The following is a 144,179-nucleotide window of genomic DNA, read 5'->3' as shown; positions in this document are numbered from 1 at the left end:
CAAAGGAAGCTCGGTCCACGCCGCGACCTCCTCAGGGTAAACGGCCTCCCTACTTTTTTGAAGAGCGTGGCTCGGCGACAACACACTCCTAAACTCGCCTTGGGGCCCCTGCCGCTTCTTGTACTAGAGGGGCCATCTCGGGCTCCCTGGGCGGATCCATTGGCGGAGAGCTCGGTACCTCAGGCTCCGCATCTCGAGGCAGTTCAGCACGAGTCCGTTTGGCAACTCGCTTCCTCTTCTTCATGGCATGAAACAGGTTCCCACCACGAGTCTTTTCTGCGTCCATCACACCTGCAAAAAGAACTCGGCATCAGGAAAATGAAAGAACGGAAAGCAAAACAAAAGGCAAGCCTCTGAGCAAGGAATCTACCCGAACTCAGGTCGGCCTGGATGAGCTTGGCCTCCATCAGATAATGGTGGCATTTTAGCCCGAGCCGGGCCCATTCCCGGAGGCCCTTTGTCGTCTCCTTATCTAGCGTAACACCGGGGTTAGGGGCAGCCAACCCCCACCCAGTTTGGAACGGCCACCCCGTTGCACTTCGTACCCCGAAGTAGTCCCATTTCCACGTCGGGACCTTGTTGGGAAGATCGTGTAAAAGCTTGAACCCCGGGCGAGGAGACAAGTAGTACGCCCACCTACGCCCGGGAAGGGGACCCGTTTGCTTCTTAAGCATGAGAATGGAAGAGAAGATCTCCAGGTCTAAAGGCAAAATGTGTTCGCAAAAGCGGGAGATAGTCCCAACCAAATTGCGGATAGAATTCGGGTGGAGCTGATCAACGGTGATGCCGAAGTGGTTCGTAACCTCGACGATGAGAGGGTGGAAAGGTAGGTGCAGCCCGACGATGAGCTGTTCCTAGAATATCACGATCTCGTCAGGACCGTGTTCCCAATGAAAGTCGCCCGAGGGTATAAAGTAAGTATACTCCCTAGGCAGGTTGAACTGGGTGATAAGGGAGTAAAGCCCCTCAGGCGACATGGTTGAGGGCCCAAAGTTGTCTAACGTCCGACCTCGACGGGAGGAGAACGCCAAACTACCCGAGGCGACTCGGCCTATGGGTTCGAACTCTTCCTCAAGCTCCTCCTCGAGCTCTACCTCGGGCTCACTAAGGCTGTCGGGGGATGCAACTTTTTTGTAGAACCTGTATCTGACCCCCTCGAGAAACTGTCTAAGCTGTTCGAGCTAGACATCGGGAGGAAAAGAATACCGGGAAGAAAGTACTGACTCACTTGGAATAAGCTAACGGACTACGGAAGGTTGACGCGAGCTAAAACTCGGACGCAAGCTAAAACTTGGACGCGAGCTCAAGAAGCGAACGCAGGAGAACGATGATGGAAAGCGACTGAGGGTCCCCCACTATTTATACCCACAGTGACCAAAACCGACGGCTCTGATCGAGGCAAATCCAACAGCCCACGATCAAGTTGACCGCATGCCTCCTAAGACCGAGACATGACTGACCGCACGTCTTTGGAAACTGAAGCAGCGCCGACGCACGTCTCCCAACATTGAAGGTAGCAACGACGTGTTTTTCAAATTTGAAATAACGCCTGCTGTCACGTCTCCCAGCATTGAAGGCAACAGTGGCGCATTTTTTGATTTTGAAATAACGCCCGCTGTCACGTCTCCCAGCATTTAAAGACAGATTGACGCATTTTTTGACTTTTTGGCACTCGAGGAATCCGGAAATCTCCTGACGTACGCACACTTCGCGCCATCAGTCAACCGGTTTGAAGTATGGGTCAAATCCACCCGTCACCTCGTGAACTCCCCGCGTCAGGGCAAGACCCTTAGTGCGAGGAGTGGGGGCAATTGATGGAGGAAGATTTGGCCGAACTCTTGGCCACCCAACACGTTGAAGCAACCGAGGGTGACCTGGCAGGAGCAACAGCTCGACACGGCAGTACGCTCAAGGCGCGAGCTCCGAGGGGAGGAACCAGTGGTCCGAGCTCCCCAAACGGGGCTCGAACTCTCCCTTTGACCCCGAGCCTTACGAGGAGCGCAAAGGGCAACAACCCGATCTAACCCAACCCAGGGTAGTTCGGACCACACTTCTATCCAAACTCAAGACTTCACCTCGCACACCACTCTAGCACTTCGTCTCCAGGCCGCCGAACTGAACAACCGTACCTAACACCAAAAGAGTCCGTATCCTGAGGCGGCGCACCTGACTGACTTAGGATCTGACGCTTGACAGTCGCACTTCAACGGCCACCTGCCACCGCCACCTCCAGTTACAGAGACGGTTCCGACAAAGAGAGCAGTGGCGGTTGTCTGCCCCAGCAGAGGTGATGACACCCAAACTGGCAGAAGTGCAGAGGTAATGATACCCGACCTGACAGAAGCTTGGGAGTGAGTGCGTGAAATGTTTATAAAAGGCCCTCTTCCCTCCAAGAATAAAGGTACGTGATAACTTTGCGCCATTTGGTTTTTTATCTTGCCTTTGAGAAAATACTAACTTGAGCTTCGGAACACTCTCACCGGGTTCCTCCCCGGAGACTACTCGCTTTCTTCCCCATTTTAAGCACCTTTTACTCCAGTCAGAGACAAGATCATTGACAATTAAGACCGACCAGATTGCACTCCATCAAGTCCTAAATAGGTTTTTATTATTCACTATATCACATTGATATTTAGGGGAGCGCTATTGAATAACAGCTGAAGTGGATGAACTGAATTATAGTTAGAATATTTTAGCTAATTTTTTTTTTCTTTTGAAACAGTCTGAAGACTTTGTTCTTACCTATTAATTGTTATTAATTTCTGCCCTTTACCACAAAAAAAAAAGACTTGATGAGAAGAAACATGTTCATATACAAGAGTGGCCACCCAACTAGGAAGAGGACAAACAGCATCAAGGCTGTTCTTGGAATTGATGAGTGGTGGAGATGGAATTGAGTTACACTTCAGTCTAGTTCCCAAGAATTCAAATGGTTAATACACTACTAATCCCACACACATATTTTTATTTATAAAAAAAATTCCTAAATGTTGGATTTTGACTTGAGAACTAATTTTTTTTTTTGACAAAAATAATGGGGTAAAGTGCCTTTAGCTCTAAAAGCATGAAAATCTCATAAGTTGCCTAAAATTGAACGGTTTTTCCACCCAGGTGAAACAGTTTTTGATTGAACTGTGACCAAATGACAGTTTGGATGATTCGGCTATGTGAAACAAATTTATATTAATTTGTAAAAGGGTAAAATAGATATTTTGAAAAATATAATTTTTTTAACGTTTTTTGTCTTAATCATTGATGGAAGTAAGGTGTTTATTGATTTTTTAAAAAATAGAAGAGAAACTCTAAGAAAGTTTTTTTTATGATTGTCAGGAGGTTTTTGTATTTTATCCAAAATAATCTAGGTCGAGTGAGCAAGCCACCACTTACCACCTTCCATGCAAAGAGTTAAAAAAGCTGACGTATTTTTGCTTTCCAAATCCATGTGTGTAGTGGATCTCTTAATGAGCAGCCTTCTTGATTGGATAAAATGGACCTGTAGGATGATTTAACGGAATGATTTCCAATCCAAACAAATCTCTCACATGTTTCTCTCCTACTGAATACCACCTTTAGGATTGCTTCTTTTTCTTCTTGCTCAAACATCTCATTGCTTCTTTCAACTTTTGATATCTCTCCTTGATGCCTGATTTTCAATTTAACAGACATTAGGAATTGTTGAAACCCAAGGGTCTTGAAAAACATAGATGTCATCTCTAGTTTTAACCTTCCAAAAGAAGTCATTTTTAATCTCTTGTTTCACTTTCATTAGCTGTTTCCACTATGAAGAGTGTGATTGATGAGCTTTTGCTCTATAGATGCTTTTATTTTTTAGATATTTTGCCTTGATTGCTTCAGCCCATATATTGTTCCTGGCATTTAACAATCTCCACAAGTGTTTCAATAGCCTGCTACAATTCCACTCTTTTTTTCCTTACTTTTTCCAAATTTTCCTTGTAAGCTTCCCATCCTCTACTGCTGATCCATAGTTTGGAGCCTAGATATTTGTCATTGAGATTAATTTTCTTCATACCCATGATGTTTCTGAGAATTCTTTTATGATTTCTAGGGACATTTTCACTACAAAGCATTGCGGATTTTTGAAAGTTAATTTGTTGCCCTGCAAAATATGAAACAATCATCAGCAAAGAATAAGTGAGTAATTGAAGGAGCACCTTTCACTATTTTGATACCCTGAATCTCTTCTCTTACTTCAGCCTGTGAGAGCATATGAGTTAGAGGTTGCATACCAATGATAAAGACGTATGGTGACAGAGGATCGCCTTGCCACAATCCACTTTTAGGCTTAAAATATTTGGTGGGACTGCCATTTAGTAAAATACAGTAAGAGACTGTAGAGATGCATTGGGAAATCCAATGATTCCACTGCTTTTGGAAGCCCATCTTTTGAAGCACTCTCCTCAAAAAAGCCCGGTCCATTCAGTCAAAGGCTTTGGACATGTCAATCTTGATTGCTACCCATTTTTGTTTGGTTTCCCTACTCTTTTTTTGATGGAAAAAAGGTGAGCTACACATGCCTGGGGGTGGCTCTTCCCCTTACATCCACATCACAAATAAAATTAAAATCACAAGTTCTAAACTCATTACTATCCTCTCAATTATTAAGAGCTTCATGAGCTTACCAATCAGCCATTTGATTCGCTTTCCGATACGTATGCTTGAATTTGATATTCAGGTTAAAAAATTCAACTAGGTTTTGACATTCCGTAATGATACTAACCAATCTCCATGGGGGTGAAACTCAACCATTGAGACAATTCGTAACCAGTTTAGAGTCTCCTTCGATGGTGATTTGCTGGTCCCTGAAGTTAATCGCGATGTTGATAGCCTTCCAAGCAGCCCACGCTTCCACAAGGTTGATTGTCGTGATACCAATCCCAATCATTTTGGTCTCGAGGTCATAACCTTGATGGTTCCTAACAATACACCCAATGGCACAATTGCCATTTATCGAACAAGAAGCATCAAAATTGATTTTGATGCAATCAGTTTTGGGCCTATACCACTTAACAAGATTTAAAATTTTACTGTTAATGATACCCACGCAAGAAGAAAATTCTTTAATTTCATTCTAGTAAGTAAAAGCTCTACTAATAATATTCTTTGCATTACTGAAACCTCCATTAAAACATTTATTATTTATATTCTTCCACATGAACCAAGAAACACAAGCAATTTTTTCTCTCAGGAAATTACCCCTGGAGTAACCATTTGGGTTGCTTAGCAAAGACCACTACTACCTAACCGACAAGAAAGAGTTCTTGAGAATCGGAAATTCCTCATCTAATCTGCTCCAAATTTGTTTAGAGCTTTCACATTTAATAAATAGGTGGTCAATGTCCTTTACCTCCCCACAAAAGACACAAAGTTGGATCAATCCCAAAACCCCTGATTGTAAGATTATTCTTTGTGATAAGTCTATTATTTAATATTAGATAAAGAAAAATTTTAATTTTTGGGGGGAGCATGAGTTTCCAAAAATTTATTTGATAGTTGACAGCAAGACACTCGCCACCATTAAACCGACACTCCTCTTCATAAGCTGTTTTAACTGAGAAGTTACCATCCGGGGTGAATTTCTAAACTCTTTCGTCTTCATAGTCTCCAAGGGGAATCAATATAGGTTGGACACGCTACCAAGCCTGGTGAGTGGTAATAGATTGAATAAGATCCTCCTTCCACACTCTCCTTTCAAGGTCAATTACCCAACTAACACTAAATTTCATGTCAATCGAATCTCTCATATCATTAAATTCAACCAGAGGACCATTACCAGCCCATGAATCAAACCGGAAATTTATATTTTTTCCATTGCCGATTCTCCACATAGAACCCCTTTTAATAAGCTCTCTTAAGCCAAAATTCCTCTCCACATAGAACCACATAGAACCCCTTTTAATAAACTTAATAAGATCCTCCTTCCTACTCTTTTTCAATGTGTGAATTATTTCTCAGTTAGAATGATGTTGTTCACTTCTTGTCACAAAGCCAGCTTGGTTGGGAGCAATCAAATTTGTATGTAACAAAAATAGTGTATTATAGATTTTTAAAAAAATGGCAAAAACAATGAACACAGCAAAAATCTATTTTTGTTTGACTAAATTGCCCCCTTATTATACCTTTCATCTTTTCATCTTTGGATAAAATACAAAAACCTACCTTGAAGTTTCTGGCAATCGTGGCAACCTCCCCTATAGTTTTTACCGTAACAAGTACCTCCCCTGAATTTTTAAGAAATTCGACAAATACTTCCCTTCAGGACCTAAACAGAATACGAAATTACCCCTAAGATGTTATTTAAAAACCATAAAATACCATATTTACCCTCAAACAAGCAACATCTCCCAATTTCCCAGATCTCAGCTAACGAAGCAGCACCACTAATTTAGTAGTTACAGCCATGGCCGTCAAAGCACTGTCATTCTATTGAATGAGGGATCCTCAGCTGAATTCTTTCTCCCACTTAAGCCCAAACACTTACCGTCCAAAAGGTATATCATTTATGTCCCGAGTCCAACCAGACCTTCGCCCTGGAAATCGGTACTATGCGCCAAGCCAAATCTATTCCTCAACTACCAGCTGTCAGGAAGGCAACTGGCATGAATTTACTTCATGCTAACATGCGCATGTCATCGAAGAGAAGTAGAGGCTTCTGACGGATGAGATGACTGACGAGTGACGACCAGGGTTTCCCACTTACAGCTCACTCGTCAGGTTTCTCTCTTTCTTTGTTTGGAGGGTAATGAAAATTGACGACTTTGTCAGAATGAGCGAGTAAATACATGATATTCGGTTTGGTAAAAGTTATTATGTATTTAGTGGCTAACAAACTTACATTCCTGGCCGTGCCGTGCCGTGCCGTGCCGTGAAACACTGAAAAGCTCCATCACGCATAATCTTGTGACACATAAAACAGGCCAACGTACATCCAACTTTGAAAGAGTTTTCCCCCTCCACAGCTACTAGTACCAGAGGTGTGGGCCGTGCACCGAAGTGGGCCATGCCCGGTCAGCTTGGGTGGGCCGTGCCTGCTTGGCCTGGAACCTCTCTTGTTACAAAGCCCAGGTGGGCCCGTGCCATATTGGGATGCGGGCCAAGCTGTGTAAGATAATTTTTTTTTTTAACTAGAGAAAAATAAAAAAGTAAAGTTAAAATAAATTATTAATATAGACAAAAAATTGAAAAAAATTAAAATTATATTCTATATGAATTTTGATGTATACAATTGTTTTATATGAAATAATAAAATGAAATTGAAAAAATTACATTAAAATTGTATGTTATATGAATTTGATGTATACGATTGTATTCTATATGAATTTTGATGTAAGAATGTACGTACGTAATGAAGATTAAAAGTTGTGCTAACCCCAAGGCAGCTTTGAGTTCACTAGGGTTGTACCTGTAAGAGAAAATGAGGTCAAAGGTCATGGGTGATATCTCGGGCTTAGAATTCTGATGAGCAAGTTAGTATGGCTCGAGCTATCTAATGTATTAAAACTAGTAATTAGTGAGGCTAGAGGTGTAAAATGGGCTATTCGCCTGTGGCCTGTGCAAAGTGTAAGCCGTGCTGTGTTGGCTCGCAGGTTGTCCTGGGTCGTGCCACCCTCCTCAGGGATAATTTGGTGGGGGGGGCAGGCTCGACACAGCTCACGGCCCAAGCCTGTGCAAGCCTATGTCATACCGCGAGCCTGGGTAGGGTGGGTTGTAGGCCATGCCGGGCCTTGGGCATGGGCCAAATCGAGCAAGACTGTTTCTTTTTATTTGTTTTTTTTTATATTTTTGATATATTTTTAAAATTTTTACTAAGTAAAACTAAAATATTTAACTTTTCTTTGGAAACTATTTGAAAAGATAAGAAATCTAACAAAGAAATAAAAAAAAAACTTAACCAAATAAGAAGTCAAAGTGACAAAGACTTAAAAGTGAATAACAAATTGAAAGAAAAATAGGAATTTTATTTCATTTAAATTTGAATGATACAAAGCATACAATGGTTGGATGAATGAGATATGAAAATGGAAAATGGAATAAATTAATAAAATATAAAAATACAATATAGCTACAAATTGAAAATAAAAATTATATTATTAAAAATATTAAATAAATTAAAATAAAATTTACAATAATTTGAAAAAATGCTATGCAACTATTGAGTATACAACAAATATTAACTTCATCATTTTCTCATATTGTTCTTGACTTTGATCATCTAGTGCAGGTGAAATATCAAGTGTAGTGCCATGCCCTCTTTTGTCTTGTAATCTATTTTCAGCATCCAACCAATCTATAAAGCAAATGAACATCTCTAGACTTTCATCATCCATACATCTTCTCTTGTTGTCCAATACCCTAGTACCTACACTAAAACAAGGCTCCGATGGAACTATAGACATTGGAGGGGTTAGTAGATCATGTGTCATGCGGCAAGAATTGGATATTTTTTTGTGTGTTCACTCCACTAGGCTAAAATATAAAAATTATTTGTTCCCTTCTAGGTGAAGGAAGAATCACCTAAAGTAGAAAAATTTGCTTGTAAATAAAAATTAAGTTTAGTAAATGAACTTGTTGTCAAGGCAGCGGATTTCTGCCTTTACTTATTACATAAAAAAAGTTTCTCTTCAACTATTGGACTCAAGTTTAGAAGTGCAAGATGCAACTGTACATGTTGTAGAATTTTTATTATTCCTTGTAACTTTATATTCATATAAGCTCTACATTTCAAATAATAGACTGTTAATTTGTTTGTTTTTATTTCCAATTTCAATATTCGTATTTTCACAATATGTTTCAAGTAAAATATATAAACCATCTTTCCTAATCCTACGATTTAATATTTTTTAAAATTTATTTTCCATTATTTCAACAATACTTTTAAATTGTGGATTCTTTCTATATTTTGCAAAACAATCACTAATCATCATTAATTGATAAGCTAAATTACAACTAGTTGGATAATAAATACTTATTAATTCATTAGTTGCATTATAAAAATATTTTAAAAAATCTCTTATACAAATTGTCATTTCCAAGTATTCCTCAAATCTAATATTAATAGACATTTTTGCACTATAAATATCACATAGAATTTATTTGTGAGAAATGCAACTTTATAACATAGCATAGGTAGAATTTCATCTATGTTTATCATTTAATATAAAATGTTTATATTTTAAAACCATAATTTTGACATAAATACTTAAATTCTTATTTTCTTGCTCTAGAACTTTTAATATATATAATACAACTTCTAATTTTAGAAATATAAGTAGAAATAATATTTAAAGCATCCTGAATACATAAATTTAAGATGTGACATGCACATCTGATATGAAATAATTTACCATTTAGATATGGTTTTAATTAAGATTTTAAAATATTTATTACTGAATCATTATTACTAGCATTATCAAAATTAATAGAAAATAATTTATTATCAATAACTGAGCTAGTATGTGGGTATTTAAACCTAGTAAAACTTAAAATTATTTTATTTAAAAGCCAATTTTCATCAATAAAATGACCGGTAACACAAATATAACTTATGTTAAATTTACAAGTCTAAATACTAGAAGTAATTGCAACTTTAGAATTTAAATTTGATATAATATAAATTAAACTTTGTTTATATGAATAAAAAATTTTTAAAGCATCTAATATAATAGTATTCTTTGAAACTTTTTTAAATTGTGGATTTATAGAATTATGTAACCATTTTTCAAGTTTAGTATCTTCAGCTAACAAAAATGGTTGTTCAGCATGTACAATGTATTTTGCTTATTCTTGCTTTATTTTTTCTTGAAAATATTTAAAAGTAACAATCTCCCCCGCCCAATTTGTGTTTGTGTTGTTTTTCTCTTATCATCATCATCATCTTCTTCTTCTTCTTCTTCTTCTTATGGGTGAGCAAATGTTTGCCCAAATAGCTGGTACCACCCTTGCTACAATAGTTATAGTCTTTCCTACATTTTTGGCAAACAACTATTTTTCTCTTCCCCTGAACCTCCTCTATTTTATATTTTTTCCAAAATGGGCTAATCAATTTAGTGGCCTTCTTTTTCTTTCCCCTAGTATTAGTACTAGGGGTGGAAGTTCCGCCAATATCAATAGCATCTATATTAGTGCTCACACTACCATGCTGCGATTGAGTATCGTTGACATTGAACATGTTAGGGAATTGGTTTTGGGAGGAGCCGACCAATTATTTTAAATTCTAAAAAGTAAAAATTAATTTAATTGTACTTACCTGGATTGCTGATTCAAAATCCCAACTTGATTTCAATAGTTAAAGCCTTTCAACTCCAAGAGTCCAAGCCTTCTAAATTGCTAACTTGAGATACTAGAGCTGCTGAGCAAGCCTTCTTCTTGTTGAAACTTTGATAAAGTTGAGTATTGGAGAACCAGAAAATGTATAAGAGATTGAGAGATTAAAATTTGAGAGAGTATGAGAACTAGAGAAGAGATTAAGAAAATTGTTGAATTGGTGTGATGAGAATGGTGGAGGATAGGGCTATTTATAGGAATTGAAAATAATTCAATTGCCTAAAATACCCTAAAAATTAGCCATTTTTAGTTGTTGGAAGGGGTATTTTGGTCATTATAAAGTTATTTATCACTTTACCCAAAATGCCCCATAAACTAGCAATTATATAGTTGTTGGGGGGCATTTGTGTCATTCTTTCTCCCCCCAAAACCAAAATACATAAATACCCCCTATATAACTATTTATAGCTGTTGAGGGGGTATTTCTGTAAACCCCCTCAAAAGCTGAAACTAGCCGTTGGGGGGGGGGTCCCCAATGGCTAGTTATTTGGGCGGGCCGAGTGCGGCCTGCTACGGGCCTGCGGGCCATGCTGCGGCTGGGCCATGTCGGCATGTGGGCCGCGGGTGCCATGCACAATCATGTTGTGCCGTGCAAACCCATGGACCTGGAACCCAGGCTTAGCACGGCCCGAACCATCATGCCGGGCCTGGCACATATTGCGTGCCATTGTGCCATGCCATGTTGGGCTGCGGGTGGAACGACCCTATTTACACCTCTATATGAGGCTAAAAAGTGTATAATGAATGCAGAATTAACCTTTACATAGGCTCAGAGCATTGATGCCAAAAGAATACGTGTCGAAGAGGTGTTGGACCCCTAGAGGCAGGGCAAGACACAAAGAAATCAGCCAGGACACCTAAAGGTTGGGTAAGAAACCTGGAGCTAAAGTGGGACATGCATAGGTGATTCACGTACCACATTGTTGATGTGTGGAGGAAGCATGGAGCCCACTGATTTACTGGTCGACCATGCATAATGATGATGTTGTCAGGCAAGGCTGTCAGGTGGTCACTTTGTGTACACATGGTTGATCTCGGGTGTGCTTCTGTTGGTGCAACTCACCTTGGTGAAGTGTGCTTTGTTATGCATCCAACTTGGGTTGTATATTGAGCTACCACTTGGTGGCTCAATAGTTTAATCGGGGTAGGAATAAGGTCACCCAAGATGAGCCCAGCTTTCCAAAAGCGAGCAACATTAGAGCGAGGTGGAGTCCGGGTGTCCGAGGTTAGTTTTGTTGGTCCGCGGCGATGTTAGTCGACTGGGGTTGGAGCTCGTAGGTGGAACATGGATGTCTTTGGAGTTGCCATGTGTCTAAATTCTATTGGAGGTTATTTCGAACCCCATCACATGCCCCTTGTTTTTAAGGCTGAGATAATTATACTCGAGTGAGGGAAGCTTCTGACAAAGGTGGTTCTTGGTAGATACTCCGTCATGAGGTTTTCTGAAACTTGTTGATCCAAATGAGTGCGAAGTGTCATTTTGATCCATCTAAAGGTTACATTGCTTGTACTTATGGACTTTACATTATTTATTAATATGAAGTAGACTTAAAAAACACCCTAAATCGATTTTGGTTCTTGAGAAGCCCAATCATCGCAAACTTCAGCCGTTGGATGTAGGTAATTATAACCTTTGGAGGCCCGCCTTCATCGCCTATAAATAGGGAAGCAAAGGGGGGTTCATTTCACATTCCAATCACTTGAAAGGGTCCTACTTTTGACTTCAGAGAGCTCGATTCTTAGAGGCTTTCCAAGTCGTAGGTCGATCTTCCTTTGGTCTTCCTTTTCTTCTCATCCTGAGTGGGTTTTCTCTTTTACATGCTGCTTTCCCTTCAATTCAACAACATAGCACTTGTGAGACTCGAGCTAGTTCCATGGAATTGTCTCCATGCCATGCTTTGTAGGGAACTTCATGGACAAGTAGTACATGGAGGCCATAGCTCGGAGGGCATGCAATAGTGGTCTTCCCAAAATCGCATTGTAGGGAGATTGTGACTATACAACAAAAAAGTGTGTCATAATTTTGGGTTGTCTTGGCAAGGTCCTCATTCTTATCATTAGGCTTATCTTACCCAAAGGTCTAACAATGTCTGTGAAGAACTCGACAAGTGGTACGTTGGTTAGGACGAGCTTCATGCTATCTAATTTCATATGTTCAAATGCATCAATGGACAAAATGTTAGTTGGACTACTAGAATCAATAAGGATACGTTTTACCACATAGTTGGCTGTCATTGTATGGATGACCAACACATCGTTGTGTGACAATTTGACATCTTTCAAGTCATCATTTGTGAAACTAATGGGCTCTTCGGATTTTGTTTATCTTGCATGCTAGCTTCTAAGGTCGGTCTACAACTCATTGACCAAGACCCTTCTAGCTATGTGCCTGCATAATGTGATCACTAAGCCACCTACAACAATATTGATGATTCTACCTGCTCCTTCTGACACTTCATTCAGGTCGTCATCCTTTTGTTGGTTGGTAGGACAACCCTCTTTCATGAACTGCTTGAGGTGACCGCATTGGATCAATTCCTCTATCTCATTCTTCAAGTCTCAATAATGCTCTATATCATGCCCGATTGCTTTGTGGAACTTATAATATCGCTCGTGGTTCCTCTTCACTGGGTTTCTTTTCAGGTGAGGTGGCCACTTGAAGTAGTCCTTGTTTTTGGCTTGCATAAGGATCTCACTTTGGGTGGAATTTAAGGGAGTATATAATTCAAATTTCCAAGGTGGGGCCCGAGTGAAGGGACGAGAGATCCATCATATGGATGGCCGAACCCTACAGGAAGGTTGGGTGAAATTTCAAAAATTTCTCTCTCCCATGTGGGAATCACATTCCCTATTTTAGAAAACTGCATTTTCAAGGATCAATCTTAAACCTTAAACCAGACCAGATTTGAAACCAAAAGGTAGGAGAGGGATATACCTGATACGGAGTAGTAATAACTCCTAATGAAGGTGTTCACGCCCAAGGAGATCACCAAAGACTGCTCCCACTAAAGATGACACAGCGTAGGTTGGAGCAGAATCAGTAGGGTGGTTCTTCAGTAAGAACCTGATTCTTCACCAAGAATCTGATTGAGGGCGAGTGAGCACGACTTCAGATAAGTTTTTCTCCAAAAACTGATATCAAGAACCTTTCTTTATCGCTCCTACAGGTGGAGATCGAACTGGCTATGGCGGCAGCAACAGGAGAAGGCAAGAGCAGAAGATGGCGTCAGTCCAATTGTAGCTGTCTTCTCTATTGTATCAGTAATCTGATTGGGTGAATTGGGGTTCGCCCTCCTCTATTTATAGCCTTAAAGAGAGGTTCTCCTAATCCCGTTAGAAGTTTCCTAATCCAAATCTTGTATTTGGATATGAACTCTCTTTAAGAGATAAGGATAATCCCTTATTTTATCTCCAGACAAAGATCAACCCTCCTAATCTTATAAGGAGTTTCCTAATCCAAATCTTTATTGGATCTGGACTCTCTGAGTGGATAGGGATAACTCCCTATCCTATCTGCTGATCTAAATCCCAGAACCGCCCCTCTTTAATTAATCACATTAAACTAGTTCGAATTGAGCTTTAGGCCCATTAAGTCCATGTGCTCACTTATCCTCCAAACTGCTGCCCTGTTGGGTATCCTTGTATGGCATGGGACCCAAACATTGATCTATACATCAACCACATGGGTTCAGCCCAACCTTTATTACAAGGCCTGGCCGAATTCACTGTAGGTGACAGTGAACCCCTGAGCCCATCACTATGGACTCTTAATGGGTCCAACATTTACACTAAATGGTCATTGGGTCAAGTCACCTTATAAAAACCCAAGGACTGTGGGCAGATGCAAGATTAGCCCATCAGGTATTATCTTCAGTGGTCTTACACTTAACCTCTCAGCCCATAATGATCAAACACTGTCCGACAAGAGATGACCTCTCCCTCGGCTGCAAGGAACAGTGCTGCACTCTCTACTCACATGGATCCCGAGAATTAAAACCTTTTGCAAATATTTTTAAACTATAATATATATATATATATATATAAATATATTTTGCAAAACAAATTTCAACGATTGAAATCGGATGCCGACAACTTTGGTTTCCATTAGAGAAAGTGCATCCCTAATCATTCACTTTGTCCGACAAAGGGGCTGATCCTGTCACTATGATCACCCACTCAGATGAATTCTTAGACTGTCCCAACATACCCAGGTTTTGACCCCCTTTAAGGATCTCACTGATTGGCATATCAAAGACAACCCAATCCGACACCTAGTGTAGTATCATAATCGAGTCTAGGGGTCAGGTGTAATATTCCAGTTTTGCCCATCTATCTCCAAGGTTCAGGGCAATACTGAAATTCTGGTCCGGTTCAGGGTTTCAAGAAAACTCACACTGCATGTACATCAGGTCTCACCCTGGCAGCTGAGATAAGCTACCCCAACCAATTTGGCGGCACATCAGTGTTAGCCTTGGCAGGATAAATCTCCTAAGATCTATCCAACGACTGTAAAGATTCTAAACTAACACGAGTCTCATCTGTGTCCAGTTTAAGGGTATTACACAGAAACACACCATAATAACTTGAATCAAATATGTTACTTTATTCATTTACAATAAATGTCATAATGTACATATTCTTATTGGAGCTAACTGTCTAACACCGAAATCATGAGGGCAATTCCTTGTGCTTGAATTTCTTGCGACTCCTCTTCTTTTGATTGTTGTGGTCCTTCATTCGGAGTGTCTCCTCAGTGTTCATATACTTTTCTACTTGGAGGAGGAGCTCTTTCATGCTATGCGGGGACTTCTTTTCTAAGGAGAACCAAAAGCGTGGGTCTTTGACGGCGTGCATTGCTATTGCAATGGCCACGACGGGGTCAAGATTTCTAACTTGAGTGCCTCCGAGTTAAATCTCTAGAATACTCTGAGGGTCTCACTCGGTTTCTGTTTGATATGCATCAAAGTGGCCATTATCTTCCGGTACCTACGACTTGTGGCGAATGAGTAATGAAGAGGTCAATAAATTGGGCTCAACTCATAATGGAGTGAGGTGGGAGCCTATAATACCTTAATCTTGTTGCTTTCCTGAAAGTAGTGGGGAATGCTAAACACTTGTAAACTTTCGAGGTGCCGTAAAATAGTATTGGTACCTGGAAGCTCTCCACGTGATCCATTGGTTTTGGGGTGGGGGGCTAGGTTCTGTTAGAATCTCTGGAGAAAGAGGTGATGCATTAGTTATGTTAGGCGCACCCAAGGTGCACTTATTTACTGCACCATCACAGGCTGTAGTGTTCAGCTAGTCGTTGTGGAAATTTTGGTGGTCGGTTTGTCTTCTCCATTGGCACGTACCAAGATCACTTCCTTTGCTCTTTGGCTGAAACGACTATCGCTCAGGAGTGATCTATCCTAGGGGATGTGTTAGTTTTGCTCACTTCCTCTGGGATGTACGTACTCCCTTTCCTTTCGTCATGTCAGCTCCTCCTGTCTCTGGATCGACGTCCATGTTGTTCAGTCTACTGCCTAATGGGCTGTGATGGGATTCGATATTCTGGGAGAATTGGTTGGGTCCTATGTGCTTGTGGGGCGAACTACTGGTTCTGCTAAACAAGCTGATGCTACACCACCTACTCGGCAGGTTGTTGCTTCTACTGGATGGGTTGTAGGTTTTATTTCTGAACTAGTTGCTGGATCTTTTGGACAAGCTATTGGGCCACGACCTCAAGTGCAGCGTCCTGAGCCGCTTCTCTCACCATGTGAACTTGTTCGTCGTGTGCATGAATTCTCACCTTCATGTCTTTTACTAATTGCCCCAAATCATTGAAATCTTCTTGAGACACCCCGCGTAGGTTGTCTGGAGAAGCCGATGAGTGCTGGGAATATCTCTTAGAGGAGTTCTCCCTGTGGGAATGATGGGAGACATGCTATGAGTGCCAAGAATGACTCCCATGAGATATGATGATTGGGTAGGAAAGATAGGGGATTGCCTTTTCTTAAGTTTCCCATAAATGACACTAATTGATGAAAGATCAAAAGTTGTTGTGTTGACTTGTAGGCAATTCAGAGTTCAATAGGGTACTTGCAAAGAAAATGAGGTTAGAGGGCCTGGGGTTAGGGATGGTGATTTCCCCCATAAAACCGGGGTCTGCCCCACCTCGAATGGTGCGGGTTTTCTCCGATTCGAAACAGGGATGGGGCGGGAACGAGGAAAATATTTTTTCCCTGAATCAGAGATGGTTTTTGTCTATTTTCCCGAACCCACCCCAAATCTGAAGGTAAATTGGTAAAATATCTTTAGGTTTAACATTGATATTTAAAATATCTCTAAGTTTTCTCTAAATTCTTAAAATCCTAAGATCCAATAATTCTATTTTTGAATTACCCCTAATGTATTATAATTAAACTTCTAAAATACCCCCAAATTCCTATATCCTATTGTGTAAATTATCCATAAAATATATAATTTTTAAGTAGTTTCTTTGGAACAGGAAAAATTCGGGGATTCCCATCCTCAATGAGGAATGGATGCCCCACCTCGCCACCGGGAATGGGGCGGGGATGGGGCAAAGTCTCTTGACTGTGGGGCGAGGAGGGGGAAGGGATGCCCCGCGGCCCTGCCCCGTTGCTATTCCTACCCGGAGTGATATCTCAAGCTTAGAACTCTGATGAGCAAGTTAGTATGGGCCGAGCTGTTAAAACCAGTAATTGATGAGGCTAAAAAGTGTATAATGAATGCATAACTAACCTTTAAATAGGCGTTGAATGCTTGTGCCAAAAGGATATGCGTCAAAGAGGTGTTGGACACCTGGATGCTAAGCAAGACACCTAGAAATCAGTTAGGACACTTGGAGCTCGAGTAGAACACCTGTAGATGAAGTGGGACACATACAGGTGACTCACGCGCCATGTTATTGATGCTTGGAGGAAGCTTGGGCTCCACTAATTGATGGAACGTCTATGCATAATGGTGGTGTTGTTAGGTGGGGCTGCCAAGTGGTCACTCCATATACATGTGGTGGAAGTTGGATGTGCTTCTTCTGGTGCAGCTTGCCTTGGTGAAGTGTGCTTTCTTATGCGTCCAGCTCAGGTCAAGTTACCACTTGACAGCTCAGCAGTTCAATCAGGATAAAAACCAGGTCACTCGAGATAAGGCCAGCTCAGCGAGATGGACCTTGGGCATCCAAGGTAAGTTCTATTGGTCCGAGGTGAAGGCGTGGACGTCCTTAGAATTGCTGTGTGTCTAAATTTTACTAGAGCATACTTCCACCCCATCAATTATGTATGTACGTGTGTAAAGGCTGTAGGTCGTACCAGCAGCCCATTTCATCATGCCATGCCATACTGGATTATGGGCCTCAAAACCCAAGCCTGGCACGACCCACTTTACAGCCTAACAGTTCCTCTTTAAGACATTTTGGCCACAGTTGTTTTGTTCCAAACCCAACTGTGTTTGTTATATAAATTGTGTCCTAAACCAAAACCAAGCAGAAAGACCCGGTAGAAGGAAAAAGTTCAATTAATTAAAAATAAAGGAGAAAAAAGTCTGAATTGATCAGTTCATTATCCACACTTCTACATAACTAAGAATTATATATACCAACCCCTAGAGATAATATTAAATTTTAGACCCAACAATGGTTGAGCTACATTCAATTTGCTTGGGTGGGCTCTTACCAAAATTTGAATTGTCCCGGCCCAAAGGTCCGGACCTGAAGCTGTGTAAAATACTAACTCCGGTCAACCCGAGTTTCACCCTTAAAATCCACCTCCAATTCGAATTCCATCCCATACATCAGAAAGCTTTTACAAAAGACAGAAAAAAAGAGAGGAATCTCTCTCATGTGGACAAATTTGAAAAAAAAAGATTAATAAATATATGAAAAATTTAATAAAAAAGTTAAGAGAGAGAGAGAGAGTAGGATGTCTCTCATTTGAAATTTGTTTTGCATAAAAAATGTAGATTTTCAAGTATTTAAGCCAAAACTCTGTTGGAAACCTACTATAAATATGTAACTAGTTATTCCAAAACCGACTAACAAAATGACTATTAAAACTCATTTTTATGAGTTTCAAATATGGTCCTATCTATTTGATATATATATGGAACATAGATTCTTCTTTGACCCATTTATAGATTTTGATATCTGCATTTGATCAAATTTAATAAAAAACCCAATTTGGCCAAAGCTCTTCCAATACCATATCTTATAACTGTAATATAAGTGCTAACTGGCAAGTGACCCAAATGACACACTAACCACAACACCCGCTATATATATAAATATATATAATTGGCAATCCTGATTCCTGACCCAGCTGACTTTATAGCTCGAGTCCAGATCTAATAGGCACAACTGTTAAAAGTTGTTTTTGATCTTAGGCTAAGAGATATTTTAAGAGACAAGTGTCAAAAAAATTTTCTAAGTACTCAATGTATCTGCTTACAATACTAATATGCTATGCTTATCTGATCCGGACTGGGCTTTATATGTGTGATAGCCATGGTTGCATCTCACGGTCTCACCACTAATACAAGACAAATATTATCTCCTATCTTGACATATTGGGTTAAGGACTTAATGTAAGTTTTCTCCTAAGGCTGCTTTTGGAAACGATGCAAATGGAGTGTAAATCTCGGTTCAAGGTAAATTTGTACTCAAGTTCACTTTTGCCTGTATTTGACAATATTACATTTATACATTGAAGAATGATTTTCCAATGCATATTTACATTGATAATAAGATGTAAAAGCACATCAATAAAAGTCAGTTTGGCAAGAAGGTAAATTTATCGGTGCAAGACTAACCCAACTTTGCAATTCATATGAACCATTTTACACTCTACATATATATTTGCATTCACACTTAATTTGTATCGTTTAAGAAATGTGTGAAGATGTATCCAGGGTTGCTATTTTACATAGACAAGAGACACAAAAGTGAGGGCAAAGGTGTAATTTCATAAGAATCCACAAAAAGACAAAGCACGTACAACAAAGGAGGAAAGTTTCCCATGTGGGAAAATTCCAAAAATATTTGTATCAAAAAAATTCCAAAAATATCAAAAGGCAACTAATAAAATAGTGTTACTTTATACAAAATAAAGAAAAAAAATACCCTGGCCAATTTACTAAAACACCCCTATAGTTTCATTTTATGGATTTACTAAATCCTACCCTATAGTTTGTGCTTTACTAAAACACTCCATAATGTGGAATCGATGATAGTGGAAATTGACAATTTTAACCCTTATGCCCATTTGGATAAATTTAATTAAAAATATATCATTTTTGTCCGTAGTAAGACACAGACAACCACTCTACTTCGTTCTATTTGGTCATTTTTTTTTTATACAAAGAAGTGTTAGGGATACTTTTGGAATAAACAATCACGGGCCAATGCCCTTGAACACTTTTCACTCATTTTAGGTGATCATGTTACTATTTTCAGATGGCAAAACAAATACTTTTTAGTAAAAGGTCGATTAAGTAAATAGGTTACAAATTATAGGGGTGTTTTAATAAAATGAAAACTATAAGGTAGGTTTAAATAAATGCAAAAAACTATATAAATGTTCTAATAAATGACCCAAAAAATACAAGAGAAAGGCCACCTCTCATTTGAATCTGTTTTTGTATGAGAAAAAAAAAAGAGTTTTAAACATGGTCTTGTCTACTTGATAATTTGAAACATAGATTCAGATAGATCATGGTCTTGTCTAAATCCATTCCAATTTAATAAAAATAGATTATGCGTTACATATATAACGTGTGAGTACTGCCAGTGGACAGGCTAGAGGCCAAGATGACACACTAAACACAACACTGTCATTAACTTGTAACTGCAAAAAAAATCCATCCGTTACATAATTGGGCATGAAAAAGGCAAAAAGATATGTGAAGGCACTTGTGAACAAAACGCAGCATGCCTAGGCTTCCTTCCAACCTCTCACAACTAATTTAACCTCCGGAAATATTATCACATCTAAAAATGACAAATCACAGAAAAGAAAGGAATGAGTATCATGTGTACAGATTCCAAAAATAGTTACAAACAAAGAAGGAAAGGTCATTTAATAAAGCATCCTTTAAATTACAACTAATTTAACCTATTCTATAGTTTTCATTTTATTAAAACGTCTTTTATATTTTGCAATCGATTTACTTAATTGACTTTTCATTAGATGACATGAAAAATGAATGTCTATTTGGATAAATTTGATCAAAGAAATAAAGATGAAAATACCAATTTTGCCCTTAATAAAATATCGGACAACTATTCTATTTGGCTCTATTTGGTTAATTTTGTTTTTTATATGAAGTATTAGTGATAGTTTTAGAATAAACATGGGCTCATATACCCTTGAACATTTTTCACTCAGTTTATGTGACCATATTACTATTTTCAAATGGCAAAGCAAATACTTCTTAGTGAAAGGTCAATTAAGTAAATAGGTTGTAAATTATAGGAGGTATTTTAGTAAATGAAAGCTATATGGTAGGTTTAAATAAATTCATTGAAACTCTAGGGGTGTTCTAGTAGATGACCCAAGAAGAAAACTAATAGATTATTAACAAAAGAATGTTACCTTATCTTAAGTACTAAAAGGGCAAAACAAATATGTTTAATAAATATTTGAAATTAATGAAATTTATTAAACAAATATGTTTAATAAATATGGTTGGATGAAGGACTTTTGTTTCTGTTGATAGATAAAGGGCAAAATTGAATTTTAAAGAGAAGTTATGACAGTCACATGCAATCACATGTTGACGTAATGTAGTTGGTCAATTATATAAAAAAAAAATTAGGAATACTTTTAAAGGATTTTATAAACAGTATAGGTGTATAAATCCATTTCTTAGAAAATTTGACCCATATAAAAATTTTCATATGAATCTATTTTAATAAAAGAAGATAGTAAAATGGATCATCCGTTATAAGGGGTGGCAACAAGCTGAGCTTCTCACGAGATATTTGAGTTCGGCTCGTTAAAAGTTCGGTTCACCTTGGTTTAAACCGAGCTTTGAGCCGAACTCGAGCTTGATATATAGGTTTATTTGCTAATCAAGCCGAGCTTGAGCCTAGTGAAGCTCGGCTCGTGAGGCTCATGAACCTAGTATAATAAATAAATAATTTTTTATTATATACATACATACTTGTACATATACATATAAATATATAAAAACAATATATATATATATATATATATATATAATATTTTTATTTTTTATGTATAATAGTAAGTAATTTTTATAATTCTTATTTTTTGTATGTAAAATAAAAATATTTTTTATATGTATATTTTTTATTTTTTATATGTATAAAAATAAATAATTTTTATAATTCTTAATTTTTGTATGTAAAATAAATATAAATATATAAATAATTTTTATTTTTTAGAAAAAAACTTAACATGCAATCGAACTCGAACTGAACCAAGATCAAACTTACGAACTTTGAACCGAGCTAAATTCAAACTCAAATCTCTAAATCGAATCAAGCTCAAACCTAACACAGTTTCAACCAACCACACTTGAATAGGCAAATATTTTGGACGTCTCGCCTCGAATACACCCCTATCCGTTACATATATATATAACTTGTAACCGCCAAACAAATCATCCGTTACACATTAGTTGCATGCATGACAAAGGCAAAAAGATAATAAAGATAGCTTGGGAGGAAGAGCCTTCTGCATGCGTAGTAGCAGCACGGCAGCCTCTCACCACAAACCAAATTAAATACCATCTCCATATCTTGATATATTGGCTCTAAGAGTGTAAGCTTCCTAACCAATGTGGGATCTAAAGCTTATTAAGCAGGGGCGAAGAAGTAAATACATAAGGAAGCTTTCCTAATGACAAACACAGAAAAAAAAAGAAAGGAATCTTTTTCATGTTTACAAATTAAGTGCAAAAAGAAATATAAACAAAGAAAATACTAAAATAAATAAATTTATAAATATTTGAATTTAATGAAATTTAATAAAATAGTTAGATTTCTTAAGGTTTAGTTTGGATAGAGTGCAAATACAAATATGTATAGTACAAAGCCTTGTATTTTATATTGTTAAACCTGTATTTGCATGTATTGTAAATATTTGTATTTGTAATCCTTCCAAACTGAGCTTAAGGCTGCGGTTGGTTGTAATACAAATGAATTTGCATTGATGCAAAATTATAGCAATGCAAATGATTAGGTACAAAATCTGATTTATTTCTGTTTCAAATTTTACCTTATTTTATTTGATTGCAATATAAACAAAGTAAAATAATTCTTGAAATATAATGAAGTAAAACCTAAAACAAAATTAAACCAGAATTTATATATTTTTTTTCATTTGCACTCCTATGCATTTGTGCTAGTACAAATAAGATTGCATTATAACCAAATGCAGCCTAACATAGAAAAGAGAGAGCAAATTTGGATGCTCCTCATTCGTAATTGGTTTTTTTATAAATATAAACTAGCAAGTAAATCTATGTATTGCATGTGTTAGAATGGAAATTTGGTTGGATTTGGATTTTAACATCATTTTGGGTCCGGGCTAGGATGGTCTTGGAGTGGTCCTTTTAATTTATACCCCAAGTAAGGGTGTCCATGAAAAACTGAAAAATCAAACTGCAAAATGTGGTTAATCGAATCGATCGGTCCGGTTTCGATTTGGAACTTTAGAAAAATCGAAGGATCAGTTCGGTTTTTGGTTAACCTACAAAAAACCAGCGGTTAACCAAACCGATCGGTATATATATATATATTCATTATATATAAATACATACTTATATTATATTTATAATAATTTATTTATAAATATATTATATATCATTTATTATTTATAATATAATATAATACATATATTTATATAATATATATTATAAATATAAAAAATTGAAAAACCGAAGAACCGAACTAGTCAAAAAATGAAACCGGTGAATCGGTTAACCGGTTGTACTGATTCGGTTTGCAAAATATGCCTATGATTCGATTAACCGAACCATAGACACCCCTAACCCCAACTGCTTTATTAAAGAGGTTCAAAGGGGTCCAAAGAGATTTAAGATGAGAAAATGAAGGATTTAAATTGGAGAGAGAAGATATTACAAAAATTGACTATTAGAGAGAGAGGGGAAAACATTTAATCAAACATAATTGTTGAAAACCTAGTATGAAGCCAGTAGTAGCAAACCTACTAAGAAAATGACTATTAAAAACCCATAAATGTGTTTTAAATATGGTTTTGTACTCTTGTCTACTTTCCTCCCTTGAATATGAATAATCAAAGGCTTTTGGTGTTATAAGGTAGGCCCCACACTATAAGCAATGAAGCTATGTATGGGGAAAAACTCAAGAAAGTTTAAAAACACTTACATTAATATTGAACTGAGAAATAAACTTTTCCGTGAAACTTAGTCAAAACACAGAATTATCAATGGTGAAGCACTTGCAAACAGACCCGTAGTGCTTGAGACATAATTCTTGGCTGTATCACACCAAGAATCTTGAAAAGTCCATTAAAGAATTCAAGTATGAAAATACGTTACTGATTGTTTAGTGGGTGTTTGGAATTCAATTTAAGGAGGCAAATTCCAGAAATGGTCCTTTGAGTTGTATAAATACCACCGTCCTTGGGCCATAAACCATTGCAAGAAATTGAAAAGGTGTGTCCAAGTCTACAAGATGACTACTGGAGCTGGCTATCTTACGTGTGCCAAGAAAGTAATACTGGCGATTACTGTCACAATGTTCTTATTGTTTCTGACTGCTCATGGTAAAAGGAAGTTTGCCTCTTCGCTCTAATCTTGTTTCTCTTCTTCACCTTATCTATTGTACTTTCATGGTTTACAGAGAAAAAATATTCTTTTAATTAGTTTGCTTCCTGTAATTACTACTCACTGATCAACTAGGTCATAATGGTCCCACTTGTATTTAATTAGAAAATTAATTCTGGTCTCCTAAGTTACTTAAACCTGTGACAAGGAAGGGTCAAAGTGGGTTTAGCCATTGCACGGTTGCACCATATCCATCTCTATGAGTGTTTCAAACATAGTTACTTAGTTTACCTAAGCGAGTACTATATTGTTATCCTATTTGTGGCAGTACTATTTTTGTCGTAGGGATTTGCTAATGGAGGAATTATTGATTCATGGTGTAGGACAAAATGGGTTCGTTTGCCAGGGAAAATGTGAAGACATTCCTGATTGCAACAGCTTCTGTGCTAGAAGTGGTTATAGCGGAGGGCAATGCGTGCCACCTCTTTATCAGTATTGTTGCTGTCGAAATGTGTAATTAGCTTCATAAGACACCATGCTTTGTGATCACCAACTCTTATATATCTTATTACCGACTTGATGAACATGGTTTCGTGCTCCTGCAAATGAATAAAATAAATAAGAAGATGGTTAATTTTATATATTGTGCTTCTGATGACTTTGTTTTCCTTTTCATTTACATGAAATTAAACACAGAGGGAATTAAAATGTTTAAGATAAATGTTTTTATTTTATTCATTTTATGGAGAAACAAACACAACCTGAAAACATTTTTCTTAGCTATTGTTAATTTCTGCCCTTTTCCAGGAAAAAGAAACGAAACTTTGTTTCTGCCCTTTTTCTAATTTGTTTTAATGTAATTGGCTAAGAAATAAAAAAAAAAAGATTAATTAATGCACTACTAATCTCTCATCCAAAGTACGTATTTTCTAATTCTACAAAGTTCGGGACTGAACTGGCTTAAGGTCCACTAATTTGCGTTGTTCCACTGAATGGAGGTGGACCCAGATGGCTGAAACTGAAAATTTTTAAAAATAGCACCTATTCCATCTTCGTCATCCAGAAGGATTCAAACGCATGGATTAATTATATGTTTGGCCTCGATGCTGTAGATACAACACCATTTTCTGTTGCTGATGTGTGGATTGGAAGCATCGTTTTTTGAGAAAATAGTGTCTTTTTTTTTTATTGTTTAGAAATGTTGTTGTCATGTAGGATGTTTCATGAAGCGACAACAACGTATTCTGTTTGGTACCCATGCTGCAGGAAACGTTTTCTGCACTGGTACCTATTATCCACTGCCACCTCATGTCCCTCTTGGCATCTACAAGCTGCAGCTCCAGGAAACGTTTTCAGCACTGGTACCTCTTATCCAATGCCATGTCATGTCCCTGTCACTGCCACCTCATGTCCCTCTTGGCATCTACAAGTTGCAGCTCCGGGAAACATCAAATTCAGCGTTACTCCAAACCATGCCTTCTCGATTTACAGGGCATGGCTTAAAGCACAATTTTTATAGAAAAATAGTTCCAAACAAACAGGTGTTTTCTGGAGCACCATTTTTTCCGACGTGGCGCTGATGTGTCAATGTTTTCTGGAGAAATGGCAACGACGACAAACAGACGCTAAAGGAATGTATACTAAGACTATAACCTTACCAAAGATGATAACCTTTAAGATTGAAGGGTCGAGTAGATGCTGAGGTGGACTGAGATCTTGGCGTACCAAACCTGTATATAAGGAGAAAAAGAGTAGCCGCACAATATAGAATCCGAGACACCTATCTCTCAAACAAAATGCAAGAGAGAACTGTCAAATCTGGATGGGGCTGAAAATTGAAGGTTGCTTGACCTTCCAAGTTATCTTGATTTGCACACTTTTTGCTATTTTGTGATAGTCATATATTTAGGTCTTTCCCCCAACGTTTCCTTCCTTGTTTTGAGGAGGGAACTTAACCAACTTGAACGTTTGGAGGGAAGACCAAGTTAAGGCCTCTCCAAATTGAGACAAATGTCTCATACTGACCAAGGATCTAGCCACATGGTCATCCGGTCTAGATTGGGTCAAATGGATATCCATTGACCCAATAAGAACTAGAATTTGGATCCAAAATAATCCAACAATATTGGTATCTCCATGCATAAAAACATTTTCAAATAAACAATCAAATAAATTTATTTTTATAGAAAATAAATAAATAGGTAATAATTTAAAATGAATGATTGTGTGTGAGAGTTTAATGGAGATAACCATAAAATAATCATCTTCCATCAACATGTGGCTTGTCACATGGCCATTGAATAACCAACATGTTGAGGATTAAACGAGGGCCTATGGCCACTCTACCAACATAAGATGAGCTTGGATATGTCATGACCAGGAATCTTATATTCCAATTTATAGGGTTAGGGTTGTCAATTGAGTTTGTTAGTCTGATACTTGATTCAACTTCTGATTGGACTAGCTAATAGGAAAAATGCATATTGTTTGGGCTTAGAACCCTCACGAGAGGTTCATCACATCTTCGGGGAGGAAACTCATTAGAGCTTTATATAGCTCCATCCGGCCCAGAAATAGGGGTGTTTATGGACTGGATTCAGATTGGATCCGTCCAAATCAAAATCAATTTAAATGGATTGGACAGACCAATAAGGCTATGTTTGATTTGAAGGAAAAGGTATGGAAAGGAAGCGAAAGACATGAAAACCCATACATGGTTTGCAAAAGTTTCCCTACCTTTAAAAGTATGAGCCCGATCATTAAAATGTTCTAACTATCTTATGCTGACTTAACTTGGTCAAAAAACAAAATTATTAGAAGAATACAAAATTGTATTTAAAAAATAGCTACAATAATGCTCTCTCCTCATAGTACAAAAGTGTCATAAAATACATTTTTAATCTCTTAATCATTACATTTTTACAGTCATTGTGCTTTGGGAATATCTCCCCTGAAAAATAATTTACAAGTACAGGAGATGTTCTCAATGCATGGTAGGATGTGCAAGTGAGACGCATCTGAGAAACAAATCTGGTCTCATTTTTACATGTCAAACAAATGCTCACAAATAAGAAATAGGGTACATAAATACCTCAGATGTTTGTATCACAAACAAATAGAGCCTAATGAATTCATATTACACCAGATTGGATTGGACCAAATCTGGTCCAATTGAAATCCCTACCTAGGAGTATGTCCTTCCCTTTTTTTTTTTCATGATGGATGAAACTCATCCCTCTTTCAATCAAATTGTTTATTTGGAAGTGTGTTTTCAACATCTTACCTACAAATGAGAGACTGCATAGGCAATGCTTATATTGTGTAGCACAGCTGATGAAACTATACTTCATATTCTTTTCCTCTGCCCAGGAGTATTACCGATCTGGTTTGGATCTTGTATGCAGCTCAGCTCAGGGCCCTAAAATTTTCTTTAAATGATGTGGCTGATTTTATTTACCTACGGCATTGGTGGAAAATGATATATTACCGAAAACAGGGGGGAGGATGGATGGCTTTTGAAAGGAGGTGTTATAATGAGGCAGATATGACTGGCCCCAGGGGCCGAGCCATACTCCATGCCTTGAAAATCCGTACAATATCCATTTAGGTCTCACATATATTGTTGTCTTCTTTATTCATGTTTGTTAATTTTTCTTTTACGGCTTCTTCCTTTTTTTGATTTTGTCAATGGGATGTTGGTTTTCATTGATCAAGATATTCATATTATTTTATTAGATTTAGATGGGGTTTATGGAAAGCATATTGTCCTAGTGTCCCATCTCCCGGGTGGAAAAGTAACTTTCTCACTTGGGGAGAAAATTGTCAACATTTGGATGAGACAAGATTGTCACTTTTAATCATGATTTTTTATGAATAAAATTTATTATCTTATTTACCTGGGAAATGAAAGAACATGGGTTAATGTATTTATCTGGATAAGTATTTCCTAAAAAACACACTTACCTAGGTAACTGTATTTACCCGGATAATTTTCTGACAAACTTATGGAGCCTTAAGAAAAAGTCCTAGAAAGCCCGGGCCCAGGCCCAGGTCCAGACCCAAATTGATCAAATATTGAGCTGTGCTGCTTGTTCATATATTATTGGTGTTAATCTCAACTCTGATCGCCCAATGATACGGGACTGGATCTAGTTGTTATAATATAGTAAGTACGTTAAATGAGCATTTTATAAGTATTTTGACAACTCGCAAAAGTGGGTTTTAATTTTTTTCAAGGGTGGAGTGAGGATATTTTAAGGGATATGTGTCAAAAAAAATTTTAAAGTGCTTATTGAATGTGATTACAATGTTGTGCCTACTAGATCTGAACTGCAATGACATTACACTGACAAAAATCAACGATGGGTGTAATCAAAATTAACATGGATACTACAGTGGGAGGATGCTACCTCAGACGTTGGGAGAGTCCGGATCTCCTGCCTACAATAATTCTGCCCACGTCTACCCACATATCATTACAGCCACACATGCTGAACATTTCATTGTGAATTGGAAATATTCCCAATGCACGGGGATAGTGTGTTATGGGTAGACATAGGCAGAGTTTTTGTAGGCCGGAGATCTCGAGTCTTGTCGGGGATTATACCGGCTCTTTCTTATTTGCACGAGCCCTTAATAAGATCCCACATTGTGAACCGGAATTAGGAAAGAAGCTAAAGCTTTCTTAGAAGGCCTTTTCTTTGTGAGACAAATGCAGGTTCTGTCATGTCAATACTGAAGGTGATGCTCTTGCAAAAGTTAAACTTGTTGATCACAGACTCTACAGATCCACACAGTGGAGGCTCCACATCGTGGTAGATGATTGCAGAAGTATTATTGCTCACCAACCATCATACTTGGTTAATCTTGTTCAACGTTGAAGCGCGTACTAAATCACACCAAATACAGCCTTAAATGCTTGTTTTAAGTGGATATGTCGGTATTAAATAAAGTGAAGACATTAGAGATGATAGAACTGTACGTGGATATGTGGAGGAATTAATATTGATCTGACATAAGTTAAACAAATAAGGATAAATTACATATTAGCACATTGTACTTTGGGGGTAGTGCTAGGGGTGAGGGAAAAAACCGAAAAATGGAACCGATCAAAAAAATTGACTGAAATTGAATCGAAAAATTGGTTAATCGAATTAATCAGTTTAGTGTTTTTAAAAAATCCATGGTATTGGTTTAGTTTTGGTTAATTAATATAAAAAACCGACGGTTAATCGAACTAACTAATATATATATATATATATTTCTATATATTTATGTATATTATATATTATATATATATTTTTATATGTTATAAACTAATAAATATGCATTATATATATTTATAATTTTTATTATATATTTATATATTTTTATAACCTATATTATAAAAATTTAAAAACCAAAAAGTTGATGAACCGAACCGACGGTTAACCAAACCGGTCATTATTTAAAATATAATATTATATATATTTATAGTATTTATTATATATATATTTATAATATATAATATAAAAATTTAAAAACAAAAAAACTGATGAACCAAACCGACGATTAACCAAACTGACCAACCGGTTAACTGATTGGCTTCAGTTTGTTTTTACTTACTGGTTTTCCAAAAACCGATAGTAACGATTTGGTTACAAAAAAGGCCCACAGTTTGATTAACCAAACTGTGAGCATCCCTGGGTAGTGCAATTAGCACCCGAACTTTCATTCAGAACAAAGACCCCTAAACTTTGAGATTCAAACACTTTGGCCCTTTTGTTAACCATATTGATGAAAAAGGTTAATTTACTAAAATTTTGTTTTGAGATTCATATGGGTGAAAGCTTTCAAGTGACAAAAATAGATAGGGCAAGACCTAAACTTTTACTCGAGGTGGAGGGGGGGCACCTTGAATTTTATTAAAATCAATGGGATAAAGATAAAGAGATATACAGGGGAAGACATAGCCAACCTAGCTTACAAAAATAGATAGGGCAACAAACATTTTTTACCCTAAACTTTACTCGAGGTGGAGGGGGGCACCTTGAATTTTATTAAAATCAACATTAGAGTTTATCAGGGTCATACCTCTTGATTTTGAAGAAGATTTTTTTTTTTTACCAAAATAAACATCTGCTTTAACGTAGTTGTCTGGCTGCTGAATTACAGTTGAGCTATTAAATTATTTCACTTAAGTACTTCCCAAAGCTGAATGAAATTACTTATATATATATAGTTGTAAAATTGGTTGAACTCAAGCAAGGAATTGAAGCAGGTCTTAGTGGTCCCATTTCCATAGGAGTCATGGCGATTATGTTCAACCCTTTCCATGATTCTGGATTAGCATTCCAGGTTTTATTATTAGCCTTTTTTTCCCTGTTCTCAATCAAAGCCGGCGGTCCCTAAAGACCGCCGTAGATGTTATTAGCCTTTCTTTCTCTCTTCTTCTTGACATGGTACTTGAAACACAAAAACCGTGTCATATTGAATTTGCCACACTTGGGCTCCTTTCCTATCCTCACGGGAAACATCCACAGGCTACATTACTGGTTAACCGATGTTTTTATCTCCCAAGAGAGTGGATCCTTCTTGCTCAAGGTCCCCTTCTTCTCGAAGCTTGACTATCTGGTAACTTGCCATCCCCTAAACATGGAGCATGTTCTGAAATCAAATGCTTCCAACTATCCCAAAGGCGACAATTTCAGGGAGATATTCGACATCCTAGGTGATGGCATTTTCAGTGCAGATTCTGATTCATGGCTTGAGCAGGAGGAAGACTGCACTACTGTGTTTAAAATCAAGGGATTTCCGCAACTGGGTCAATGAAACAAGCAGCAAGAGAGTTGAGGACCAGCTTCTTCCTCTGTTGACGCATGTGGCCAGGCAGGGATCCACCGTAGATTTGCAAGATGTGTTTTTCAAGTTTGCCTTGGACAGTATAATGAGTTTAATGTTTGGAAGAGATCTGAAGTATCTCTGTTCTGAGCTTTCAACTAACCAGTTGCCCAAGCATTTGACGATGCACAGGAGGCTCTACTATACAGACTTGGGATGCCCACGTTGATTTGGAAGCTGCTACGATGGTTGAACGTCGGGAGAGAAAAGAAGCTAGCCAAAGCAAGGGAGATTGCAGATCTCAACATTGCAAACTGCATTTCAGTTGTGAGACAAGAGTTGCTTAGAGGAGTAGAAACACATGGTCTGTTATCTAGCTACATCAGATTATCCAAAACTGATGACGAGTTTCTCAGAGATACAACCTTGAACTTTTTGGTTGCTGGACGAGATACAATAGCTTCAGTCCTATCCTGGTTCATCTGGTTGACTTCAAGAACCCCTCGTGTGGAAGCGAAGATCTTAGAAAAATTGAGGCTCGTAGTCTCTGAGAAGAAAAGTTTTTGCAGAAAGAGAGGGTAGTGTTGATGATGACAAGAAATATTGGGTATTCGATCCAAATGATTTAAGAGGGCTCGTGTATTTGCACGCAGCATGTTGTGAATCACTAAGGCTGTATCCTCCACTTCCTATGAATAGAAAAGTTGTTATAAAGAATGATGTCCTTCCAGATGGTAACTGTGTGAGACCAGGGATGCAGATCCTGGTCTCAACCTGTGCTCTGGGGAGGATGCCATGGATGTAGGGAGAGGATTGCCTGGAATTCAAGCCAGAGAGGTGGATCCGTGAGGATGGAGCTCTAGATCAAGAAAAGCTGTCCAAATTGCCCACTTTTAGCATTGGGCCAAGAGCTTGCTCGGGTAAGGACATATCTATCTCACAAATGAAGTTGGTTGTTTCCACTCTCCTCTTCAACTTCCATATTCAGGTGGTTGAGGGCCAATCCTTTTCCATCAGAACAACCATAAATCTTGGGATGAAGAACGGATTAATGGTTAATATAAAAGAAAGGTTAATTACGTTGGTACTGAGAAATTTGAGTTTAATCTTTTCATGTAATGTATTCTCTAAATAAACCCTCATTTAATTAGTTGGAGTTGCAAATGTTAAGGGCTGGTAATGAAGCTGTCAATGGCTGGAGCTAGCGTAGCTAACTGACAGAACCAGAACGGATATGGTTAAATTCTATGGATTTGTCCCAAAAAATAATTGGGTCAGGACTGGTTCTTGCTTATTGTTCCCGATTCACCCAAATTAATATATAAAGATATGATGCTTCCTTTTGTATTTTTTGTCACATTTTAAGTAAGGTTAAATCTATTTCTATATTAAAAGTATGAATGTGGGTGTGGATTTTTTTTTTAATTAAAGTACCCATTTTTGAAATTTGAGGGCTAAAAAAATATATTTGTTTGATTCATGGGGCTATACAACACAACAGGGATGCACCTCTTTAAACCCCTCTCTTTAAGACTTATATTTAAGAAATTAATTCCTTTTTTTTTGCATTAAATCCTATAAGGTATTTCTCTTGTTGATATATTCTGTTAATTGGATTTATGTCTAAGATTTTTGACAATATAAAACCAACGTTTTGTAAAATTGACTTAAACATGAAACTATTCTTCCATCCAAGTGGGGATTAAGCAATTCAATCTTTTAGGTGAATCCATGATGTCATAGTTTAAGGATTCTTTGTGAGATGAATTAGATTTTTCATGGTTTTCAAAACCGGATTGGACCAGACGAGTAGATCGGAGAAATTGGGAACCGGTCAGGTAACCAGTTCTGTTTTACCCCAGAACCATTATTTCGCCAAAAACCGTTGATTTGGTCAGCAAACTGCTGACCTGGGTAGTCGAACCGTTTGAACCATCCAATGATTTGGCTGTTTTTTATATCTTTTGTCAAAATGGATTGTCCATTCAGTTTGAATGGTCAGACCATTTGACCTGGGAATTGGATCCTGACCGATTCAGTTTTAAAAACCTTAAGATGTTTCTAAAAAGAGTCACGACCTAGACTTGTTTTTTTCTTCTATTTTGATCAAAACTTGGAGTCCCAAACAAACTCTAAAAGATTCCTAATTAAATAAATTAATAAAGAGTGAGAAATAAGAGCTTTCCTAATTCCATCCAACTAAGGTTAGTCAAACTAGATAATTTTTTAATCTAACTAAAACACTAATAAAGTGCAAACCAACTTTTATTTATAGGGATTTGTCCTAAATTCACCATGACTTTTTAAAATATCCAGAGAATCCCCTATCAAATATTGCAATGTTTAAAAGAAGGATGGGTATGCTGTTTGTATAGGGGATTTTTATCTAACCTATAGATAGGGGTATTAAAGTACATTTAATTAACATCTCAATAATTCCTTTCCTTTTCTCTAGCTAATTCTCTCTCTCTTTAAGTTCACCTTTGTTTCAACCGAGTCCAGCTTCGGTGAGGGCAAAGCCCATTCCAACAGTCTTTACAGCCTTGCATTGGAAATATCTCGGTAATTATGTGATTTATTTCATGGGAGATATTCCCAATGCAAGGTTGCAAGGAGATGATAATGGAAATAAATTAAACACATTTATATGAACTGTTTCATTGTTTCCATTTCGGGTTGTTTTTGTTTCATTAAAACATGGGTCTCAAGGGAACATTTTTTTTCTTCTTACTCTTAGGTGGTATTTTATAAAGGGAGAATGACGGTTCAGCCCAGGGTCAGAATTTGTAGGCTCAAAGTACATTTGGGGTAGGTGCTAGCTCGGAATTTCTGTCAATTCACAGGCGGGTATGAGTGCATAGAGTGTGGGTTTTGGACATTTTGAATGTTTATAGCTCTGCAGTGGAAACCAGAAATCTGCATTGGGCCTGTCTATACTTCTCCGTTTTATAAATATGAAGTCTTTTGAAATCTAAAAAGAAGTAGAAATGATTTTTTTTTTTCTTTTTAGAGGCTCTAAAAAGGTAGGATTGTTTGATTTTGAACAATTCTTCGATATTTGAAATTGTAAAATAAAATTATAAATCATAAAAATAAAATTACAAAGAATTTTGAGAAAAAATATTATATTAATAAACAAATATTATGATTTGTTGAAATAAATAGTTTTTATTATTTAATTAATGATATTTATTATTATTATTATTACTATATAACATTTTTTAAATGTTTAAATATTGTGAAATAATATTATTTAAATAAATATTGTTATTATTTTTTATTAATATTAAATAAATGATAGTAATGAGGGTATTAATGTCGTTTCATCACGTTTGAAATGCATATGATTCTAATAAGATATGAGATCAGGTATTACCATTCGAAATGTATTTTCTCGTTTTAGATGTTAGAAATAAACCTAACCTCAAACACATTATATGCATGTTATTTTTACACAAGCGGCGAAACCGTTTGACTATATTCGGATTTCAGGTTTGATCGAACCACTTAGGTTCAAACCGGTCAGACCAACTTGAACTATCTAATTAGATTATCTTCAAGCTAATCACATCAAGGGTGGTTGAACCGTTTAGATCTTGATAAGTCCGATCGGACTGGATTGAACCGGTTCAATCAATGGTGGATTGACTTGGACTAAACCATATCAGGTTTGTGCATGGGTTTGTGACCGAACCGACTGACCTAAAGCGGGTCAACGTAAGTAAATTGGGTTGGTCCGGATTCGGGTTGGGTTGTGTGGCTATTGGTCGGCCAAACAGTCCAGACTGGGCAAAGCACACAAACACTGAACCATCCTGCTCGAAAACCGTTTCAGATTTGGGTCGACCCAGATCAACTTGTACTAGGCCGGGCCGGGCTATGTGAATTATGGTTGGACCAAACAACCCAAACCGGGTAGAGCAAGTGGTACTGAACCATCTCGCCCGTGGAACTATTTCGGATTCAGGTCGACTTGGATCAATATATGCTGGGTCGGGTAAGACCGCGTTGAACTGGTCTGAACTCAGGTCAAATTGATTTGGATTTATGTTGGGTGAAGCGTGTTGATTCAAAACAAAACTAAATTTAGTCAAATGAAGAAAATTGAAAAAAAAGGCTAAGGAATTAATACTTATGTTTATAATGGTTAACCCGATGGTTATCAACAACCCAGTCCATTTAAATGGGTGGATTAGGTGATGGGTTGATCACACAACCCGCCAAGTAAATGGGCGGGTTAGATGGGTGGGTTGGGTGGGTTCAGTAGGTTGGGTGAAAAATTGCCACCCCTACTCTAGACCATCAGAAGGAATTGACAATAGACAGATTTGCAGAGTAGGCTCAAATGGGCGTACAGTTGATATTAATAATGGTGGTATGTGACTGATCATTTAATAGAGATTTACTTTTGATTTTGTTCTTTGAAGTATTGACTTAATGCATTACTCTTCCCCATTTCCCACATAATGAGAAAGCAGATTAGAATAGAAAGTGAAGGTTTCATTTAATACCAACGTTTTAAAAAAATGACCTGGAAACGGAACCGTTTTGGTCACCGGTTTTCGGGTTGACAATTCGATCGTCCAATTCAAACGAACGGCCCATTCTGACAACGAAATTTAAAAAAAAAATAAAAAATGGTCAAAAACCATTGAACGGATCGACGATTCAACCGCCCAAGTCAACTGGCTATTGACTTTTTCAACGGTTTTTGACAAAAAATCGGGTTTTAAGTAAAATGGAACCGATTACGTGAACAGTTCCCGAACTGAACGATCCGACCGTTTGAGTAAACAACGGTTCGAAAACCTTGTTTAATGCAACCAATTAACCATAATAGTAGAGTACATAGTGGGATTGGGATTGCAAACTATCATTTAGTTGGTCTTAGGTTTGTTTAGCTCTCTGATCTCTCTCATCTTGCATTGTTTGAAAGGGAAAAGAAATTTAATAGTCAATCCTGATTAAATGTGATAGTTAGACGGGGATTATTAAGTTAAGCTATTCTTGGCATATGGATATCTCCCAAGTGGGGCGTATTCCATCTCATCATATGTTCTTTGTAGGTTGTATTTTTTGTAGAGTGGTATTATACGATCTTGGATTATAGACCTTATAATCCCCATCATAAGGCTTTGGATTCCAATGTCAAAAGTGAATTGAAATAACGTTTAAATGTATTATGGGTGATGGTAACCACAAGGATTTATGGAATATAATTACATTTGATGTTTGTTTGGGTATTTGGAGGGAGAGAAATATATATATAGTTTTTAAATTATTTTAATGTATAATTTGATGTACATAATGCGTTATCTAATTTTTATGTTTTTTTTTTTTCATTTTGTTTTTAGGTTGAACAAAAACAAACACAGCATTAAGGAGAACCGTAAAATCTGGACGGGTTTAGGATTTGGTGCTAGGTTGACACTAGCTCTTTTGGTTCTGTGGCTTAGAGGGGAATTACCCCGATACAATCCAAATCCAAACCCGAATCCGATAATGAAAAAAATTCAAATCCAATCGAATTCGACAGCCGAATTATGCAGATACCATTTTGGTTAATCAGAATATGCATCGGTCAGTTGAGCTTCCACCATATAAAAATGTTTTCTTATCAGACTGGATCATATTGATTCCAATACCCATTTATTAAGTTGGGTTAGGTTTTTAGTCCAATCCGAATAAGCCCACTGAGTATCCCCTACGTTGGCCCATCATCTTGGGTTAAGTTGAAGCTTAACAGCCATATATCTAAGGAAGATGAAGGGTACTGTATACATTTATGTCATATACCCAGCCTTACTATGTGAGGACTCAGATCCAGATCCTATGTCTAATGGTATCCGGTTTGGTATAATTAGGCCCGACCCGTTAACATCTTAGCCTCAAAGTCGCAGGCTCTGAGGCTCAGTTGGCAATGCTTGTCCTAAGCTTGACAAGTATGCGACAGTTTCTCGATCGGGTACGGGGTACCCACCGAAACCGATAAATTAATAGTTTTAAGGTAAACCGGATTCTGGCAAGAAAGGAGAACAGACCGGGTCGTACCGAACGTTAAGACTTCAGACAGTTATCTAACCACATAAAGGAGCAATATATGCCACGTCCAACGCACGTCAAACAGTTTTCCACGTGGCAAAACGTAGGCACTCTCAACCATCCTCTGCATTTCTATATACACCAAGGAGGAACCGAGAGTTTTCATAATCATATTCTTGTTTTCTGCACTTCTCCTCACAAAGGAAAAAGAAAAAAAGACACCAGGAACAGCAAAAGATGACGAGCATGACCCTAACAACCTCAGTTGCCAAATTCCGTCAGGTTGGATCCTCGGTAACGAGAAGAAGTCGCAGAAGTTTTGTCACCGCTGCCCCAAGACCTCTGCAAGTAAGTTCGATTTCCTAGTTTGATGTAGTGTGCGTCAGATTCTCGGCGGCTATATCGACCGGAACCCGACGACAATCACATCTGAGCAACTTTGATGAATTGGGTATTTGTAGTTTGCAGTATGAGAATTACAGTTTAATTGAATCGGGTGTTCATCATACTGGCAATGGTGATTTTCAGTAAACCCAGTTGACAAAGTTTGAATTTCTATCACAGGCAAGCGCCAAAGAAGAGGCTTCCAATGCTGGCGACAAGGCCAGCAATGCAGCGAAGCAAGTGGGGAGAGATATGAAGAGGACTGGCGAAGAAATGAAAGATAAGACCTGCTCTACAACGGAACAGGTAAGAAAACTGAGAGAATATTTTCGATTGTTTACTGAAAACTTTCGGCCTTGGTTGGATGTCAAGACGACCCAGAAAGCCAAAAAGGTTGCAGATAATTGAAAGAATATATTCGATTGATTACTGAAATTTTTTGTTTTTGGTTGGATGTGTAGATGACCCAGAAGGCCAAAGAGGTCGCGGGCAAGGTATCAGAAACAGCACAAGACCTTACAGAGAAAGCGAAACAGACAGCCCAAGAGGCATGGGAAACGGCCAAGGAGACCTCCCAGAAGATCAAGGACACAGTGATCGGCAAGAGCGAGGAAGCAAAGGAATCCATCAAAGGAAATGCCCAGAACGTCAAACGTTGCATGAACAAAAAGGATTAATCTGTTCTTCTTTCTCGTCTGTCTTTCTCGATTGTTTGGTTGATCGGAAGAGAGAATAGTTTTCTTACTCTTCTCTGGATTTATTTGTAGACGGGTGAATTCTTGATTGTTTGTTGTGGCAATAAGGCATGTCTGTCTACCAAATTTCTTTTCAGACGAATTTTTCTTCAATTTTGTTTTGAAAACATTCTACCGACCCATGACTGACTTGTGACAAATCCTTTTCAAATTTACGCAAAACAAATATTTGCACCACTTTACAGTTAGGATGCAACTGGGGAGGGTTGGATCAGATTGATGATCAAACCATCCTAACTCTAAAACTCAAATCTGGGACTCTGGCATGCACTAACCCATGGTCAAGCATGAGAGGGGTGCAAATGGATCGGATTTTGATTTTATTCGAATTTGATCCGATTATGTCGGATTCGTATATTCTTAATCGGATTATTGAATCAGATCAGATCGGTAAATTCGATCCAATTGCTTATAGAATTAAATTCGAATATACCCTTGATTTGATCCGAGAAAATAATCCGATTTGATTATACCCTTGATTTGATCAAACCATCCTTACTGTTTGAAAATTGTCTAATGCCTTGACAATTGATTAGGTCTTACTAGTATCGTTAAACATGGATGGAATGGAAGAAATGTCCATTTTACCCTTTAACTTATGACCAAAAGTTAAATTTACCTTTTTGTCTCCCATTTTTACGCATATGTGTAGGTTCACCCATCTGAATAGAACACCCGAAAGCAGAGACGATGGTCGCTGCAACTTCCGAATGGTGGAGCATTGGTGAGAGCACTAAGGAAACACTTCTTGTGTTGACCGTCCTCACGCCTTGGTGGGCGGTGGTGTTCTTCCTCCACGTGTAGGCTCAGCCGTTGTTAGCTGAGTTGGGTAGCTTGGTCGGCGATACCCTGCCGAGCTGGGCGTGATGGGCTCAGCCATTTGGGGATCGGCGGAGTCAACTCGATTGGTAGTGCGGCATAGCATGTGCATGCGTAGTGTGTGCGATGGGCGTGTGTGTGCCTCGGGGTCGGAGATGTAGCTTAAAAGAAAGGAAACTTTTATTGCTTGTAGGTCTATTGGTAGTACATTTTGAGATTTCTCGAGTTCCAATTCCTTAGTTCCGGCCTACCTTCAAGGTCTTCAAGTCTATAAGTACTCGAAGTTGGCCACTTCGGCTGTGATGACATGACCCAAGTGTCATCGTACGATGTCTGGACTCCTCGGTGGTCGTCATTAGTGAAGGTGATAGATGTGTCGTGCCTCCTCCCGTGACCTCGGTCGTCGATCTCGCATCGTCGAGCATATCTTTTCTGACCCGAGCTGCTTTCCCCTCTGCCGGTGGCTCCTCCTGATATAATGTGGATGACGCCGGCTGGGGGACCTCAGGGCAGTGGTTGTCGAGCTTCATCCACTCTTCGTTCTTCTTGGGCTGGCTTCTCCCTTCTGTCTATGAAGTCGCTGGTATAACTGCACCTAACCAGATCTTCAATATGGTTGCCCAGGTTGAAACAATTCTCTGTGTCGTGGCCATGGTCCTTGTGGAACTCGCAATATTTTTCTTGGTTCCTCTTGTTATTTTGCGTCTTCATCTTCTCGGGCCACTTGGCATAGTTGCGGTCATGGATTTGCATCAGGATTTCAGACCGTGGAATATTAAGTGGTGTGAAATTCTGATAGGTCAGCAGTGGGGTTCGAGGTCTATGGTCAGTCCAGCGATCCTGTCTCTTGTGATCTTTGTCTGACCTCTCGGGCTTTCGCTCGTTGATCTCTCTCCTCTTTCTGTCGGGCTTCCCATCCTCGTCTCTGAGTTGCGCCTGGGCCTCTTCAACGTTGATATACTTCTACGCTTGGGCCTCTTCAGCCAACATCTAAGGAGGATTTTTGGACATGGAAAAATTGAATGGGGAAGGGCGGAGTCCGTATTGTTTGGCTGTCACCGCAATTGATTGGTTTAAGTCCCTGACTTGGAGTGCTTCTTTGTTGAAACTCGCCAGGTAATCTCTAAGGGACTCCGCCTTCTTTTAAAGAACTTGCATAAGGCTAGCCAAAGTTTTCCAATGCTTCTGACTAGCGGTGAACTGTGCCAGGAACAGGGTCTCCAGCTGGGCCCATGATGTTACGGACCTCGGCGGCAGAGAGGAGTACCACACCAAGGTTGGGCCCTGCATCGTGGTCACAATGGCTTTGCACATTAGTCCCTCCGATGCACCGTGTAGCATCATCTTGGCCTTGAGCACCGCAACATAGTCGAAAGGATCGGAGTTCCCGTCGTACTTGTTGAATTGCGGGGCTCGCCATCCAGCAAGGGGTATCTCGTCTATGATGTCCTAGACGAAGGGCGGCTCCTTGGTGATATGCACGGTGACCAGCACAGGTTGGTCTACGGCGAGAGTTACGCTCTTGTGGGTCGGAGTGCATTCTAACTCTTCCAAACATTGTCAGAGCTCTTTGATCTCAGCATCTCTATTGTCCGGGGCCGTAGTGCGTATGGCCTCTCTCTTGGGTCATGTGGGGTGATCCTTGACCGAACTTGACTTAGCGACAGAGACCACAAAGGGCGGCATCCTTTTGCCGAGCCTTTCTTTGTCGAGGATGCGCACTGACTGGCGTGTCTGGCTATAGTGGTCCTGTCCACAGGAGCGGGCAGTAGAGGCGGGCCTTTGGGTCGTGTCCTACCTCATACGCTTAGACCGCTCTCTCCTTACATTTGATCGACGCGCTTTGGGGTTCTCGGTCTGGGGATCATCTTTCGTGTGTGTCGGGGCATGAGGGGGGACGACCCAGTTGGGTGGCGCAGTAGATCCCAATGTCTGCATGAACTCGAAAATCTTCTCGACCTTCTCTTGCATGGCTCAGAATTGTGCTGGATCTACTGCGACCGAAGGTTGCATGGCTTCTTGGTGCGAGGAGTCACGGTGTCGGTTCTCCCGAGATGGGGAACGACCTACTGATCATTCAGACTAGTTCTTAGGCATCTTAAATGGCTTTGAAGCTTCACAACGAGAAATTTTTTGGGAGAGCTTTTTGTATGTTCCCACAGACGACGCCAATCTGATGTTGCTCAATCTGAGGTTGCATGAACTGAGGAGGGCAACCAGATAATCCTTGCTGGTAGGGTGGGGCTGAGCTTCAAGGACGAGGCTGTGCTTCAAGACCTATGATCAAGGAAGAAATCACAGGCCCAAGGAGTTACCCCCAGGTAAGTACTCCGACGCTTAAGTCAGTAAGAGGTGGTGGATGGTCGGGCCGAGCTATAAGGGTGCTGGTCCAAGCTAAGTAGCAATATGGGTGTCAGAAATTGAGAGTCCCTTACCTCAAGCATGAATGATCTTTTTATAGCTGGAGGGTCCGTATCCTGGTCAGAGTAGGGTTCCAAGGAAATCGGGATAGAGTTCCCCGTCGAGGTTACAAGGGTAGAGTCCTAATCCTTGGCAGAGTTGTCTTCCCATCCTTATTCGCTAGGCAAGCTTATCCGTGTGGGGCATAGCTGACGTAGTCACGGGATTATGGTAATAGCGAAGCTCAGCTGGACTACGCTGACGTGGCCGAGTTGTGATAGGTGGCCGTGGGCCTCTGGGCTAGCTCAGCCATGTCCCCAACAACTTCAAGTGCCTTTCTTCACTTGCATCAATTTCTGATTTAGGAAATATTTCAAGTGCCTTGAATCCATTAGAACTATCCTTTATCACTGTCAGCCCCAATTCATACAGAAAATCCAATCGCTCTTGCTACGGGATGAGACCAACTAGTTCTTGGAGGAGGCAAAACTCAGAGCACTCTCTCTCTTCCAGATCTTCTTGTGGAGCTCTTCTAACTTCTTTTGCTCAACTCTGTGCTTTTGCTCCACCTTCCAAACGTTCTCTATGTTCCAGAGTCTCTTTGTGTGCCATCCCTTCTTGTTCGAAAACTTCAAAGCCATCACTAAAGAGAGTTTGAAAGAACTAAAAGAAATCTAACCGACTCATTGTCATCATCCTCTCAAGGCGATAGAGCGAAACTTCCCTAATCGACTCCTCGTCATTACCCTGGCTCGCCCTCTTGATGGAAAGTGTTCTCGTTGCCACCTCCTAGTCATTACTGAGTTACTCCTCCTGGGAACCATCACCACAGGAACTCGCAAGATTGGCCTCTTCCTGTTGATTTCCTGCTTCTCATCATTGGTTGGTTTCTTCGTTTCCGCCCGAATACCAACCGAGACTAGAAGTTGATTATCGTTGGAGATAATGGAAGTAGAGGAGCTCGAAATCAAGGTGTTCAATGGCAAGAAAATGGGGAATGATAGTGGAAGTTGCCTGAGGAGGACAAGGTTCTGCCGAAGATTATCTTTCTAAAGGAAACAACTGAGGAGATGGCAGAGCTGAACCCGACCCCAATGATTCTTCTTGTTAATCAAAAAACTCTTTCGAGGGGTTTACAGACCCTTGCTCTGGCCGGCGCCTCCACCTTTCCTTCGACCCTTTTTTTCTATAGGGTTTTACTGACCCTTGCTCCAATTGGTGCCTCCACCCTTGCTCCAACCCTTTATCTCTGTTGGGGTTTACAGACCCTTGCTCTGACCAATGATGGTGAGTACCTACATCAAGGTGGCAAACAACGGACCAAATGTGTTCTTTGTAGATGTGAGAGACACTTAGTAGATCTGGGCACTTATACGAAAGTTGTGAAATCTCTAACCTATTATTAGGGGTGAGCAAAAAAAAACCAAAAAACTAAACCGACTGAAACCGAACCGAAAACTTGGTTAACTGAATTGGTCAATTCGGTTTCGGTTTGATGTTCTTAAAAAGCCGACAATTCCGGTTCATTTTCGGTTAATCTTTAAAGAAAACCCGCAGTTAACTGAACTGACCGGTATATGTATACTAATAGTCTATATTTTTTAAAATCGAATAGGCTTCTCCCAGATTTCTAATATATAATAAAATATAATATATAATATAATATATTTTATTTTTAAGTACAATCCTCTGTCGTATAATATATTATATACTATATTTTCTCTTTTAACTTTGAAGTACACTGTTTTGTCATTTTCTCTTTTTGGTGACTCAACTTTTCATGATTTCCTATTGCAAACTTGCAAATCTAGAGCAACACGTCTGCGATGCACATCCCCGTGCAATCCGACAATCCGAAAGCTTTTCATGATTTCCTCTCTTTGAATCAAAATTGCCTAGGCGGCTAAACGCCTTTCCCTTTCTCTCTCACTCTCAGTCTCTCATCTCTCTAGTCTTCTTTTTCCCCAAACTGATCGACGGCCTCCGAGTCTCCGACCAACGACCTTTGAGTTCTCAGCCTCTCATCTCTCAATTCTCTCTCTCAGAGCAAATGCCTTTCCCTTTCTCTCACTCTCAGTTCTCAGTCTCTCATGTATCTAGTCTTATTCTTCCCAGACTGATTGACGACCTCTAAGTCTCCGACTGACGCCGAGCTCTAACCAACAACCTCCAAATTCTCAGTTTCTCATCTCTCGGTTCTCTCTATCATCTCTCTTCTTCTTCCCCAATGGAAAAAAATCCCAAATTGACTGATGGCCTTTATCTCTTTTTTTTTTTGAGTGTATAAAAAACCGAAAAAACCAAACCCTAGTTAACCGATCCACTGGTTAACCGGTTTCATCGTTTCGGTTTTGGTTCAATTATTCAAAAAATTGATCACTTCGGTTTGGTTCAAAAAATAACCCCACACCGAACTGTGAGCACCCCTACCTATTGCCAATCTTGCCACGAAGTTGCTGATGTCGGAGGGGGACGATGCAAATGATGGTGCCAGTGCTGCTACCGGAGATAACCAACTTCGAGCCAGTTCCCTCTCCCTCTCCCTCTTGAGCTAATACCAATGACTGGCTCAACCGAAACAAAAAGGGCATTTTCGATCATAAAAGGGTATGTTTAGTATTTTTGAAAGTTATAACAGTCACGTGAAGGCACATATGAACGATTTATGACAGAACGTTAACTTTAAGGGAAGTATTAGTCAATTGTCAGAAACAATAGAGGTAGTGTTAAACAATTTTCAAGTAGTAGGAATACGTAACCATAAGACACGTGTAACACTTCAATTGTTATTGTTCGGTGATAAGACAAAAGAAAACTAGCCTACACAATACATGCTACTCACAACAGCTCCCTTGAGCCTGTATTCTCAGTCCCGACTTTGAGCCTGTATTCTCGGTCCCTTTCATAATTCACTCTCATTATCCCGTTTTCACCTAGTTTCACTCCGTTCTCCATTATCGAAACACAAAACTCCACACCTCTTCCAACTTAACTCCCTGAACGCTTAGACCACCCTCTGCCCTAGGATTCCCTACGACTTGTTTGCATCCCCACTTTTCTGACTACCATTTTATATTCTAGGGTCCCCACAAGAAGAAACCAGCTTTTTGTGCTTTGCATGTGAGATCATCAAGATGGCATCAAAGGAAAACAAAGGGAAGGAGATTATCGTAGCGGATAACACCCAGATGAACAGTGGCGACATAGCACAACTTTTTGCACATGCAGTCACAGTGATAGCAGATCAAGAATACCCATCCTTTGACCCAGTAAAAGATGCAGGTAATGTCACAAATCTCACCCTAAAGAGACGTATCTTCCCTAGACAACAGATAAACCTAGAGAATCTGGTAACTCATGTGACAAACCTATGGGGAATAACGCATGCTTTAATAGAAAATTTTATAGAGGGAGGTAGCATTGAATTTGTCTTTGAAGAAGAAAACGACAAAAATATTGCTTTAAATGGAGGTCCATGGTTTTATAGACAAAGTTGGATATTGCTTAAAGAATGGAATGACTCGGCAACTGGTGTGGTAGACCAGATATGAACAACAAATGTGGCTCCAAATTCGCATGGTTCCGAAAGGTATGGTGCAAGAAGCACATATCGGTTTCTTAGCAACATATGTAGGCAAAGTAATAACAAATCAAGAGAAAATCTGCACTAGTTATCTCATTAGAGTCTTGTGCACCATCTAAAACCAACTGCCCATCATTTCCTCGGATCATGCTCCTATAAAACCAACCATAGAACCAATCACAATTAACTGAAAATCTCACTTCCATTTTTTACCATTTTGGACGAATCACCAAGATTGTAGAGACATCATCAATTCAGCTTGGCAATCTCACATACCAGGATCCCCACATTTCCAAATAACCACAAAGCTCAAAGAGTGCAAAAAAACCCTCCAAGCTTGGAATCATCATGCTTTTGGGAATATACAAGACCATCTCAATAAATTGTAAGGGGAAATCTCTGACCTCCAAATGGAAAATGAAAATCCCCAAAAACTCAAAGACCTCCAAACTCAATACTTGTATTGGTTAAGAAAAGAAGAGGAAATTTGGAAGCTAAAATGCAAAGAACTATGGCTCAAAGGAGACAAGAACACAAAATAGCAAACCAGAGAGCAATTCAAAACAATTTTTAGTGGTTGAGAAAACCAACTGGAGAATGGACATGCAATAGAGAACAAATTGCTTAACTCTTCATCAAATCTATGCAAGATGTGGGAGCACTCAATGAACACTTGAATATTAGTCTCCTCTCCCCGATCTCAACTCCAACCCTCACTACCCAACATAAAGAGGATCTTTTACAACCCCTGACCTTTGAATAAGTAACATGGGTAGTGAAACAGATGCACCCACATAAAGCACCAGGCCCAGATGGGTACACAACTTTCTTTTATCAACATTTCTGGGATATTGTGGGTCATGGCATACATCAACTAGTATTGCATTTCTTTCACTCTGAATATCTTCCCAAGGAAGCCAACAACACAAATCTTGTGTTTATACCAAAGATTCATGACCTTATACTCACCTCACATTTTAGACCCATCAGCCTTTATAATGTTTTGTACAAAGTCATCTCCTAGTGGCTAGTGTTCAAAATGCAGCTAGTAGTAGAAGACGTGATCTCTCCCTTTCAATTTGGCTTCTTAAAGAACAGGAAAATAATAGACAACATCATACTAATCAAGGAGATACTACACTTCATGAGAAAACAAAAAAAGGGCATGTGTCTCATTGCACTCAAATTGGACATGTCAAAAGATTTTGATAGGATGGGCTGGAATTTCCTCGAGGAAACACTATATAAAATGGGCTTTCCAACAAAATGGACCCAAACCTTTTTTGTCAAACTAGGTGGCAATTGCTATGGTTACTTCAAACTGAAATGTGGCCTTAGACAAGGTGACCCCCTCTCCCCAAATTTATTTATCATTGGAATGGAGATACTAACACAATTAATAGTGTGTGTTGAAAATGAAGGCCTCATCGAGGGTGCTAAGATTTGCAGGGATGGCATGTCTACCACTCATATGCTATTCGTAGATGATTGTATCGTTTTCTACAAGGCAGATTTGTCACAAGTAAAAGTCTTAAGCCAAATCCTATCCATATTTGAGTAACTCTTTGGACAAAAGGCAAACTACGACGAGTCCTCCATCATGTTTAGTACTAATGTTCCAAGACATCACAAAAAGTTCATTTCTTACATATTAAAGGTCAGAAAACCTCTGCAAGTCACAAAATATCTGGGTACCCGAATAGGTGTATAAGACAATAGGATATCAACACATCCCTTAGTGGACCGGGTGTTATCCAAAATCACATCTTGGAATTCCAGATTTCTATCCCAAGAGGGTCGTACAACTTTGATCCAATCAATTCTCCAAGCCATTCCAATCTACTCCATGCAGACTACAATTCTCCCCCAAGGAACACTCTCCAAACTGAATGAGATGATGAGAGATTTCTGGTGGCATGCGGGTGAAAACAAGTCAAAATACACAATTCAATGGAGTAAAGCCAATCAAGCAAAACAAATAGGAGGCCTAGGATTCCGAAAAAGTCAAGACATGAACAAGGCAGTCTTTGAGAAATAGGTATGGAGACTAATATCCTCCCCCAATACATTGTGGAGCCAATTTTTCAAACAAAGGTATTTCCCAAGTTAAAGCCCATTTTAGGTCAAAACCACCCGCAACTCTTCACTATGGTGGCGTTCCACACTCAAATTTCTAAAAGAATTGAAATCGAATATATTATGGCAAGTTAACTCAGGTAGGAACATCTCAGTTTTTTCATATCCGTGGGTTCCAACTATCATAGGAGGAATCCCACATCCAAAAGATCCAATCCTTAAGATTCATCAAAACCAACATGTCTCATCTTTAATGAATCCATACCGGAGTTGGAACCACCATATTTTGGCCCAAATTTTTGATGAACCAACCTGCTCTCATATCCTTCAAATCACCCCTAACACAAAGTCTAGTCATGATAACATTTTGTGGAAACGTAATACCTTGGGAATATACACAGTGAAGTCTGCATACAAGGTTTTTGTAAACCAACAACCATCAGCCTCCCAAGCACACTTCCCTTGGAAAGAATTGTAGAAATTAAACATCCCCTACAGGTGCATAGTATTTATTTGGAAAAGGCTCCCCCCCTCTGAAGTATAATGTCCATTTTGTAAAGACAAAAATGAAACGGCCCCACATATTCTCTTTACATGCTATTTCACAAGAGCGGTTTGGTGTGAGGCACAGGTGGAACTGAACCCAGATGACATTAATGAGGAAGAGGAAGTCTTTGTTTCCATAAAAATGTGGTGGGAAAGAATAAAAAAGAATTTATCATTACATGAGGCTATTCATCTCATGGGGAAAGGCTGCATCATACTATACCTTCTCCGGAGATCCAGGAATGATCTAATTTTTTATCACAAAAACATCACCCCAAGGGACATCATCTTTCGTATTTGGAAGTATCAATCCACTCAAGAACAGAGCATTAAAACTGTAAGGCATACCACCCCAATGAACGCAACAAGGAGCACTCTCACCACACTTCATATTGATGGTTCGTATGACTTACTCTCAGGTATTGCAGGACGAGCTTTCATCATCAAATGCCCCAGTGGAGGCATAACTCTTGCTAAAGGAAAACCATGTTGTGCCATTGACAATTATGATGTGGAACTCCGAGCCCTAATCCTAGGGTTAAAAGCAACCATCCAACTCAAGATATCCAACGACTCATTACAGCTAATCGAATTTTTGTAGGATAAAAGTGTACCAAAGAAGTGGATAGAACAACTACACTCTGCACAACTGACAAGACTTTTATCTACTTTTGAACAATTAGATTTTGTACATATAAATAGAAACTACAACAAGGCTGCTCATACGCTAGCCTATCTAATATGCAAAGGCCAGGTCAAGATAACATACAACCCACTGTTATCTTCATCTGCAGAGCTATCTTTACCTTATTGAAATGTTGGCTGCTTCTCTTTTGTTAAAAAAGAAAAGAAAAGAAAAGAAAACTAGCTTAATAATTACCTATTCCTTAAGCGGCTAAGCAATAGACCCTAGGGAGAATGATTGTTCAGCCCAAGGTTGGAATTTTTAGGCTCAAAGTACAATTGGGGTGGATGCCAGGTCGGAATTGATGCCAATTCATGGGCAGGCATTGGTGTATAGAGTGGGGGTTTTTGACATTTTGAATGTTTATAGCTCTGTAGTGAAAATCAGAAATCTGCATTGGCCCTGTCTGTGCTTCTCCATAGACCCTAACCTAATAATCCCTATTCTCTAGGCTATGTTTCCCTAACGGAAGCTTATGAAATAAAATAGAGTGGTTCATCTACTTTTTGTTTAGTTTTTTCTATTTTTCTTCCTATCCCTGATGAAAAGGAAGAAGACAAAGTAAGAAATTGAAATCCAGATATGGATCTAATAGCAGAAGAGGAACTTCGAAGTGCCGTTGAAGCGAAGTGAAGGAAACTCCAACCACTAGAGTAGACAAGTACCACTCAGATGTTGAATCTAATTCAACCCTTGAATTCAAGCGAAAATGTCGACGAAGAAATTTATTCATGGTAAGTTCTGCCAAAACATTCTCTAGCCCCTGATCTAAATCAAAGATCTTAAGGACTCATTGACAAGGAGAGGAAGCTGGTTACTAATGTCTTGACTGTCTACTTCGTCCAACCGACTCCATCCAATATTCGGTGGATCGTCGTCCTGGTTTTCACCTAAATTCCTCATCGTCCATTCCTTAACTATTGCAGAAAATCCTGAACAACAATAGATTTTGGTTGCAAAACATGAAAAACAACAACAGTCCAGTCAAATGTAAAATATTACAAGAGTAGGTATGCACGAGCCCTAACCTCTTTTCTTTTTTTTTCTTTGATTGTTTTTTTCTATTTTTTAATTTCAATCAAATTAAATGAATTAAATCGGATTTGTGATTCAAATCGAATTCAAATATAGAATATATACTATTGAATCGAATTCGGATATGCCCGATCCAAATTATTCCCAAGCTTAACCTGATAAAATTCAGACTATCCTCGGACAAGGTGGTTGGGCCTGTGTGGGTTGGTCGGGTTTTAAAGTATTTTTGAATGTTTTTTGCACATCTATTTTTGTTGGGTTTTGAAACCCAATTTAAGAGTATAATGGATCAATGCTTTAAAAATCGTTCGTCTCAAATGGATCTGCCTGTTGCAATTTCAAAAAAAAAAAAAAAAAAACAGACAAAAATCTGTTGACTCAATGGAATAGGTCAACCGTTTGACTGCCTAGATCAATAGGTCATTGGGCTGAACGGTTCAGAAACATGGAATGAATCGAAAAATGAAAAATGATACTATGAATATGTGATACCATAATAATACTATATATTGAGCCTACGATACCAAGCCTAGCTCAAAAGGTCCAAAACGTAAGCCTACTGATTGGATAAGATTAGGCATGCGACAAGTTTCAACCCCTAGGATAGCACGACTTCACCTTAAATTCAAATTTGGACAAACTGAAACTATTTGTAGCTCTACTTGGGTAAATAAGATTGGAAAGCAGTACTAAGAGGTTGTTTGGCACATATATAGTTAATTCTACCTGATGCTGCCAAACTTGGAATCGAGGGAAGTGAGGTAATTTCCGAGGTCTGAGTACCGAGCACTGTGGGTCCTGCTAGTTAAGAGTGAAAAAGACATCAGAGTCCCCGAGAGTGTTTCCAGGGGCATGAACTAGTTGATAAGGGTAGGGTGTTCATGGTCCGGTTTGGAGAGGATCTTAGATCAAATCGGTAAATTACGGTTTGAGAAATTTCAAACCGAACCAAATTGTTTTGGTATGGAAATTAAACCAGGCCAAACCATTTTATTTTGGGTACTTGGACCATTCTATGATTCTATTGGGCTTAATTCAATTAGAAAGCCCAAATAGCTTCCCCAAAATTAAAATTTAAAACTTTTATTTTATTATTTTATTATAAAATAAAGAGTTTATTATAAATTTATAATTTTTTTGCATTCAATTTAGATATATTATATATAATATTTAGACATCATATATTCATATTATATTTACGCATTTACATAATATATATATATAATTTCGGTTTATGGTTTACGATTTAGTTTGGTTTATGAAATCCAATAAACCAAACCAAAACCGTAAAACGTAATTTAGAAAACTACCAAACCGAATCAAACTGTTTTTAGGTATAAACCAAACTTAACCAAACTGAATTTGTGGTTTGGTTTGGTTCGGTTTTACAGTTTGAATTGTATAATGAACACCCCTACTAGCCAAGGGCTCAGAAAGTCGAATAAACCAAGGTCACCACAAGAAAGTAAGTAATGGTTCAAATATGCGCATCGTACCTTTAGCTGTAGTGTCCCTTTTATAGTTGGAGCCACCCAGGTGAGCAGTAATAAACAACAAGTAATCGTCTTGTAAATTGTGGTCATGTAGGGGGACTCGGAGAGGCGTTGGCCAACCGCGACCCCTTAATTAGTGACTTAGGAATAAATGCGCCAGGATCTTGTGTACACAGTAAATGCTCTACAACCGTCAAGGAGGGGAAGTTACCCCGTTGCCCATAAGGGACAATCAGCTGACGAAAGTGCCCCTGGCCGATGCCACATGTCAGGGTCTGGTGAACCGGCCAAATATACCTACATCACTACCTAAGGCTCAGTGTGGAAGGAATACAAATACAAATATGTAGAATGCAAAATCTTATATTTTGTTTGTATTTGTATTGTACAAATTTGTATCTATACACCTTCCAAACTGAGCCTAAAAAGTTTCAAATTGATACAAATTGATGAGAAATATGCATTATTACATTACACATATATGAGAATAATGTCATTTAAAATGATTAAACTTCACCAAGTAGATAAGGAATTGGTGAGTAACAGGTGTATGCCAATTTGACATTCGTCAATCCATAACATTTCATGCCTTAACAGCGATGGTACCAAACCACCTCTAATTAAATTGATCAAAATATCATTCCAGCCTTGTCTTTGACTAATTCAAATGTGTTTAAAATAAAATAATTCAATTGGATTTCTATAGTAGGAGTTAAAAGAATAGAAAAGGCTTAGTCTGAGGTAAGGGTTCCATTATTAATTCTCATTTAATCAGCTGATCTTAAAACATGGATAATATCTTACTGCATCTTGAGCATATGAGATCGAATCATTTTTGAAGGGCCTATCCAACCAATACGAATCCAATATAGACCACCATTACCTTGTACTTATTGTGTCTTTCATGGCAAGATATTCCCTGTGTGCACTTACAGTTGTGTTGTGCATAGGCTGTGCCAGTGTTTTGTATTCACCAAATCCAACTTTGGTCGATGTTCAAATTTTTATATACCCACAATACCCCTTTTACTTAGAAAAGTTCCATTTCCACTCTCTCTCTCTCTCTCAAAAAGATGAGTCTTTGTTTAAAGCCACCTTGAGCTCATAGGTCAATGTACATCTTTAGTTCTAGCTCATTGTCATAGGAAAGCTAACAGATGTAATGATAGATTAGTTAATAGCCTTTAATCAAAACTGCCGTAGTCATTACTTTCATCATCCTCCTGTTATATTCACTTGTTCTATAGATTATTTACACAAGTAAAGATGTATTTATTTACACAAGAAAAGGTTCAATACAACTAGGGGAGTACCTAAGCTACTATGGAGTAAAGAGGGGAGTAGTCAGATGAGGATTAAATGATTTCAACGAACACGTCTTTATTTTTCTATAGATTATTGATAAGATACTTAAACAAATGGCCTATTAGCTCAGTTGGTTAGAGCGTCGTGCTAATAACGCGAAGGTCGCAGGTTCGAGACCTGCATGGGCCATTTTTTATTTGATAAAGTCACAATCATATACAGTATATCCAAAATTAATATTTATTTATAAATCATTCACACGTATAGGCATAAATGTATACATACATATACATTATATTTTAGTGGACTGATTGATCAACTCATGCTTGGCCAGGATTCGAGCCCAACCTGAATGCATCAAATTTTAATTCAGGCCGAACTCAGTTTGGACAGTTCAAGTTTGACTTTGGGTTTTTGGCCAATTTTAAGGGTTGGATTAGGTTCAAATCCAGCCCAAAAAGTAAAAAGCCCAAACTTTTGGGCCTAGGCCTAGTCCAAGGATAAAAAATCCAAGCCCAATCCGTATAAGAAATGCAAATTGGGTCGATCGGGGCCCAAGTTGGATCCACCCAAGTTGCACCCCTACTTGGACTGGCTGGAATGGACTTGCGACCAACTCAGTCCAAATCCTAAATGTGAACCCAAGGGCCCGACCCCAGCCTGACCTGAGATTAAATCTGACCTTTATCAGTTGTCACCTTGGGCTTGGATTGAACAGGAGATTTGTAATCTTGAAGCCCATTCATTTTTTATCTACCCATTTACCTAGGAAATTAAGTGAACTTACCCCATTAAGGCCATATTGGGGAGTGCATAAAAATAAGTGTCCATTCAAAATAAGTGCTTATTTGGGCCATTAAGCACTTTATTGGTATTTGGGAAATAAGTCTGAAGTAAGTGCTTATTTTAAAAATAAGGGCTTATTTTTTAAGCCCAAATTTCCAACTTCTTTTAAGTGTTTATACAATAAGCACTTATTCAAATTTTTTCTTCCAAAATTATCCCTAGTTGAATTTTATAAAAGAACTTTTATGATAGCACTTTTACAAAAACACTTATATAAAATTACTACGAAAGCACTTTTAAGAAAGTACTTTTATAAAAACACTTTTATGAAAGTATTTTTATGAAAGCACTTTCACAAAAGCACTTTTACAAAAGTACTTTTACGAAGACACTTTTACAAAAGTACTTTCGTAAAAGTACTTTTGTAAAAGTACTTTTATAAAGGTACTTTCGTAAAAGTACTTTCATAAATGTGTTTTTATAAAAGTATTTTCATAAAAATATTTTAATAAAACTGCTTTCAAAGGATATATTTTCAAAATTTGAAAGAAAATAAAAGACAAAATAATCGCAAATGCTTTTTTAAGTGCTTATTAGAGAAAAAGACTACCAAACGCCCAATATAAAATAAGTGCTTATTTAAAAAAAATAAGCACTTGAAAAAGTTTGGTGCCAAATGCAAGTAAGTGCTTATTCAAATAAGCACTAGTTTTAAAACACTTATTTTTAACTTAAGCACTTTCAAACATGGCCTAAGTGTTTCTCATGAAGTTTAATTACCATGTTTTTTTTTTTTTAATTTCCATGTAAGTATACAATGACCTTTTCATCCATAAAAACTCATTATTAGAATGGGCAAATTTGTCCCATTAAGCTTTGCCAATTTTCCACTAGGTGAAAAAATTGAAAGCAAATCAGCCCCCCTCAAGATTGCCCCACACAACGCTCCACAACACATCCCCACCGTGTATTGGGAACATCTCCCAATAATGATACCAGAAATAATGATGTCATCATCGGGAGATGTTCTCAATACATGGTGGGAATGTAATGTAGGATAGGTATCATAGAAAAAGTACTTTACCATGGAACCCACAACTAACCGAAAGTGAATACAACAAAATTGGTCAATGGGAACCACTTTCCCACTGACCAACTATCCTCCAAAGTTTTCCCAAAAAACAAACATGCCCTCAATGTAAAGTCAAGGGCTCGAACCCTACCTGACCCGGGGTTAAACCTGCCATGTAGACCCCAGCTCGAATTGTCCTAAATCCGAACAATTTCAGGATTTTGTCACCCTGGGCTTGGATTGAACAGGTAGGTTGTAAACACATTAAATCTAGCTAGCTTGAATGGCTGAAGATATTGTTATGAGGCTTAATGTTCAAATCCCTTTTGTATTTTTCATTATCTTCATGCTCATGGTTGATATCATCTCTTAGCATATAGCTTCAAAATCAAATAAAAAATAAACTCAGACCTAGGTCAAATCGGGCTTAGGTCAGGCACTCAGACTCAGGCTACCCAAATTTTCAACCCATGTCTGGCCAAAGAATTTGCCGGGCTTAAGTTTTCAGGCCCAGACCAGATTGAAACCCCAAAATTTAATCCTAGTCCAAAAACTGTTTCGGTTGGATCAGGAAAGTCTAAGGTTAAGTCCATCCAAGTTTTTTTTTTTTTTAGAGAAAGTATAAAAGCTTTTCATTAATTGACTAAAATACTTCTGGAGAGTGATTCAATAAAAAAGGTGGAACTGACCACATAATCAGTGTAAAACAAGATAAAGCAAACTTTACAATCAGGTAGGTGTTTGGCATCGGTGTTCGGAATGTCATACCGTTTTCTCATGAAAACTGTGCTGGGTATGTGGGCTTATTTTTTGTTTGGAACCGGTATTGTCACATAGGAGTTTTTTGAGAAAATAACATTGGTTTTGTTTGGTACCAATGCTAGCAGCAATGTTTTCAACATTGATTTATAATATCTAATGTCCAAGATGATGCACATCATTGCACTGCTAGCAGCAATGCACCATTTTCTAAAAAAAATATTGAATTTGGTGTTGCTCTAGACACACTTTCCTGCTTTCTAAGGCATGGTCTGGAACAACGTTTTTTTTTATTTTTTTTATTTTTGGAAAAATGGTCACTATAAAAAAGACCGCCCCAATATCTATTCAAAACCGCCAGTAAATGTGGTACCAATTTGGACCATTAAATTAAGCCATTATCGGCGGTTTTCCAAAATTGTTGGCCATCCTGTATTATACTGGCGATCCTAAACCGCCAGCAATGAAAATAAAATAAATAAATATTTTTTAAAGATATTATAAATACCGGCATAACAAACCACGGGTGCAAAAAGCGGACCGCCAGTTTGATTTGCTATTTACATGTGTTCCGGCGGTCGCGACCGCCGCTTAGACACCAAGGACCGCCGGAGTAGGTTCAAGTAAAAACCCTGCTCTTTTAAGCGGCGGTCAAAACCGCCGGCTTTATTTTAAAAAAATTAGCCTGCCCCTTCAGGCAGCAGTCTGAACCACTGGCTTATAAGTCTTATGTAGCTATGGTGGCGATTAGGTGATCGCCGGCTTTGATCACTGTTTTTTAATTTTTTTTATATGCTATTTTCAACTTTTTTTTATATGTGCACTTTATTGATCCACCACTATAATATATACTTAATACACTCTTGCAAATTGATATATGAAAACTTAAACAACTTAAATAAAAATTAAATGTAAAACTCAATCTATTAATATAAAGATTAATCATTATAACAATTTATAAAGAAAACTGAAATACTATTTTTTCACTTGCAATTTGCAAATTGTTCAAATACAATTTATTGATCTATGAAAATTTCTTGTTCCCTTGATCTTTGACTGCTACTGCCCTCACCCCTTGATCTTTGGCTTCTACAACCTTCTTCCCCGGATTGTTCATCTTGTTGGAATAATTGGAACGTTTCAGGGTAACCAGGGATTGATAAATCCTAAAACACCCCTACCTGTACATGGATTACAAGCAACTCCTTACAAGCAAGGTTTCAGGGAAACCAGAGATTGTAAATCTTTGGCTTCTATACCATGAGAAACCATATGAAGCTCTTCTAATGCAAGGATTCCTGATGTGTCGATGTTCATCAAGTTTGTCACCAGAAGCCCAGTTATCCATCTGCATGGAAATAATTACATAGAACACTACACATAAGCACACTTCATTACCTTTTCCTTGAGCAAATTTTAGAAGCCTTTCCAGGTGGCAAGAATCTCATGGAAGATCTCAGCTATGAGGTCCCTATCGGCACATTGTAGAAAGGCATTAAAATCAAGTTTGGCAACATTACATATAATAAGATGTAAAAGTACATCAATATTAAAAAAGAAGTAAATTTACATTCAAGTGGGTTTTTGATAAAAAAAGCATATACTTTATTGAAATTCGTGTTTGTATCCATTACAACTAAAAATTTGTTTAGTAAGAAAATAAATTTGTCAGTGCAAAACTAACCCAACTTTGCAATTTAAATAGACCATTTTACACTACATATTTACACTCACACTTATTTGCATCGTTTCCAAATGCACCCTTTAGATTTTTTTTTTCTTTCTTTCGGGGTAGGGGTGGGGACAGAGGGAAGGGGCCATGAAGTGAAGGGACCAACCATGAGATATGGGGTAGGAATGTAAGTTTGGGGCATAAAGGGGAACAAGGCTCCCCTGTGTCCCCTCTGGGCTCTGGCTCCAAATTTTAAAAAAGTCAAGCAGTAACTGAGCTATATACGGTTTTAAAATTCAACAAGCTGAGTTGACTCGATTTCTTTTTAATAATTATTTATTTATTGAAATTAGTCTAGGTTAACTCTTTCCCCGAGTTGACTCAAATTGTTTTCTCGGTACTTTATATTTGTGTATACTTAATTAAAATGCAATTGCCCATAAGTATTCTCTTTATTTGAATTTAATATTTAATATAATTGAATCAAATTTGGATAATTTGAATATCATAACCAGTTAAATTTAGAAATGACCCTTTTTTGATTCTTTAAATATTTGAATTTGATTGATTATTTAATTCTTATATATAATATATTAAATATTTAAATATTTTATATAATTTATATATATATATGATTATTAAATTATATAAATAATTTATATATTTATATACTTTATATAAATAAAATATTTATCTTATATATTTATTAATTACCTAAAATATTAAATCTATCGAATTCGAATTGAATAGAATATTCGAATATTTAATCGAATATGAATTTAAACATTGATTATCAATATTCATTGGATATCGAATTAAATTCAAATATCAAATTTTCTAATAAGGTTCGAATTCAAATATTGCATGATTCAGTTTGAATTCAATCCATTTACACCCCTATTCCCAATTTGCCAAAAATTTTATATTTTTTTGAATTTTGAAAATATAAAAAAAAAACAAATATAAAACTATTTAATTAGACTCACCCACAACCAATTCAATTCTTTTTTAATAAAAAAACAAATGTAGTCATTGCCTCATAAAAACATGGGCATCTTTTAGCACGAATATGTACATTGCATGAGTCTAATTGTAATAGCAAGGGCAACTTCCCCTCATAAAAAGGCACATCCATCCCTTAAAAATACTCCATTTCTGGGGTAAATGGGTTAGGAACAGGTTTAGTGATAACTAATACCGGAATAACCTAATAGAATAGAAGTGGTAATTAATCATTACCAGATTCTTTTTATTAAACTCACAAAGTTTTTTTGGGATCTCTTCTGCTATCTTTGAAGGCAATGCTCAATATTTAAACAATCTCTTTGTTGGAGGATCATCCCTCCCCACCTTGGAGTGTTCACAGATCGGGTCGTACCGAATGTTCAGACTTCAGACAGTTATCTAACCACATAAAAGAGCAAAATATGCGACGTCCAACGCACGTCAAACAGTTTTCCACGTGGCAAAACGTAGGCTCCCTCAACCATCCTTTGCATTTATATATACATTAAGGAGGAACCGAGAGTTTTCATATTCGTGTTTTCTGTTCCACAAAAGAATAAAAAAGAAACAACAAGGAACAGCAAATGATGGCGAGCATGACCCTAACAACCTCAGTTCCCAAATTCCGTCAAATTGGATCCTCGGTAACGAGAAGATGCCTCAGAAGTTTTGTCACCGCTGCCCCAAGACCTCTACAAGTAAGTTCGAACGGTTTCCTAGTTTTATGTAGTGTGTCAGATTCTCGGTGGATCAGAATCTGACGACAATCACATCTGAACAACTCTTACTGCATTGGATATTTGTAGTTTGTAGTACGAGAGTTACGGTTTAATTGAATTGGGTGTTCATCACACTGGCAATAATGGTGATTTTCAGTAATCCTAGTTAACAGAAGTTTGAGTTTCTATCACAGGCAAGCGCCAAACAAGAGGCTTCCGATGCTTGCGACAAGGCCAGCAATACAGCGAAGCAAGTGGGCAGAGATATGAAGAGGACTGGCGAAGAAATGAAAGATAAGGCCTGCTCTACAACGGAACAGGTAAATAAGATTGTTTGTTTTTTATTTTTTAAATTCTCTAAAAATAAAATATTAATAATAGAATAATTATTTTAGTAATTAAAATTTATGAATTTTTATATGATATGCATCTTCAAAATTTTAATAGGTTTGATATATATTTTAAGTTAAGATTATATATTTTTATAAATTATTAATTGATATTTTGGTTTATATTTCATAATAATATACTTATTATTTACAAAAATGAAGTATTATTTATCAAACACTTGAGAATTAATTTTTAGTTGATTTTTTTTTGTTAATGTTACAATTTAAAAATAGTAAAATAGAAAACAAATTAATATAATAATTCAAATGTAATAATTACATATATTTTATGCCTTGTACTTTAATAGAAAATAAAGTAATAATGGCTTTGCACATGTATTAATTTGTAAAACTCCATATAATTTGTGTATTGGACTTTTGATTGATGCAATATCAATAATATTGTATAATATCTTTGCATCATGCTATATTAATTGTAATATATTTTTCATATATAATTCGTATGTATTTATACATTATTTATAGTATTGTTAATAATATAATTATATTATCTATATAAATTTTCCTATCATATCCAAGTGTTTTCCTATTTTTCATGTATATTCATGCATTTATCAAGCGTATCCGCATCCATATTCATATCCAAGTTGTCTAGTACCCGATACTAGACTATACTTTGATCCTTGCATATGAGATAATGCTTGAATGTGTTGACTTCATGGTTTTATCAAGTAGTTTATTCATTTAGAAAATTGAGATAATATATTCGATTGATTACTAAAAACTTTTGGCCTTATTGGTTTGGATGTCGAGACGACCCAGAAAGCCAAAGAGGTTGCGGATAATTTAAAGAATATGTTCGATTGATTACTGAAATTTTTTGACCTTGTTTGGGAGTCTAGATGACCCAGAAAGCCCAAAAGGTTGCAGAGATAATTGAGAGAATATATTCGATTGATTACTGTAATTTTTTGTCTTTGATTGGATGTGTAGATGACGCAGAAGGCCAAAGAGGTCACGGGCAAGGTATCAGAAACAGCACAAGACCTTACAGAGAAAGCAAAAGAAACAGCCCAAGAGGCATGGGAAATGACCAAGGAGACATCCCAGAAGATCAAGGAAACAGTGATCGGAAAGAGCGAAGACGCGAAGGAATCCATCAAAGGAAATGCCCAGAACGCCAAGCGTTGCATGAACAGAAAGGATTAATCTGTTCTTCTTGCTCTTCTGCATGTTTAACCACATCAGCAACACCCCCTAATATTAATGTCTTTTCTCGATTTTTTTTTTTTTTGATTGAATGGAACAGATCAGAGTAGTTTTTACTCTTCTCCGGATTTATTAATTTGTATGTAGACGGGTGAATTCTTGATTGCTTGTTGTGGTAATAAGGTTTGTGTTTACCAAATTTTTTTTTCCAGACAAACTTTCTCTAGTTTTGTTTTCGAAACATCCTATCGACCCAAGACTCACTTGTGACAGATCCTTTCCGCTTTATCACAAAACAAGTATGCCTGCCTACGAATATTTGCACCAGCGATATGGTGATTGGTTACAGTTAGGGTGTAACTCAGGCTGGTTGGATTGGATTTGACGATCAAACCAGGTCCAATTCTAAAATTCAAACCTTGAACTCAGGCATGGACCAACCTAAGGTCAAGCTAGCCTGAGTTTATCAGCCCAGGTTCATACCAAGCTTAACCTAAGAGAATTCCGGCTGTCCTCGGACAGGTTGGTTGGGCCTGTGTGGGTAAGTCGGGTTTTAAAGTAATTTTGAATATTTTTTGCACATCCATTTTTGTTAGGTCTTGCAACTCAGTTTAAGAGTATAATGGATCAATGTTTTCAAAATTGACCCGGAACCAGACCAATTTGACCACTAGTTTTAGGGTCAGTGGTTCGACGAACTGAATCCTATTTTAACTAACCATTCTTTGTATTGAGTGTAATATCCATGAATCCTATTTTAACTAACCATTCTTTGTATCGAGTGTCATATCCATCCTTAAATTATTAGTGCATAAGTCATTTTTTGTTACCCCTACGTACCCAAGTCCTTTTCGGTCTACCCTTATCTCTTTGAGTAGTTTGCAGGAGACACTAGTCAACCTCCTCTCTATCAATTGTTACAACTCTCAGCTCTCGATGATGTCCTAAACGTAGGGGTGTTAATGGACCAATTTTGGATTGGATCCAATCCGATCAAAAACTTATTAAATCGGATTTGGGCAGTCCGTTATAATTATTGGATTGGGCCAATCCAAAATAAATTGGTCTATATTCTTATTGGTCTATATTGGACCTAAACCAAATTTCCAATGATCCGATCATGAGGCCAAATCTTTATCCAATTTGAAATTGATCAAAATTGAAGTTGGCATAAAACACTATTATGAAAGTGCTTTTACGAAAGTACTTTACAAAAACACTTTTATAAAAATAATTTTATGAAAAGTATTTTTACTAAAGCACTCTTACACGAAAACACTTTTACAAAAGCATCTTTATAAAGTAATTTTATGAAAGCACTTTTATAAAAGTACTTTTATAAAAGTAATTATATGAAAGCACTTTATTAAAATAATTTTATGAAAGCACTTTCATGAAAGCATAAAAGCACTTTTATAAAAGTACTTTTACAAAAGCACTTTTACACGAATACACTTTTATAAAAGTATTTTTATGAAAACACTTTTATAAAGGTAATTTTATGAAAGCACTTATATAAAAGTATTTTTACGAAAACTTTTTTATGTTTACATTTTAATTGGACTGTATTGGATTGCAACAAGTGTTGTAGCTTTTTATATATTTTCAAGATTTCTCATGTTATTTTGGTATTTGGTTCAATTTGGATTGGATTGGACTCAATCCTGCCAATTTACATTTTATTTAGACTAGATTGAACTTGGTTTGTATGGATTTAGACTAGATTTAGTCCAGTCCATTTATAAATGGATCCGTATTGGATTGGACTAGATTGGACCAAATCCAATCCAATTAATAGCCCTACCTGAATGACAAATTGAGTTTTTATTTAAAGCCACTTTAGAGTTCATAGATCAATGTACATATTTTTTTTCCAAGCAGATCAATGTACATCTTTAATTCTAGCTAGTTCACCATTATAGGAAAACTAATAGATGTGTTGATAAATTAGTTAACATAGCCTTTGATCAAAATCGTCATAGTCATTACTTCGATAATCCTCCTATTGATATTGTATCTAGGGTTGTTCACGGGTCGGGTTGGATTGGTTTACTGTTGTTTTTCCAACCGACCCGACCTGGTCGGGTTGCCTGAAAATGAAACTGAAATCGACCCTATGATAGCCAAAACCAACCTGATTGGTTTGAGTCGGTTTGGGTCAGTTTAGATTGGTTTGAGTGCTTGAATTGAGGGGCTAAGGGAGTAAGGGTGAACCAAGTTAGAAGTTACCAAGAAAAGAGAAAGCCAAATTGTGTTAGAAAAAGAAGACTGGAATTCGGAATTTTTAAGAAGGCTTTTAATCTAAGTTAAAAAGACACCTAATTGTAATTACCTATTTGTATAAAGGACCTTAGAGAATAGGATCCTTTCTTTAAACCTTCCAAAAAAATGTAAAAAGCTATTAATGGCATTAATGAGATTCCTTGTCTTGCAATGCTTGCCATTAATGGCATTCCTAAAGAGAATACTAGAAATTAGAAACTATAAGTAACTAGAAAGTAGAAACTAAGTTAGGTACTAACTACTAAGTACTAACTAGGAACTAAATCGGTTTGGGTCAGTTCGGTTTTGGTTTTCATGTGTGGAAACCAAAACCGAACCAACCCATCGGTTTATGCTTTTTAGTAACTCGAAACTAACCGACACGAAAGAAAACCCGACCGACTCGGGTTGGTCGGTTTGGTCGGTTTGGGTCTTCTTATGAACTGGTCGCGGGTTTGGGTCGGTTTGGTCGGTTTGGTCAGTACTTTGGAGAGAGAGAGAGACATTGAATTTTGATTATTTGGTACTCCCTCGAAGCAAATCACTTCAAACCATTTCTTGACTTTGTACATGACTTGGCCACCAAGGAGTGGGGTGATACTATCAGTTCGGTTTGAAAAGTAGGCCTTATAGTGACATGCCAACTAAGTGGTGGCTCGGTTGGCATGTTAGCTGGGTAGTTCCAGCAAAGACGTGGAATCGAGTCCCATGATTAATTATGATAACAGAAAGATATGATATCCATTGTTCAAAATATTGACACATATCGGCCCGAATCGACTGATACATATCGTATCAGGAGCTTGCTGATATACCCCTACATAGGGTATATCGGGGTTTTGACCAGTTCAGTGGGTGGACGGACCTTAAACTGTTCCCTCTGAACCAGATTTGAAAAAACTAAAAAAACAAAAAAAAAAAACACCAATACTGCTCAATACACCTCTACCGGTGAATCGATATTTTGAACCTTGATGATATATAAAAAGATTCTAACCAATCAATTGGTATCATAAACGTCGTAGCCAATCAGATGTTATTTATCAAAATTCATGAGTAGGTTTTGAATCTTTTGATTGATCAAAACTCTTCCAGTACCATAACTTTACCACATCATAGATATCTCGTTGTGTTAATATTAAAAAAAAATTTCTTCGCAACATTGTACATTAGCTTAAGCCACTAGAGAGTAGGGAGAGCAGCCTCAAGAGGTGTGAATGACTTCAAGGAGCATGCATTTTCTACAGGTTATTAACAAAAGGGCTAACAAAATGGGTTGTTACCTAAAAAATGCCTAACAAAATGGCCTATTAGCTCAGTTGGTTAGAGTGTTGTGCTAATAACACAAAGGTCACGGGTTTGGTACCTGCATGGGCCATTTCTTTAGTTACTTTTTTATTAGAAACAATGTTTTAAAAATTGACCTAAAAATGGAACCGTTCTGGTAAGCGGCTCGACCGTCCAAGTCAAACTGTTCAGACGGTTTAGTCTTTTATCAAGAGAAAGAGATATATCTGGTTGTTGGGAGGAGAGAAAGGAAAAAAAAAAGAATGGAAGGAAGGAGGGACAAATGAGGAGGAGGAGGAGGAGGATCACTTGACATTCACTAGCAATGGTGACGGCAACGGCAACAACAATGCAACATCCGAGGCTCCGAGCATCAAATCTGAGGTCATTCTTCTCTCTCTCTCTCTAGGACAATCTCAGATCTGATGTCATTCTTGTCTCAAAGGTCATTCTTCAATCTCGTTTACCTCCTTTTAAACCACGAACCGCTGTCTAGTTTGAACGGGTCGACAGTTCGGCCATTCGAGTCAGTGGTTCTTTGACCAAATCAATGGTTTCTGACCCAGGAACGAGTTAAGGGTAAAACATAACCAGTTGCCTAGATGGTTTCTGAGCTGAATTGTCCGACCGTCTAGGTCAATGACGGTTTCAAAACACTGAATAGAAAAGTCACAACCATTTGCAGGGTCATATAGCTCCAAGCTACCCCTGTCTATGGGTGTAAACTGATTAAGTTCAAATCGAATAAAGTATTTAAATATTTAATCGAATAAATATTTTATTTATATAAATATATAAATTATTTATATAATTTAATTACATATATATATATATATTATAAAATATTTAAGTATTAATTGAATCGAATCAGGTCATATCCAAATTCGACCGATTAGATATTTGGACTATCCAAATTTGATTTGATTACGTCGAATTTCGAATATGAAATCAGATTTTCACATACCATTGACACCCCTACCCCTGTCATGGTTCATATCTTCTCTTAGCTTATAGCTTCAAATAATAAAATCAAACCAAAATTAAACTTAGGCCTAGATCAAGCAGGGCTTAGGTCAGGCTTAGGCTACCCAATTTTTCAACCCAAGTCTGCCCAAAGATTTTTCCAGGCTTAGGCTACATTTTGCATTCCTTATTTTAAGGATTTATCTCCTTTTGGAAGTTAATTCATTTTTCATAAGGGCATTTTAACTTTATCTCCTTAAGTTTACAGGCCCAGGCCTACTTGAAACCCCAAAATTTAATCATAGTCCCAAAAATGTTTTGATTTGATGAAGAAAGTATCAGTTTAAGTCCACCCAAGTTTTTTCTTTTTCTCGTTTTTAGAGAAAGTATAAGATCTTTTTCAGTAATTGACTACAATACTTTTGAGAGTGAATCAGGTGTGGCATTTCATTTGCACCCCAGAAGACATGTATCACAAATCAAGATTGAAGAACTTCAGCAATCAGCAAGCCTACCCAAGTTGCAGTCCTATACATTTTTTACATTCTTAGACTTTTTCTTTAGTGAGAATGAGGTGATAAAATAAGGAAATCCTTTAGTCTATGTGAAAAGATAGGGAAAGAAAGGGAGAAGTAGGGAAATCTTTATGAAACTTTCTTTATTTATTTTTTATTTTTTTACTTTGGGGGTAGGGAGTGGGAAGAGCCAACTATGGCTGAGTTGACTCGATTTGTTTTTAATAATCGATGATTCGATGTATTGAAATTAGTCTAGGTTAACACTGTTCCCCGAGTTTACTCAAATTGTTTATTGTGCAATTTATATTTGTGTATACTTTAAAATGCAGTTGTCCACATCATCTTATACTCTCTTCATATTACCTCCCAATCCTCTCAGGTCTTGTTCGCTTTTTGGTAAGTTACTTATTCGGGTAAATACAATTATCTGGGTAAGTTTTTTGAGATCAACTTTAGTCGGTGCAAGGCCCGTACAAACACTATTCAAATAGCCTTTACAGCCTTGCATCAAGAACATCTCCACACTTCTGTGCTTTATTTCATGGGGAGATATTCCCAATGCAAGGCTATAATGGGTGTTCAAACGGGCTTTACACTGACTGAATCGGGTTTCAAGTTTTTCATGGGAAACACTTACTCGGGTAAGTGCATTTACCCATGTTCTTTTATTTCCCAAGTAAATAAGGTAATGACCATTTTAGCCATAAAGATCTATTATTAAAAGGGGCATTTTTGTCCCATTCAAGTGTTGGCAATTTTCCCCACAGGTGGGAAACTTCTTTACGCACATAGGAGATGGGTATCACTTACTCAGGTAAGTGATACCAAGGAAAATAAACTTTCCCTGGTCCCCACATAAATCTGAAGAATGAACATGGGATCTTGGTCAATGGGAACCAAAATCCAATTGACCAACTTTCCCTCCTCTCAAAATCCAAAAAAAGAATGCCCCCTTAAAGTTTTGTGGTTTTTTTTTTAATTTTTAAAACATAAAAAAAATATTATTTAATTTTAAAACATAAAACATCAAATGTGGGGGTTATTTAGACTTATCAACAACTAATTCAAACAACGTTTTTTTAAATAATTTTTTGGGTAAATTATAAAGACCCCCTGTACTATGGGGTCTATGACAAAGACCCCCCTGTACTTTGTTTTGTGACAAAGACCCCCTTGTACGATGACCATGAGACAAAGACCCCCTTCCGTTAGTTTTTCGTTGAAATCCGGCCTTCCAATATTTTTTAATCCCCATACTACCCTTGTAATAAGGACAATTGGGAGAAAAGCATTGCTTATCTTCCCCAACCTCACAATGAATAGTAGTGGCGGTATTCCCTTCTCAGAAAAGAAGAATCTGAGAGGATTTTATTGTTCACATTTTTACAGGTTTTGTACTACAGGGTTACATGGAAACATTGTGATCAAAGCAGACGACATGACTTCCCACCTCCATAAGGTCCCCTACTGATGCTGTCTTCACCTCTTCGTACTTCCTTTAGTCTATTTCTCCTCATTCCTTAGGATTGAAATTGTTACTTGATATGTTTGTTCAGTTTCGCCTTATGGTAAAAAGTAGAAATTCATCTGATGATAACGGAGCAATAATCCAACGTTGCTAGAAGGTGAGAAGAACTCGAAGGAAATGATGTCGAAGTTGATGTTGAGATTGAAGAGGAACCTTGCTACATATCCCCCTTGGATTTTCCGGGCGGTTCTGAGACATTTGAGACCGCTGTGAAATTCTGTTACAACTTCAAGATCGACCTCATGTCTTGGAATGTGACTCTTCTTCGTTGCACTGGAGAGTATCTGATGATGACCGAGGACTTCTTAGAAGATAACCTAATCTCCAATACCAAGAGGTTCCTCTCTCAATTGGTTCTCAAGAACATAAAAGAATCCGTGAGGACCCTAAAATCGTGTAAGGCATTGATGCCACTGGCAGAGGAGCTGAGCATTCCCCAGAGATGCATTGATTTAATCGTGGCGCAAGTTTCTTCAACCTATCTGTCGCTCTTTGGATGGCTGGTGAATGAGGGAGCCAGCATAGGCTCGGCTAGGTCTTCTAATTAGAACATATTAAATGGGATTGATACTGGGATACGCTGAAGGAATAAGTGCAAGAACACCGCCGCTAGAAATGTTGAACCCTTTTTTGATGATCTATGCATTTTGAGGTTTCCAATAAACATGCAAGTGATTTCCATTAGGAAAGCTCGAGATATAAACTCGAAAATCAATTCTAGGTCTGTTGCATTCCAACAGGAAACCATCCTTGGCATCCATTGCTTCTGATGCAGAGCAAAGAGAACTTCTAGAGACGATAATTACGAATCTACCCTAGGAAAGGAGCTCGAGGTCATGCTCAGGATCATCTTCATCTACTATGACGAGGTTTCTGTTTGGGTTATTAAGGATGGCGAACATATTAAATGCCTTAGACGATTGTCGAGCTGCTTTGGAGAGGAAGATAGTGTCGTAGCTGGAGCAGGCGACACTGGACAATCTCTTGATCCCCAAAAGCCATTGAGGCTTCTAGTTCTACGGGTACCTACGCCCCTCTCTCCTCCCCTTCGATCGGGTGCCTATGCCCATGCACCTCCAGCAAGCAGAGCACTTGACCCAGACGAGATCGCTGCCTGTATCTGCCACAAAGAGGAAGCTCTAAGGTGGGGTTCCGATCTTGAAATCGACGAAATACTGGCCAGAGCCTTTCGATGTGTCGGAGACAATGGGAGCCTTGGAGGCTCTACGGCTGCGTTGGGCCGAGAAAAGAACAGAGAGATGCGTCCAAAGAGAGATCTTGTACTGGGGAAACAAACGGGTTTCTGTGAAGCAATCATAGTTTCAAGTATTCCACTTAGCTATTGTTGTTGAAAGCAGCTTGGGTGTTAATGAAAGAGGAGAGAAAGGGGAAGGGGAAAAAGAGAAATCGAGGTCGTGAGGTTAGGGAAGATGAACAAGGTTTTTCTCCCAATTGTCCTTATTACAAGGGTAGTGTGGAGATTAAAAAATATTGCAATGGCCGATTTCAACGGAAAGCTAACGAAAGGGAGTCTTTGTCACAAAACAAAGTACAGGGGGTATTTGTAATTTACCCCAACTTTTTAATTGATGTTTTTTATCTCTGATGAATCAAATTCCTAATCCGTTCTCGACCACGTTGATGGCTTTCCAAGACCCATGTTTCATCCTGATTTTAAGAGGTTCCTAGATCATGTCCAACTGAAACACTTTTAGTGTTCTCATGATCAATCCACCTAAATCATCCATCGGGTTCGACTATGATATCGGAAAGATACGATATCCGAAAGATTTTTGATCAATCAAGTGGAATCATAAATGTGGTAGCCAATCAGGTGTTATTTGTCAAAATACATGAGCGGGTTTTGATTGATCATAATTCTTCCAATACCATATCTTTTCCGCATCATAGATTTTCCCTCATCCGAAACCTCTCCTTCTTTTCTTCACGTCAAAGATCCTCTGATTGTTTTCTTCATTCTATGTTTTGAAGCTATGAAAATCTCTATTTTTCTTCTTTTCTTCACACCATAGCTTCTATAGTGGTGAAGTTACTTTGTTTTGAACACAAAAAAAAAAACAAGGGCAGAGGAACACCAAATCATTGCCCAAACAGGTAAAATTACGTCCCCATCTCCTTTCTTCTATCTCTAGGTATAACCCATGTTAAATATCATTGTTTTTTACTAAAAATAGGGGAGGGAAATGTTGTTTTTGGACAAGAAATAGGGGTGAAAGGACACCAGGCTTGAACAGAACAGTCAATTTTCTCTTGAATCTGAATTTTTTCCATGTTTTTGAATTGAATGTATGGTGTGAACACTATAGATGTGATTAGGAAGAAAAAACTTAAAAAAGAGAACCCAAAAAAGTGAACATTTTCTATTGTAGAAAACCCATTTTATACTAATCGGACGAAGAATATGAAGGAAAATGGGTCGGCGTCAACCCATTTTCATTAGTTTTGTAATGGGCTAGCATCGACCCATTTGAGACCCAGTTATTTGATACATGGCCACATAATAATAATAATAATAATAATTACAAATATAATGATTAATATTATTTTCGATAATATTATTATTTAATAATATTTGATTATAATTATGATTATGATTATGATTATTAATTTTAACAATATTATTATTAATGGTTGATTATTAAATAATATTATAAATAATAAATTTCAAAAAATCTCATCAAATCAAGATAAATTAATAATTTACAATATACAATTTAAACTATACAAATAAGAAAAATATAAAACTATATAATTTATTGTTTATATAATTAAAATGGATATATATTTATATCTTAAATAACAAAATAATTTCAATAGAAAAAATATTTAAGTTATATAACAATTACCACTAAATGTGATTTTTAATAATTATTATTAATCTTAATGAATATACTAAATTAATTAAAAATGAAATTATTTAGAAAATTCAAAACCCAAAAATAAATAGTTAATTTTATATAATTTAAAATATATAGATTAAATTATACTAATTAATGTAATAATTATTAAACATGGTCACTAATAAGATAATTTAATTATGCATAATTAAACTTATTTTATTACAGATAATTTTAATATATAAATTATATATTAAATAATTATAATTAATTTCATGAATATTGTTATTTCAAAATTTTAGTTAGAAAATTAATTATATTAAATTAACTAAGAATTCATTTAGTTAGATTCAATACCCAAAAATAAATTAATCAATGTTTTATATAACTTAAAATATATAAATTAAATCAACATAAATATGATAATAAATTAGCAAAAATCACATTTAATCTTTAAGAAGTAATATTAATTACCAAAAATCAATATAAATAGAAAAAACTTATCAAAAATTACCATAAATTGTCATAAATTAGTAGAGATCGTCAACAAAAAATAACCAATAAAATGACCAAAAATAGATTACCAATATTTCCAAAAACAATTTGATAATTTCTAGAAATCAATAGAAAAAATAGAAATTTACCAATATATACCAATAATTTATTAAAATTGTCATAAATTAGTAGAAATTAAGAGTAATTAACCAAGAACTTAATAAAAAAATATCAATATTACCAGAAAATATTAAAATTTCCATAGAAAATTACCAATATATAAGAAAAAAGTAATAATTAACAAAGATGAATTAATATTATTTCCAGTAAATGTGAAATTATCAAAATCAAGAATATGATAATTTCTAAAAATCAATAGAAAAAGTAGAAATTTACCAATCTTATTCATGAGACTACACAATGGGTTGTGAGTTAAATCATGTCCATTTTTAGGCACCTTTGGAGTAGACATGCATTATTCATTTAAACATATAGAAATGGGATTATAGAAATTTACCAATATTCCTTTAACAAAGTGCACCTGAGGCATGCCTTTTAAAACACTGATAAATCATAAATCTGATTGAATATCTTTCTATGTATGGTACTAGATGTTAATTGCGTACGTATATGTTCATTTAACATATAGAGTAATAGAGATACACAGATGGAGAGGAGTCCAAATTACCTGCCAATAAAACACGTTCCAACCCTATACTCACATAATCTAACATCACACATCTTATACATGAGGAGTCCAACTTTTATTGTAAGTTCCAGTTTCATAGTGAGATGTATAGTGTTGGCCTAGATGGTTGGAACGTATTTTATTGGCAGAAGATCCCAACTCGATGCAGAGATATGCTACTACACATGCATAATATATATCAACACAGAAGATTCATATATTAGACAATGTAATAATGCTGACAGTACTTCAGTCTATTTTCTAATACCAATAAAAAACCTAGAAGTCATACATAGTCCATATAAAGAAAAGAAAAAACAATTAGGCCAGCCAGCTACCATGTGTTCCAATTTCCAAAATCTAGAGCCATTAACTTCCTTTGTGATTCCTTCCAACTCTGGGAGAAGGGTCCAGTCCATATATAATTCATTTGCCGTGTTATATGTTCGTGAGCATTCTTGGAGTAGGGAGAGTAGCCCATAAGGTTTAGCTTGGAAAGAGTATAAATACAAAATATGTAGAGTGTAAAACTTTGTATTTTATATTGTTTAGTATGTATTTGTATTGTATATATTATGGTTTTTAAAACGGATTGAAAAACCGAGAATCGGTCACCTCTGTTTTATCTCAAAATTGCTATTCGGCAAAAATCGTTGATTTTGATCAATAAATCATTGACTCGGATGGTTGAACCGTCAATTCAGACGATAATTTTTGGCCGTTTTTTTTTTTTTTTTTATCAAAGCGGGCTATATGTTCGGATCATTTGACCTAAGAACCGGACCTTAGAACAGTTCCCTGTCTGGTCCGGTTTTAAAAACTTTGATACAAATTTGTATTTATACAATTGTACTCCTTCTAAAGTGAGCCAACTCAATAATTTTACTAAGACATGTATAGGTTATTAATAAAATGATTAACTAAGTGGCCTATTAGCTCAGTTGGTTAGAGCGTCGTGCTAATAACGCGAAGGTCGCAGGTTCGAGACCTGCATGGGCCATTTGTATGCTTGTTTTATTCTATTAAAAAAGTCACAACCATTTTTCTAATTTTTTACCAAAAAACGGATAAATTTCTGAAACCTTCCCTGAAGTTTCGGATTGTAAATCTCATTGACCAATTTGACCGTGACAATCAAACGACATGAGTGGAAAATTCAAAAACTTCCTGGTTCCATTTTCCATGGATCACTGAACTAGAAATTCCTTTTTCAACAGTGTAAAAGTGAATTTACATCTAAAACAAACGCAGTCTAAGGTTTTTAGAGCTACAAATGATATTCCCTTTGATCCTGTTAAGGATGAATACAATTTAGTCCATTAATGATGAGATTGAATATGGATTCATCCCTATCTGTTCCAAAATAACTCAATTTCGATTTTTCTGATAGATGAACTCAATCCCTATCTAAATATTATTCTTTAAACAAAATTTATAAGTTAACTACCAAAAAAAACAAAATATATAAGTTTATGAGTTAAAGTTTCTTACAAGTTATTTTTGGTTCATCTTGTTGATGGTATATAATAGTAACTTCATTTTTAGTATAGTTTGGGCTCATTTACTAGAACACTACTATAGTTTCACAATTTGCTTAAAAGTATCCTATAGTTTTTATTTTATCAAAACACCCCTTATAATTTACAACCTTTCATTAAGAACTACTATTTTTGCAATCTAAATAATCACCTAAACTAAGTGGAAAATATTCAAGGGAATGGAGACATAGTTTTTTATTTCAAATGTACTCCTAAACTGAGTGGCAATTGTTAAATCGAATGAATCCCTGGTTATTTATTCCAAAAGTATTCCTAACATTTTTTTGCATAGAAATTAAATTTGACTAAATAGAATGAAATAGAGTGATTGTATGTATCTTACTAGGGGCAAATGTGACATTTTCATTTTTAGCTTCTTTTGATTAAATTTGTTTCAATGAATGCTAGGGTTAAAATTCTCATTTTCACTTTCATCCAATGTAAAGTCGATTAAAAAAATTGATGGAAAACTATAGGGGATGTTTAAACACAAATTATATGATAAGTGTTATTAAATTCTAGAAACTATATTGGTTCTTTAATAAATGATCATTTATTTTGTTAATAAAATATAATATCTCCAACTCAGGTTCAAATCCGATTTCAAACTGACCAGTAAGATTAACACCGGTAAGATTACAATCTAATTGAACGTTAGATGCACTATCCGATTCGATCTAATAACCTTTATTTTTCCTCCAACTTTTTTGTTTCTTTCTCTTCGACTTGTCATCTTTCTTCTTGCCTACATTCTTTAACTCTAGAGGTGTAAATCATGCCGTGCTGCTCGTGGCCCGGTATGAACTTGATCAGCTCGACACAGCCTGGCACGACGGTCCGTGGGTCCTGCCAAGCCCAGTACGGTCATGTGGGCCGTGTTGGGCCTGGGGTTTTAGGTCCACGGGTCGGCATGATTATATAATAATATATTAATAAAATAAATAATTTTTTTAATTTTATTATACTAATTTATTTAATTATTGTATATATAAGTAATTGTATACACAAAATTCATATAAAATTAAAATTTTAAGTTTTTTATCAATTTTTTAAAATAAATAGCTTTGTCCCAATGCACAGCCCACAACACAGCATGACACGGGCCTGGGCCGTGGAGGGCGATACGACCCATAATTTTTCACCAAGGAGGGCGATACAACCCATAATAACTTACAGGCCAACAATGACACGACCCACACAAAGTGCGAACCACCCATACACCATACCATGCTGACCCAGCACGACCCACTTTATACCTCTATTTAAAGCCCGGATAAGTAAGTTATCAAAAAGCGACCGACGCCTTACTGATGTACCTTATCAAAAGATGAGATGAATGCAAAATGTTGCACTAAAGCAATGATATATAACCCCCAAGCTATTTGACTTGGGAGAGTAGAGAGGGCAAAGAAAACACGTGTCATATGATTTCTAACCTTTATATTGTTATGTTAAATTCAGGAACTCACACATGACAAGGTGGTGAGATTTTCTATGGAGATGGAAATTTTGGGTTCCTTTCTTTATGTCAATTTTCTTCTTGTTTTAAAACATTTTATTTCTTTCTTATAAATATATAATGATTAATAATTTTATAGGCAAGATGACATGAAAGCTCAATCTTATGAAGCCTCCTAACAAGGGATTCATGGAAATATTATCCCCTGACTTCAATAATATCTCTACTCTGAAACCCAAAAAAAGGGCATTACCAAGATTTAACCAAGCTAACACCCAATTATTTCTCTTGTAAATACCTTTGAACGTGAAAATGTTTTACAATTTACTTTAAAATTCATGGAAATATGTTTTATAGAACTCCAGTTTGCTTAGTTAATGATCTATTGGTTAAAATGACCAATATGAAAATTGTGTTATAGGGACATGACAATTTCCTGTTGTAAAGTAAGTGCATTTACTCATGTTCCTTTTATTTTCCATGTAAATAAGGCAATGACAATTTTAACCATAAAAATACAATATTAAAAGGGGCATTTTTATCCCATTCAAGTATTGGCAACTTTCCCCCCAAGTGGGAAAATTATTTACCCACCTAGTGAGACCTAAGAAAATAAATTTTTCTTAGTCCCCACATAAATCTGAAAACAGAACATGGGTTTCTAGGTCAATGGAAATTAAAATCCCATTGACCAACTTTCCCCCTCTCAAAATCCAGAAAAAGAGCGTCCCCTAAGAGTAAACAATAGGGATCCACCCTTAGGGGTGTAAACGGATAAAATTCGAATCGAATCAGGTAATATCCGAATTCAAATTCGATTAGAAAATTCAATTCGATATTCAACGAATATTGAAAATTAATATCCGAATTCCAATTCGATTAAATATTCAAATTCGATTAATTAATTATTTTAGATAATTAATAAATATATAAAATAAATATTTTATTGATATAAAGAATAAATATAAAAATTATTTATATAATTTATTTATTATATATATAAATTATATAAAATATTTTATATATTATATATAAGAATTAAATAATCGATCGAATTCGGATATTTATCGAATTGAATCAGGTTATATCCGAATTTGAATTCGATTAACTATTCAATATGAATAAGATATCCGAATTCGACCGATTAAATATTTGAATTATCCAAATTCAATTTGATTATATCAAATATCAAATTCAAAATCGGATTTTTGAATACCGTTTCACCCCTTCCCTTATTCTATCCATCTGATCCAATCTAATGATATTTAAATGGATATGCTTATAACTACATAAAACTCATATTTCAACTATTCTTAAGGTTAGTTTAAATGTTACATTTTTATTAACCCATAGAAGTAGTACTTAAACCTCCCTTGGGATTTCTGACACCTCTCCTCTTGACTGACATAAAGAGTGATCACCTTTTGATTAGTGTAGTTGCCAATATATGTGGTTACATGTGACATATTATATGGACCAAAAATGACCCTATTTTTAAATGGACCAAAATGCTCATTTTAATTAGTTTACCTCTAATAAAGGTTTTACAAAATCTGTGTTCTCTTCACTTGCAGGTTTTAGAAAATCTATGTTCTCTTCACCTACCTATAAGCTCTCTTATTCTCAAGTCAAAAAAAGACAACGTCCCAACCTAACATCTATATATACATATGATGACTTATTCTATTATTAGATTTTAGGATTTGAAAAGTCTTAGTTGTTTCATTTGCATGCACTTGTGTAAATCTATATATGACTGCATATAAGTTGAGTGTAAATTCTGATTTATTTTTGCTTTAGATTTGACTTATTTGTTTGTGAGAAGGTAATTAAAATGATATTATCCCACCCTATATGAAAAAGAATAAAAGTAGGAGGAGGGTTATTTGTTTTGGAGTGAGGCAGGAAGCAAGATAATGCACTCCCACTTTATATGAGAAAGAAGGTGCAAATTTAATTTGCATCAGTTTAGAGCTTTGATTGTTTGCGGTGTAATTTCATTCTAACTGGTGTAGGAGTATGGAAAAGCAAAAGAATTGAACCAAAATGATGTTTTAATTTATTATAGATTTTACTTTGACTTATTTATTTACAGTGTAAACAAAGCTGTAAAATAAAACATGAAACAAAATAAAGTAAAATTGGAAGCAAAAATGAACCAAATTTGCAATTTTTCCATTTGCACATGATCATATGCATTTGTACTAGTGCAAATGAAATTGCACTGCATAGAAACAAAACTTAAGGCTCAGGTTGGAAAGAATACAAATACATGTACAGTATAAAACCTCTTGCATACTGTATTTCTAAACCTTGTATATGCAGTATTTGCACTGTACCTGTACCTATTTGCAGTATGTACAGTATAAAACCTCTTGTATACCGTATTTCTAAAGCTTGTATATGCAGTATTTGCACTGTACCAGTACCTATTTGCAGTATGTATAGTGCAAATACATACAAAATACAAGGTTTTGCAGTCTACATATTTGTATTTGTGCTCCTCCCAAACTCAGTCTAAGAAGTGTACAAATACAAATTTAGAAATACAAAATGCAAGGCTTTGCACCATACATATTTGTATTTGTACTCCTTCCAAACTAAGCTTAAGGCTTAGGGCTTAGTTTGAAAAGATTGCAAATACAAATATATACAGTATGTATGAATTCATGCAAAATAAAACAAAATATAAGATTTTGCACTCAACATATTTGTATTCGTACTCCTTCCAAACTGGGTTCAGTTTGGAAAGAATACAAATACAAATATATACAGTGCAAATACACACAAAATAATACAAAATATAAGGTTTTGCAAGCTCAATTTAGAAAGAGTACACATACAAATATATAGAGTGTGAAACCTTGAATTTTGAATTATTCTGTATGTATTTAAACTGTATAGCCTAAAATGCAAAATTTTTGCCGTCAAATGAGTGCATATCTATACTATATATAAAAGTGTGAATGTAGTGTGAAATTTTTTTTGGACTAAAACTACCCTCTATTTCTTTATTTAAGAAAGGGTATAAAAATCATTTTATTATAGTTTTAACTAGCGGGGACCCATGTGATGCACGGGATTTATTAAGCGAAAGTTAAATAGTAGAAAGGGTCATTTACTAAAATATCCCTTATAGTTTCGTGGATTTATTAAAATCTACCATATAGTTAGCATCTTACTAAAACACCACTTATAATTTGCAATAGATTTGATCAATCTTCCATTAGATGGTAGTGGAAAATGACAGTGTTGACCCTAATGTTCATTTAGATAAATTTAATCAAAAGAAAATAAAAATAAAATACCATTTTTGCCCTTAATAAGACACGGGCAACCACTCTGTTGGTTATTTTTGGTCAATTTTGTTTTTTATACAAAAAAAGTGTGTTAAGGGTATTTTTGGAATAAAAAATCATGGGCCTAATGGAAAAACAAACACTCCTTAATGAAAGGTTGAATAAGTAAATAAGTTGTAAAATATATGGGATGTTTTAGTAAAATGAAAACTATAAGGTAGGTTTAAGTAAATATGTAAAACTATAAGGTGTGTAGGAATGGCAATAGGGCATGGATCATATTCCTTGTCCCCGACTCCGATTCTGAAATTAACCCCCATCCCCGATCTTCGACGGAGATGGGTTCCCCATGGGGACCCAAATCCCCAAAATGTTTTTAGATAATAGTATTTTTTTAAAATAAATTTATTTAAAATAAATAAAAACTTTAAAATATAAATAATATTTTAAATATGTTTTGATATATATATATATAATATAAATAATATAATAGTATATTTAATATAAATAACATTTAACATATATAGAGAGAGAGAGAGAGAGAGAGAGAGAGATAGATAAATAGATATAATCAGGGTCAGGGCGGGGTGAGGACCTCAATCCCCATTCCCAACCCCGACACTGACCCCGACCGAGGATTCCTATTAATCTCTGTCCCTGCCCCTGCCCCGCCAAAATTGCCATCCCTAAAGGTGCGTTCTAGTAAATGACCCTAATAGAAACACAAAAGAGTATACAGTTGTTTTATATTTTCAACTTTTTAAATAATTAATAATTATTCAAATTTTATATACTACTTTTAATAAAAATTTTATAATACAAAAAAAAATAATAATTAATTTCAGTTAGGTTTATTCGTCAAACTAATGAAACCGACCAACCGGATTAACTCAGCCCGAGTTGGTCGATTTTCTAGTATTTTAGGTTGGCTTTGGTTCAAAAATTCCCAATTCGACCAAGTTAGATCAGTTTCTTTTTGGCCATTTGTAAATTGACCAAAACTGAATGAACTAACCATGGACATATATTAATATTTTATTTAAATATAATTTTTAATATAGAAAAGTGGGAAATTTCCCATATTTCTTAGTGGATCGGTTTAAATCTTTTGAACCGACTGACCAAACAAAAAAAACAACCCAAATCGATACAACTTGAGTGGATCGGTTTTCACAAAAGGTCAGCCGGTTTCAACTGACCAACTCCCTAACCTGACCAGGTCAATTTGGTTGGCCAAATAGCCTACGACCGAATTGAACCAACTCATGAACACTCACAAATTTAGCTAAATTAATAGTCTCATCTCTGATAAATAACAATAGTTTAATCTCCAATAATTATTGAAAATTTATAGCGAAAATACACAATTATTGAAAATATATTGATAATGAAAAATACAAAAAATTACAGAAATTACAAAAATAAAATAAGTACTAAAAATATATTAACTTAGTCAATAAATAGTATAATCTTAAATAATAGTTTAATCTCTAATAAATATTAATCAAAAACTTATAACAAAAATACAATAAGTACAATAAATTAAATTTAAAAATTTCAATAATAGTAATTTAATCTCCAATAATTATTAAAAGTTTTCCCTTACATAACAAAACAAAATAAATTATACATAATCATTGAAAACATATTTATCACAAAAACAATAAATATTAGTTTTAGTATATATAATGATATAATAAATACAGATTAACAGTTTAAAATTATTATTAATAAATATTAATTTTTTGAAAGTTATTTTCTCAAATTATTACTTGATATAAGTGAAATTAATTATTTACAATATTATGTAAAAATATTAAATTATTATTAATTTCAATATCATGTTATAATTATTTTTCTACTTTTTATATTTTTTTAAATTTATTACATAATTTCTTTATTTTAACTATTTAAACTCTAGTTTTGTTAAATATTTTTTTTCTTTAAATATTTAGTTATTTAAATACTTAAATAATATGTTAAATATTTAAAGTTTAAAATATTAATTATTTATTGAATTTAATTATCTATAAAATCATAATTTATACTATTATTACATAATTTCATTATTAACTTTGTAATATATTAAGTTATTATTAATTTCAATATTATGTTATAATTGTTTAGCTACTTCAAAGAAAATTTTTAAATTTATTACATAATTTCGTTATTTTAACAATTTAAAATCTAGTTATGATAAATATTTAAATAATCTATAAAATATTTAAATTTTTTTGTTATTTGAATTTTATTTATTTAAAGCTATTACATATTATTAAATATTTGAAAAACATTTAAATTGATAATCTGGAAAAACTTAAGCAAAAGTTAAATAATAGAAAGGGTCATTTACTAAAATACCTCTTATAGTTTCATAGATTTACTAAAATCTACCCTATAGTTAGCACTTTACTAAAACACCACTTATAATTTGCAATGGATTTAATCAATCTCCATTAGATGATAGTGGAAAATGACAGTGTTGACCCTAATGTTCATTTAAATAAATTTAATCAAAAGAAAATAAAAATGAAAATACCATTTTTGCCCTTAATAAGACACAGGCAACCACTCTATTGGCTATATTTGTTCAATTTTGTTTTCTATACAAAAAAGTGTTAAGGGTATTTTTGGATTAAAAAATCATGGGTCTAATGGCAAAACAAACACTCCTTAATGAAAGGTTGATTAAGTAAATAAGTTGTAAAATATATGGGATGTTTTAGTAAAATGAAAACTATAATGTAGGTTTAAGTAAATATGTAAAATTATAAGGTGTGTAGGAAAGGCAATAGAGTGGGGCTCATATTCACCGTGCTCGACCCCGACTCTGAAATTAACCCCCATCCCCGATCCCAAACGGGGATGGGTTCCCCGTGGGGACCCGAATCCCCAAAATGTTTTCAAATAGTAGTAATTTTTAAATAAATTTATTTAAAATAAATAAAAATTTTAAATTATAAATAATATTTTAAATAGGTTTCGATATATATAATATAAAAATATAATATTATATTTAATATAAATAACATTTAATATATGTATATATATACATATATTAAATGTTATTTATATAAATGTTATATATATATATATATATATATATATATATATAATAAATATATATATATATAATCGGGGTCGAGGTGGGGCAAGGACCTCAATCCCCATCCCCGACCCCAACTTGGGATTCCTATTAATCCTATCCCCGCCCCTGCCAAAGCAATCACCACCCTCGGCCCCATCGGGTTGGGGAAGTTGGGTCCCCGTCAGGGATGGGGAAAATTGCATCGCTAAATGTGTGTTCTAGTAAATGACTCTAATAGAAACACATATGAGTATACAATTATTTTATATTTTCAAAATTTTAAATAATTAATAATTATTCATATTTTATATACTACTTTTAATAAAATTTGTATAATACAAAAATAACAATAATTAATTTCAGTTAGGTTTATTCATCAAACTAATGAAACTGACCAACCCGATTAACTCAACTTGAATTGGTCAGTTTTCTAGTATTTTAGGTTGGCTTTGGTTCAAAAATTTCCCAATTCGACCAAATTGGATCAATTTCACTTTGGCTATTTATAAACTGACCAAAATCGAATGACTTAACCATGGATATATATATATATATATATATATATATATATATATATATATATATATATATATATATGTATTAATATTTTATATTTTAAATATAATTTTTAATATGGAAAAGTGGGAAATTTCCCATATTTCTTAGTCTAAAATACTTTATATCATAAATCTAAATTTTAAATTTAGTTTTTCAATAATTGCACTGTAATTTTTAAAATTTAATTTAATTTTTAAGTTTATATCTTTTGAACTGACTAGCCAAACAAAAAAAATCGAGCCAAACCGGTACAATTTGAGTGGGTTGGATTTCACAAAATGTCAATCGGTTTTAATAGTTTCATCTCTAACAAATAATTTCAACTAAATTAGTAGTCTCGTCTCTAACAAATAAGAATAGTTTAATCTCCAATAATTATAAAAAATTTATAGCAAAAATACACAATTATTGAAAATATATTGATAATGAAAGAAAGACAATAAATACCAAATATATTAACTTAGTCAATAAATAGTATAATCTCAAATAATAGTTTAATATCTAATAAAAATTAATCAATAAGTTATAACAAAAATATAATAAATACAATAACTACAAAAAATTAAATTTAAAATTTTCAATAATAGTAGTTTAATCTCCAATAATTATTAAAAGTCTATTGTTAAATAGCAAAACAACAAAAATTATACATAATAATTGAAAATACATTTATCACAAAACACAATAAATATTAATTTTAGTATATATAATTATGTAATAAATTGTTACGGTCCCGCGCGTAGGATCCCGTCACGGGTCGGTCCACAGTGCGAAAGCCCTGCTTCCCCTTGCGCCTTCCCTTGCTTGCAGACCCGATTACGGAAACTGAATGGGTGATTTGTCCAAGAGACCACCCGAACTCTCCCTTGGGGTGATTTGTCCAAGAGACCACCCAAACTCTCCTCACTCTTTTCTTGGCTGGAAAACTGAATGCTTTATTTCAATTCGTGGCTCCTTAAATAGGAGCTTACAGAAGGAAATTCCTAATTAAACTCAAACTCCAATTTGAACTCAAACTCCTAATTACCTATTCCTAATGGTAACTCACTCTTACTTAAGATAAGGATAAAGATCAGATTAGATAAGGATAAGGGATAAGGGATAAGATAAGGATAAGGTAAGCTGGCGGCGAGTTGGCTTGATGTGTCCAGATAAGGGTGGGCCCACCCCCATGAGCTGTCGTGTGGGCCCCGCTCTACTGCTGCTGCCGGGTGCGTGCGCGCGGCTCATGGTGCCACTGCCGCGCGGTGCGTGCGCACCGTGCTGCTGCCGCGCAGTGCGTGCGCACGCCTCAGGGTGCCGCTGCCGTGCACACGCCTCATGGTGCTGCTACCGTGCTGCTGCCTGGCGGTGCGTGCTGCGCCATGGTGCCGCTGCCATGCGGTGCCGTGTGTGTGCGCTGTGCGTGCTGGCGTGCAGTGCGTGCGGTGCGCGCTGCGCGCCATGGTGCTGCTGCCGTGCGGTGCCGGGCGTGTGCATGGTGCGTGCTGCCGTGCGGTGCGTGCGGTGTGCGCTGCTGCCTGGCGATGCGTGCTGCGCGCTATCGGCGGTGCATGCTGCAGTGCTGCCAGGCGGTGCCCACTGTTGTGCGGCCTGTTGTGTGGGCTGCTGCCTATGACTGTGCCGCGGTGCCTTGCCGGATGGTGTGACCATAACATAAATACAGAATAAGAGTTTAGAATTATTATAAATAAATATTATTTTTTGAAAGTTATTTCCTCGAATTATTACTTGATATAATTGAAATTAGTTATTTACAATATTATGTAAAAATATTAAATTATTATTAATTTTAATATTATATTATAATTATTTTTCTAATTTTTAGGATTTTTTTAAATTTATTACATAATTTATTTATTTTAAGTATTTAAAATCTAGTTATGTTAAACATTTTGTTATTTAAAATATTTATTTATTTAAATACTTAAATAATATGTAAAATATTTAAAGTTTAAAGTATTAATTATTTATTGAATTTAATTATCCATAAAATCATAATTCATACTATTATTACAAAATTTCAATATTAATTTTTTAATATATTAAATTATTATTAATTTCAATATTATGTTATAATTATTTTTCTACTTTGAAGAATTGTTTTTTAAATTTATGATATAATTTCGTTATTTTAACTATTTTAAATTTAGTTATGATAAATATTTAGATATTTAAATATTTAAATAATATATAAAGTATTTATTTTTTTGTTATTCGAATTTTATTTATTTAAAGCTATTACATATTATTAAATATTTAAAAAACATTTAAATTGATAATCCAGAAAAACATAATTTAAATTGTTAGTACATAATTTCGTGATATATTTTGTAAAAATGTAAAATTATTTTTTATGTTTTTAACAAATATTTTAAAGTTATTATATAATTTTGTTATAATATTTAAATAATTCCGAAAATTTTTAATCCAAACTTTTTTTTAGAGAGATATAGATAAAAAGTAAGGAGAGGATAAATAGGAATTAGAGATAACTTATGAGAAAAACTCTCTACTAAATTAGAGATAATTTTGGAGATAAATAGGAATTAGAGATAATTTAGAAAATAAGTAGAAATTAGAGATAGTTTTGGAGAAAGTGGGGGATAGTGGGAGATGTAGTTTAGGAGAAATTTTAGGAGAAGAGAGTATTTAGGTTATTGGGAAAATGCATCTCATTGGATAGTTTAAAAAATGACATGGAAAAAAAATAAAAAATTCAAAAAAAGGGGAAAATTTCTTGACCGCTTCGTTTTAATATATATATATATATATATATATATATATATATATATATATATATATATATATATGTCAGCTTTAATGGCTACTACAATGACCATATTTGTGTATTTAATCCATTTCTAATTGTAAGGGTTGAAAACAAAACTTCAATTATTACTTTCTACCTTATTTAATCCTCTATCATTAAGTCTTATACTTATAGGTATTAACTCTGATTTTTTCTTATTAAATCCTATATTTAAATTATTTTTCACCAATAAATGGTATAAATTAAATCTATCTTAATATTTTTAACTCCCATTCTTTATCCAAGTGATGGCTAACCAATTCAACCATTCGAATCAAATTGAAAAACCTATAAAGTCATAGTTAGGTAATAAAATTTTTTAAATAGAAATAAATATAGAAAATTACAAAAATGTAGAAAAAATTAGACACATTTATGATAGTTTTATTAATCAAATTAAAAAAGTGTAATACAAAGAATTATTTTTATTAATAATGAAAATGAAATACATACTTCAAAGCTAACAAAAAATGAAATTATTTTACTATTTGGCAAAGATCAATAGTTTAACCTTTGGGTCAAATGTATTAATATTTAATGTCATAAATAAATAATATAAATTAATAAAATATAAAAATACAAAAATGAAAAAAAAAAAACATAAATTTTTCCAAAAACACATTCAGGCACAAGTATGATATTAATTAATTATCATATTAAACAAAAAGTGATAAACTTTTTTAAACCTATAAAGTCATAGTTAGCTAATAAAATTTTTTAAATAGAAATAAATATAGAAAATTACAAAAATGTAGAAAAAAGTACACATTTATGATAGTTTTATTAATCAAATTAAAAAAGTGTAATACAAAGATTTATTTTTATTAATAATGAAAATGAAATACATACTTTAAAACTAACAAAAAATGAAATTATTTTACTATTGGCAAAGATCAATAGTTTAACCTTTGGGTCAAATGTATTAATATTTAATGTCATAAATAAATAATATAAATTAATAAAATATAAAAATACAAAAATGAAAAAAAAAACATAAATGTTGCAAAAAACACATTCAGGCACAAGTATGATATTAATTAGTTATCATATTAAACAAAAAGTGATAAACTTTTTTAAACCTATAAAGTCATAGTTAGGTAAAAAATTTTTTTAAATAGAAATAAATATAGAAAATTACAAAAATGTAGAAAAAATTAGACACATTTATTATAGTTTTATTAATCAAATTAAAAAAGTGTAATACAAAGAATTATATTAATAATGAAAATGAAATACATACTTCAAAACTAACAAAAAATGAAATTATTTTACTATTTGGCTAAGATCAATAGTTTAACCTTTGGTCAAATGTATTAATATTTAATGTCATAAATAAATAATATAAATTAATAAAATATAAAAATACAAAAATGAAAAAAAAAAACATAAATGTTGCAAAAAACACATTCAGGCACAAGTATAATATTAATTAATTATCATATTAAACAAAAAGTAAGTGTGACATATTGGAATTAATTTTACACCAAAATATAAAACAAATATAAAAAAATTGAAATATCTATAATTCTATATTTACACTACTTTAAAAATATAAATAAAGTTGTAGAACTTTCTTTTGACTAAAATCAATGTTTTAAAAACCGACCCAAAAATGGAACCGCTTTGGCTTCCGGTTTCCGAGTCGGTGGTTCAACCGTCGCTACAACACCGCTTACTCTCTTCTTACATCTTTCTCATCTCTCTAAATCTTTATCAAATTCTAGATCATTTGATTCATTGGTGTATGTTAGATTTTAATATAAGATCGGTGTTTGATCTCTTATCTCTTGCATCAAATTTTCAATTTCTTTATTGGAGTTGCAATTTTTTTAATTGTTACAACTTAAAAAGGAGAAAATTCAAAATCAAAATAGAATAATTAAAAACCCTAACTAATTTTGGCATTGGGAATAATTGAACAAGATTTCGAGATATGAAAGTTTCTTTTATCATTTTTTTTATTTTTAAAATAAATAACAAATTTGCAATTAGTTTGAAAGAAACCCGAGAACCATTAACTAGGTCGAACATTTTAACTGTTAAACTGTTCGAATCAATAGTTATCTGACCATTTCAATGGTTTTCTTCTTCTTTTTTTTTTTGTAAAATAATAGTTTAGGGCCAAAACGGAAATGGTGACTTAACCAATTCTTGGGCCAAAATGGTTCAACCATCTATTCTGGTCTGATTTTTAAAATATTGAATAAAATACTCATTTTTAATTTAGCTCATATTTAATTGTAAGGTTTAAATTGAATAAAATACTCATTTTTAATTTAGCTTCTATATATAAAAGTGTAGATGCATGGTAGAAATTTTTTGGACTAAAATTACCCTCTATTTTTTTGTTTGACAAAGGGTATAAAAGTTATTTTATTACAGCTTTAATGCCAAATTTTGATGGCTACTAAAGTGCCCATATTTGTATATTTATGACATCTATAATTGTAAGTGTTGAAAATGTAATTTCAATTATTACTTTCCACCTCATTGAATCCCCTTTCATTAAGTTTATACTTAAAGGTATTAACTCCCATTTTCTCTTATTAAATCCTATATTTAAATTATTTTTCACCAATAAATAGTACTAGGTAGATCTATATTAATATTTTTAATAATATAAACCCATATATTTTAAGAGTAGCTAAAAAACAAAAACAATCTTTATCCAAGTGATGACTAAGAAATTCAACTATTCAAATCAAATTGATAAACCTATGAAGTGGTAGTTAGGTAATAAAATTTTTAAAATAAAAATAAATATAAAAAATAAAAAAAATGTAAAAAGTTAGACACATTTATTATACTTTTATTAATCAAATTAATAAAGAAAAATTGTCTAAAATTCACAATGACTTTTCAACATTTTTCTTTAACCCGGCATAACTTTTCAAAATGTCCAGAGAACCTCATGTCATTAATTTTTCTTAAATAGACTAATGGGTGTTACTAGATTATCATTTTATCCTTTATAGAAAAATGTAAAATATACACACATATATTTTAACTAAAAAGACAAAAAAAAGGAAAAAGTTCAAAAAATATTTTCAAATATAAAATACATAAAATCACATAAATTGCAAAAAATATTGAAAACTATAAAAATTGCAAACAAACTAAAAAATATTTTTAAATTATAGAAACTATGTACAAAAATTAGAAAACAAAATAAAAAAATAAAAATTGTAAAAAAAAACAAATTAAAATAAAAATATATATTTAAAATAAAAAATAAAAAACATATAAAAAATGTAAACTTTTTTTAATATATTATTACTATTATTATCTTCATCTATAATAACCATGTACATTTACTAATAAAACCAAAAAATGCAAATTCTATCTATTTGTATTGCTTACAACTCTTCCCGGGGATGCTTCGAGGTGAATTACTCATTTCTCCCATTCTGTCATGATTAAGGAAATAGTTGAAACTTGAAACTAAGGGTCGTTTCATAGCGCTTGAGGCGGGTGAAGTAATTAATTTTTTTAGGAATTAATTAATTTATTAATTTGTCTTTTTAGCGGATAAAATAATTAACTAATAAAATATTTAAGAGCATAGTAATCAATAAATTCAGCTTCAGCCATTAATGAGCTAGAGTTGGGATTTTCTGCCAACAAAACACGTTCCAACCTCCTTAAAAACTTCTCCACAAAATGCCCAAGTAAGGTTTTCTGTTTGTTCAGCCACTTCAGCTGGTACCAAACGGCCTCTAAAGTCTAAAGCCTTCGCTTCCAATATTATTTCTCCTTTACCCACCACACACACACACACACAAAACATTAGATATTGGCATCACCATTAGTTACAAGTTTCAAAACTACCCAACTGATTGAAAGCTGAGACTATCTTAGCATCTCCATTACTAGCAATGAAAAACCATCCCATTTATTAGAAAGCTGCAACAAACATCATAATTGTTTCAGCTTTCAGTGTAGGAGATCGAGTAACATCCAAAACATATACTTCATTCGAGTATAGGACTGTTGATTACTCCAGTCACTGGAACAGCTTCTATATATAACAGATTCAACAGATTCCCAACAAGTTCCATGGATCTCTCTCGTCTAGTTTGATCTAGCCTTGACTGAGAAACGATCATATGTATGGTTCTGACTAAAACAACACCCTATTAGATCTCCCCGACATCCATCTGTACATCAACCATGCACTGACTTATGTGCAGAGTGCTCCCAACAAAACTACAGTACCCACAGAGAGCGAGAAAGAGAGAGAGAGAGAGAGAGGTATTCGTTCTCTCTTGTTACATGACTGATTCCTGAATAGGAGAGGAAGACGGACCATCAACAGAAGGAGAGGTAGTATGGAGGTTTCTTGGGATCTTCCCAGTCTTCTTGGCCTCCAATTTGGATCCTGTTCCTGGCTGTCGTACCTTCACTCCTCGTATCAGCTGTTTGTTGATTTAACTACTTGTTACTATAAACATATAAGGAATTAAACCAAATAGAGATTCAAAATGGGATTAATTGTACAGAACATACGTATTTGCCACATTTGGTATCTGAGTAGATTACTATGAAATCCCCTTCCTGGAGTCCATTAGAACGGACAAAATCTCCTGCAACAAGAATAAAACAAATTAGAAGAAATATAAACATTAATTAGAGTGAACACATAAGAGAATTGAATATGAGCAAAAGCCCACCTGTGTTCTCCAGGAGATACATTCTACTCTTGTTGTTAGGCCAGAACCTGAAAATAAAAAAAAAATTAATGTAAATTAACCAAGTTTATAACCTTAGATTCTTTTTTTCTTGGGGAAGGAGGAATTACAGAAAAAAAGGGTTCTGATCTGTCTCTGCTCGTAATACCTGTAACGCATGTTCCAAACCCGAGAAGTTCCAATGTCCTCCATTGCGATGGAGATGCCATCTCTGGCCTCAAGCTCCGGTAGATGGGTCTCTGCTTCTTTCTGATCAAATGGGATCATTAGTCAATTAAAAGTATGAAAGAGGGATGGGGGAGGGAGGAGGAAGGAGAAAGCTAAGTGACCACCTTCGGCAAAACTATTCTTCCCAGATTACCCACATCGCTTTGTTTCAAAACTTTCTGCAGCAAAAACCTCAAGTTCTTCTCGGGTTTCCATCCCTGTCCAAAACCAATAACATGCATTCTTTACAACTCAAGTTCAGCAAGTGCCACCTTTAAATTCAATTAAATAACACAATTAAACAATTAACTGATCAAGAACCAACACGCCAGAGGAGATCGCCACCTGACGCCTGTCCGAAGTGATCTGCCGCTGATAGTTCTGTGGTTGCATGGGCGGCCGGTCTGCAGATTGTGGTGGTGCTTCTGGCAACAGATGTGCTGGAGAAACAGTGGGCACAGAAGCAGAAGATGACCAGAACATCCAATTCTCCGGATTGGTTTGTGCAGTATTGGCGCAATTTCCCTCACTGGGTAGCTTTGCATGCAGGTCAGTATTTGGAGAAGGGTGCTGCTGCTGGTGATTAAGACTGCGATGGTGAGATAAAAACCGCCTCTGCCGAGCCATCCTCTTCTTCCTGGCTTCCTTCGTCGCCGAAGAACCCATTCTGAGTAGCCGATCACTAGACCCTTGAAACGGCTGACATGGGTATTGGTTGGCAAATGGGGCGAACACTTGGTGCGTCGGTGGAGCTGTAGGAAGATGGTGATCGGTAAATGAGTTGTAACGAGGCGATAACGTGAAGTTCGATGAAGGCCAAGTGACAGAAGGGTCCAGCATCCGATAGTCTGTTGGGGGCGAGTAACCATTGATACCTTGGCTGAAGGGACCTCCATTGGCAAAGCCAACCATTGGAGGAAACCCCGCTCCTGTCGCTGTTGGTTCAGGAACGTAGGGAGGCTGAGGAATCCAGGGTGTGGCCGGAGAGAAGCAGGCGGTAGAGTCCGGAGAGATGGGATTACAGCTTAAAATAGGATTAATGTTAGGGTTAGGGTTAGAATTCTGAAACCCAAGCTGGGTCTGTTGGCATGGGAAAGCCGAGTCTTCTCCTCTCATCCGCCTTCTCTGAAGGTGATGGTTCTGCACCCACTCAAGAATGAGTTTCAGCAAACGCTTCATCCCTTCCTTCCCACCACCAAGACGCTGAGCCGCGCAGTCGATGGTCGACCGCTTAAGCTTGATATTCCTCAAGTCCTCAGCGGAGATGGATTCCTTGTTCGACTTGAGCCATTCAAAGAAGAGCTTGGCAAGATCATCCGAAGGCTTCTTGCCTTGGCCTTCCTCATCGTTTGCTTGAGCCATAGCCCGTTCTTCCCCATCATCCCCTTGCATCAGTAACTGTTGTTGTTGCTGTTGCTGCCGCATTTCTTGTTGCTCTTCTTGATCCTCTTCTGGGTTCAGAAAAGGGAAAACTGTGGAGGGATCCCACATTTCGGTGGTATCAAGCAAATCCATATCTCCAAATTCCTCCATAACGTCCATGCAATCAACATCGAAGGAAGGAGGGATCTCCATTGAATCTGCAGACAAAAAGGGTGGCCTTAATGCGTCGACCTGCTCATGCTGTTGCTGGTGGTCGTCGTTCCTCTCCGCACCCTCTTCAGCATCAGATCTAACAATGGCCCAAGAAGTAGACGAAGATGATGATGACGAAGAAGAAGAAGCCGATGTTGAACACGAAGAAGAAGACGAACATGGGACTGCATGCACGGCAGCCGGCGTATATGACGAAGATTGAGAAGACGATGACGAGACGCATGGAAAATCAGGCAGAGGTGGGAAGTGTCCATAGAAGAACGGATCATCCACATTAAGCATATCTTCAGTCCCTCTATCCAACCAGAAATCCCCATCTTCAGTACCCCCCGCTCCTCCTCCTCCTCCTCCTTCCCTGACCTCCTCCATGTTTCCAAACTGAGGATTTGGATCACCAATGGAGTTCATCCTCTCCAACTCGTCACCCAGTCCTCCATGCAGATCTTCTTCATGCAGTTGCATGTCCATGGTTTCCTTCCAAAACCAGATTAGAGCCTGAAAATCTTTCTGGGTTCTGAAGTCAACAAATAGATTTAAGGATGGAAAGGGACAGATAGAGAAATGGAGATTCCTGTAATGTACGGATTAGCCCTAGAAGAACAAACAATGATCAATACAAATATATTAAAAAGCAAGCTGTATGCGATTCATTAAGGAAGCAAGACAAGAAGGGCCCGCTAATGCCTCTGAAATCCTGAATACAGAAGCAACATAAAGCACCTGTCTCGCTCTATCTCACGCAACAACAACTACTATACACCTACAACAACAACAACAACAAAAGCGACTTGTTTTACTCTATTTTATTACTATTAATCACCAGGTTTATCACAGACAGTTAGAAAGAATAATATATAATACAGTATATACAGAACTAAACAAAATCTTTAGTCCGTTATTAATGGCAGATAATTATATCTTCACCGACCCAAAAATTAAAACCAACCATAACCGGCTGCCGAGGAAACAGAGATCAGATCCCGGCGAGCCAAGCCATATTCTTACACTCTTCTGCACTTCTTCCACAAACCAAACCAGAGATGTGATTCGTCAGTAACTCAAGAACCCATTTACCATGCCTCCTCGAAACTTCTTTTCCTTTACCGTGGGATAGATAATAAGTTCAAATTCAAATCGTCTTTCAGAGAGAGAGAAGAGAGAGAAGAGGCCAAAACAGTAGAAAAAGAAAGCCTCGTGCCGATACTTTCTCAGCCTCTCTCCGGATTGTGCGCCATCCGCCATCCGTTGGCACCTGAATGGTACACACCAGCGGTGCTGCAGAGAATCGATAGGAGAGAGAAAGAGAGATAATATCACCTTCTCTCTCTACCCGTTCGTTGCTTCTAAAATAAAATTAATTAAAAAGTTGGAAGTTGGGACCGACTCACTACCAGGGTTTCACTGGATTTTGCTGGATTCGTCAACCGAACGGCGGGTTCCCTGGGATCTTTATACGTGTCCATGCAACTCTGACGTCGACAAAAGCACTCCCTCCCTAATATGATTTGCCTTCTCTCTCTCCTCTCTCTTTCTCTCTCTCTCTCCATATTCTGTCACCATCTATCAATTCTTCCACAACTACCCCCACTTTTGCTGCATAAATTACCAACATCTCAAGTCTTGTCTTCTACCAATTTATTAGAAGAAAGCTTATCAAGAGTAATTCCCTTATCTCAAGTTTCATGGGTATAAACGTGGCAAACATGCAGAAGATGGGTCCGCCACATAATTGCCTCAATTGGATGGTCTGAACCGTTTGATCCCTTGAATTAATGTGAAGATGATCTTGATGGAAGCCAATGAGGAGAGAGACTGATATCTCGTGCATGAATACGTCTTGTCCACATGGTCTGTTAGGGTTCATCCAGCCTATCATTTGTGGGAAATAAGAGTGGATAGAGAGGGCAGGCAGTGTGAAACTGAAACAGTTTGGAGGTGATGGTCTCTGCTGCTGATGGCTGCATGGTGATAGATCCGAGTAATTAAATTCCTTCCCATATTAGGGGGTTTCAACTTTCAATAGGGTTGGAATTTGGGGCTTTGAATTCCTTTCTTGGAACCCACAAACCAGCACAAATAACTCTCTCTCTCTCTGTATTTTTTACATGTGCAAACGACGACATATGACAAAGATATTGGTGGTTTATTCTTCTTCTCCCACAATTGTTGGTTGATGCAACTAACCAACCTATGACACAGGAGATACGACCCAAATTCCTAGAATCTGTTGATTTCCTCTCTTCTAAGTTCCACCGACGAGAAGACATTATTCAGCTTCTGTGCTCTATTATTTTTCTAGTTACTTAATTTTGGTCTCAGCCTCAAGCTTCTTTGTCACTACTCAATACTGCCATGTCATGGAATTCACAATAGAAGGTGAGCCATAAACGCAGGCTGGTCACCGACAATCTTTGCCAAATAACTCTCTGCCACCAATGAACATAAATATGATGGTTATTTCGGCAAATCCTGTTTTTTCTTTTTCTACCAAAGACTGCTTCCATTAATTGTGTCTTGTGAGAACAAAGAAAACCCACTATTGCCTGTTCTGTGTGTTGTTGTAAGCAGGAGACTCTTTTGAGTTGCAGGAGATGGGCTCGGTTTACAAAGAATGGGGTTTTCCCGGCCACTTTATGTAAAAGGGAAGATCAGGAATTCTAGTTTTTAGACATTTTGGTTCTATTTTTATCTTATAAATTAAAAGTGCCCAATTCTTAATTTGACAAAGTTAACTATATGTAGTCAAAATTAACTCTTATAATCTGATTATCCAATTCAATTTAGGTCGCATAACACTCATTAGAAAACCTAAAATGTCCCAACTGGTTTGTGGCCATTAACCAACATCTAAGGATTATCCGTCGTTGTGCAGTCCAGGAATCGGTTCACTCTAGGGGGTGTCAGTTGGATTGGATTTGGTCCAATTTGATCCAGTCCAGTGAGTTCAGTGTGAATCTATTATAAATGGATCAGGTCCAATCCAATTTAATGAATATTTTGAAGTATTTTGGACCGGTCTAATTCAATGTCAGGACCATTCAACCTGTTCAATTTTGTTTTAATTTAGATTAGTTTTAGCTCAAATCTGGCATATTGACATCTATGTTTTTATCTTCTATATATCAATGGACCATATATTAATTGGCTCAATCCAACCCAATAATCCAATATAAGTTCATTATGAATGAACTTGATCCAATTCAATATGTTTTATTGATCCATTCAATCTGTCTAAATTGATTTTAGTTCGGACGGGTCCAATCCAAAACTAGTCCATTAACACTCCTAGTCCAACCCAAGGACTGGAAGTATAATTAAGAATCATAAACAGTATTACAACAAAAGAAAAGAGACCAAGAATTATTACTCTCTTTCCACCAAAGAAGAAAACCAATGTGGAGGAAAGATAAATTACTTGACATGACAAGTACTTGTCGACATAGCTAATATCTAAGCTGCAGGTTCACTGAGTTCACTTAATGGATTGATCAACCAGAAGTAAAAATATTTGTTCAGTTGCAGAGTTAGCAGATAGACTGAGTTTACTTAATGGATTGGTTACCCAAAACTGAAAATATATTTGTCCAGTTGCAGAGTTCTGAGGAGATTTCATCAGAAAGTTTTGTTTTTTTCTCATGATCACAAGTTCATGGAAGGGTAAAGAGGTGTCAATTGGACTGGATTTGGTCCAATCCGATCCAATCCAATGTGAGTCCATTATAAATGGACCAGGTCTAATCCAGTCCAATGAATATTTTGGACCATTTTAGACTGGTCCAATTCAATGTTTGGACCATTCAATCTGTTCAATTTTGTTTTGATTTAGATTGGTCTCAATCCAAACCTAGTCCATTGACACCTATATTCTTATCTTATATCAATGGATCAGATATTGTCTTAATCCAATCCAATCCAATATAAATTTATTATAGACAAATCAGGTCTAATCCAATCTAATAAATATTTTGGATTGAATTAGTCCAATCTAATATGTCTTGTTGGTCTTTCCAATTCATCCAAATTAATTTTGGACTGGATGAATCCAATCCATTGACACCCTTAGTAAAAAGCACAATGCTATCGGAAATTCAAGATGTTGTATCAGATAGATTAGCTTGCGTAATATGCAACTCAGTGTATATCTATTCATGTTATCTGCCATTCTAGGGACCTTTTCATACAGAACTTATAACTGGAGATGGGGTTTAAATGTATGCTGGATTGGTCGAGCCAAAGGATCGACCAATTTGGGTCCAACTCTAAGACCTGGATTCCCCAGCATAGACCTGGCCCGAGCCGAGGGAAGTGCAACCCAACCTACACCCTAGTTCAACCCAACCTACACCCAACACATTGGCAATCTAAAGATGGACCCTTTCTCTTCATGCACTTGCATAAATACGTACCATCATATTCATACAATTATATATATATAGACATCATAGTATACTTTTGTAATAATCCACTTATGGGATTCATCCTCTCTCCTCCTTTAACATAAATATATGCATAAATTAATACATGTATAATTAACATGAATTGATTACAACTGTAATACATTGGGTTAGGACTGGATTCCAACCAAACTTTATATCGGGTTGGCATTTATATCATGCACAACAGACTAGGGGTGCAAGTCGGGCAGGTTGGGTTAGGTTAATGGTCAATCCGAGCCTGACCTTAAAATTTGGGCTTAAGGCCTAAGCTTGGCCAAGTCCGAGGTTAAACCTGATTTTCCCAACCTGAGCCCAGTCCACACTATAATTTGATGCACTCAGGTTGATCAATGAACCCACTCTAAAATCATAGATACATACATACATACATATATATATATATGTGTGTGTGTGTACATATTTGCATAAATACATATACATATATATGTAATGTATAAACACAAATATGTGTGTGTCTATATATATAACATATGTGTATGGTTGGGCCGGGTTTGGGCTACCTAAGGTCTAGGCTTCCAAAAAATAAAAAAGTCCAATTTCTTGGGCCCAAGCCCTGCCCAAGGACCAAAAATCCAAGCCCAGAGCCCATGTAAAATTTCAGAGTGAACCGGTTCGGATTCGGGTTGGGCCTGCCCAAATTGCAGCCCTACAACATACACGAAGATCCCATGTGTTTCATCCCTCACAATCGTACCAAAACTATCCGACCAAAGACACCCTCATTTTACAAAATCAAATATATATCAAAAAAAAAAAGACAAGTTTGAAGAAAACTTGAACTACTGAGCAAGACGAAATCCTACACCTAATGACCAAGCATCAAGTATGGAACAATTACACATAACTGTTTTGTTTTGTTCCATTCTTTGGTAAGCCACATAGTTATTTTGTTGGGACCCATCATCCATGTTATACATTTTTAAGGATCTGTTTGGTTTGTGGGAATAATGGTTCAGAATTGAAATCAATATAGGTATTGGTTGCGAGCATCTAAACAACCAATTAGGGTTCCAAATTCTATAGTTAAACAACATAAACACTAAAGCTTTACCACAATCTTTATCTCTATTTTTTTCTTTTTTTCTTTTTTTGAAATTTGAGACAATGATAGGCTTAGCTTATCAATATTTCTTAGGCTTTGTTAAACAGAGTGACCTAATTAATAGAAAATGATTATCTCTTTTTCCAACAATAAAAGGGGAAAGTTATCATGTATAACATATGTCTTTTTATGATTTCGTTGTAATCTAAGATTAAAAAACTATAAATAAATAAATTGTAGATAGGGGGAGTTTTTCTAGCTAAATGTATTTATTCCACTCAATAATAAAAAAATAAAATGATACTCACAAGAGACAACTTAAAAATATAACCAATCAAACCCCCAATTTTATTACTAAGACAACCACCAACATTAAATCAACTTAAACAAGAAAAATAAACTTCTAAACAAAACAAATGACAACAAAATATTAATGGGCAAAGGCAACTAAGGTAAAACTGCCACCATTTAGGTTCAAGAGGACAAGACTAAAATAGTGTGGTTCCTCATAAGAAAAGACCACCTATTGCAATATATTGCAGTAGATGGGAAGGGGTTGAAGGGTCTAGAAGAGCTAGGAGCAGGCCAATATGGGCAGGATTTGAAGTAGTGATAAATGATATAAGAGACTATAATTTAACAATGAATATGATGCTAAACAAATAGAATGATAGAATGATAGAATAGGATTCCTGTTGGAACAAGGATTTATTGGCTTGAGTTGAGAGCAAGAAATACAAAAGAATTGATTTTATCAATAGGATGTAAGAAAACCTTCTCAATATTTTCCAACACAACTCAAGCTTCTTCAGATATTCACCCCAAGCTTAGGATCTGCTTAAAATTCATGATAAATCTTAATCAGCAAGATCAAGCTTGGAATGTCAAGATTTTTTAGGACATAGAAAAACAAAGTTATCAAATAGAAAAAAAAAAACATTTTATGATTTCACTAAGGATTAAAAAAAATAGACATAACCATATAAATGGAGTATATATGATCTAACTATAAATTAAAGTCCTTGCAAAAAGGAGAATGGATTTACATGTTGAAAATAGTGGAAAAGATAACCTTAAAAATAAGATAGAGATGTTGCAAAAAAAAAAAAAAAACAGAAATAGAGCATATGAGAAACAGGAGACAGAAGTTAATCTCTAACCTGTGCTAATTTGCAGATGAATACCAAATAACAATAGACGAACAATTCTAAGCAATCTATGCATACATTGCTTTTGATTATATCATGACTCTTGAATGATGTCACTAATATCATCTCCAAGAGAAAAAATAGGGCAATAGAGGAGATTTTCAATTGGGCTTGGATTTCAAATGTTATGGAAGAAGTCCAAAAGAAGAAAAAGACTTCAATCATCTATTTGGAGTGAGCAGTTAGGGTTTTTCTCTATACTTTTCTAAACCTTTTCTAGAAATTTATATCGGTTACCAAAACCTTTATCCTTTCCAAACATGAAAAAAATCAATTAATGAGAGCAGTTCATTTTTAATGACACATGCATGGAAGTATTAAATGATAACATATATGTAATTAATACACAGACTAGCATTGTTTTCTTCTTCTTCTTCTTCTATAAAACAATATCTAAACTAGTTAAGGCTAGCCTTAGCTGGTTAGCCCAACCTAGGTTCATCAAACTAATTAAGCTTATTCCAATGTTGGTTAGGTTAATGAGCTATAATATCAAACTTAGGTTGGGCTTTTAATCATCCCTGTAAAAGGTCAAAAAGTATTCTTACAAGATTTTTACAAAAGCTTCTATATCAAATATACATAAGGATAGGTTTCCATGTTATAAAGTCCATCTTGGCCTGTATCATAAACCCAAATCAAAGTACCATCTTATTGGACAGAATGATTCAAGAGAATATATTAATAAATTACTGCACTTTATGAAGCACAAAAAGTATGAAAAAAAAATATATATAGTCTATGAAACTAGATATGAATAAAACTTATGATAGGGTGTAATGGGATTTTTTAAAATAATTATAGAAAAAGTGGGTTTTAGTAGCAGATTATGCAATGTATCCCTACAATCTCTTATGATCAATTATTAGTTAATGGTGGTTTCTATGTCAAATTCAAACCCATTAAAAGTTCTTGAGAAAGGAGACCCTCTATCTCCTTATATATTTCTCATTTTGTTCAAATGTATTGTCTACCATATTAAGTGCCTGTTCGGGAGGGCTTTCAGGCAACTTTTGACATTTTGATCTAGGCCCCATATGGGAATGCCAAAAACTGTAATTGTTGCAAATCTAGAAAGCCGATTACCATGTCCCAAACACAAGAAACACAACTAAAATAGGCTGCTACTCTAGGTAGATTCTCTAGAACACGGGTGCTCAAACACCATGTTTGAATCAATGCACCTTGCCTCCAATGCAGAAGCCCTCCCAAATGGGCTCTAAAGGACCTTAAGGCTGTGTTTGGTTTGAAGGAAAGGGTAGGGAAAGGTAGGGAAACCTTTACAAACCTTGTATAAATTTTCCTATCTTTCCCTACTTTATCCTTCAAACCAAACATAGCCTAATAGTAGAGGTGAGATCTTGCTATCAAATTAAGAATGATGACCCTACTATCACCCACTTATTATCCCTATCTCTTTATAAAATTGGACCATAAGGTCGGAGATAAAATTATGGAAGCAATCAAGTATTCAAGTGTTATAGCGAAGGCCCTTCATATTTGAAGTGTTCTTCAGCTATAATTTGCACCCTAAATTCAAGAAAATTATTGCAAAGGCTCTTCATATTCTTTAATATGTTTTTACTATTGTATGTGTAGAACATTATACCAAATATATAAGATATATTTGGCCTGATATAAGGTATTATATTTATACTAGTAACTTTACCTCCCCCCCCCCCCCCTAAAACAAATAATGAATAAATAAAATATATTATATACATAGACGAATATTTTCCTTTAATAAATGATTTTCATCATAGAATATTTCTTGACCAATTAAATACAACCTCAAATATTGATATTCTATTCTCAAATATAATTATTGGTGTACTATTAAGTGAAAATATTAAAACACTTCAAAAAGATTTTGAAGGTGCCCCATTGTCATGTCCCAACTTACAAAGTCATAAAATGTGTTAATATTCTACTTAGCTTCGTTTTCCCCCATAAAAAGTATATATACGTACATAATAATTTCCCAAACATATACATTTATGAAATTAAATTTTGATTCATCAGATACGTAAGCGAATGTATAAATGGAAAAGTGATTTTCCTACTTGATGGAAGAAAATGAAATTTGCCTACAATTTGTAGGTAAAAATTTGCTACTTGATCCGGTCATCAAGTCAATTCAAAAAGGGATGAAATTGAAATTAACCAGAGAGTTAATAAAGCTGAATTCTAGTTTCATAGATAGAGATGTAAATGCAAGTGTTAAAACATTTACTAGAACATTCCCTATAGTTTTACAGATTTATTTAAACCTATCATATTATTTGCATTTTATTAAAACACCCTTATAGTCTGCAACGTATTTATTTAATCGATTTTTTATCAAGAACTATTTGTTTTGACATCTGAAAATAGTAATATGATCACCTAAACTAAGTAGAAAATGTTCAAGGGCATAGACATGTGGTTGTTTATTCCAAAAGTATCCCTAACACTTTTTTTGTATGAAAAACAAAATAATGTTCAAGGGTATGAATCCATAGTTGTTTATTCCAAAAGTACCCCTAACACTTTTTTTGTATGAAAAACAAAATTGACCAAATAGAAAAAAAATAGAGTGGTTGTTTATGTTTTATTAAGGACAAAAATGGCATTGTTGTTTTTAATTTCTTTTGATTAATTTGAATGGATGTTTAGGTTGAAACTGTTATTTTCCACTTTCATATAATAGAAGGTCGATTAAGTAAATTGATTGCAAACTATAGGGAATGTTTTAGTAAAATACAAACTATAGGGTAGGTTTTAGTAAATTCACAAAATTATAGGGGTATTTTAGTAAATGACTATAAAATAATTAAGAAAACAAAACATAGAAATACAAGAGAAAGTGGAATGTTCCTATGTCAATTAAACTTGTTCACGAGCTAGGTTAGGCTTTGCCTCTACATTAACAAAATATGCTCAAGCTCAAGCCCGAGCCTGGCCCAACCATTGGACCTAGGTCTTGAGCCCAAGCCTAGCCCTCATATAAAGCCCGAAGCCTAGGTCCGAGCTCGAGCCTAGTCATAAATTTGGAAAAAATATTTTTTTCCTTTTTAAATTCAATTGAAAACTATTTTATTTATATTAGAAGACCTCAAAACTTAAAAAATAATGAAATATCTCATTATTACTTGAAAAGAGAGAAGAAAAATAAAAAAATATATATTATATATACTTTTTTATTATATAATATATTATCAAGTCAAGTTCGAACTTGGGCCAGGCTTTTTTGAAAAGCCTGAACCCGACCAAAAAAAAAAAAACCTAGAATTGTAAGTCATCACCTACTAGTTAAACATTAAAACTCCATAACTCGTCCTTCCCCATCTCCCCTCTCTCTCTCTCTCCTTTCACTTTTACTAAAAACAATAATTAAAGTAGAAATTATGAGATGCTTTTCATGCCCCTTGGGATTTGATCCTTTGTGAGATATCTCTACTTATCTATCAAAGCAGTAGATCTACCACTTAGTCATGTCTTGATTTCTAAAGGAAAACTTTGCCTACTCAATCTAATGTATTATTATGGAAAATGTTTGCAAGATGGATTATTTAGAGTTTACACATGAATTTTATGTTTGACAGTATAGTTTAGGGCAAATAAGAAGCCATACTTGTTCATCTTCAACCACTATTTATAGTTAAAATTTCAGCTCAATTGTCCTGGTTAAATGTCTAAAACAAGCCCTTCTGTGTTCACAATTTTAAATTAAAATTTATAACCTCGAACGGCTTTGGGGAAAATAAAAAAGAAAAGGAAAGAAAAATAGATTCCCATCAGTATTTTCCCCTTTAAGTAAATAGTACCTTGTTTTACCAAGAAAAAAAGTAAATGGTACATTGAAATGTTTCTCTTCATAAATTTATATCTTAAATTATCATCCTCAAGAAAAACCCATTATGGGGCTCTCCAATGGGCTTAACTAGTAGAATAAACATACTTAGATAAGCCATTAAATAAGGAATTCACATGTGGTGGTACATTCATTAATATTAGTTGCATATTAAATTCAAATCTCAACCAATTATATTAAATTCTACCTTTTATATTGGTTTACTTTTTGCAAAGTGTAATTTCATGTTAAATAAGGTATACTTACCATCACCTTCAATTAACTATTCACTTCTTTTGCTCTACAGTAATTAGGACTGTCAACAAACTCCAAAAGTCCAATATCTGATTCCACATCCGATCTGATTATTCCGAATTCGAATGATGCATTTATATAATTGGATCGAATTTGGATTTTATAATCTTCATTCGACTAATAATTAAATCAAATACATATTTGACTTCATCTGATTCAATTAAAATCTAAATTCGTTTATATCATAATATTTATTGATTCAATATATAAAAAATTATATAAGTATATTTTAAATTATATATATTTTTTTTTACATTAATTTATTATATGAATTGAAAATAATTAACCTTTTAAATATATATATATATATAAGGAGAATCAGGTTAAATCCAAATCCGATCCGATTACATTAAGATTCAAATTTAAATACAATGGGATTTGGGATTTGGGATTTGGATTCGAATGTCATATTTCAATAATAGGGTTCGGGTCGGATTAGTTAAATCCAATCCGCTTACAGCAGTAACAGACTAACAGTAATGACTAATGATCCCATACCTGAATTTCACTCTTGACAATGTTGGGCTCAAGCCCATTAAAATTCCAAGAATACTCTGTCAAAGAAATCAACTGTAACTCTGTAAGGGAATACAACTTTTTTAAGCTCATGGAGGATCTACCATGTCGGTCACTTAAATGAGCCCATTTTGGTTGCCACCTAGCTGCCAAGTGGGAAAAAAATTGCTAATAAGGACTCCTAGGCATGGCTTGTCTGGACTGAAAAGCAGATAGATAGGAGATCAAATCAGTCCCCCACAATGTCCCACAGTACATCCCTGTCGTGTATTGGGAACATCTCTCGATGATAATATTATCATTTCTCATATTATCATAACGAGATAATCCCAATACACGGTGGGGATGTGTTGTGGGACGTTGTTGGGGGCAATTGTCACCTCAGCTACCAACAGTTGCAAGCAATATCAGACTTGTATAGTCAGTCAGTGCTCTGTACTTAGATACCCATAAATAGAGGTGTCAATTGGACGGATTTGGTCCAACCCGATCTAGTCCAATGTGAGTCCACTTATAAATGGACTGGACCCAATCCAGTCCAAATCCAATCCAATCCATTAAAATGTAAATGTACTTTTGTAGACTTTTATAGAAGTACTTTTGTAAAAGTACTCTCGTAAAAGTGCTTTCATAAAAGTACTTTTATAAAAATACTTTCTTAGAAGTGCTTTTATAAAAGAGCTTTCATAAAAGTAATTTTGTAAAAGTTCTTTCATAAAAGTGATTTTCTAAAAGTGTTTCCATAAAGTGCTTTCGTAAAAGTACTTCCTATCGACACAATTTTCGTGTATTTCAATTAACACAAAATATGGAGACAAATTACAAAATGAATTTGTAATAAAGAAAGATACAAGGGAATGAACTCTCTTTGGTTTTTGCTCGATGACATGAGCAACCTCTGATTAACGGTTGAATTTGGTGAAGACGAGGGTCGTTGGCGTGTTTCTCGTACTTCTTGAAGTGTTGATGTAGATTTCCTTGATTTTAGTGCTTTGGGAGATTTGATGTAGGTTTCTTCACTCTGAGCTTCGCGCTTGATCCGTTGTAAAAGATGTTTCTCTAAGAAGGCCCCTTTAGTGATGGCTTGATCTTCTTGGGAGAGCTTGAATCCGAGTGTGTTGTTGAAAATGAAGAAGTTTTTCTCTTCTTTCTTCTCTCTTGATCTTACAGCTGTTGGAGTTTGCAAGAGCTTGTAATTGCTTGCAATCCTCAAGTGTTGGTGTGTAAGAGCTTCTTGCAATGTGATTGTTGAAAGAAAATGGAGCTCTTTCTTCCTAAGCAAGGCTATTTATAGCCAAGGATTAGGACTGCCACCTCAGCCCACTTAGCTAACCAATCCCATGTGAGTAGGGGTGTTGGGTCAGGATTAACTCCCATGCATACACCATTATATAAGAGTTAGTGGTCTTGCCAATGGGACCACCCTATTACAATAGAACATGGGCCTTATTGGACTTAGTACACTTGGATCCTTGGGCCATTAAGTCATATTAATGTAAACTAGGGCCTTGGGCCCATGGAGGCCCATATTAATTTAGAGGCTATTATGTAAATTAAGCCCATTTATTTGGCTTAAAAACTCACATATTACATGTCCGTAAAAGTTTTTTTTATAAAAGTGATTTCATAAAAGTTCTTGTGTAAAAGTACTTTTGTAAAAGTGCTTTTATTAAACTGATTTTGTAAAAGTACTTTTATAAAACTACTTTTGTAAAAGTGTTTTTATAAAAGTACTTTTGTAAAAATGCTTTCATAAAAATATTTTTATAAAAGTGCTTTTGTAAAAATACTTTTCATAAAATTAATTTTATATATAAGTGCTTTTATAAAAATGTTTTCGTAAAAGTGCTTTTGTAAAAGTACTTTCATAAAAGTGATTTTATGTTGTTTTCAGTTTTGATTGATTTCAAATTGGACAAGTGTTTGGCCTCATGGTCGGATTATTAGAAATTTGGTTTAGGTCTAATTCAAACCAATAAGAATATGGACCAATTTATTTTGGATTGGCCCAATCCAATAATTATAATGGACTGTCTAAATCCGATTTGATAAAGTTTGGATCGGATTGGATCCAAACCAAAACTGGTCAATTGACACCTCTACCCATAATTCTTACAACGGCGCGTCTAGAAGAAAATTATCTCTCCCTCCTTCCTATGATTCCGAATCTGCTCCTCACAAGAGCTGGTTGCGCCATGCATCTCTAGGTTCATGTGGGAGCAAAACACGAGCAGAGGGGGAGCATGCGTCATTAATGTAGCAATCACATTCAATATCGACATGATATGTCCAATACAGGGCATATCGTATCGGTATCGGCCAGAGGGGATATGGGATACGCTATGACTAAACCTGTATCCCTTGAATTGTGCATATCGTAGTGGTACACCTTCATATCAGCTCGCGTCATGATGTATCGGAGCGACGCACCGATACGGATCGACATGTTTCTTGCTCATACGTGATTATTTGTGAAAAATTACGCCTGGCATGATTTGAACACAAATCACTCATCGTTCAAACCTTAACTACACACTTGATCCACTAAGCTAATTTCTATTTTATGAAATTTAATGAAATAAAATAACTTTTTTCTATTCTAGTGTTCACATGTAATGTAGAAAAGTTACATTTGTGTTTAACAATTCCAGCAAAATAAAAAAAAACAATATTCAAAACTAATATTTTATAAATTAATAGAATAAATAATTCCTTAAATCCACATTTATATACAAAATTTGTTTAATCTCAAGAAATTTATACAAAAAAAGATATTAATAATACAATAATTATTTTAGTACTTAATATTTATAAATTTGAACATGACATGTATCTTAAAATTTTATAAATTATTAATTAATATTTTAATTTGAACTAAATAAAAGTATATATATTATTTATAAAAAATAATATTTACAAAAACCTCGAGAATATAATATAAATTGAATTTGTCGAATCCATTAATCTACATTTATATCAAAAACTGATTTTTTATCTCAAAATTTATGGAAATAAAAATATTAATAATGGAGTAATTATTTTAGTAGTTAAAAATTATGAATTTGCATATGATGTGTATCTTAGAAAATTAAAAATAGTAATTCACATATAATAGTTGCATATGTTTTGTGCCTTGAAATTCAATAGAAAATAACATATAATAGCTTTGTGCATCTATTAATTTTTAAAAAATATATATATAATATGTTCAAGGATTCTTGATTGATACAATATCAATAAAATTTTATGATTTTTATGCATCCCACTATATTAATTGTAGTATATTTCTTCATATATACCTTTAGAATATACATTTTCTATGTATCTATACATTAATTATGGCTATTTTGATCTTAAAAATAATGTTATTAATATATTTATGAAATTTATATGCATTTTTGGCATATCCATATTATTTCATCCCTATCAATCCGTTTCCAAAGCTTATCCATATCCAAGTAATCCAATTACAATCACATCTTCAGTCGTAACTAATGAGACGAGACTCCCCTTGTACTTTGTTTTGCGATAAAGACCCCCCTATACTATGACCGTGAGACAAAGACCCCCTTAACCGTTAAGTTAGAGAATAGAATACATTAAATTACCAAAATACCCCATTAAACCTTTTTTATTTTCATTTTTATACCCTTTTTCTCTTAAAACCTATTTAACCCATTTTTCATCTTCCTTTTCTTCTCTTCTCCATCTTCAATCACGTCTCTATAGCCGTTATCGACGGAGTGGGTGCCCTTCAGATGGTCAGGGAACGACCCCTACATATGGACCGGCATTACCTGCGACAACGCCAACCAAGTCACCGGCATCAACCTTCGCAAGAATTCTATCGGCGGTTCTCTCCCTCCAGATCTTAATCAACTCACCCAGACTGATCTGTTAGAGAGCAGTAAATTTCACACTTGATCTGTTTAGAGAGCTGATTGGGAAGAAATTGTAGAAATATGGTGCGAAAGCTCTCTGTGTTGGGGAAGGATCAGATTTGGTTGTTTCTACTTTACGGGAATTAGGGTTCCTGGATGCTCTTGGTGTCGAAAGACACTTATTTTTCTCTCTAATGAGGAAAAGTTTTACTTACAAGTTGGAGTTCAAGGACAATTCTTTTGATTTTGTTTTTTCCAGAGCTCTCGATAGGGTATCTGTACCTGCTCTTCTCGTGTTCGATATTGAGCGTGTTTTAAGACCAGGTGGTGTTGGATCTGTGCTTGTGGATATCACTAGTTCTAACACTGGTGGTCTTATAAAATCGGCTACCCCCATTTCCTCCTTCCTGAAAAGTTCCATGTCATCAAGTGTGCAGAATCAATTCCTTTACGCTGGTCGTATTCAAGAAAAGATTTGAGTGTGTCAGCTCCTTGAAAAACTACCAACTCCCTGATGAATGCCCTTCTGTTTCGAAGAACAAGCCTTTCATGGAATGCTTAGAGCTTATCGCTGATGAAAATGCGGTAGGAGCTGATAAAAATATTTCTTATTTATCGAGTTTCATGGATATCTCTTCTAGGAACAACTTAATCTATATTGATGTAAGAGCAGGGGAATCCATAAAATTCAGAATTATCAACGGCTCTCTATCCTTCTATCCCACACAGTCTCGAGCCTTTAATGTTTACATTGTCGACCATGATACATCTGTCCTCTCTTCCTATGTGAAGAAACCTGCTATTACTTTTGTTTAGCACCCAGGCTTGGCTGGGAATAAGGTCACTGCTAGTTGTGTTAGAGATTTGACCCTGTTGTCAGATGATGGGTTTGATTTTCTTGTGTGGTTTAATGACACTGTGACAGCTGGGGATTTTGTGGTTCTAAGGATGAATGCAAGAGGGATAGAGTTGAAGCTTCTCTCTGAATTATTTGAAAGCGGAGCAATATGCCTAGTTAATTGGGCTGCTGTTATTGAAAGCAGCCTGGACATTAATGAAAGAGAAGAGAAAGGGGAAGGGGAAGAAGAGAAATCCGGGGAGAGAGAGGGAGGGGGAGAGAAGGAAAGAGAAAAATGCGAAGGAATCTACAAGGTATATTTCAACGGAAGGGGTCTTTGTCTCATAGTCATAATACAGGGGATCTTTGTGACAAAATAAAGTAGAGGAGGGTCTTTATAATTTACCTTTTTTGTTTTTTCCTTTTTTCTTTTTTACCTGTCCAAATCTCTCATCCCTATTCTTTTCTCTTCGATTCAAACCCTTTTTTTCCTTCAGGTCAGGACCCAAACCTCTCTATCTCTTCGGCAGGAATTAGTCTCACCGGCGAGAATAGACACCAACGAATTGATTCGAACGATTCATATCTAGTAAATCTCTCTCAAAATCCTAAGAATTAAAGGCTGTTGAGAAATCTCTCTCATGTTGGGTTTTTTTGTTTTTCTCTTTTTCAACTACAGAGTACTCCCATTGACTAACTATTTCCAGAATCTCATCTCGCAGATGACCGCCGAAAATATGATTGCAACCAGTGGAGGGACGGAGGACTTTAGTCCTGATATGATGAAGAAGTAGACACTTTATTACCCATCACCTTTGACCTTTCAAAGACGCAGCACACCTATCCTACTGCACTTCTATGTGGCGACACCAAAGCATACATTCATATAAGAATTGAGATTTCAGACAACCTACTTAACCCAATACAGTGTCTTCTCTTCCGTATTGCTTTATCTCTCTATATTGAGCTATTTCTCTCAGTCATGGCGGCACCGTGGATGCAAAGACCTTCAGCTTTGTTATAGGTGTTGTTGTTTGTGGGTTTGTGTTGTTTTTGACGGTAGCTATTGGGTCGGAAGAAGAATTGAAATCTAAGATGTGAAGGAATTTAACAGAAGTCAGAGCGAAAAAGAAGAAGAACGAATCAGGGACAATGTCTATCCAGTGTTCTTAGAGGTTGTGAGAGCAGAGAGACAAATGGTGTCAGGGATCAATTACTATTTAAAAATCGAAGCTTTAGAAGAGGGAGACTGGGAGAGACGAAGAAGGGTATGAATGTTTTGGGCGCCAAATGCAACCCTCCGCTCGTGTTTTGCTCTCACACGAACCCGGGGACGCGTGGCGCAACCAGCCGATGTGAGGACAGTGTGAGGCGCCCCGTTGTGAGAAGCAGATCCGGACTCCCTTCCCATTCATCGACCATCGTCACTTATTCCTTCTTACGATATTAATTGTGCTGCTAAAGAAGAAGACAGTCAAGCGGAGAAAAGGAAAGATGGCGTGCGGATCATCGTCAGTGCGAGCGCTGCATCTCTTCCGATCTTCTTTCCCGCCAAATTCACCCGTCAGTTGTTCTACCCCCCACTGCAACCCTCTATTCTTCACGTCTAGTCCTTCGTCAGCTGTAGCCCTCAAAAGCAGCAGCGGCAGAGCCAAGAGAGTGCTGACAGAGAAGAGAGGGTTATTGTTGCTGGTTTGTGCGTCGAGTGAAGGTTTGGAAGTTGAGGAAAGCAACCCAGAAGAGATCATCTCTGGAGAATGGCCCGACAATTTCGCCCTTCTCAATTACGACGACTTGAGAGCTTACCTCGAGCCAGAGATCTTCAAGGAAAAGGTTTATCTTTGTCCACCTGTCTGTTGATTGGGTGATCGTTTTTTAGCTTTGTTTCATTTGGGTTTTTGGATTCCTTGTAGATGGACCCTTCTGCATTGTTGGGGGAAGTGATGTCCACCACAATTCGGACCACGACCGTTGATCAGACGTTAGAGGAGATCAATCATCACTTTGAGATTGTATCGGGGCTTCCTGTCATCGACGATCAGTTCCAGTGCATCGGTGTGATATCCAAGAAGGACAAACAGAGAGCTTCACATGGGGTTAGTTCTCTGTAGCTACACATTTTGCACCCCCTGTAATGTCATAATGACCATCCACCCTTATTTCATTCCCCATTTAAATTTCATCCGCTATGCATGCAAATAATTGGCAGCATATGTTTCGTTCTTAGGTTTTCAGATATTAGTAATTGAAGCTACACAAAAATGTTGAAACCGCATTCTCTTTTTTTTTTTTTTTTCCGACGTTATTGTATTTTGGTTGTTAATTCCTGAATCTTCTTGTCAGACATGGGTTTTAGCCCATCCCTAGGATAAGTTAAGTTTTCTTTTTGGGGATTTATCTATGCTATTGGGGGCTGTTTGTAGATTTGCATTTCTTTTTCTTTTCTTTTTTTATGGTTTAGGATTTTTTTTTTCATCAAGGGATACAGAGGTATTGGGCTACTTTACTTGGATCCAAACCTCAAAGAGGAGCTGAGTAAACGTGATCTGTGGTTGAAATTTGTTTAATTGTGAAACCTTGTTAAACGTTTTCATTTTTATTGTTAAGATATTGGGGAATGCTGTCATCTCCTATAACAGAGGCTGTATGCTTATGGCCATTTTACTTAGTATTGTGAAGGGGAAAATACCGCTGAAACACAAAATTCTGCACCTTTGCTGGACCTATAAGTCAGATTATCCCTTGAAACAGAGTCTCATGCTGTCTAACAAACTGTCCAACAAAGTGTTTAATATTGTTAGGCATCATGCCATGCATTTCAGTTTTGCATGAGAAACATTGATTGCTTCCAATGAAAAAGAGAAATGCAAGTCCCCTGGAATTTTAAACATCAAATTAGGGAAGCAAGACACCTGGTTCATATGTTGGAAGCAGAATTATCTTGGGTACTCACTACTCAGTCTGCTAACTCTTATGCTGATTCCCTAGCTCGTGTGGGAGTTAGTAGACAGTTTGTAGGTGGGGTGAATATGCATTTGGTTAAAGAGCTTCTGGTGATTGTATATTGAGGGTAGTTACTCTTGGAAAAGTGGGGGAGCAGCAATTGGCTAGCTCTAATGGCAATGTCTTATTGCATTATATACAGAATGTATATTTATATAATTCCATACTTTATATCCTGATTGATTTAATAAAGCTCTCCAGTTATTGATCAAAAAATTATATTAGCAAGGTGTTGTTTGTACCAAAAATAAATAAGTTATATTAGCATAGCTGTTGTTGCTTTCTAAGAATTCGCAGGTTGCATCAAAAGAAATTTGAGATGTCATCTCACAAACATTCATGGATGTTCTTTTACTAAGATTAACAGTTTAGTTAACTGTTAGCCATTCATTTGCCTCAGTTGAGTTATGCTTTAAACATAGATAAGTTGGATTTGTGGAGGACTTATCAGTAATCAAACAAATAGTTGTAAGAAGCTTCTATTTTATTATTTCTTAGTCCATTACACATTCTATTCATCTGTGCCATGGAAGCACTCAGCAAGCTCACAATGAAGGCTGCAGAAGGAGGATACATAAATGGTTTTAAGGCCGGTGAGAATCTTGATCCAATTCCCTTGCCCAATTTGCTGATGACACTCTTTTTTCTATCCGATGCCTCCATGGATCATGGAAAATCTGGGATATATATTGAATTGGTTTGAAGAAGTATTGGGTCTAAAGATATACCTAGTAAAAAGTGCAATTATGATGGTAGGGAGTGAGGAAATGGCTGAACAGTAGGCTGATGAGATGGGATGTAGCGCTGGCATGTTGCCAACAACTTACTTAGAGCTACCATTTGGTGTAAAGATAAGCTCAAAGAAGATATGAGATCCCATGATTGAAAGGTTTGACAAATAACTTGCTGTATGGTAAATTAGATATCTATCTAAAGGGGGTAAGCTCACACTAGGGGTGCAACTTGGGCAGCCCCAACCCGAGCCTGGACCATCCCAGCCCGAAATTTTAGGCTGGGCTTGGATCTTCGGTCCTCGGGCTGGGTTGTGCCCAAGACTTCAGGCTTTTTTATATTTTTTGCTGGGCCTGGGCCTAGCCCTTAGATAGCCCAAACCTGGTCCAAGCTCGGCCCTACCTTATCCCAACCCGAGCCTTACCCGACTATACACATTCATACACACATATATAGATATGTATAACATACATATACATGCATGCATATTTGCATAAATGCATACATGTGTAATTTTAGAGTGGGTTCATTGACCAACCCAAGCCCGGCCTGGGCTTGAGCCCAACCCGAGTGCATCAAATTACATTTCGGGTTGGGCTTGGGTTGGGGAGATTGTGCTTGACCTTGGGCTCAGGCCTTAGGCACAAATCTTAGGGTTGGGCCTGGGTTGACCATAAACCCAGTCCAGCCTGCCCGACTTGCACCCCTTACCATTAAAAGGTGCTCTCTCCTCTTTAGTCTCTCCCCATCCCCCATCTACAATCTATCATTTATTTCCCCTCCCCTCATCTAGTCATCTGTAGCTAAAATATTAGAGAAAAAGATTAGGAACTTCTTTTGGGCAGGCTGGAGAGACAATTTCAAATGTCATCTAGTAAATTGGAGTAAAGTCTGTTCAGCCAAGAAACATGGTGGTCTGGGTATAAGAAACTTGAAGAAAACCAATGAAGCACTCCTTAGGAAATTGATTTTGGAGGTACTGCAATGAAGAAGATAGCTTTTGGAGGCAGGCGGTAACAGGAAAATATCGACCCAGCAATAGAGGTTGGGATCCAGGTTCAGGTTTCTCTCCCTTGGGGTGTGCAGTATGGTGTATTATCCATAAAATATATCCTAATTTCCAAAAAGGAAACAAACATAAAATTGGTAAGGAAAACAGAGTTTTCTTTTGGACTGATAAATGGGGTCCAGATTCCCCCCTAACTGAGTTATTCCTCTCTTCATATGCAATTGCTCAAGACAAGGAAGCTCCAGTAGATGAGAATTATGAGCTAGATGATAATGGGGTAATCTGGAGACCAGCCTTTAGAAGGAACTTGAACGACTGGGAAATCAATCCCATTGCAGAGTTCCTGGGCATGCTTCATCCTATATCTCCAAGTGTTTCATCCAATGACAAAAGGGACTGGGCCTGCAACAAATCCAGACAGTTCTCTGTCCATTCTTTCTTAGCTCAGCAGCAAGATTCTTCCTTCCCATGGATAAAAATTTGGTGCTCTTGTATAACCCAGTATGGACTGCTACCCTTGGTAAATGCTTAACCACTGGCTTGCTAATCAGTAGGGGCATGAATAGGATCAATGACAGGTGCTGTCTGTGTAGTGAGTATGCAGAATCCGCAAACCATATCTTTATTCACTACAGCTTTGCTTTTCTGCTATGGGTGATCGCCCTCTCCTGTTTTGGTATTCAAGGATGCCTGCCTGAGTCTTTACTGGCTCTATTTAAAGGCTGGAGGATGAAGTGCTTAAGTTGCAAAGGAAAAGTTCAATGGAACATATTTCCTGCAGCCATTATTTGGACAGTACAAAGGAGATAAATCAAAGAATTTTTGAAAACAAGTGTAATGACATATCAGTGGTGAAAAAGGATATCACAGGTCTTTTGTATTCATGGCTAAGTATACAACAGGAATTTTGGGGTGTCTAACCACAGTATTTTTTTTGGATGTTGAAACCCTCTTCTCTTAGTTTTAGTATAGCCCTATGTACAGTCTCTCAATGTACACGGGTAGATGCATGTTATGCGAGTTTTATATTAATACAATAAAATACTTTACCATTTCAAGAAAAAAAAAGGATTACAACTGTAATTAAAAAGGGGTTGCTTTTCTGTAGCTATGGGAAATCACTCTCTATCTTGTATTTAGATTTTTTTTTAACAAAGTAATAAAAGGTTCACGGTTACCAATCGAAAATAAAATTATAAGCTTCATATCGTATTATTTGGCCTCTTAAGTGTACATTTAGGACCTGTTTGTTTCCACTGAAGTCTGAAATCTAAATGCCTTTGAAGCTGTAATAATTACTTTTAGAGGTGTATTGGAGTTGGTGAACTTTTCTTGCTTCTGAAGTCTGAATTTAGAGTCTGAATTCTGAGTTCTGAAAAATGCGAATTGACTATTTTAACCCTAGATATAAGAAAGCTACTTTGACTTTTAACACATTACTTACCAATTAATTAAATAAATTAAAAATAATAATAATTAATTGTTAATGAAGTTAAAAATTAATATTATTAATTAAAATAGTAATTAATGCTTTATTAATAATTAATATTAATTATTTTATAATTAATATCATAATTATTTTTTTTGAGAAAATCTAACCAGAATTTATTGAGAAAAAAGGGGGGGGGGGAACGAGAGGAGATATACAAAGCAAGGGGGGAACCCCTACAAGTTACAAAGGAGGAAGCTTGTTGCTATACGGATGCTCCAAATACACACCAAATTTAGCTAGGCCACCTACAGTATGATTGAGATTTTAATAATTAATATATTTAAAATACATGATTTTTAATCAATGAATTAACTAATATTTAATAATTATGTATTTAATATTTAATGAACTAATAATGGAAAACAAAATATGTAGTTAAATAATACATATAATTAATAAAATAGTAATAATTTCTAAAAACTACTTCATTCTCAATATTTTATTTTTATTTTGTTATTTATTATTATTACTATTATTATTATTATTGTTGTTATTTATTATTATCATCATCATCATCATTGTTATTGTTGTATAGGGTCATCATAGCATACATAAAAGGCATAGTTTTCAAGGCGCCAAGGCGAGGCTAGGCGACCATGGGGTGCCTGGTCCTCGCTTAGGCGAGGCTAGGCGACTTGAACTAGTTTTTTTGGTTTTATGTATTCTGCACTTACTTTTGTGCTTGTATTTCTTGCAGTGTTGCTTCAAGTAGGCAAAACAATATATTAGAGTTGCAACTTACAAGTTAGATGTTAGAAGTTGAAAGAACTGAAGGGGGCGGAGCCCCTATTTTAGATAAAAAATACATAGGGAACAAATACTAAAATAACAGAAGAAAATGAAAAAGAATAGGGGGCGGAGCCCCTGTTCTAGACCCAGAAAAGCTGGTGAAAAAATATTAAAATAAAAGAAGAAATATGAAGAAGAAAAGAAGGGGCGGAGCCCCTGATTCTGAAACCAATGATGAGAACAAAAAAAAAGGCTGAAAAATGCAAGAAATTAAGAACAAAAGAATGGGGCAGAGCCCCTGTTCTAGACCCAGAAAATCTGGTGAAAAAAAATACTAGAATAAAAGAAGAATATGAAGAATAAAAGAAGGGGTGGAGCCCCTTTTCCGCCCCTGTTTCAGACACCAATAATGAGAAAAAAAAGCTGAAAACATGCAGGAAATTTAAGAACAAAAGAAGGGGGCGGAGTCCCTGTTTTAGTCCAATAAAATGATTCAAAAAACTTGGAGAAAAGATACAAAAAGGAAGAGGAGAAAAATGTGGCATAACCACTGTTTTAAACCAGGAAATAGAGAACAAAACTAATTAACTCACCTTGACTTTAGAGGACTGTGTGGGAACGATGGAGGTCTGTTGTTCTCTCCTCTTCCTCAGTTTGATTTATTGTCAAAGTGAAACCCTCGAAGATTAATTTTGTTTTTTACTTTCCTAAAAACAAAAGCATGATAACATGCAATAGGTTCTATTATAAAATCTAAAACAACCAATAAAATATTATATATTTTATATTTTTGTTAAATAAATATTTATATAGTATATATTTGTTTCCGCCCCCTAAGCATGCGCCTAACATAGTTGGCATTTGGGCGAGGCGTTCTTTGAAAAGTGCCTAGTCGCCTAGGCAACACCTAGGTGCCCGCCTAGGCGTTGCCTTGACAACTATGAAAAGGATTAACCTTTTGGGGGTATTATTGGAAAACAAAAGTGAGCTTTATTGCTACTGTACATGTTGTACAGTACATTGCTGAAAATAAAATGAGAACCATACGCTCTTAATGCCTCTTAAAGGTATTAAGAGATACAAGATAAATTAAGAGCAAATGAACAAGCCCTTAGAATCATCATCATCTAAGCCTTGTCACAACTCTCTCTCTCTCTTATGTAAAGCGACCCAGCAGTTTTTTCATTCTATTTCAACTATGTATGTCAACAAGTGTCCTTCACTTTCATCTTGGTACCTTAGAAAGGTTCTTTTGCTATATATGGAGTGAACCTAAGATCACTTGGATGTGATCTTATATGGTTATGACCCAAAATGATGAAACATATATCATGGAAATCACTATTTTCATTGAGATTACTTTTATGCTCCTTAAGTTCTAAATATACTTTTTATTTTATTCAAGTGTCGTTTAGGTGCTTTAGAGTGTCTTCTATATCTTGATGAAATCGGAAATCTCAAAATAGGAGCTTGGAATGACTTTCTAATTTTATGCTATGATTTCCTCTCAGGCTTCCTCTACTTCACCTTGGAAATCCATTTATGGTATTCTCCCTTTGTTCTTGAATTTCATTAGGTATCACAAGGGGTGTGGTAATATTGTTTTGGCAGGATGATGTTGAACCCTGTAAACACAGATTCTGAAGGTCCGTGCAAATACAGAAGTTAGTGACAGCTGGGGCTAACACACTTGTACCGATCCTCCAATATAAAACCAGAGGATATTAATATGACCCAAGGAAGTAGCTCGAGACAGGGGATTTTCTCATAAATTAAGTTGTGCCTCAGAGTTGAATTGGAAGCCCATATTTATAATGGGGCTTCCATCACTCAACGGTACAAAAATAGATAAGGGGAAAACCCCTTCTTATCCGAGATTATTCTAACCACCTAGACTCTTTCTGCCTCTTGGATCAAGGGACAAGTGTCCCACAAGGTAGGATTAGTTGCCCAGATTTTCTCAACTACCTTGCCAAACTTTGACCACACCAAGCAAGAGTCTTGCTGGCATGGCATCAGTTTAATTATCTATAAATGGGCAAGAGACTAGTCAAAGATATTTACCCATTGGTGTAGGCAATAGAAATCACTATTTGCTGATTCAGTCAAGCTTCTTGTGAGAGAAAAAGGGGGGAAGGTGAAGATTTCAGCAGTAGAGAAGGAAGGAGAAGAAGAAGAAGAAAAGAGTAGGAGGTCAACTAGAGTTATGAGAAAGTTAACCCTAGCCGCCAGCCCCTCATTATATTTATATTTAACTTAAAGATGAGATATTACAAGGATGCCCTTAGTAGGGCGGCTACTAAAACTGAATAGTCACAACTTTAAAAAATAAAAACTAATGGGCCTCGGCCCAACAACTTCCTAATTAAATAAAAACAAACTAAAGACAAACCGGGCCACTCAACAAAACAAACCGGGCCACTCAACACTCCCCCTCAAGTTGGGAGTAGATGTCACACATTCCCAACTTGCGTAGATGATGCTCCAGCTTGTTCTTTGCAACACCCTTTGTGAGAACATCAGCGAGTTGCAGATCAGAAGCAATGTATGGAAGACAGACTTCTCCAGAAGTTACCCTTTCTCTGGTAAAATGTCTATCCACTTCGATGTGCTTAGTTCGGTCATGCTGGACTGGGTTATGGGCAATGTTAATTGCTGCCTGGTTATCACAGTATAGCATCATGGGTTCTTCTGCCTGTACACCAATTTCTTCTAACAGAGAACGGATCCAGAGAAGTTCTGAAACTCCATGCGCCATGGCCCTGTATTCGGCTTCAGCACATGATCTTGCCACCACTGTTTGTTTCTTACTCTTCCATGAGACTAGGTTACCCCCAACTAGGGTGCACACTCCTGAAGTTGATCTCTTGTCATCAAGGCATCCTGCCCAATCGGCATCTGTATAAGCCTCTAGTTTCAACTGTCCATGATCAGTAAACAATATGCCTCTGCTTAGATGTCCCTTCAGATAAGCAAGGATCCTGTCAACTGCCTCCCAATGCTGGACTCGTGGAGCATGCATGTATTGACTTACTACACTCATTGCATAGGAGATGTCTAGTCTTGTCGTACACAAGTATAGCAGCCGACCCACAAGTCTCTGATATCTCCCAATGTCCTTTACTGGTTCACTTTTTGTTGCACTGATTTTATGGTTCTGATCAATAGGGGTGCTAATTGCCTTTGTTCCAAGCTTCCCTGTCTCTTGAAGAAGGTCCAAGACATACTTCCTTTGAGAGATAAAAATTCCATGTTTCGATGTTGCAACTTCGATGCCTAAGAAGTATCTCCGTATTTCAAGATCCTTAATTTCAAATTCCTTATGTAGGTTCCTCTTCAGACTATCAATCTCACTCAGATCATTCCCAGTGACAACAATATCATCCACATAAACAATTAGGACTAACACCAAAGATCCCCTGCGCTTCACAAACAAAGTGTGATCGGGTTGAATTTGAGTGTAGCCAAAATCAATCAAGGCCTTTTTGAATCAGTCAAACCATGCTCTGGGAGATTGTTTCAAGCCATATAGTGACTTCTTAAGCCTGCATACCTTTCCCTTTTTAGTATCATTGTAGAAACCAACAGGAAGATCCATATACACTTCTTCTTGCAGATCCCCATTTAGGAAAGCATTCTTCACATCCAGTTGAAACAAGGGCCAAGAGTATGAGGCAGCAAGGGAAAGGAGTATCTGAACGGAGGTCATCTTTGCAACTGGCGCAAAGGTCTCTAAATAATCAATGCCATAGGTCTGTGTGTATCCTTTTGCGACAAGTCTTGCCTTGTACCTCTCTATACTTCCATCTGCCTTATATTTTACTGTGTAAACCCATCTGCATCCAACTGTCTCCTTGCCTTCTGGTAGGTCCACAATGTCCCATGTCTGATTCTTAATCAAAGCTTCCATCTCTTCCTGCATAGCTGTCTTCCACTCAGGTTTGGAGAGAGCCTCACTAACACCCTTGGGTATGACACTGAATCAAGAGAAGAGAGAAAAGCACGGTAGGAAGGAGAAAGTCCACTATAGGATAAGTACTGTGAAATACAATGAGCAGTACACTTTCTCTTCCATTTTCTAAGAGCAATAGGGAGATCAAGGTTATCGGTAACAAAGTTAGTAGGATCAATGGGAACTGAAATAGTAGCGGGATCAAGAGGAATACCTGAATCCATATCAGCCGAATCTGGAGTCTCCAAGGGATCGACAAGAAGTGGTGTGAGTTCTGCTGTAGTGGAATCAACTGCCTTGTGAAGTCTCTGTCGTGAGTAATGCTGAGAAACAGAGCGCAAAGGAGGTGGCAAGGTAGGTGGCACTGGGTGGTGGTCAAGCACAGGAGGTGACATAGGGACTGGAACTGGGAGAGGGATAGACTGCTGACTTACTTCCCCAAAACACTCCCTCTGAGAAGGATTCTATGAGAAGAAGTACATGGTTTCAAAAAAGGTGACATCCATGGTAACATATCGGTTCCCAGAGACTGGATCATAGCAGCGGTACCCTTTCTGATTCTCTGCATATCCAAGGAAGACACACTTCTTTGCCTTGGGATCAAGCTTCGAGCGGTGAGGACCAAGGATGTGTGCAAAGCAGACACACCCAAACACCCTGAGAGGAACATGAAACATCTCCCCCTGAGGAAAAAGAAGGCTGATTGGAGTGCTGAATCCAAGTATACGAGAAGGCACCCTGTTAATCAGATATACTGTTGTGAGAACTGCATCACCCCAAAACCGAACCGGAACCGTAGATGTGATCATCATGCTTCTTGCGGTCTCAACAATGTGTCTGTTCTTCCTTTCTGCAACACCATTCTGTTGTGGACTGTAGGAGCAGCTGCTCTGATGGACAACACCATATTCTAACAAGTACGAGGCAAGATGTCTTTCAAAATATTCCCTGGCATTGTCAGATCTGAACACCTTTATTCTTGTTCCAAACTATGTTAGTACCATCTGATGAAATTGCCGCACCAAGGATGGTACTTCATCGCGGGATTTCATCAGGTAAATCCAAGAGTATTGAGAGAAATCATCCACAAATAGGAGAAAATAGCGATAACCTCCCATAGAAGGAACATGGTAAGGACCCCACACATCCGAATGAATAACGTCAAAAGAAGAAGAACATCTTTTATTACTAGGTTTAAAAGAATGTCTACAATGCTTCCAAGTTGACAACCTTCACACTCCTGACTTGACAGACTAATAGACTCAAAAAGTTTTGGAAACAAATAACTCAAAGAAGAAAAAGACAAATGGCCCAAACGATTATGCCAAAGCATAATCTGACTCACAGATCCTGAGTCACTGTCCCTGCTAACATGATGACTCTGGTGAGGGGGAACATCCAGGAGGTAGATTCCATTCACTTCACGACCATTCCCAATCGTCCTCTTTGAATCCAGATCTTGCAAAATACAACGTCCAAGAGAAAAAATTACTGAGCAGTTCAAATTCTTAGTCAAACTACTAACAGATAACAAATTTGTGCTCAATCTGGGAACCTGAAGGACAAAGGGTAAACAAATAGAATCATTAATCTTGACAGATCCCTTCCCAGCAATAGGAACATGGGATCCATTAGCAGTGGAGACCCTGTCTCTGCTAGAACAGTGCTGGTAAGAGGAAAAAATAGTGGAGCTATGGGTCATGTGCTCTGAGGCTCCGGAATCTATAATCCGAGGAGGTCTCTCCTTACCTGAAGTGGAAACATAATTTGCAGTGACGTGTGAACTACCTGTGTGAGCAAAGGAGGTAGAGTGAGCTCCACCAGTGCCACCTGTACCTTGTTGTCCGCTTGCGGCTGAACTGGAACTAGCTATATCCCGCTGGTTCAGAAGTAGCCCATACCTCTCAAGTTCGGCCCTTATTGCAGCAACTGCAACAGACTCCAAAGCAGCTGTAGTAGGAGAGGCCGGAGTGTCACTGATAACTTCCATGTGCGCATTTCCCTTCTTATTTCTCAATCTAGTCGGCACAAGATGTGGGTGAAGCTTCCAACAAGTATCTCTTGTATGTTTAGGCTTCTTACAGTAGTCACAAACCAAGTCTCTTTTGTCTTCCTTCTTGATTTCAATGCCACTTTGTTTAGGTTTCACAGCACTTACCATGGCAGACTGATCAGAAATTTGGGTTTTCATCATCACATCCCTCCTGCACTCCTCCCCTAACACAAAAGCATATGCTTGGGAGAGAGTGACACTATCCCTGGAAAGAAGATGTTGTCGTGCAATATCATACTTAGGGTTAAGGCCAGCAAGGAATTCAAACACCCTGTACTTCTCTAAATGTCTCTGATAGGTAGCTGCATCCTTTGTGGTTTCCCAAGCAAAGGTCTCCAAATGGTCAATCTCCTGCCACAGGGTCTTAAGGGCTGAAAAATAGGCTACAACAGATCTATCTCCCTGCCTTGTAGCAATAATCTGATTTCTCAGTTGGTAAGCCCTAGCAACATTCTCCCTTTGTGAATAGGTTTCTGCAACCCCATCCCATATTTCCTTAGCAGTGTTTGCCCATAAGAAATTTTTACTTATATGTGGCAATATGGAATTACACAACCAAGTCATCACCATATAATTTTCCTGCACCCACCGGGAGTTGCTAGTTTCGGGTTTCACCTCTTCACCAGTGATATACCCTAATTTCCCACGAGCCCCAATGGCCATCTTTGCAGATTGTGACCATTCCAAGTAGTTTGCACCATCCAACCTAACTGTAGTAATGGTTCCAGCCCCGAAGGGGTCTCCAGTACCCCTTCCCACTGGTCCCATTTCACTCCTGGGCTTATTTTCAACTCTATGGCCCTCCATGCTTCTCAAAAAAGGTAAAGAAAATAACTAAATTTTGCAGCAAGATCAAACAAGACACCTTTTGGAACCAACAACCCTTTCTTGGTGTCCTGGGCTTTCTTCCCACAAAAGATTCCTTTTCTGTGGGATGGGAGAAGAGAGAGAAAAGACAACCGCCCTCTCTAGAAGCCTCCAAACCACGTGGGACTTGAATCGCCCCTTACAAAACACTCCAAGGAACCCTAAAAAACTAGGGCGCCACTTCCTAGGTCAAAATTGAAGAGTCCAACAAAAACAGAACTCTTCCCCTTTCTCCAGTTTTTCCTGATTCTGATGAGAAACCCTAGACCAGCTACAGGGCATACAGATCCATCACGAAAATCCAAAAACTGGGCTTACTTGAGAGCTTCGATCAGCCTCTTAAATCACCATGCAGTCGGCCGATCTAGGGCTGCATGAGAGAACAACTTCAAGAACCTTCAACCTGCTCTGATACCAAGTAGAAATCACTATTTGTTGATTCAGTCAAGCTTCTTGTGAGAGAAAAAGGAGTGAAGGTGAAGATTTCAGCAGTAAAGAAGGAAGGAGAAGAAGAAAAGAGTAGGCCAACTAGAGTTATGAGAAAGTTAACCCTAGCCGCCAGCCCCTCATTATATTTATATTTAACTTAAAGATGAGATATTACAAGGATGCCCTTAGTAGGGCGGCTATTAAAACTGAATAGTCACAACTTTAAAAAATAAAAACTAATGGTCCTCGGCCCAACAACTTCCTAATTAAATAAAAACAAACTAAAGACAAACCGGCCCACTCAACATAGGCTATGCCATCAGCCGTAGGATTTGTCCATACACCAAGGTTATTCTGAATCGAGGGCATCTGGCCACTTAGATCAACATCTCCCACTTGGCCATTTATGTCCGAGATCATAACTAGCATTTAAGACCCATATTTAGTTTATGCCTTTTGAAGTTTTCACCTGTAATTGCCTTAGTAAAGGGGTCAGCTAGCATATCTCTAGAAGGCACATACTCTACCCGGATCTCTTTCCTTTGGTAGATATCAAATAAATACCTGTATTGAAGCTCTATATGTCTTCCCTTGGGGCCAATTTCCCCGTTTTTTATGGTTTGAATGGCAGCTTAATTGTCATTGTAAATAAGAGCTGAGTCACAGTTCAGGCCTTCCACCTTAAGTTTTCTAGGAATCTTCTGATCCATACACCTTCAGAGGCTGCATTACTGCATGCAATGAACTCTGCTTCCATTGTAAACTTAGCAACACAACCTTGTTTTTTGCTGGCCCACGAAACTTCTCCTCCTCCTAAGAGAAAGACATAGCCAGTTGTTGATTTTCTATCATCAACATCTCCTGCAAAGTCAGCATCACTATATCCTATTAGTTCCAATTCACCACAAGAGTAGGTTAGCTTAGTATTTTTAGCTCCCTAGAGATATCTAACAATTCTTTTTATTGCATTCCAATGAGACAATCCTGGGTTACTTTGAAATCTGCTAGCCAAGCTAACAACAAAACTTAAATCAGGTCGAGTACAGAGCGTGGCATACATAAGGCTGCCTACAGTTTGAGCATAAGGTTTCTTAGACATTTCTTCCCTTTCTTGTTCATTTGATTGGCACGTTTCTTTTGTTAGTTTTGTTCCCATAATTATTGGAGTGTCAACTAGTTTGCATTTATCCATTCTAAATCTCTTAAGGATGGAGTCTATGTATCTTTCTTGTGATAGGATCAAAGTTCTTGTTTTCCTATCTCTCTCTATCTTTATTCCAAGAACAAAAGAAGCATCACCTAAATCTTTCATTTCAAATTAAGAGTTTAAGAAACTCTTTGTCTTTTCTATTAAATTCATATCATTTCCAGCAATCAAGATATTATCCACATAAAGAGATAATAACACAATGGAACTCCCACCATTTAGGACAAACACAGTGATCAAAAGTATTAGGAACAAAACCAAGTTTTGTGATTGCATTGTGAAAAGTATAATACCACATACGAGGAGATTGTTTTAATCCATACAAGGACCTTTTTAATTTGTATACTTTTTCTTCTTGCCCCTTTATTACATATCCTTCTGGTTGTTGCATATAAATTTCCTCATTAAGTTCTCCATTTAAAAAGGCAGTTTTTACATCCATTTGGAATAGTTCCCAATCAAAATAAGCTACTAAAGCAAGTAAAATTCTAATAGAGGTGAATTTAGCAGCTGGAGAGTATGTTTCTTCAAAGTCAACTCCCACTTTTTGTGTGTAGCCCTTAGCTACCAATCTAGCTTTGTACTTTTCTATTGACCCATCTGATTTTAATTTCCTTTTAAGTATCCATTTATAGCCTATAATTTTCCTACCTCTGGGTGGTTCAACTAAATCCCACACCTGATTTCTAACCATTGAATCAAACTCTTCATCCATGGCTGTTTTCCATTTTTCATGATCAGTAGAAGTCATAGCTTCAATAAAATTTAAAGGATCAGTTTCATAATCAATTACGTAGTCAGTTTGGAAAGTATAAAAGTCTTTGTATCTACTAGAGGGAACTCTTTCTCTTTGAATTCTAGTGATTGTATCAACTTTAGGTGGTTCACTAGTGTTAGGACTATCAACAGCCTTTTCTTTTTCTATTTCAAAGATGTCAACTAATTTCTTTGGATCATTTGGGTCAACTTCGTCTTCTAGGAATTCAGCATCCCTGCTTTCAACTAGTTTAATTGATCCATCAGATTTGTGTCTCACAAATCTATATCCCTTTGATATTTTAGAGTATCCTATGAAAGTTGCTCTAAAGCTTTTGGAGTCTAACTTAATTCTAAGTTGATTTGGTACCCATACAAAAGCAGAGGATCCCCAAATTTCAAATTTGAAAGATCAGGTTTTCTTCCTATCCAAAGTTCATAGGGAGTTAGCATATTGATTTTTGTTGGGACTCTATTTAAAATATAGACTGCTGTGGCTATTGCTTCCCCCCAAAAATGATTTCCCAAGTTTGAATGGCTTAACGTGGACCTTGCATATCTAGAAGGGTTCTATTTCTCCTTTCAGCTACCCCATTTTGTTGGGGTGTGTAAGAGATAGTCAACTGATGTAAGATTCCATTTTCTAAACAATTCAGAGGTGTATTCTCCACCCCTATCACTTCTAAGTACTTTTATTTTCTTTCCTACTTGATTTTCAACTAAGGTTTAAATTCCTTGAATTTTTCTAAGACTTCAGATTTTTTATTTAACAAATAGATAAAACCATATCTTGAGTAATCATCTATAAAGGTTACAAAGTATTCCATCTTCCTATGAGTTTTCACATTAATTGGTCCACAAACATCAGAATGTATTATTTCTAAAATTTTCTTAAGATTTTTTAGCCTTTCCAAATGGTTTTCTATGCATTTTCCCCTTTAAACAAGGTTCACAAGTCTTAAAGTCTATATTCATTTTTGGTAGCAAGTCATTGTCACACATCCTCTTTAATTTGTCCTTGTTTACATGGCCAAGTCTTAAATGCCATTTATATGAATCTAAGCAAACAGAAAAAGCACAATCAATATAAACAAAAGCATTGACAATTTTATTATTAACATTCAATCGATACAAACCATCTTTTCTAGTTCCCCACAAAAGGATTCTCCCATGTTTCCCTATGGATACTTTCCCACTCCTAAAATGGACTTCAAACCCCTTTTCATCAAGACAAGGTACAAAAATGAGATTCTTCCTAAGGCTAGGAACATACAAAGTATCAAATAGAATAAAATTGGTTTCCTCTTTTACAGGAATTTTCACAGTCCCCACCCCTAGGACATCACAATAAGAGTTGTTTCCCATAAATAATTTATGCTGCCCTGGTTGCATCTCTTTCAAGTCAAGGAAAGCTTCTTTGGATCTTGCAACATGTTGAGATGATCCGGAATCAATCTGTTATAATTCGGCCTGCCTTTGAGTTCTATTAGTCTAATAACAGCCAAGAAGAAAGAGGAAGAAAGAGGGAAGAAAGAGAAAGAGAAAGGAGGAGAAAAGGAGAGACGAAAAGTCTGGTTCGAATTAGGGAAAGTTACTCTCCCATTCGGCCAGACATGTTTTTATATTATTAATATAATGGAAAAGACACGTGCCCTTATTTAAGTGAGGGACACTAGTTCTAGTATAATATTATAGGTCAACAACCTCAACATAAGTAAAGACAGAAATACCCCTACACTAACACTCCCCCTCAAGCTGGTGAGTATATATATCTTATAATCCTAGCTTGTTACATATGTAGTCCACTCTTCCCCGACTCAACCCTTTTGTAAATAAGTCTGCCCACTGGTTTCCTGTATTAACGTATGCAGTGTCTATCACTCCATTCAGCACCTTCTCCCTCACAAAGTGACAGTCAACCTCTATGTGCTTGATTCCTTCATGAAACACCGGATTAGAAGAAATATGAACTGCAGCCTGATTGTCACAATAGAGCTTCATTGGAGTATTAATGTTGTATCCTATCTCCTGTAGAAGGTTCCTTAGCCACACTAATTCACAAGCAATATGTGCCATAGCTCTATATTCTGCCTTTGCACTGCTTCTTGCCACGACTGTCTGCTTCTTACTTTTCCATGTCACCAGATTACCCCCCAGAAAAGTGCAATAACCTGTGGTAGACCGCCTATCAGACATAGAACCAGCCCAGTCAGCATCAGTATACCCTTCTATTTCAAGTGTTCCACCACTTTTGTATATCAAACGATGACCAGGGGCCCCTTTTAAATACCTCACAATTCTTAGAACCGTATTCCAATGAGGAACTAGAGGTTTCTGCATGAACTGACTTACCACACTAACCGCAAATGAAATATCTGGCCAAGTAATGGTTAGGTAGTTCAGTTTACCTACAAGTCGTCGGTATCTGCCAAGGTCTTCAAACACTTCACCCATATCACTGCTCAGCTTAGTATTTGTTTCCATAGGTGTTTCAGCTGGTTTAGCACCTAACAAACCTGTTTCCTCCAACAAATCAAGCACATATTTCCTCTGACACAAATTAATACCGTGCTTAGACCTTGCTACTTCTATCCCCAAGAAATATTTCAATTTACCAAGGTCCTTTGTTTGAAAATGTTCCTGTAGAAAAGTCTTCAACCTGTCAATGCCCATTTTATCATTCCTGGTAATAACAATATCATCTACATACACCACCAATAGTATTTTTCCTGCCGGAGAGTCATAACTAAAGATGGAATGATCAACTTGGCCCTGCTTCATACCAAACCATGCTCGAGGAGACTGTTTAAGCCCATATATAGCCTTCTTTAGTCTGCATACCTTACCATCCTCCCCCTGAGCAACAAACCCTGGTGGTTGCTCCATGTAGACCTCCTCGAGCAAATCGCCATGCAAAAAGGCATTCTTGATATCGAGCTGATATAGGGGCCAATCATACATAGCTGCAAGAGAAATGACAACACGAACCGATCCTATCTTAGCAATTGGGGAGAAGGTCTTTGTGTAGTCAATACCATAGGTTTGGGAGTACCCTTTTGCAACCAATCGAGCTTTCAGGCGCTCAACACTACCATCAAGAAAATACTTAACAGTATAAACCCACTTACAACCGACAGCCTGCTTCCCAGGAGGAAGAGCGGTGAGGTCCCAAGTATGATTATGAAGTAGAGTTGAGAGCTCTTCTTCCATTGCACGGCACCACCCTGGAGAGGCAAGGGCTTCCTGGACATCCTTAGGAACAACAACTGAGGATAACAAAGAGATAAACTGGCGATGAGAGGCGGAAAGGTGAGTGAGTGAAACATGATTAGAAATAGGATGAAGGGTGCAAGTGCGTTTACCTTTCTGCAAGGCAATGGGAAGATCAAGATCAGATACTGGGTTTGGGGCTGGTGTGGAGACAGCTGCCGGATCTGTCGACGGTGATGGAGCCAGAGGAGTAGCAGCCAGTACACGTGGGCGATGTGTATACACTTGACGGATAGGTGGGCGTTCAACAGGTGGTGGCACTGGAGGCAAGGACTTGGTCACGGCTGGAACAAGGGGAACAAAATCGACAACTGGAAGTGGAAGAGGGGGAGGTGATGAGGAGGAAGAAGCATCATCGGACCCTAAGAAAAACGGAGTAGACTCAAAGAAGGTAACATCAACACACACAAAGGAACGTCGGGAACTAGGATGGTAACTCTTATACCCTTTCTGGGTCCGAGAATAGCCAAGGAAGATGCACTTAAGGGATCGTGCATCTAACTTGTCGTTCTCGGGGCCCAGATTATGGACGAAGCAGATACACCCAAATACCTGAGGAGAAAGAGGAAACAGAGACAAGGTGGGAAACAAGGTAGTAAATGGGGAATGACCATCAAGGATAGACGTGGGAATCCGATTAATCAAGAAGCAAGAAATAAGCACCACATCACTCCAAAAGGGTTTGGGAACATTCATGTGATGCATGAGGGATCGTGCTGTTTCCAAGAGATGACGATTCTTTCTCTCAGCCACCCCATTTTGTTGTGGGGTGTAGGTACATGAGGTCTGATGTTGGTCCAAGTATTCTTGAAATGATGAAGATAAATATTCACGGCCATTATCAGAACGAAAAATTTTAATGTGAACACAAACTGATTGCGAATCTCAGCATAAAATTTCTGGAAGATGGTAAACAATTCACTTCTTTCTTTCATTAAATAGAGCCACGTCATCCTTGAAAAATCATCAACAAAAATGACAAAATATCTATATCCATTGTATGACATCACTTTATAAGGACCCCAAACATCCGAGTGAATTAAAGAAAAAGGACTCGAAACACGATGGTGTTTCCCAAACTGACACGACTCACAATCTAAAACAGAAAGTTGACTCAACGAAGGAACCAAAGATTTCAAAACTTTCAGTGAAGGATGACCAAATCGACAGTGCCACTGGAGAGGAGAGAGAGATGACTGGAGAGCTGTTGATGTTCTTCCACCACCGTCAAGATAATACAATCGACCAGCTCTATGCCCTCCACCAATCTTCATCCCCGTCTTGAGATCCTGAAAAACACACATAGAAGGGTAAAAGGTAATGGAACAATTAAGTGACTTGATCAGCTTACTAACAGACATAAGGTTAAACGGAAATTTAGGGGCATACAAAATTGAGGATAGGGATACATGGTCCAGGTCAACATTACCAACACCACAAATGGAGGATGTGGAACCATTAACAAGAGTAATAGATTGTGATGTTGAGCAATGAGAGGGGAGAAAACACACCTGGAGTTCCAGTCATGTGATCGGAGGCTCCAGAGTCAATAATCCAGGGATTGGGTGTGGATGCCAAACAAGCCATACCTGAGTGTGTGAAAGTAGTCATGTTCTGCTGAGATGTGGATACAAACCTCTCATACTCATCACGGGGAACACTCACCACTCCTTCCCGGAACCATCTGTGGATGTAGGAGGCATCTGATCAGCTGAACGATTCTCTTGTCTGAAACTGGAATTGGTGTCACTAGTCATGGCATGATTGGTCCAGGTTGAGGGTGGACCATGCAAGTCATAGCAATAATTAATGGTATGTCCATCCATACCACAATGAGTACACCTCCTCGGACCTAAGCCACGTCCTCTACCACGGGCTCCCCCTGAATCTCTACCTCTAGTATGACCACCACCACGGTTATATGTAGGTCCACCACCACCACTCCGGCCATATACCGGACCACTGCTACCACCATGGCCAAACTGAGCTCCTTGAGCTCCACCTCTAACACCACGACCCCTTGACACTGCAAAGGCTGATCTATCTGAGACATTAGAGTTCTCAGTAGATTCAATAGAAGTCCTCCTAAGTCGAGCAAACACCTCTTCTAAAGAAGGGAGAGCTGACCCTCCTAGTATCTGAGCCCGTACTGGTTCATACTCAGATTTCAGCTCCACCAAAAATCAAGTCACGTCAAGTTGTTCTCTCTGTTGTTGTTGAATTTTGACATCAGAAGTGAGGGGGTGATAAACATTCAACTCATTACGGATGTTTCTCATACTAGCATAGTACTCCTCAAGACTCTGATTGCCCTGTTGTAGATTAAAGTATTCCTGATACAGCTGATATACTCTGGTTGTATTGTCTTGATCAGAATACAACTTCTTAGCATGGTCTTACACATCTTTGGCAGTGTCAAGAAACATGAAATTTACACTAATCTTGGGTTCCATACTATTCCATAACCACGTGATAATCTGTGCATCCTCTTGTTTCCAGTCTTCATACTCATGAGAATCAGTGGAGGGTTTCTCCTCCCTTATGTGTTTCACCTTCTTCTTTGCCTTCAGAAAAACTTCTACAGATTTAGCCCAAGGTACATAATTCTCTCCATTCAGTCTAATGGAGGTCATTTGAACATTCAGGTAGTCAGTAGGTATCATCACATTAGATTTGCTATCACTGTTATCTCCCATTGCTGAGTTCTGTTATCACTGAATTCGGCACACTGCACATTGTTTGATCACACTGATCACACTGGTTTCAGCACTTGTTATTGCTGAAGATTGCACTTTTTACACCACAAACCCTACCCTACGACTACCTGAAATCTCACCACTATATGAGCACCACTCCTCCTCATCACTTGAAAGACAAACCACACGAGAAGAAAATCAGTCCACACAAGACACCCACTGCACCACACGAATCAGCCCTCTTCTCTTCATCGATTAGGGGAGGGCTTCTTAGAAACCACAGCAACCGACCACACAAGACACAACTGGAGGCATAGAAACCTCCAAGGGAAGAGGGCGACCGCTCCTTTTCAGCCCTTTCCCTTACCTCCAATCAATGGCAGAGAAATCAAGGAAAACCCTAGATTGAGTGCGTAGAGAACAGAAATCTGGGCAGATCCGAGTTGCTTAGTTGTGCTCTGATACCATGTTATAATTCAGCCTGCCTTTGAGTTCTGTTAGTCTGATAACAGCCAAGAAGAAAGAGGAAGAAAGAGGGAAGAAAGAGAGAGAGAGAAAGGAGGAGAAAAGGAGAGAAGAAAAGTCTGGTTTGAATTAGGGAAAGTTACTCTCCCATTCGGCCAGACATGTTTTTATATTATTAATATAATGGAAAAGACATGTGCCCTTATTTAAGTGAGGGACACTAGTTCTAATATAATATTACAGATCAGCAACCTCAACATAAGTATAAAGATAGAAATACCCCTACACTAACACAATCCACCAAGAGCTCGAGTCAGAATCAGCTATGAATGACTTTGAAACCACACAAATTATGTCCTTGGTGTTAGTACCAGGATTTTGTTTCTTTTTAAAGCAATTATATTTGGTGTGTCCCGGAGCACCATAGTTGAAACAAATCACTTTCTTCTTTCCTTTATTAAAGTTAGTCTTTTTGAACCATTTTCCTTTTCCTTTCTGAAATTTAGGTTTAGGCTTCTCACCTGATTTAGTTGGTTCAGATGGAGTGGGTTTAGTAACTTAAGGCTTGAGAATTATTCTTTTTATTTCTTCTCTCAGCCTCAACAGCAAGTAACATGGGGAGATTCTGCATAGTGATGTTTTGGCCAGAGAGGTTAAGGGTTATCACTACTTGTTCCCAAGATTTTGGTAAACTATGTAGAATTGTAGACACTTGTACTTTGTCTGGGATGGAATTTCCTACAGCTGCTACTTCTTTAGCTATTATTATCATTTTGTTAACATTTTCAACAATAGGATCATCTTCTTTTATTGCAAAACCATAAAATTTTTCTATCAATAACTGAATGTAAGATTCAGTAACCTTCCCATAAGTTTCAGTAACAGCATCAAACATATTTTTGGCATATTGATGTTCTTCAAGTAACATTTCAATATTAGGTTCCATAAAAGTTAGAATAGTAGAACGAGCTATCATATTATCCTTTTCATATTTATTATGTTTTCTGGTTTCAGCAAGAGTGACATTTTCACTAGGAACTGGAGGAATAGCATCATCTAATATGTAGTCTAAACAATCCTGAGCAAAGTATGTGTCTAATCCTCCTTTTCCAGATTGGATAATTTGTCCCATTAAGTTTTTCAGTTCTACTTAACTCTGCAGCCACAGCTTTACTAGCCATTTCTAATATGCAAATAATAAAAATGTAATTTGAATAGGAAATAGGGGTACTTAGCTCTGATTATGCCAGACCACGGCTATTGCTAGTTGTTGTATGTTTCCTTTACTGTTGATGGTATTTCAACCAGTCACACCATCTCTCGTTCAATCCTCAATCCTCAAGTAGTAATAGCATGCAAACCAGAAGAAGGCAGTGAACTATTCGTATTCAAGGAATTTTAATAAAAAAAAATGAATAACATGAAACAACTCACCAAAAAGGATTGGTTTAAATAAACCCCAAGGAGTGTTGGAACCAGTGATTAGTGAGTAGCCATTACAGACACACAGTCGACGGATCTGTACTAGCTTTGTTCTGATATTGGAACAATGAGAATTGACGATAAACAAGGCGTGTTTGACTATCAATAACTTGCCCGAAATCGCCTCTACTGCTCTATTTGAGCTCTGCTTAGAAGAACAAAAAAAAAGGTTTCCGATTTGCACCTGTAGAAAAAAAAGGAAGAGATCTGCTCGGATTTCGGAGTTGCATTCACTGGTCTGCTTCGTAGATTAGAGAAGAACCGCGAGATAGAAGAGGGAAGGAAAGACTATCTGTTGCAAATCTGCTTCAACTGTCGATCGGAATAAGGGAGAAAGAAATCTCTCTGTTGCCGTTCAAAGAGAGAAGGCATCCGAAGATCTTTTATTTCTAGGGAAAACGAAAACGAAGATGAAAGAAGGTTTAAATGGAGAGCTTCGATACGGTGTAGCAAAGTCTATTGTATTCGGCCACAACCTGGCTCTGATACCACTGTTGAACCCTGCAAACACAGATTCTGAAGATCCCTGCAAATACAGAAGTTAGTAACAGCTGGGGCCAACACACTTGTACCGATCCTCCAATATAAAACCAGAGGATATTAATATGACCCAAGGAAGCAGCTCAAGACAGGGGATTTTCTCAGAAATTAAGTTGTGCCTCAGAGTTGAATTGGAAGCCCATATTTATAATGGGGCTTCCATCACTCAACGGTACAAAATAGATAAGGGGAAAACCCCTTCTTATCCGAGATTATTCTAACCACCTAGACTCTTTCTGCCTCTTGGATCAAGGGACAAGTGTCCCACAAGGTAGGATTAGTTGCCCAGATTTTCTCAACTACCTTGCCAAACTTTGACCACACCAAGCAAGAGTCTTGCTGACATGGCATCAGTTCGATTATCTATAAATGGGCCAAGAAAAGGAGACTAGTCAAAGATAATTACCCATTGGTGTAGGCTATGCCATCGGCCGTAGGATTTGTCCATACACCAAGGTTATTCTGAATCGAGGGCACCTATTCACTCAGATCAACAGATGAGTGGTGGTTGGGTAACTCTTAAGGACCAATATCCATAGCTTTGTTCTTCATCTCTTTATAAGTTGGAACCTATTGCAAAATTGTGTATCATCTTCCACTAAGATTAATTGGGATCTTGGGTTTAGAAGGCGTCTTAGAAATGGGGAATGTTCCTCACTGATCAATTTGTTGTCCGGACAGTCATATTTGGTTTGCCTCTCCTGGGCTTTTCTCCTGTGGCTGCATTTAGTGCAGTGTAAATTTAATTTTCACTGGTGTAAATGCATGGGAGTACAAATAGGCTGAGTGTAAATTCTGGTTTCTTTTGCTTCAGATTTGACCTTATCTTGTTTTGTTATGAAAAATAAATAGGAAGTAAATTGTTTGGTACCCACCTTAAAATTGTGTGGTCCCACTTTATATCAGAGAGAATTGAGGTAGGAGGAAGGTGGTGCAAATTTTGCATCAGCTTTTGAGATGCAAAATTTACACTGCTAGTGAGTACAAATAAGACAAAAAAAGTAGAAATTTTGTATCTGGTAGGAGTGCAAATCATAGTTACAAATAAACATATGAAAAACTGAACTGGGTGCAAAATTTGTATCTGGTTCAGATTCACACTGCAACCAAACTCAGCCTATGCTTCTTTCTTCAATACACTTGTCCATTTCAACAGCCTAGGTGCATCATTCAAATAAAAGAATTTTGGAGTAGACCTATGCCACCAAAGATTAAGGTGTTCTACTGGGAAGTGGTTCTACAGAAAATGAACACTTGTGATATGCTCCGAAAGAAAAGGGCAAATAGGTGTTTCTCACCTCATATATGCATCTTTTACAAGGACAGTGTCGAGTCTCTTTCTTTCCCATTTACTGATCTGTTCTTTGTGACTTGAATTTGGAAGTGGTTCTATTCCTTCTTTGGTTGCAGGTGGGTTCCCCCTCAGGATGTGACTGGTTTATGTAGCCCTGACTTCTTGGGGCAATCCGAGAAAAAGGTAGGATGATGTGGAGGACCACTAGAACAGCAATCCTTTGGGCAATCCGGGAGGAGAGGAATGATGAAATATTTAAGGAGCAGAGTAAGACTAAGGGAGCTATAACAAGAGTATGTGTGGAATTTTCTCTTTTGGTAAAGACAATGGAGACATTCGAGGAATACATGGTAGAAGTCTAGAAGACATTTTGAGAGATTGGGGAGTGATAGCAGCCTCTACTACTTTGAGAAATATGTCCATAAAGAGTTGAAACCACCTATTAATAATAGAGTGAAGCTGAATTTCAATGGGAGCTCTCAAGGAAACCCGGGCCCATCAGATATTGGGATGACTTATAGGTGTTTGAGACTCATTAATTCAGAAATTTTGGCACTGCTTCATGGTCTAAGACTAGCCAATCAATTGCAATTTCAGCAGGTAGAGGTAGAAGGGAACTCAAAACTATTAATGTCCTGGGTGAATAGTGAAAATTAAGGAGTGTGGGCTCACATGCAAACTCTAAGAAAGATTGGGTGCATTGCCAAGCAAAGAGGCAACTTTTAGATGGTTTAAACAATCTGCTAATGGGCTAGCAGATTACTTAACTAAACAAGAGGTTTCCAGGGATCAAATGTTTTTGGGCTGTGGTGTAATTTTTCTTCTTTGGGCTGGGTTGTCTAGCCTGGTTTGTAAAATTGTAACCTTACTATTTAATTAATGAAATCTCACAGTTACCAATAAAAAAGTTACTTTCTAATTTTATTTCTGGAGTGAAGTTTCTGCCACTTACTATTTTTTTTTTTTCACATTGGTTTGAAGTAGAAATTTGTTAGTCCCAGTTAAATGTCGGTTTTCATGGGTTGAACAGGCTAACCATCCAGTTAACCCATTGAATTGTTTCCTAATGAGCATTCTGGGTTTTGGTCTGGTCTGAGTCTTAAACATTGTGAGTTAGTGATGCTAATGGGTTAAGTTTTATGTGGATCTGCATCAACCTGACTCAACCTGACACTATAGGGTTGGGTCAAGGTTGGTTTACCACTTAACCCATTGACATCCCTAGCTGCAACAAATGATTTCTCCTATCCTAAGATGCAACTTTTTCGGTTCTCAGATGCAAAGCCCTCCATCATTCTCACTCCTCCATTTGTTTCACAAAATGTGAAAAGAAAGAGATGAAAAACGAGAAATGTGATGTTTATAGATATTAAAATGTAATATTGGTGATAACATGTATCACAGGTCACACTTGTATTGTGCATATCACTACATCCCTGGAATAAGGCACCTGTTTAGCTATTTTTAGTGCTTAAATGCCCGCCTTGAGTGCCTTATGAACTGAGTGGTCACCTTATTTAAATACTTCATGGTGTTCACTTAAGGCAACCCCCAAAAACACTTAGTTGCCTAGGTGTTTCCTTGACAACTATTGACCCAGAGACTCAACTTGATGGTTACCTATTGTTCTATGGAATTGTCCATCAAACATCACATACTTATACCCTCAACAAAATGAGATAGAAAAGAGAAAAATAGGGATCTTTTTGAGGTGGCTTGGGGCCTCTTATTTAATATGCATGTTTTCAAGGTATTTTGATCTGAAGCTATACTATTTGCTGCTTATCGTATTGACAAAATGCCTCCTAAAGTCTTCCTCTGCAATTCATCCAGCCTGGTTGTCCTATATTTAGTTTTCCACCCCAAGTGTATGTATGTATTTTTTTTCCTCATATTCTTGGTTTTGTTCAGTATGAACTTGATCCTCAACCAGCCATGAACTTCTAATTGTATGCATTATAGCCATTATTATTTTCATTTTGAGATTTCAGTTATAATACTTAAGTTCATCAGGTATCTTTTGTTGCTGATGACCTCCATTGGATGATAATAATGAGCATCTGAACTATTACTTATAGCTTGTTTACTTGTAATGTGAAAATTTAACTCTCTTCAATGTACAATATTTATGCAAAAAAAGAGTACAATGTTTACCGAGCTAGGAGACCATCTTAACCAAGTCACATATCCCAAGATTTTGGGGTCAAATAGAGCCAATTCCTAAACAAATACCTGAAGAGCAATACTAGTCTAAATTAGGGCAAGTATCACTCCACTGGTGATGATGTGGTCAAATCAGAGATTTTATAGAGGCAAATTGCAAGCAGCTTAGGCAAAGCAGCTCCTATCAGGAATGTTAGCCCTCTTTTCTGGAGAAAGGTAAAGTAATTGCCTTGATAGAGAACAAACACATAATACAACAGGTACTTTGGGTCTAACATGATTGACTAGGAAGCAATCATCAACGTTTTAACATTATATTTGCCTAAAAATATGGTTTATTCTGATCACAGGGCTAGGGTTTTGGGGCTCAAAGTTGCTCTATTAATAGGATATAGTGAGAAACTTGTGGGGTCATTTGAGCCCCAGAACAATTTGCCACATGGAAGATGAGTCCAGATCTGCTAGTAATAAACAAGGCATGAGCAATATGCATTTATGCACATTGTTTTTTTTTTTTTTAGTATTGAGGACAGGTGGCACAAAACTGTGATGTGCCTGTCATTGTTTGTTACTAGCAGATCCTGACCCATAGAATTCCTTGATTGCTCAGCCTTCTTTGTTAAATAACTGACTAGAAAATCCACTCCCATATAAGAAAAGGTTTCCTAGACTGGTCAAGTAGGGATATTCCCTTCACAACTTCACCGATATTTTCATGTGAAGAGACAATGTGAGAGATCCAAATTGTTCATTAGGACCTTTGGATTGTCCAGGTGTTAAATCCTCCACTCCACATCAGCCCTAGCCCCTATTCACCACTTTTTCGGGATGATTTTCCATATGGAAGATTCCTTAGTCATTTAGGGAAGCTCATTGGATGAGACAACCAGCAGATCCACACTCCCATATACTCGTGTGTCTGTGTATTATACATACACCTCTACATCATCCGCATGAACACTAAATGTTGTATTCTAATTTCTTATTTGAAATGAGTGTGTGCATTCTACCTTTCTAAGCAAATTGCAGCGAAAACCTCATCCATTATTGTTAGTTATCCTAAAAATTGTAATGGATGAAGACCACACCTATATAGTTGCCTGTGTTCCGAGCAGTCGAGTTCTAGATGGCTTAACAACAGTTTTGACTTATTTAACTTTACAAACACTTTTTAGATTGTCAGCATGGGACCAACTGTTTAACACTGATTGGAGTTATTTAATTTATCAACGAGTGATAGTAACAATGATAAAAAAATGTTTGTTTAACTATTGAAAACTTTTCCCTAGAGACAGGTGGGACCAATGAATACAAGACAAAGTTGGACATGTCTTTTCATGGTCCTTGTCTGTTGGAAGAAAAATCCAAGAGCTGTACTAGCTTGTTTTTTACTAGAATTTCTCTCTACTTTGCAAAAGTTTTTTTCCAGGATTTGTCAGCTTGGAAATCTTAACTGCTTATTGGTTTCATTGGTTTCAATTGTTCAACCTTTCATTTTCTTCCAGTCTGCTATCCAAAAAACTGGTTGGACATGCCTAGTGATAGGTAGGAGGGAAATGATCTTGTTGATATCGGTAAATAGTCTTATTTTTTCATTTTCTAATTAAGATTTTAACTTATGAATACTTGCAGCTAAAGTCAAAGGTGGGAGAAGTCATGTCATCTCCTGCCATCACTCTATCACCTGAAAAGACAGTTTTGGGTAATCTTCTCTTATATTTGTACAAATTAAATTTTCTTTCTCATGTTCATTCATTTGATAATGATCACTTGAGATTGGGTTCTGGTTGATGAGGCTAAAGAAAAGTTTCTTGGTACAACTGCAGATGCAGCAGCTTCAATGCTCAAGGAGAAGATCCACAGGATCCCCATTGTGAATCAGGAAGGGCAGGTCGTTGGTGAGTTTCTATCTTCTGAGAAAGCAGAGATTCTGAATATCTGTTTGTGTCAGTAATTAGTGTATCAAGTAACATAGGAGCATCTTGATCATATTTAGAACTGGACTCGACTTGCTTTTCCTTTTGGATGCTGGACAGGCATAGTCACCCGCACCGACATTTTCAAAGCCTTGGAGGACCTACCATCTTAAGCTCTGTCACTCAAGTTTTCAATATGCGTTTGTGCCTTTGCGGTTATGGACTTAAGGTCTTGTAAAGCATGGGGAACTAGAGTATTTAGTGGGAAGCTGGGATAATGTATAAGAACACTCTGCTTCCTGAAATGTGGGAGAAACTTATCTCTTATGATTTTAATAGTTTCAAGCAAAGAAAAAGAATAAAACTGCTGCACTAGCTCTAAACCATGTACAAATTGCTCTTTTATGTTTCTTGCTTAGGCAGTTAGTTTACATCAAATGACCCAGAGAGATTTTACTTGGGCAATTCTTCATTTCCTGAATATGATTCGATCCCCAAGTCCACAAAAAAATAAAAGAAAGCATTTTTTTTCCACGTGATAGAACATTCTAATCTTACTGCAGAACAATGAAAAAATAGTATGTCACACAGTTCAGAAAATAAGAACACTGTTCACCAGCCAATCTTACTGAAGCTGAAACCTTATCCGGGACAATGCAAAATTCTTGGCTCGATCATTGTCAAGACATCTTCAAAGTTAGTATCTAATTCTGTCCAAAATTCTTAATATTTGACCCGACCATGCCATCATGAAGAAAAATTGAACAAATTACAAAATGCCTCACCTTGTGCCCCAAGCCCTCAGCTTTATAAAGCCCTCGAGACTGCACTAAACTACTTACTAGACTCAACCGATGCCGGAAGGCCCAGAACCATGTCAGAAAGTTTTTTTTTTTTTTTTTCTTACTATTCAGAAACCCAGAAGATATCGATCAGTGACAAAAAGCAATTCTACAATATAACAGCATCAGCATCAATCTAGATTCTGGACTTTTGTTAGAATCTCTTTGGACTGGATAAGCAACGAACAATAGATCTGAAAGTGATCTTCTTTATCATTTCTCTCGGCCTCTCCACCTCAGTGGACCAGTGGCCTGTGTATGATCTTGATAGCATTCCAATTAAGATTAACATGTCCCATGTTTCTTGAGAAGTGAATCCATTCAGCTAATAACCTGGCCTTTTTCCAACAGGTAGGCCATTGTTTTGGTATCTGTAATTATGCTTATTATAGAGGATACACCGAGTTCAAACTTAAATGGCAACATATGGACGATACAATCATACAACCCATGAATATCAACAATCATATATTCCAAAAGCCAATCTGCAAAAGTTGGCCCTATTTGTTGTTATGCTTGTCACCAATGAATAATATTTTCTTTTTTACATCAAAAGACAAAAGTTTTTGAAACAGGACTGATGAGAAGACAAACTTTTTTTTTTTTTTTGATCAATATGAGAAGACAAACTTTTGTTTGTTGGCAGTAGCTTCTGTGTAATTAATCACTTGAATGCTGTTTTCACATTAGAGGAAGATGAGTACAGGAGTGAGGATGCAGAGAAACTGGTGTTGTTGCATTGTGGCAATGGGTGTGGTGTCATCATAGATGAAGATGGTGTCGACGTCAGACCTCCACCACTGTTCCGGCAATCATTTGCCGGCGATTCCTTCACGAGAAGGTCCACTTTTGCATGCTCCTCTCTCTCATGCCTGATCTCCTTGAGCATGGCTGCCACATCCTTCATGGTTGGCCTTTCATCTGGGCAAGGATTGACACAGAGTAAGGCCACTCCCAATGCCTGCATCATTTCCTCCACCTCTGATTCAGGTCGGTTGCATAGACTGGGATCCAGAACCTCAATCCTCCCTCTCCTCTGCCTTACCCAGTCCACCACATGAAGCCCTTCTGGTATTGTTGGGTCAATCGGTTGCTTCCCTGTCAATACTTCCAAGACAACAACTCCATAGCTGTAAACATCACTCTTTTCCGTGATCTTCATCATGTATCCATACTCTGCAAACAAACCAAAGTATCACAATTTAAGCACTTACTGTCAATTTTACTAAAAGATAACAGCTATGACTGCAAGAACTCAAACACAACTGAGCTTAGACATGAATGAAAAGGATACCAACCAGGAGCAATGTAGCCATAGGAGCCTGCAACAGTATTTGAGGACCGCGCAAAATCTCCATCATCAACAAGTTTGGCCAGCCCAAAATCAGCAATATATGGCTCAAATTCGAGGCCGATGAGGATGTTGTTGGCCTTGATGTCTCTGTGAACAATAGGAGGAACACAATCATGGTGCAGATAGGCCAGACCTTGTGCAGCTCCAAGTATAATTTGGTATCTTAGGTCCCACTCCAAGCAGCTACCACTCCTCTCATGGAGGAGACTACCCAAGCTTCCATTAGGCATGTAGTCATACATTAGCAGCCTTGTATTTCGATTCCAACAGCAACCCAAGAATCTCACAATGTTTTTGTGACGAATGGAACCAAGGGTCTTCACCTCTGCAGAGAAAGAATCACGAACGCCCCCAATTCCATACCTATCATTGTCACCATCGTTTGCTGCAGCCATTGTTGTTGGCCACAGCTTCTTCACTGCAATGACCTCACCATTGTCCAGTTCTGCACGGTAAACCACCCCTGAACACCCCTTCCCGATCACATTGCTATCAACAAGGCATTTCAACACTTGCTCTACTGAGAAATTCAGCTTCTGGAATGGAGTGAATTGCCAAGGCCACGAGTCCACTCCCATCTCAGAATCATCATCATCTCTAATTACTCTGCGTGCTCGAATCACTGCAAGTGTTCCTAGAATCACCATTGCCACAGTCATCGCAATCAGCAATGCAATGGCCAGCTTAAGTTTCCTTGACCTCCCCAGATCACTGTTGTTTTCCATTTGCATTCCAGCAACGTTGCTCAAGAAGCAAGAGTCCCTTCCAAAAGCACAGAGGCCTTGGTTTCCAGCCAGCTCTGTTGCTGATAATTGTCGAAATAGCTTGTTGTCTGGAAGGAGACCTGTGAAGTTGTTGTAAGAGATGTTCAAAGAGACCAGGTTCTCAAGCCCAGAGAGCGGTGTCAATTCCCCACCAAGCTTATTATGTGAAAGATCAAGTATGGAAAGCTTGCTGAGGGCCGATATCTGAGCTGGGATTGGTCCTGTTAGCTCGTTGCGACTCAGATTGAGAGCAATGTCCAGAGCTTCTATCCGACACAGTTCTACTGGGATACCTCCAGAGAGTGCATTACTGCTGAGATCAAGCAATTGGAGGTTTAAACAGAGTCCAAGAGATGGAGGTATTGATCCTGAGTAGGAGTTCTGGCTGAGGATAAGCTTGTTCAGGGAAGCAAGACGGCCAAAGCTAGACGGGATTGGACCCATGAATTTGTTCACTGAAACATCCAAGACCTGGAGCTCAGTGAGAGAAGATACAGAGTTAGGCAGAGCACCTCCGAGCATGTTGTTGCTTAGGTTCACCATCTGCAGTTCTGTGCAATTTCCAATCTCATCAGGAACCAACCCAGTTAGACGATTTTCAGAAAGATCAAGGAAGTTGAGACTCTTGAGTCCACCAATTTCTCTTGGGATCGCTCCACCAATCCTATTGTCTCCAAGCCGCAGCCGAATGAGAGAGCTGCAGTTACCGACCTCCGCCGGAATTGGACCGGAGATGTCATTAGATATCAAGAGAAGTTTTGTGAGATTTCCGAGCTGGAACAGCCCAGATGGGATGCTACCAGAGAGTGAATTGTGAGACAGATCTATTGACTGGAGGCTACTGCAAGAAGCCAGAGTGGGTGGAATGCTGCCTTCGAGTTGGTTCTCCCACGCCAAGAAGACTGTCAGCTTAGACAACATTCCGAGCTCTGGTGGGATCGAGCCTGAGATCTGATTGGTGTCTAGCTGCATTTGAATCAGGTTTGTACAGTTGGAAAGCACAGAAGGTATCGAACCAGATATATTGTTGTCACTGAGCATCAGCCCCTGGAGCTCCGAGAGGCGTCCGAGAGACCAAGGTATGATTCCAGAGAAAGAATTCAGCGAGAGATCAATCATCATCAGGCTGCTGCAGTTCCCAATCTCATCCGGAATAGCCCCAACAAAGGAGTTCTGCCACAACAACATCTTCTCCAGCTTCTGAAGCTTGCCAAGCTCCGGTGGAAGCGAACCCGACAGAGCATTTTCATACAAGTACAAGTTAACAAGCTCCGGGCAGTTACCTATCTCTGCTGGAATCTCACCTGAGAGCATGGCAGTGTAGATAGAGATCGTTTGGAGCTTTCTGAGCCTACCAAGTGACGCAGGTATGGGGCCAGAAACTTTAGTATCAGCTAGCCCAAGAACGGTCAGACTGCTGCAGGCCCCGAGCGTGGGTGGAATCTCCCCAACAATGTCCTTGTTCCCTCCGGCACGTAGAACTTCAAGACTCGACAGCTTGCCTAGTTCAGGCGGAAGGTTGCCTCCGAGACGATTATCAAACAGTAGAAGATTCTTGAGGCTGACACAGTTGCCGAGCTCACTGGGGATCCTCCCAGTGAGCTGGTTAGAGTTCAAGACCAAGTCTTGAAGATCCTGGAGCTTTCCAATGCTTGCAGGAATACTACCAACTAGGCCATTGAAGCTGAGGTCGAGAACTGAAAGCTTGGCACAGTCACCAATCTCAGCCGGGATGGTCCCGGTGAGATTAGCATCAGAGATGACAAGCTTTTCAAGGTGAACAAACGAGGACAGATTGGAAGGAACAGGGAGTGCAAGCTCAACAGACTGGATGATAATCTGGGTGACAAAGCCTTGAGGAGAACAGGTAATGTAAGTCCAGTTACATGGGTTGGGATCTTCTGGGTTCCAGTTCTGGAAAACAGAAGAAAAGGAGGGAGCTGAAGGGGAGCTGTGTATCCAAGACAGAAGTGCAAGCGCTTCATGGTTTGCAGCCACGGTTGGTCCGACGTGAAAGGCTAAAACAAGAACTGGGACGACCACGACGGCGGCGAGAATGGAGCAGAAATTGCCATGGAGGATGAAGGTGGTCCTGCTGAAGTTGTCGTTGTTGTGGGATTGCCTCGACCTCGGCATCGACATTGCCTCAAATCCCAACCCTTCCTTCACGCGTTTGCATCGGGTCTCCTGCCTTCTCTTTCCTCAAAACTCCTCCACTACCACCACCACTGCTGCTAGCTCTCTCTCTCAGTCCCCTCACTGCTTCACCAAGCAAAACCCAAAACCCAATGCTCAAAAGAGAAAGAAAGAATTAATTATAGAAAGAATGCCATTAAAATAGCTCCAGTATACCACCTCTCTCTCTCTCTCTCTCTCTCTCTGCGTGTGTGCTTGAGTATACAAGGGAGATCATGTCACGCGCAGGAAAACAGTGGCACCATGTGTACATGCATTGTTTTCTTCAACACAAAACAGAAAGAAATATTTATACATAAACTTCTGATCATGCAGATTACAGAGTCTTTGATACATACGTTTGTTTATTATATTTGCAAGGTTTAATTAATTTTGGCTCTTTTTGTAAACCAAGTATTGAGGGGAAAGAGTTAATAGGTTAGTCCTTTCTTATTCTGGCCGGTCCGATTTGCTCGGCAATTCTCCCTCTCTCTGTTTTTTATGTTTACTTCTGTAATAATTGTAATCAATACTTTTTAGCTTTTTTTTTTTTTTTTTTATCACCGGCCGGATAAATCTTCCATGAATCATATCCATGGACATGGGGATGACCATGAGATATCATAAATTTTTGTCTGTAATGGAGTGGAATTGTGTTTTAGGACCCACTCTGTGAATCTATGGAGGTCTTATCCCTTGGATTTAGATTTGATTCTGAAAATCAGATGACTAGGGTTCTCTGATGGGTTTGGCTTTTTAAAGAATATTGAATTTTTCAAGGTAGGATCCATTAATTGCATGTGCACAACATGTCCTACTTTACATGCTTGTTAGGGTCTTAATCAACCTTTACTTGCAAGTAATAGATGAGGAAGAGTAACTATGAAGAGTTTGTTCTCTCCTGTCACAACACCTCTTTCTTAACAAACTTGTCTTATAATGAATGATCTGTGCTACACACCTAGCCAAGATGATCATCCACACTTGTTAGTTTCCTCACTGGACAAATTCTAATCCTAAGCAATTAATCCAATCAATAAACTAAACAAAATTTCTGATCTTAATAAACTAAGCAATTCAATCAGTGAAGGAGACTTATTTTCTTCCTAGAGGAAGCCAAAACTCTATTTGATGAGATAGGGAGGGCCTACTGTCCGGCATATGAGACCAAGCCTTGAAGTATAGTTGTTCCCTTAACTTCCTTTTTCTTCAATCACTCTGATAACCTTCATTTGGGTCAAGGGTCCCAAATGATTTGTCATACCAGTCAAACAGCTAGTTCTGTCCAAGCATGTAACCTAGCTTGCTTAGTAGTTAATCCATAGGTGGCCCAGCAGTTAGATTAGATGGTCCAGTTTCATGCTCAATTGGTTCCCCACGTCTATGGCATTTAGATCAAAACTATTTGATTAAATATGCCTCCTTTCTAATAAAGAACTCTCAGAGACCATCTCCTTCTACCACACACCACACACTCATTATGAAGCTCTTTAATTATTATCATTATCAATATATCCTTATTCATTTCTTTTGGCTTAAGCTCTTTGTTATTTGTTATTGAAGTACAATAAAACTTTTTTTTTTTCAGATAGAAGTACACTGAAATTGACTCCCAAGAAAGGTACAAACTAATAAATTCTGCTCTTACATGTGATACCTAAATGGTCTTTCCAACTTTAATCAATTTCAATTTGATGGTGACCATGGCCTGAGAATTGCTAAAATCACAAGGGTAGAAACAGAATCCTGTCAGGTTAATTAAATATGCCCAGAAGAGAAGACCAGATTTGGACCAAGTTAATCCATGAACCTAAGCCCAGAGAAGGTTACTGGGTCGTGGTTTTGCAGGACTTGATTAAAAACCAGAATGCTCTATGGGTCATGGTTTTGCCGGTTAACTGGGGGGTTGGCCTGTTCAATTTTTGAAGGCCGTCATTTAACCGGGACCGGGAAAGATCACCGATTCTCGGTTTTCAAGGTCCAACCGTCCGGTGCAATTCGAGTCTTGCAACACTGCTTGGGGTAGGGACCTAACTTTAGGTTAAAAAAAGAAAGAAAAAGAACAGGGGAAAAAGGATGGGTTGATAGTCAAGACAAAAAACTAGAATTGCCAAACTCTGAACTGGTTTGAAAGGAAGGAATCTTAAACTGAACCTAGATATATAGGTTTTGTATTTGCAAATTGCAACCATATAAAAGATAAACAATTACAACTTTGGGTCTATCTGGACTGGCTTCTTCATAGCATTCTAGCATTAAAGAACCCTAGATTAGGATATCTAATGAGGCTAATTTGTTACAGCTTGACAGAATAGTTGACCCATTTTGACGCTACCTTCCCTTGTTCTTTCACATCAAACTTGGGGCAGAAAAATCTATAATTTTATGTGTTTGAGTATAATTATATTGTAATTAAAATTGTTGACAGCTTGGCGATCAAAGCTTGCACGGGTGGTTTTAGAGTTTTTTTACAGTGGGACAGAGCTTACCATGGAGAGCCTATAGTTATGCGAATGGTCATCAGTGTTGCAGGAAAGGTATGAAGTCGAGTTTTACGAGTAGTGGCTGAACGACCTTAGACTCTTTGTTGAACGGCGCTCATTGGTTGACAAGTTTCTGGCCGAACCGATGCTCATCGAGACTAGTCTTAGCCCCATATATAGGTCACACTATATTCATTATCTTTGAATTTTATTTTTTGCCCTCCCTATCTCAATAGATTTTCTTTTTCATTTGATTGCAGGGATGATTAGTTTTTTTCTTGATCATAAATGCAGCACGGAAGCCGTCGAAGAAGAAGATGAGGGCAGTCGGTGAGTCTAGCCGCTTAATTGAAGAGAGGTCGGTTGAAGGTCGTGCTATAGTAGACCCAGAGGAGGGTGGCAACCCAGTTCAGACCGAACCTGGCCTCGTCACTCCAGTGCCACCAGCGAGCGCATCTGACTTTGACGAGGCGACGATTCCTTATGGCCCGAAGATCCCTCCGTTCATCCCCTGGGTCAATTGTTTGATTACTGATCGAATTCATGACCCGTATTGTTAGACAGTGTATGCCCTTAGCTCCAATCAGATTGATGTATATTATGACATTTATTGTAAATGAATAAAATATATATTTGATTCATGTTATTGTGGTGTGTTTCTGTGTAATACCCTTAAACTGGATACATATGAGACTCGTGTTAGTTTAGAATGTTCACAGCCGGTGGATCGATATGGGGAGATCTATCCTGATAAGACTGACACTGATGTGCCGCCAAGTTGGTTGGGGTGGTTTGTCTCAGCTACCAGGGTGAGACCAGAGGTACATGCGTGTGGGTTTTCTTGAAACCCTGAACCGGACCAGAATTCCAGTATTGCCCTGGACCTTGGAGATTGATGGGCAAAACTGGAATGTTGCACCTGACCCTTAGACTCGATTATGATACTGC

The 144,179-nt window shown here is 36.9% G+C and overlaps 6 protein-coding genes, 2 long non-coding RNA genes, 2 other non-coding genes and 1 pseudogene across 13 annotated transcripts; 9 read left to right on the top strand and 2 right to left on the bottom strand.

Moving 5' to 3' along the window:
• The first annotated feature begins 23,952 nt into the window (after positions 1–23,952).
• On the top strand, positions 23,953–24,752 carry LOC148804010 (uncharacterized). The gene is made up of 2 exons (XR_016072903.1): positions 23,953–24,110; positions 24,495–24,752. It is a non-coding gene; the product is annotated as an uncharacterized LOC148804010 (long non-coding RNA).
• Positions 24,753–30,744: 5,992 nt separating this feature from the next.
• LOC148804009 (cytochrome P450 86A7-like) lies at positions 30,745–31,512 on the top strand. The gene is made up of 2 exons (XM_088899000.1): positions 30,745–30,913; positions 31,097–31,512. The coding sequence occupies exons 1-2, from the start codon at positions 30,745–30,747 to the stop codon at positions 31,510–31,512; spliced, it is 585 nt and encodes a 194-aa protein (XP_088755126.1).
• A 5,630-nt stretch (positions 31,513–37,142) lies between these two features.
• Positions 37,143–38,229, top strand: LOC148804008 (uncharacterized). Its single transcript, XM_088894238.1, has 3 exons — positions 37,143–37,320; positions 37,537–37,662; positions 37,818–38,229. Exons 1-3 carry the CDS (start codon positions 37,210–37,212, stop codon positions 38,031–38,033), a joined length of 453 nt encoding a protein of 150 aa, XP_088750364.1. The 5' UTR covers positions 37,143–37,209; the 3' UTR covers positions 38,034–38,229.
• A 13,939-nt stretch (positions 38,230–52,168) lies between these two features.
• Positions 52,169–52,242, top strand: TRNAI-AAU (transfer RNA isoleucine (anticodon AAU)). Its single transcript has one exon. It is a non-coding gene; the product is annotated as a tRNA-Ile (tRNA).
• A 5,642-nt stretch (positions 52,243–57,884) lies between these two features.
• Positions 57,885–59,807, top strand: LOC104589152 (uncharacterized). Its single transcript, XM_010247370.3, has 3 exons — positions 57,885–58,045; positions 58,261–58,386; positions 59,410–59,807. The coding sequence occupies exons 1-3, from the start codon at positions 57,932–57,934 to the stop codon at positions 59,623–59,625; spliced, it is 456 nt and encodes a 151-aa protein (XP_010245672.1). The 5' UTR covers positions 57,885–57,931; the 3' UTR covers positions 59,626–59,807.
• Positions 59,808–65,970: 6,163 nt separating this feature from the next.
• Positions 65,971–67,188, top strand: LOC148804007 (BTB/POZ domain-containing protein At5g66560 pseudogene; annotated as a pseudogene).
• Positions 67,189–71,150: 3,962 nt separating this feature from the next.
• Positions 71,151–71,224, top strand: TRNAI-AAU (transfer RNA isoleucine (anticodon AAU)). The gene has a single exon. It is a non-coding gene; the product is annotated as a tRNA-Ile (tRNA).
• A 15,705-nt stretch (positions 71,225–86,929) lies between these two features.
• Positions 86,930–90,622, bottom strand: ABI3 (AP2/B3-like transcriptional factor family protein). 2 transcript variants are annotated; one of them, XM_010247390.3, is made up of 7 exons: positions 90,416–90,622; positions 88,219–90,229; positions 87,999–88,091; positions 87,815–87,915; positions 87,649–87,695; positions 87,485–87,561; positions 86,930–87,393 (listed from the first exon to the last, which is right to left on the bottom strand). In XM_010247390.3, the coding sequence occupies exons 2-7, from the start codon at positions 89,935–89,937 to the stop codon at positions 87,247–87,249; spliced, it is 2,184 nt and encodes a 727-aa protein (XP_010245692.1). In that variant the 5' UTR covers positions 89,938–90,229; positions 90,416–90,622; the 3' UTR covers positions 86,930–87,246. The 2 variants fall into 2 exon arrangements, 1 of the variants encoding a protein (XP_010245692.1); XR_016080423.1 differs by having other exon boundaries at positions 88,184–90,611.
• Positions 90,623–104,562: 13,940 nt separating this feature from the next.
• Positions 104,563–135,996, top strand: LOC104589153 (uncharacterized). Of its 3 annotated transcripts, XM_088894751.1 has the most exons (7): positions 104,563–105,305; positions 106,056–106,147; positions 106,281–107,391; positions 107,472–107,654; positions 135,330–135,399; positions 135,524–135,595; positions 135,694–135,996. In XM_088894751.1, the coding sequence occupies exons 3-7, from the start codon at positions 107,053–107,055 to the stop codon at positions 135,849–135,851; spliced, it is 822 nt and encodes a 273-aa protein (XP_088750877.1). In that variant the 5' UTR covers positions 104,563–105,305; positions 106,056–106,147; positions 106,281–107,052; the 3' UTR covers positions 135,852–135,996. The 3 variants fall into 3 exon arrangements, with proteins under 3 accessions (XP_088750877.1, XP_010245673.1, XP_088750878.1); XM_010247371.3 differs by lacking the exon at positions 106,056–106,147; XM_088894752.1 differs by lacking the exon at positions 104,563–105,305 and having other exon boundaries at positions 106,050–106,147; positions 135,734–135,996.
• Positions 135,997–136,755: 759 nt separating this feature from the next.
• On the bottom strand, positions 136,756–141,213 carry LOC104589155 (uncharacterized). The gene is made up of 2 exons (XM_010247373.3): positions 137,754–141,213; positions 136,756–137,631 (listed from the first exon to the last, which is right to left on the bottom strand). The coding sequence occupies exons 1-2, from the start codon at positions 140,713–140,715 to the stop codon at positions 137,120–137,122; spliced, it is 3,474 nt and encodes a 1,157-aa protein (XP_010245675.1). The 5' UTR covers positions 140,716–141,213; the 3' UTR covers positions 136,756–137,119.
• A 233-nt stretch (positions 141,214–141,446) lies between these two features.
• On the top strand, positions 141,447–143,852 carry LOC148804006 (uncharacterized). Its single transcript, XR_016080422.1, has 3 exons — positions 141,447–142,369; positions 143,177–143,411; positions 143,492–143,852. It is a non-coding gene; the product is annotated as an uncharacterized LOC148804006 (long non-coding RNA).
• Positions 143,853–144,179: the final 327 nt, after the last annotated feature.

Source organism: Nelumbo nucifera, chromosome 1 (assembly GCF_055504915.1).
Source record: "Nelumbo nucifera cultivar China Antique chromosome 1, China Antique-T2T, whole genome shotgun sequence".
Classification (NCBI taxonomy): domain Eukaryota; kingdom Viridiplantae; phylum Streptophyta; class Magnoliopsida; order Proteales; family Nelumbonaceae; genus Nelumbo; species Nelumbo nucifera.
The sequence above is the reverse complement of the archived record's forward strand: the minus strand, read 5'-3'. Positions and strand labels throughout refer to the sequence as shown.

Bases quoted from the DNA above. Each gene is read 5' to 3' on its own strand.
- LOC104589153 (XM_010247371.3), top strand. From the start codon at position 107,053: ATGGCGTGCGGATCATCGTCAGTGCGAGCGCTGCATCTCTTCCGATCT. The intron at 107,392-107,471 runs GTTTATCTTTGT...GATTCCTTGTAG, and splicing joins CAGAGATCTTCAAGGAAAAG to ATGGACCCTTCTGCATTGTT. The intron at 135,400-135,523 runs GTAATCTTCTCT...GTACAACTGCAG, and splicing joins ACCTGAAAAGACAGTTTTGG to ATGCAGCAGCTTCAATGCTC.
- ABI3 (XM_010247390.3), bottom strand. From the start codon at position 89,937: ATGGACATGCAACTGCATGAAGAAGATCTGCATGGAGGACTGGGTGAC. The intron at 88,092-88,218 runs GTGGCGATCTCC...GGTTTTGGACAG, and splicing joins TCACTTCGGACAGGCGTCAG to GGATGGAAACCCGAGAAGAA. The intron at 87,562-87,648 runs GTGGGCTTTTGC...TTCTTGTTGCAG, and splicing joins GTATCTCCTGGAGAACACAG to GAGATTTTGTCCGTTCTAAT.
- LOC148804008 (XM_088894238.1), top strand. From the start codon at position 37,210: ATGACGAGCATGACCCTAACAACCTCAGTTGCCAAATTCCGTCAGGTT. The intron at 37,321-37,536 runs GTAAGTTCGATT...TTTCTATCACAG, and splicing joins CTGCCCCAAGACCTCTGCAA to GCAAGCGCCAAAGAAGAGGC. The intron at 37,663-37,817 runs GTAAGAAAACTG...TTGGATGTGTAG, and splicing joins CCTGCTCTACAACGGAACAG to ATGACCCAGAAGGCCAAAGA.
- LOC104589152 (XM_010247370.3), top strand. From the start codon at position 57,932: ATGATGGCGAGCATGACCCTAACAACCTCAGTTCCCAAATTCCGTCAA. The intron at 58,046-58,260 runs GTAAGTTCGAAC...TTTCTATCACAG, and splicing joins CTGCCCCAAGACCTCTACAA to GCAAGCGCCAAACAAGAGGC. The intron at 58,387-59,409 runs GTAAATAAGATT...TTGGATGTGTAG, and splicing joins CCTGCTCTACAACGGAACAG to ATGACGCAGAAGGCCAAAGA.
- LOC104589155 (XM_010247373.3), bottom strand. From the start codon at position 140,715: ATGTCGATGCCGAGGTCGAGGCAATCCCACAACAACGACAACTTCAGC. The intron at 137,632-137,753 runs GTTGGTATCCTT...GTTTGTTTGCAG, and splicing joins CTATGGCTACATTGCTCCTG to AGTATGGATACATGATGAAG.
- LOC148804009 (XM_088899000.1), top strand. From the start codon at position 30,745: ATGGAGCATGTTCTGAAATCAAATGCTTCCAACTATCCCAAAGGCGAC. The intron at 30,914-31,096 runs GTCAATGAAACA...TCAACTAACCAG, and splicing joins CAAGGGATTTCCGCAACTGG to TTGCCCAAGCATTTGACGAT.